This window comes from Amphibalanus amphitrite, unplaced genomic scaffold, assembly GCF_019059575.1.
Source record: "Amphibalanus amphitrite isolate SeventyFive unplaced genomic scaffold, NRLGWU_Aamphi_draft 000030F_arrow, whole genome shotgun sequence".
NCBI lineage: Eukaryota > Metazoa > Arthropoda > Thecostraca > Balanomorpha > Balanidae > Amphibalanus > Amphibalanus amphitrite.
The window spans coordinates 941742-1083729 of NW_024881526.1; the positions used below are offsets into that span (position 1 = coordinate 941742).

At 51.1% G+C, this 141988-nt stretch overlaps 9 protein-coding genes and 2 long non-coding RNA genes across 13 annotated transcripts; 7 read left to right on the plus strand and 4 right to left on the minus strand.

Annotated features, from left to right (window-relative positions):
• Positions 1–8045: 8045 nt before the first annotated feature.
• LOC122366834 lies at positions 8046–10963 on the plus strand. Its single transcript, XR_006253957.1, has 3 exons — positions 8046–8207; positions 9192–9265; positions 10210–10963. It is a non-coding gene; the product is annotated as an uncharacterized LOC122366834 (long non-coding RNA).
• On the minus strand, positions 9605–10859 carry LOC122366825. Its single transcript, XM_043339435.1, has 2 exons — positions 10746–10859; positions 9605–10703 (listed from the first exon to the last, which is right to left on the minus strand). The coding sequence occupies exons 1-2, from the start codon at positions 10753–10755 to the stop codon at positions 10027–10029; spliced, it is 687 nt and encodes a 228-aa protein (XP_043195370.1). The 5' UTR covers positions 10756–10859; the 3' UTR covers positions 9605–10026.
• A 462-nt stretch (positions 10964–11425) lies between the features above and the next one.
• On the minus strand, positions 11426–16511 carry LOC122366828. The gene is made up of 4 exons (XR_006253955.1): positions 16039–16511; positions 13668–13831; positions 13244–13321; positions 11426–12517 (listed from the first exon to the last, which is right to left on the minus strand). It is a non-coding gene; the product is annotated as an uncharacterized LOC122366828 (long non-coding RNA).
• Positions 16512–24769: 8258 nt separating this feature from the next.
• LOC122366840 (deformed epidermal autoregulatory factor 1 homolog) lies at positions 24770–56306 on the minus strand. 2 transcript variants are annotated; one of them, XM_043339457.1, is made up of 10 exons: positions 56296–56306; positions 55595–56121; positions 55082–55183; positions 37990–38135; positions 28903–29002; positions 28404–28497; positions 27911–28017; positions 27481–27581; positions 27057–27129; positions 24770–26282 (listed from the first exon to the last, which is right to left on the minus strand). In XM_043339457.1, exons 2-10 carry the CDS (start codon positions 55997–55999, stop codon positions 26034–26036), a joined length of 1377 nt encoding a protein of 458 aa, XP_043195392.1. In that variant the 5' UTR covers positions 56000–56121; positions 56296–56306; the 3' UTR covers positions 24770–26033. The 2 variants fall into 2 exon arrangements, with proteins under 2 accessions (XP_043195392.1, XP_043195403.1); XM_043339468.1 differs by having other exon boundaries at positions 55595–56302.
• A 959-nt stretch (positions 56307–57265) lies between these two features.
• Positions 57266–94284, minus strand: LOC122367042 (protein disabled-like). The gene is made up of 9 exons (XM_043339816.1): positions 94113–94284; positions 89759–89871; positions 70577–70797; positions 64469–64612; positions 63430–63555; positions 62516–62680; positions 61838–62206; positions 58926–61548; positions 57266–57843 (listed from the first exon to the last, which is right to left on the minus strand). The coding sequence occupies exons 2-8, from the start codon at positions 89859–89861 to the stop codon at positions 58930–58932; spliced, it is 3747 nt and encodes a 1248-aa protein (XP_043195751.1). The 5' UTR covers positions 89862–89871; positions 94113–94284; the 3' UTR covers positions 57266–57843; positions 58926–58929.
• A 333-nt stretch (positions 94285–94617) lies between these two features.
• On the plus strand, positions 94618–100028 carry LOC122366848. Of its 2 annotated transcripts, none has more exons than XM_043339478.1 (2): positions 94618–94659; positions 97305–100027. In XM_043339478.1, the coding sequence occupies exon 2, from the start codon at positions 97542–97544 to the stop codon at positions 99090–99092; it is 1551 nt and encodes a 516-aa protein (XP_043195413.1). In that variant the 5' UTR covers positions 94618–94659; positions 97305–97541; the 3' UTR covers positions 99093–100027. The 2 variants fall into 2 exon arrangements, with proteins under 2 accessions (XP_043195413.1, XP_043195420.1); XM_043339485.1 differs by lacking the exon at positions 94618–94659 and adding an exon at positions 94683–94711 and having other exon boundaries at positions 97470–100028.
• A 7060-nt stretch (positions 100029–107088) lies between these two features.
• On the plus strand, positions 107089–108605 carry LOC122366861 (testis-specific serine/threonine-protein kinase 3-like). Its single transcript, XM_043339498.1, has one exon. It carries the CDS (start codon positions 107276–107278, stop codon positions 108371–108373), a length of 1098 nt encoding a protein of 365 aa, XP_043195433.1. The 5' UTR covers positions 107089–107275; the 3' UTR covers positions 108374–108605.
• A 17468-nt stretch (positions 108606–126073) lies between these two features.
• LOC122367047 (stress response protein nst1-like) lies at positions 126074–127960 on the plus strand. The gene is made up of 2 exons (XM_043339829.1): positions 126074–126716; positions 127038–127960. The coding sequence occupies exons 1-2, from the start codon at positions 126074–126076 to the stop codon at positions 127958–127960; spliced, it is 1566 nt and encodes a 521-aa protein (XP_043195764.1).
• Positions 127961–128379: 419 nt separating this feature from the next.
• LOC122367057 lies at positions 128380–132836 on the plus strand. Its single transcript, XM_043339840.1, has 2 exons — positions 128380–128614; positions 130039–132836. Exons 1-2 carry the CDS (start codon positions 128380–128382, stop codon positions 132834–132836), a joined length of 3033 nt encoding a protein of 1010 aa, XP_043195775.1.
• Positions 132837–134623: 1787 nt separating this feature from the next.
• LOC122367066 (stress response protein nst1-like) lies at positions 134624–136510 on the plus strand. Its single transcript, XM_043339850.1, has 2 exons — positions 134624–135266; positions 135588–136510. Exons 1-2 carry the CDS (start codon positions 134624–134626, stop codon positions 136508–136510), a joined length of 1566 nt encoding a protein of 521 aa, XP_043195785.1.
• Positions 136511–136929: 419 nt separating this feature from the next.
• LOC122367075 lies at positions 136930–141386 on the plus strand. Its single transcript, XM_043339861.1, has 2 exons — positions 136930–137164; positions 138589–141386. Exons 1-2 carry the CDS (start codon positions 136930–136932, stop codon positions 141384–141386), a joined length of 3033 nt encoding a protein of 1010 aa, XP_043195796.1.
• The last annotated feature ends 602 nt before the right edge of the window (positions 141387–141988 follow it).

Genomic DNA, 141988 nt, shown 5'->3' on the forward strand with positions numbered 1-141988 from the left:
CTGCCGCCTGACTCACAGGGCCCGACCGAGCCGGGCTGACGTCACCAGCCGCCGAGAGCGGGGAATAGACTGGTGACGTCACGGCCCCCGTCCCGAAGGATCAGCCGCGCCCGCCGTGATGCCCCGGGCAGGTGTGAATTCAGCGAGCCCAGACCCCAGGGAGACTCTGTTGCCGGGGGTAGCTCGACCAGATAGCTGCGGATTCAGAGGAAAAGAGCCTTGCAGTGGCTGCTCAGACACGGGAGGCTATCTCGGGCCACATTTGGCGTGACCTCAGACAGGAAAACTGCAGGCGGGATAAATCAACACGTGTAAACATTTCAAACTGACAAGGACGGTGAGGCTGGATAAAAACGCTGAGACAAATAAAGAATAGCCTTGTCTAAGGACTGAAAGGACCTCGCGGCTGTGTCTCTTTCACCTGTTTTTGGCTGGCTTTGTTTTAGAGCTGTTTGACCGTGACGCTCTCACACAGCTAGCTGATAGGGGAAAGTGGGGTAAGACGGGCACCTTAACTTTGGAGCCATTTTTCGGCCGGTTAGAAACATCATAGAAACGGGAAACTGGGTGAAAACCTTTTTCAGACATTTTACTTTCATTTGCCAGAAGATGAGACTTAGACCTGATTCAACAAATAAACTGCAGCTATTTTTGCAAAACCTTGCAAAAACCCGTCTTACCCCACCCCATGGGGTAAGACGGTCACATGGGTAGGGCAAGACGGCCAGCTTCTTTCACCGATCAGCGCAGCTCGCAACAAATGCCCGAGATTAGCCGCATTTATACAGTCGCTCGTTGGTCTCAAGTGCTTCGGAAATGGCAGTATACGAGATTCGTGCAGAAGGCGTATGCTCCTATATAGGCCCTAGTTCAGAAGCCATGTAGAACCGTTTTTCACATTCATTATTCGAGAATAAACTGTGCCGAAGGAATATTGCTAACATGTCTGTGAGTATCGGAATCGAACATATTCTTATTAGAAATGCTTCTTTTTTCCTACAGCAACAAAAATATTTTCACCATTACAGACCCATTGGGTTCATAGTTGCCCGTCTTACCCCAAACTCAATGTCAGAAGTTCAGCACGATTTTTCGCTGTGGACAATTTGATGCAGACAAAGCAAATCCGCCGTAAATGAACACTGTTGGCATATGAGTGTACCACAAGTGATTGCGAGTTTTTAACTCTATAGTGCTGTACACAAAAGCTTGCACAATACATTATGGATGTTTTCAATGAAATGAGTGTTTTAAAGAAATCAAAATAAAAGATTATCGACTGAACACAAATTCACCAGACTTGAATGGTGGTGTGTAGTGGGAAAGGCAATTCTGGTCCTAACTTTTCTTGCTCGTAGCGCTATTGGTTTGGTCTGCAGAAGGGGTGCCCGTCTTACCTACCCTGACCGTCTTACCCCACTTTCCCCTAAAGATGGCACAGAAGAACGGAGATGGCGAACACAATAAGCCGGCACAAAACATCAATATTCTTCAGCTTCTTTTCTTACTGCTACGCTAAACATCCTTCAATATTCTTCAGGTTCTTTTCTTACTTCTATATCTCTCATGTATGTATGTACACCTTGTCCAGTTATGTTAATTAACCCGCGCCCTGCTGGGGGTCCTGGATTTCCACGCCCTGCTGGGGGGGGGGTTTGAACACCCCCCCCCCCTTCTAACTCGGCTCCTGGGCCACGTAGCGATACGCGGAAGGCGGCGTTCGAAAGAGCGTCAAAAATAATGACGAAATCACTTCGGTCAATTTTTTGGTCAGGTCAAAGGTCAGGTCACCAGAGGTCATTGAAGGCAAAATTTCGCCGATTTCCAGGTCGAATGTCGAAAATTTCCAAGAAGCCAACGCATAACTCGGGAACCAATAGAGCTACAGCGCCGCGGAAAAGTGCATTCGATAGCCCTATTAACGCCCTTTCTGAATAATTCCCTCAGATTTGACCTAACGTCAACGGTTTTGCCTGCAGGGGGCAAAAACTGCAAAAATAGCCGATTTTTTCGGAAACAGTTTTTCTGCAATTACTTTTGACCCAAGCCTTGTACGAGCTTACTTTCACCGGCATCGTGTTCCTCTCGTCAAGACGCATCGAATGAACTATAACTTGACCTTGAAAAGTCAACTTGAAAATTTGACCTCAGGTCAAGGTCATGACCTGACCGGAAAGGGTCATGTTGCATATCAGTCGATCCGTATCGTCGAGCTGAACACATATAAGGCATTTTCATCGCTCTAGCATGCCTCTATCAAAAGTTATTTGCGAAAAACTGTTAGATACCATTCGTGACCTAAGATATCCACGGGGCATAAACAAGGGTCACGGACACCATTTTCATGTTCAGTGTGTCTAAACCACTTGTAATTCGGTGTTTGGGAGTGTTTATAATGTCTTTCGTCCAAAAGAGACGCATTTCATTTTTCTCCCATTGACTTATAATGGGGAGGTCGCAAAATTGACCTGACCTTAGGTCATCGATATCAAAATTCTGAGATATACATTTTGTACATGCTATTGCTCTTAGCAATCGCTGAAAGTTTCAAAGCGATCGGTCACTCGGTAGAGCTATGACAGACATTGAAGCTTTTTATGAGGTGAGGTCACTTCAAGTGACCTTGAATGACCTTGGTCTGAAATTTTCACAACATGTGTAGAATTGATGTATGATAAGGTGTACCAAAAACGGCGGCGCTCCGCGCCGCCGTTTTTGAGATATTCGCGAAAAACCACAAGGGGGGGGTGTTCAAACACCCCCCCCCCCTCCAGCAGTGCGCGGGTTAATTTGTATATCCAACTATTTAATGTTAAACGTTCTAACCGTCTACCCCATACAATAGGGCCGTTGATAACCCACACGCTGTAGCTTTTTACGCATAACATTTTTGGCATCCTCATCTACATCAATATCTAGCACCTTTATCAGCGGACCCGCCGCCCTACCATGCTCACTACGGGGCCACATGAATTACCAAGAGGCCAGCTCACTACAACTCCTCACCATCACTCCAGCATGCTCCGGAGTGCAGTGACCGGTCGGGTGTGGGCGGACCAGGGCGGCCGGAGCCTGCCGCTGATCACCCGCGGCATACCCGACTCCTTCATGGACGCCGGCGGTGACTGATACTGCGCAGGCGGCGGCGTGCCAGCAGCGCCGCTGATATCCGCTGACGGCAGCGTCAGGTTCTTGCTCGGCGGTGTGTAGATGTAGTGGTCGACCGGGGTGGGGAGGGCGGAGGGCGCCACGCCGCGGGCGCGGGAGCGGGCGTGCTTCAGACGGCCGTGCAGCCAGGAGCGTATCGCACGCAGCATCATCTCCATCAACTGGGCGATGCTGATGACGGAGACGCCGAGCAGCAGGCTCATGTTGCCGCCCACGTCCGAGATGAGGCCGCTGAGGCCGTAGGTCTTTTCCTCGGTGGAGAGTTCCTGCTGATACGGCCACACCGCCATCAGCTTGGCAATGCCCGAGCGAGCCATGCCAGCGGCGTTCATTGTGGTTGTCACCTGAGGGAGGACGGTCGGGGCGGGTGGAGGTCGAATATTAATCAGGGATGAATCAGTAACTTTGCACTATGATTTAGGTAGAGCTCAGAAATAGAAGTAGCCACAAACATTGCCGCAGTACAAAGACAAAGAGCTTTATTATTTACAAGAGAAAAACACAATTTTAATGAATAATGTTTGTCTATTCCAAACAACTTGCGGTTCCGGTTGCAGAGAGCTAGACGAAGCTGTTTGCTGAGCATTTCTGACTTAAATGCAACAGTATGAGACCTGGGAGCCAAATGTGGCACCGACTGGTGTTTTGACTCCGGCTCACCTGTACGGAGTACCGCTCGTGACTGCAGGACGGCGGGCAGTGCGGACAGGAGACCGAGCCGCGGGGGATAGCCGGAGGACTCTGCATCTCGTAAAACTGTTTGCTCGTGTTGCAGAGCGGCAGAGGATGGGCCAGGCCGACCATCCACGGGGCGCGGCAGCCGATCAGTTGGGACTCGTGAGCCCACATGCACTTCTCGTAGCATTTGTCCTGTGTATACCTGAAACCGGGAATGGTGCTCGGTGAGGTATGGTTTTGGCGGTGTCGCAATGATAAGCGAGTTGTCGCGATTAGGTGCTAATACGCGATTGGGACGATCCTAATCGCCTTGCTCTGCAGTTTGTTTCAAATTGGTATTTTATCTTCTTGCTAAGACAACATGAACAAATGTTACGTATTGGATGTCATGATATGTTCCCGCTTCCTAGTTCCTACATACACACGGTCTTATCGTATTAATCTTTTTACCATGGGCATTTGACATAGCGGTAACTCTCCCGGCACAAAATACCCCACTCACCCTTTGCTCGTATCGCAGTAGCGCCTTGTGAGCGACTTGAAGACGGCCACCTTTCCGGTAACCTCTGCGGTGGTGATGTCTCCGGCCTGCACCTTCACCTTGGGGTGGTTGGGCGTGTTGAAATAGCGAGCCTGCACGATCGGGGGCTCGCTGCCGTGGAAGTACACGTCTACAAAGTACTTGTCCTTTTTGTTGAAGTAATCTCTGGTGTAGAGATAAAAGGTGATGTCTAGCTTTTCCTCGTTCTTCATCACCAACGTCTGGTTGGCCACGAAGGTGTAGCACATGCCGTTTCTGGCCATCAGCGGCGTCCATCTACCGGCGGGCGCCTCGCCGCTGGCGTCTCCGGAGCAGGCGCCGCGGTTACAGCTCGCGATCAGCTCCTGACGCTGCGTGCCGGCCTCTCGCCAGAAGGTCTCCACACTGGCGTTGGACGGAAACTTCTTCCAGTCGACATCGGTTCCGCGCCGGTTGAGCAGACCGAGTTCTTCCACCCTCCGGCGGCTGAACTCTCGCGATGAGCACACGGTGAAGGCGGGGAACATGACGTCCTGCTGGATGGTGACGGTCATCGCGGCCGGCTCGCTCCAGTAGAGCTTGAGCTGGTTGACGCACTGCACTACGCAGACAATGGCACACACGGTCAGCATGCAGGCGTAGAACACGGTGCGTAGGGCGCTGCTAGAGTCTTCCATGGTGCGGTACTCGGGTGGACGGAGCGGAGAAACCGGCTCAGAAACGGTATGCTAATGCTGTTTCATTTCGGTTTGGTGTGATTTCAACGATTAAATTATTAAGTGCACGAATAACTTATCCAAAGCTGTTGCTGCCAACGGTAGCGAACGAAGACAGTTGAACCCGAAACAGAAGACCGTAAGGCTGATAGCTGACTGGCTGGTTGTCTCTGATTGATATCTTCCGGCGAGGTGCTTGACGGAGTTTTTGGCGTCGTTTCGCCTCCGTCGTGTCCGTTACCTATCGCCCGACCGACGGCCGTCAGCACCGGCGCTCAGTGTCTCTCCAAATAGCGGCGGCTGCCAGCGGTCGCCTGCCGTCGGCGACTGCAGCTGTCGACGCCGTGCGACAGGCTGTCGGTCCGGCTCCAGGGTGACAGCTGGGTCGGCGCCGGTCACGGCCCCACTGAGCGGCGCGGCCTTTGGCTCAGCGAGAGGTGCCCGGGGCCGTGGGAGGCCACACGTGCCGAGGAGTGCGTGCGGCGAGTCGAGACGACAGTGTATTGTCCGAGCGCTGAATGGGAGGTGGCCTCCGCGAGTACACTCAGTTGGACTAATTGGTGGGTGGCACGGCCTGCGTGAGCGAACGGCGCGTACTCAGGCACTCGTTGGCCGCCGCTGCACTCGGCCAGTGACATGTGATGACCGCTATTGTGGCACCGCGGACCACGTGCAGTAATTGTCCATTCATTTGTCACAGATGGCCCGTTTCACACAGGCCTAGTGTTGTGCTCTTTTGCATACGATAAAGAACTCTCAAAGGCTGAATGAAGTGTGTTGGTGGCAACGTCAGGCGTACACTTCGTGACAACAGCGCCCACGGGAAACATGTCTCACGGCTGACTAGCGTGTCTTCAATAACAATATTTGATTATTTTTTTTCGAATTGGAGTTGACCGTCATGCATGTGCTACAGTAATTGAGTTAGCTTCCGGGTTGTATTGCCGTATAAATATACCAGGGACATGTCAAGTTCAGCAAATTGCTAATCAGGTGCTTTAGTACCCATACTAATCAACAGATGCCGCTAGAGGCAACGCCTGGAACATGCTGTGCCGCTGAGCTCGGTGATTTCCGTTCCAGTCCCTAGATGGCTCTGCAGTCGGACGCCTGAAACATGCTGTACCGCAACGCTCCGTTACTTCGACCGCTAGATGTCGCCTCCAGCGTGGGCCATCTCCGTGGGCAGATGTTGGACAGATGCAAGGCTATAGAACTCCAGGTAAGGACACCAGCCGTTTGACCTTGAACGCCGCCGGCCGGCCAATGACGTCATTGGAGGCAAGCTGGCTCGGCGGACACGTCGGTCGAATGCATAACGGAAGGGCGTTGGAACGGTACGGGAGCCGGGGAGATATTTTAATGTGGTTGCATACCACCATTGTTATGCTGATTGATCTACAGACTGCATTCTTATAAACCTCGATGCATCCTAGGCCTGGATGGTGCGTACATTCGTAGAACGATCACCCCGTCCAACGTCCGTACGGTCGAAGCTGTCTATGTATCTAAAGACACTAAGACGAGTGCAATAACGGCGACCCGATCCCGTCTTTGGCGAGTCTAGAGGGGTCGTAAGGACCCAGGCCGAATCTGATCTCTATTTTTAGGGAAACGGGGTGGGTGAATTGACAGCCGATGGTTTAAGAGATGATGGGATTCCGTCGTCGATTGTTGTTTGACAACAACACATGTTGTACTGGGCGTATAAACATCAGAGGTAATGCCTGGACGTAGGGAAGCATAATTGGTCTGCCATATTGTCTGCCAGGAATATAAAATCGTAATGGAGATCAAGAGGATATGATCTCTACATTACGGGAATTCACTAATTACTACGGCCCATAGGGGCGGGCACCGCCGGAGCTGTTGTTTTACCATCGGTCCCAGGCAACTCCACGGAGCTGCAGTACCCGGCGGCCAAAGCGGCCACCTCGTCGACTCGCAGGTCCTGTGGGGTTCCGTGATGCTTCAGTGCTTCACCCACAGAAGCACGGGTATAGCAGTAGGATGTGGGGTCAGGCGTCTGTCCGCCTCTTCATTGAAGGTAGGTACAACGTATACAGCGCCTGGTCCCGCCGAAGCTCGGTATCGACTGTGACTTTGTCACAACATGGCGGATCCATGAAGCGGTCTTGGACACAGCGGGGGGTAACCCCAAAAAGGTTTCTCCGAAATAATTTTAAAAACTCTGATTTCGATTCCTTGCGCACTGCTGTGCAGTGTGATTAACCAACATTTCCTCAGAAAAGTTGAGAAGTTTTCTTTTATTCTCGAAAAGCGATTTCGGGCGCTGCAGCGGTTGTGGGGGAAGACATTGGCCCCAAATGCCTTCCCCTGGATCCGCCAGTGGGCTGCCCCACCCCGAGCTTTACTAAACGTGTTAACGTCTTCAAACCCCACCAGAAACCGATGGTAAGGCAAATTCAAATCCACTAACTCATCTCTGTCTGCCCGCCTAAATATACTACACATGGTACGGCACCCGGCCCTGTCGGAACTCTGAGCCGATCGTGACATTTTTTTCGGCTTTCCCCATCCCAAGCTCGATTAGACACGTTCTCCCTCCCCACCCGATTGCTGATGTCAATTCAAATTCAATACCTCATCTATGTCTTCCCGCCCATAACCCATTCATTGTACACCGTTCAGCGCCCGGCCCCGCCAGAAGTATCCTAGCGCGCTGAGCAGTTGCCTCCAGCCGCGTCATCGCGAGGCCCCGCGCGGCTCATAACTGAATACATTGCGCGAATAGCCGTGTCGCCCCCCTGGACAGATGTAGGTATGTACGTACTTACGCCGATGCCGATGTAGCGAACTTTAAAGGAAAAGGGCCACCTTCTTGAAATATGAAGATATCGTTGGTTTTTATTTTGACATTATTATTTTCCATTTTCTTTTCAAAACCGGTGCCAGAAAAGCATAATTCGCTAAAAAGTATTTCCAACTATTTAACATATTGGTACTATGTTTATACTCTCTACCGCAGCTACTGTATGATGTCATAGCAATGACGTCACACTCAAGCCAATCAGCCTTGAGGAGGATAGACTCGTCGGACTGTAGCGGTTGTAAACAACTTGTCGCCCCGTGTGTCTGCCCGTGGCGCTAGTTATCTGTCGAAGGTAAGGGTGAAAGATGGATATAATGGCCATGGAACGCTATTTTAGGATTATTGGTGAATAGCAAGAATATAGTTTTGGTGGTTTGAAATTGTTTGTCCTCCGTGATTGGCTTGATTCTCATTTTGCGGCATAAGCGGCTGTTTGGTTACATTGCATTTTTTATGATTGTGTAATTATTATGATGATGATGTTCCTCCAAAGTAGGCATCACATATCAATCTCAAAGGCAGATCATCTTCTTTTCATGCCTATAATTTTCTTCAAGAATATTAATAAAAAATATTCCATTTACCCCTGCCTATCATATATCCCATGGAGCTGCCGGTGGAAGTAGGCATGCAATGTGACCTAGCATTGGCGATGTGGTTAATTAGCTTTAAAGTACTATGGAATGCTAAAGGTCATCATTTAGAATGGTTTTCAAAACATTCCACTAGGAAATATTCATTGAAACCTGAAAATTACTTACAAAATGTAAATGTATAGCCACGTCTCAAGAGCATTCAGCCGTCTTCTCAGTAAATATATAATGAAACATAATCTTACCTGACCTAGCCTTACCTACAACCTACAACGTACGGCATTGGTAAAGCTGGCATCACTGTCAGCGTATATTAGTTTGGTAGGTTGTGGGTAGGTAGGTTGCAGATCAGTAGGTAAGGTTAGGTTAGGTTAGATTGTTTTTAAGATTCCTTTTATCTACACATTTACCGGTTAGCGCTGACGGTGACACCAGCTTTACCGATACCCAACCTACCACCTACAACCTACAACCTAAAACCTACATTCAATGGTGGCGGGTGGTGATAATTGTTATACCTATATGATAATACTGGAGATAAATACCATACAGATTAGCTGGTATCCATGACACACTTTCTTAAGAAGAAGGTCTTCTATTAAATCATGTCTATTTTATAGGAATGAAATGATTTTTGTTGTAGTCACATTCCTTCTCTGACCATCATGTCTGATTATTTCCAGTTACCACTGACAATGCCCAAAACAAGAACAACAAAGGCCCAAAGGTGGCTGTTTGGTAGTGCGCAAAGCTGCTGGTAAGTGGCATCAAAGGATAGGATGTTGTTGTTGTTATGGGTTAGGGCGCGTAGCAACTTGGCTCTTGCGTCCAACATCAAAGGATAGGATGTGCTTTGTTATTTCCAGGCACGTAGCCAGGATTTTGCTCAGGGGGGGGGGGGGGGGGGTCACAGGTTGTGGCCTAGTGTTGTACCCCCTCCAAAAAAGGAAAATTTCTCTGATTAGGCCCACTATTTTGGGGGTGTGTCACAGCTGATTTTTATTTTAAAAAAAAATCGCCATCACCGAGGGGGGAAGGGGCACGAGGGCATGGCTCCCGTGCCCCTCCCCCCTCCTTGGTTACGTCCCTGGTTATTTCTGAGAGTTTGGATATCACAAAGCTTTAGATATAAATTAGAATGTAATAAGAAGCTTTCAGCATTGCACCTTTCCAGACACTGATAATTCATTTGCCTTTATTGTTTCAAAAGTCAATTTTCAACACAAAAAAAGTTGAAATTATTAACTCAAATAATTGCAAATATATACTTTGGTAATTTGCCTTTCGCATCACTATCAACAAAATAATCAAGGGTGACTAAATATGAAATGTTCCTGCATGATCTTCATCGTGAACAATTGTCAAGGTATGATGTTTGCGTGTTGAAATGTTATAAAGAACTTATGTCATAAAAACACAACTTGTAAAATTGTGTCTCCATATTATTCTGCAAGTAAGCCTTGGAAGGAAGAGACACTATTCCGTCCTACAGAAGCCATTTAGAAATGTGTGACATGTTCAGCACTTTGAGTCAGTCGGTGCCCGGACCTCAGTCGGCTGTATGACCGTCTCCTCGTCCTCTTTTGTCGGCTCCGCCCCGTGCTGTTCTATAAGGGTGTCTGACCCGCTGCCGCTATCCCCACTGTGAGGTCTGACCCGCCGCGCGCTGTCACCACTGTCGGCCCTCTGTGTGCGCGGCAGGTGGTGGTGGACGTCTCTGCCCTGACGCGCGGCGTGCGTCTGCTCAGTGTGGAGGTGCCGCTGACAGCGGTGCCGGCCGGACCGGCTGCCTCTCCGGCGGCCGACATTGAGCGCGGCACGTGTCCGCCGCCGTTCGGGCCGCTGCAGCTGCTGCAGTCGGCGGCGCAGCTGTCCGTCTCCGTGTCGCTGGCCGTGCCGCTGGACCTGCTGCCGCGGCCGGCGCCGGCGCGCTGCGCCTACGGCCGCCTGCTGGCCGTCGTCTCGCAGCGCGGCCTGCAGCGCAGCGGCGTGCTGCAGCTCATCCAGCAGCTCAACGAGCCGCCCAGCCCGGCGGCGGCCGAGGGCGCCGCGCCGCGCCGGCCCGGCGACGTCAGCACACCTGGCATCAGCGGCTTCTGCCTGGCCGACCGTCAGCTGCACCTGCTGTTCGCCGAGGGGCGCGCCGACGCCGAGCTGGAACAGACGGCGGCCGCGCCGCGCGCTCTGCCGCGCCGCGACGCTCGACTCTGCCACCACTCGGGCCTACTGTTACGCCGTCCGCGCCATCAGAGAGTGCTTCCGCACGCAGTGGCTGTCGGAAAATGAACCTGCTTCCCAACGAGGCCGGCCTGCAACAACTGCTGGCCGGCTGTTGGCCGAAAAAAAACGCCTTCAACCGGATGTCAGTTGTCAAATCAACGCGTATTAATGCATTCACTAGGATGGGCTTACGTAAAGCTGTAGAATTGCAAATATATAATGGCACTGTTTTTGATCCGTTCGGTATGCAATGGTATCATATGATCTCTCATTCACAGACGATCAGCTGCGAAGACCCAGATCCGTAGTAGAGGGCTCATCGAGTCCGGGTCCAGCTCCCCGTACTTCCTCCACTTTGGAAACACCGCAGCGCAGATCACAGTTATACATAATATTTAGTTTTCATTCACTTCATAACCGAAGGTTGTTTGATAGGTGATATGCTGCTTGAGTTGCACCCCGGTATATCAATACGAAGCTTCCGTCCCTGCCACATACCAGTGAAGGAGGCGGCGGCGGCGGCGGCCGGGGCCGGGCTGCCCTGCCCACCGACACAGTCTGTGAAATGCCCCAACAACCTTTAAAATTCAACAGGCTTCATAAATGTTTTTTGCACCATATTTTCTCGCGTATATGAAAGCTCTAAAATGTACAATATTCCTTTCAGCCACAAGCGATATAAAAGCTCTACAAAACGTCATGTCTCTGTGTGCAAGAAAGACACATATATTGTGTATAATCGAGCGTACATGATCTGCAGCGCTGCGGAGGGCTGCTCGGTTGCCGCTTTTTACCAGTCGGCTCTAGGTCGGACATATGGGTAAACAAAATGGAATAGTAATATTAAACAATGCTACCTGCTGATGCTACTGGGCCTCTCATTGGTGAAGAACTGGCAGCCAGCCAGCGTGTTTTTGTGAGAACTGTTTTAACAGCAGCAACCGAACGGCTCTCGGGCCAGCGACCAGTGAGCGTAGACAGCACAGCGCTCCGTTAGGCATCGGCGGGCAAGCACGCATTAGCTGTGGACGGACCGGCCGCCCGAACATATTTGTCGGTATCGAAAGTATCGTGAACCAAATGACTGCTAGCGAAAAAAGGACTGCCTCTCGTATCCATGAAAACATGTGTTCTACAAAAGTACATAATTGCTTAGTTGTCGCCAATCACTCATTGCACCATGGCGTCAGTGTGGGGCCGCGCCCCGAATCATCTCAATCGCCAGGCAAAGCATCTCAATCGACAGGCACATGGTAGTCCAGCTACGAATCCGAGCCGCGGCATCCCGTCTATGTATCTACATTACACCACAATCGAACACTGTCGGGCCACCCGAGACAGCAGTCTCCAATGTAACATCAAAACCCGCCACTCGTCTAATATCAGAAAAATGAGCATTGAGTACCTACCGAATATCGACTACAGAAGATTACAATGGGGTGCAGATCTAGCAAGAGTGTCGCGGTTCGTCTCGGCACGGCTTACAGGCCGCCGAGCCCGCGCAGGTGACCGCCAGCTCCACCTGTTCCACCTCCGGCGCGGAAGCTCGATCACAAGACTGACCTCAGTCGGCGCTCTGTGCTCGGCACAGGGCGACCAGGTCAGGAGCGGGCCGCTGCCGCCAGGGCCGCGGCCACCAGCCACGCGGCAGCGCCCGCGCACCGGCCGCCACCACCCGCTCAGCCCAGATGCGCGCCACGGCGTCATTGGGGCTTCCCTGAGCAGGATCGAACCAGAGCTGCATGCACGGCTCCGTATCCGCCGTGAACTTCCACGAGTGATCCCACACCTGAAAAAGGCGCACGGTTTGCGTCACAGCTCGGCTCACTTTCACAGTCCACGCACCGGCAGCAATTAAGGGCTACTTAGATAGTGTGCTAATAGAGCGCAATCACTTAGCTTAATCCATATAGTCAACCATGAATTGTTAATTACGAGCGAGTGAGCGAAGCGAAGTCTTTTCAATATCACGGAAAAAGCTCAGTATGAGCGGCCCGACCCGGCCCGGCCTGTAACGCTTTTGAGAGGCTTATATCTCAGCAACCGCTGGACCGATTGGCCTGCGGTCTTTTTTTTTTGTTGGCTAGCCCTATTCCCTCTACCCCGTAATTGACTACTCTTGATACATTACAGGGACCGTCGTGGCACGTGCCACGTGAAAAGTCAAGGGTGTTATTTGTCAAAAGTTGCAAAAGAAGTGATTTTGAGAGGCTCATCTCAGCAGCCGCTTGGGCGGTCTTGCGGTAAATTTTGTAGGGTAGCTGCACCCCTTCAACCAAAGGTCGGATGCTCTTGATCTATGTGAGTGACCCCCACTGCACGTGCAAAATGCAAAAAGAAGAGGTGCCGAATTTGTTCCCATTTCAATAACTCTGTAATTACTGGGGCGATTTAGCTGAAACTTGGCATACAGGTAGGCAGTAGGCACCCACCAGGCAATGCATTCCCATATGTTGCGGTTAGGGTGCTACTGCTTAGTGTATTATGTGTAAAATAAAGGACGCTTGAATCTTACCTGAGTGATGTCCATTTCTTGATCACTTTCATCTGTGGGTGACCGAGCAGCGACAGCAACCCAAGGCGTATACGGAATCTGTAAAAAAATCAGCACACCGTTACCACATGTTTTAATAAAACTTACCTATAGGGAGGTAGCATAAAATACAGATCAAAACAATAACATACAAACATACAGATATTCGGTTAGGTTGAAATGGCTAAAAAATATAAAAAATAAGGGCAAGGTACTAGGGCTGTAAAGCTGTAAGGGCTCGGTACTAGTAATAATTTTTGGCTAAAAATATCACAAATAAAGACTCTGCACTAAAGCTGTAATGTCTGGTACTAGGAATAACTTTAGAGTGAAGTGTTACAAAAACAATATTCAAAGTCTTTTGATAACTTTGCAGGCATTTTCATCACTTTAAAAAATAACTTACATTCTGATCCGGCACAGCACTGTTCTTTAGACGCAAACGTTTTTGACTGTGCTTATCATGGTGCGCACTTCTTGTTAAGTTTAAGTGGTCATGTGGTCTTGGCTCATTGGTCATGCCACACACCCTCATCCACTTTTCTCTGTACTTCTTTTTTTAGCGGGAACCTAAAAGTAAAAAAGGGTCAACACATGCTTAGTCCATGCAACACATACTCTGTGTATTAAGCTGAATAGCTCCACTGAGCCCAGTTTCACCAAGTGCGGTAAACTTAATTTTGGGGTAGTTTTTGTAGTTAAGTAGTGGGGTAGTTTGGTAGTTTACCCCAAATTGAGTTTACCGCACTTGGTGAAACTGGGCTCTGGTGAGTTTCCTTTTCTTGTCAGCACATAAGTGAAAGAAAACTGTGTAGACAAGAGATGAACCAAACCCCCATGGAAAGGTAGGTGTTACCACAACCAGGAAATGGGATTTGAAGGGCTGGATAAATGTGTCTGAGTTCTGCCTTTCAGCCAGACTGGAAAACATCCATACACTACGCCGGATACCCGTGAGCCCCTCATGCGCCAAAATTTGAAGCAAGCAATTTTGAGCTGAAATTCCAGTGCATGATTTCCACTGAAAGTTGGGTGCCTGTTTGCACCAAAATTAAGCCACTTTTACATAAAGCACATGTGCATATCTACCGACCAAGGCTATATCAACCAGACAGATCGTTCCGGGGCCTCGGAGTCAGACGCTCTTCCCTTTCTGAGCGTCTGAATTACCGTAAAATGGGGTGTTAAGGGACAGTGGGGTGTTAAGGGACAGTTGCATGGGAAAAACTTTGAGTCATATTAACTTCCTAATTTGAGAAGGTTCAATAAAAACTTCAGTGTGGTAGTTGACACTGTTTTGCTCTTGACCATAGGAGAAAATGGTATGGTTTTTCATGCAAGTGATTTGGTTCAAAAATGGATTTGAAAATCATGCTACATTTTCACAAAATTGAAACATCTCCAAAACTCTGTGTGTACCACATAAACTAGTGGGTGTACAGGGAAAATGAATGCATAGGTGTATTGTCACATGTATTGCACATGTTTCCTGAAAAACTTGTGCAAATCCACCCATTCATTCATCATCCTCTTCCTCTTTTCCGGATACATGCATATTTTGAGGTGGATGTGGGGTGCTAAGGAACAGGGAATAAAAAATAAAAAATAATATCTTAATTTAATTTAATTAAGTAGGCATGGAAAACACCAAATGCCACATAAAATGCTGGCAAGTTCATGCCTTTATCTCTAACACATCTTAAGTTATGTAACAAAACATCTCAACACTCTCTTTTACAATGATGGGTCAATGGAGACTGATGTAAGTAAATGTGATGTCATCATAAAAAGGCTAAAACCAAGAGGGCAACATAATCACAAGTGACAAGCTTCAACATGGGTTTTTATTGATGACAGAAGATTACTTTTTGGTTCTGTTTACCTTATAATTAGCACATTTTCCACAAGCGTAATCTGCATTACACGTAATTGGCTAAAAAGGTCATTAGTGGTGAATGAACCTGACTTGTTTTGTGACAGAATATGCAAAACATTTCAATAAATAAATTGTGTGCCCTTCCACACCCCAATTGTGGGCATTTGATGACCATTTCTTGGAATAATATAGGTGTCCCTTAACACCCCACATTGGGGTGCCAAGGGACAGTGATGAAAAATAGCAAAAAATAATATGCAGGTATAAATCTTAAAAACTTTAATGTCGCAGGCATGTAAAGCACCAAATTCCACATAAAATGCTGACAATTTGATGCTTCTATCTCCAACCCTTCTTGCGTTATATAACAAAACACCTCAAAACTGTCCCTTAACACCCCGTTTTACGGTAGTTAATGTTCCCATGAAAACCCAATACCACAATTTGTGTGGCACACTGTAGAATCTTAAGGTGAAACAAGGCCCAGGCCGGAAGTTCCGACTCTCTTCAGACCTGCCAGCGCCCGCAGGGCAAGTCTGCTGCTAGATTGACCACAGCGTGTCAAAAAATTCGGTGACAGCCATTTGCATAAACATTATGCGCCATGCGGTCACCCTGCGCCTAAAAATTCAGCTGCCACCATGCGCTGAATTTGACGCATGCAAAATTATGCTGGATGTGCGATGAAATTTTCGGGGCAACGCCGCAATCACGCCACTTCGCATGACATATTCGGCATAACTTGCGTATTTTTATCCAGTCTGGCATTTCAGTTGTGAAAGCCTGAACAGTTCAAAAGGGTTTGCTAATCCAGGGGAGAGTTCTGTGAAAACAAAAGTAATAGAAGAGCCATTGCAATAAATAAGAATTTAGGTACCTACCTAGGTACCTAGGTACTTACTTGTGCACAGTCACACGCATATCAGTCCCGACCCGACGTAGGTCGTTTGCTCCGCGGATCACGCACTTCTTCATCGTTATTATAGGTATTTGTTCGAACAAAAATGCCCTGATTTCGGATCAGAGCCACGGTATAAAATATGGTATACTGCCTTGCGTAAGATAAAAATGCATTTTAGCAATTGGCTACCAAACGAGATGTCATCTGTTCAGGGCATAGCATAGGTTTACTTTCATAGACCTCATGAAAGTAGCTCATGAAACTCATCACCAATCAGCGCGACGGATTTCAAGATTCGATTGCGGATGTTCATCCGCCGGCCGATTGCCAGAACAGACAACGAAAAATAACGCAACTGCTCGTGGTCTGCTCGCTAGTACAGGGATCCGTGCCTGATCAGTACTGCTGCAAGCTGATTGGTTAAAAACCAAAGCCTCGCCGCGGGTGGCTGTATTGTCGGATAAGAACGCATTCCTGGGATAAGAACGCATTCCTGGCATATTTTCTTTTAAAATTGCCGATAACTACGAATGGAGGCCGAAATCGGCCGTAAGGAGGTAAACAGAGAGGTTTTCGGACGGGCTTTGGTAACAACTGGATTTCCATTACGTCATGGGTGATGATGTCACACCACGGGTGACGTTTCACTGCTGCTGCTGCTGTCCACGGAAGGCAGCGTTTGTGAGTGGAAAACAGTAGCAACATTGTAAATGAAGGCAGTATTGGCGCTTATGCTACACATGAAATTTATAACAGCATATTTACGTCTGGACAACGAGTTGCGTTGGAGAGGCCGGAAATAGTGGCGATTTCAGGACCGCAATAATGGACCGTCATTGGAATGATTCTTTTTTAAAACATGCGTTGTTTTTAGCCGAAATTTAGTTCTTACCATAAAATATTTTGTAATTAGAGTTTGGCCGAGAATGAATACCATCAGAGCTAAGTTTTTACTTTCATTGTATTTTGTCCAGAAGCATTAGTGCTGTTTTGTTGCAGTTTTTGCGCGTTTGTTACAAAATATGAAGCAAACCTGCAAAAAAGTTCCAAGGTGAAGATGATGCATATCACAATCATATTGACCTCAAGTTCATCCGTTCCTTCCATGATTGACTAGACAGATTTACACATTTCAATTTTATCTTGGATCAAAGGTGTTCGTGTGATCAGTGCCAACTGCCAGAGTTTAACTTGAAGTCCATGTCCCTCCGCTAAGAAGAAGAAGTTATTAAATATTTTGCTTTGTGTATTCCAAGAGGAGAGAGAAGTGGGAGCTATTTTCTTTGTGCCTTCATGTCGAATTGAAGATGGATCATTAAATTTTCAAGGCGTTGATCAACCAAGCATTTAGTCTTTCTCGTACATAAGCAGTGGCTAAGAAGAAAAAGTTAATCATCATACCTGAAGTTAAGTCATCTTACTTCAACTCAAACTTTGCAGCAAGATCCCCAAGGACAGAGGATATATTGTATACCTATCCTGTAAATCAAAGCATTTTTGTGCTTGCAAAGGCTTAAGTTATTTGTTGTGTGCTCGGAGTGAGGCTATGGGCGTTTTGTTGTATGTTTATGCGGAGATTGAATATAACTGTGACCCTGTGATTGTTTGTATATTTACTACAGTCAAACAGCATATTCAAATAACATACTCACCTAGCTCATAGCTGTACTCCCGCAGGATTTGTACTTGTTGATGTCTCAAGCATGAACAAAGCACTAAACTAGCTTAGTTATCATTTCCCACATTTTTCTGAGCATCTAACATGGCATACAGCAGTGCAGAGCAGCTTCAGAGAAGAAACACTTAAAGGAAATAGTTCACTTTTTAACATGGGTTTTGAACTGGAATAGCAGTTCCGTAGCCTGGGCTGAGACGAGCATAAATCAGGAGCTTTTACAGCCCAACGATCACCCTAGGCAAAGATATTCTATTTCTCGTCCCGAAAAAGGTGTCTTGCGTTGAGGATGTGTGCCTTGCATATATTCGCATCCAGTATGAAAAGAGCATGGGTACCGAAAATTCTTCAGAAACTAGAGAAATTATCTACGAGAACTCTAGAGAAATTCTCGTACTGATAAATAAGGACATTCAGCAGCAGCAGATCGCCCAAATGCCGGTGGCCGCGATCATTTCTCTAGTTTCTGAAGAATTTTCGGGACCCATGCTCTTTTCATACTGGATCGCCTGTGCCTTACAGAAACTGAAAAGTTCTTCTTATTATCAAAATATAGAAAATAATCTTTTGTTATAAATAGGTTTTATTTTCTTTGCTGATCATTTTGAACATAAAAAATCATAAATCCATTGCAAAAAAAATAATTTCGTGAAAGTGAACTATTTCCTTTAAAATGCACAGACTCACAACACAACAGCCACCCGGGTGGCTGTTTCCCTGGATGTGGTTTGGCAAGGTGAGCGAACTGTTATCAAGTTGAAGGTTAGCAGGTAAGATCGAGTTAGGGTGAGTACCTAGTACCTATAACTGGGTGCTAATGCTATGCAGGTCTTGGGTAAGTTGCAAATAAGTGTGATGATTGAGGTTAGGTCAGGTTAGTCAGGTATGAATTGATCAGGTCACATTTTTATGAACACTTGGCAAATTAAAAAAAAAACTAACATGACCTAATATTAGCTAGCCCAACTAAACCTACATAACTACTGAACTATAGGTACTGAGCACCTACCTACTTGTGCCTACATCTCATACCAAGTCAAAATAAAGAAGTTCCTTTCTGGAAGATTACCCTGGCAGTACTTTTTATCCCAGCCCTGTCAAGAAAACTAATACTTCTCAAGTTCTGAGTCCCTTCTGGCCATCCACAGAAAGAAATGCTGACAGCTTTGCTTTTGTATATTAGACCAATAATCACCATCACGGAACACATGATATGATCACATCGTTGCATGGATTGTCACATTGACAAATGACAATTTTACTGAAATCCTTTTTCAAGAAATGCAAAGTAATGATGAACATCAAATTAAACATTATAAAGCTGATTTAGTGATCCAAGCTTTCTCTTCCAGTAGCAACAGAATGATCGCATGTTTCATTTGCCAGACACTGAGTAATGCACATTACCATCTGCATAGCAAAGTAAAGCTGCCCAGGTTTGTTCATTCTAGATTTTTCACTTGGCAGCTAGCACTCATTGATCTTGCTGCTGTAGCCTGTAAGTAATATTTCAATATTCATACCAATACATCAATACGCGTTCACCAGCCAACATTTTCTGGCTTGATACTGCGCGTGTTCTTCAGTATTGATCTCCTGCAATATTATAGCTTGTTTTCGGCCAATAAGCTCTTTTAATTTTACTTTTTCTTGCTGATAGGTGAGCCAGATCAACTTGTGTTTATCAACCAACATTTCCTAACTTCAACCTGATATTACTCAGGACTCACAACTCTTAGCCTCCTGTATACATCAACTTGGGATTGTTTTCAGTCAACATGCTTCTTTAATATGATATAATTAAGTCACAAGAGATTCAAAACTTACAACAAAACGACATACAAGAGTTCGAAAACCATCAGATAAAAAAAAGGCCTTGGAACGGAGAAGAACTGAGCGAATTGGTGTGCTCCATTTGTTTGTTTACAATAATTGTAGTGCTGATGTATTGTTTTAGGACTCTAGCGGTTGGCTCATAAAAACTGAAACATTTTCACAAAATCTGTAAGGCAATTAATATTTCTCTGAAAGAACTTAAATATTCAAAAGCCAAACACCATGAAATACAGGAATCAGAACGAAAAAGTAACCCGAAAATCCAGCCTAATAACCGGCTCCTAAAACTGCGGCAAAATCAGCACTTTTCCCCGCAACTCGTTGTCCAGACGTAAATATGCTTTATAACAACATATTGATATTAGTGAATGTTTATTTTTGTTACTTTTCATAAACCCTCCATTTCAGGGTCTGCATGCAAAATTTCTGTTATTTTAGAGTCAAGCTATTGTACTAAGGGATTTATTTTAGCAATTTAGTCATTTGTTAGGTTATAAGGCTGCAGAAACTTTTAGTTGAGGTTGGTATCCACTATCCAGTTGCAGCTATAATTGTGTCATATTTTGTATCATTTTCTGAACATGTAAACACCTACCTATATGAATCCAAATATTGTGATTGTAGAAAAGCAGTTACCCTCACATTGCAGCGGGGATTAGAACAATTAACCACATTTGTTATACAAAAAGCCTGTTTGCCATCAATTTTGGGATTCCAAATTGGGTATCTCTCATCTCATCTCATACTGTATTAAGGACATCCGCAATATACTTGCGGCTATTACTGCCTTTCGTCACGTGATAAAACAAATGAACGTCAATCGGCAATGGGAGAGTAGGCACAAAATGACAACGATCAAACATACAACTGTCACACGCACGCACACACATACACACAAAAGCAGGTATTGGTAAGGTAGATGTAGCACAAGCTGCCCGATGCACGAGAATGGGTCTTTCTAACCAAACCTTACCTAACCTGACCTACAACCTACAGCCTTAAACCTAAAATTTACAACCCACGACCTAGTCCTACGGTATGGCATATCACAATTCACAACACAACAGCTTGTGCTATGTCTGCTACCATGACCCAACTTTGTGCCAATTCATACCAACTTGGGATGACAGTCACTGCAGATGTGTGCTGACCATGCAGGTCTTTGTTACAATTGCAATTCTATTGTGTTACAGGTTCGGCATTTTACAGCTGCAACCCGCCATGGCTGGGCCACCACGGCGGCATCACCTTCAGGGTGGACCTGCCCGTGGCCACCCGCCGGTCGGACCCGCCTGCAGTCCGCAGGGAAGCTGCCCTGCGAGCCACTGCAGAGCTCCCGCACCCGGACGTCACTATCTGGTCGGACGGCTCGGCTCGCGGCGGACGGAACAGGGCGGCGCAGGCGCTGATCCAGTTCCACCACCTCAACAGAGAAGAGACCGTGCGCGCTCCTGCAGGGGCGGTCTGCTCCAGCCTAAGAGCAGAACTGACCGCCATGCGCGAGGCGTTCGCGGCTGTGGCCGGCCTGGAGGACGGGGAGTTGGCATCGACCAAGTCGGTCCGCCTCCTCACCGACTCAAGGCCTGGGCTCCAACTACTCGGCCGCGGCCCAGCTAACCAGACCATGGCCCTGGCCGCCGAGGTGTGGAGGCTGCTGAGTGCTGAGCACCCTCGCCGAGAACGGCACCGAGACGGTGCTCCAGTGGGTGCCAGGCCATGCCGGGCTGGACGGCAACGAAACCGCCGACCGCCTGGCTGGCGAGGCCACGGCGGGCGACCAAGACAGCGCACCGATCGACCTTTCGAGTGCGCGGGCCGCCGTCACGCGCCATGTCCGGGAGCTGTCGCGACAGAGGGCAACCGCTGCCCACCCGCACCCGGACCCCACGCCTGGCCACGACTCCCTGGCGCGCTGGGGTCGGTGACGCTGTCCCAGCTGAGGACCGGCACATCACCGCTGACCCGTGACACGCTCCACAAGATTGGCCCGGAAGCCGACGACGAATGCCCCGCGTGCGGGGAGCCCGACAGCGCGGCGCACCTACTGACCGATTGTCCGGCCTATGAGGCGGCCCGCCGCCGCCGATGGGGTGTCGACCCTCGCCTGGTCGACGTCCCCGGCGGCCCGGCGACGAAGGTCGTCACCTTCATCGAGGATGTTGGGCGGACCGAGCCGCCGCTCGACCCGCCTGCGCCGCCGCCCCCCCCTGAGCGGGTTGGCGGTGGGATGCAGAAGAAGAAGAAGAAGCAACTGCCAGCGCGCCACGGCGGCGAAGCCAAGTTCCGCCGCTGGACCGCCCGCGCAATGGCCAGCACAGAGAAGAGACAACCGAATCACAACACCTACAATTACGTTATTGTTATGGTATTGACATTGTTACAATTAACCCTGCTCTTTCGAGCGTGGATGCACGCTGAAATTGTCGCATAATTCCATGCAGCTTCCACCCTTCTGCAATACAAAGTTTGAATACAAAGTAGTCTTGCAATAGGTTTAGAACTTATGTGCAGATTGTCGATGCTGGTTGACTTGATGATTGGAATTGTGTTTATCTGTTTCATCTGTTTTGACTTAAATATATGGCCATGGACTATGGCCTACTTTGGGAAGTGTCTGATTTCAACAAAACATTTTTCATCAGGATACGCTGCAGGGTACATAGTACATACGTAGTGAAAATTTTGAGCATGTATGGGTGCGCATGTGGAGATGTAGACTGCGATTGAGACGGACTACGACGGTTTTTGAACCAATTAAATCTGATTGACAACATAATGTAGGACTAAAAACTGACTGTCAGAAGAATATTCACAGAATATTCACTTCACCCGGTACAACGAAAAGGGAAAGTCAGGGAATAGAGGCAGGGGCAGGGTACATCTCGAAGATCAATCAAATTGCAGGTGCCGATTGGTTATGGATCATCGCAGCTCAAGGTACTGCCTTGTGCTGCTTTATTGTTAACTGAAATTGCTTCCACCTTGTATCGAAAGAAGTCATTATGGAAGATTTTGAAAAGGTTCTTGAAAAATTTAAATGCTTTGAATTTATATTTCTGCAGAATTATACACCCGTATCATTCTTTACATGTCAATATTTGTATATTATCTAGCATATAAGAAAATAGTGGCCTCAAGTTTCTAGAAAATATCTGATTTTGCTCTCTGGGCCACTGCAGATCCCTAAAAAGTTAGGAGCCGTCTTCATTATTTAATGTATAAAACCAAATAAATTATCACTGCTCAAAAGTGGAAGAAATGACAAATGAAAAAAAAGTTTTCTTACAGCGTTGCAATCCAGATTTCATGATAGTGATGGGCGCACTAGAAAGCAAGTAAAAGTACTCCACAAGGTAAAAGTAAGAAACAAGAATATCCTTATACTGTTTCAGAATTCGGTAACAAACATTTTTTATGTGTTTTAAATACCCGAACAAATCGATTCCAAAATCAGTCTTGATGATATTATATGGTTTTTGTATGGTGTTGGTGGTACTTGAATGACCAAAGTCAGTACATGTCCATCACCTTTCGATATTTCCGTGGTGCTCGCTCCCATTTCATAGCTGCTCACGGTGTTTTCTGCTGACGTCATATGGTGCTGCTCCACTAGCGCCACCATACGGCGTCAGCTGGCGAATTATCCAGTTAATACCAGAGCCCTTTTCGGACACGGGCTACAAGATGGCTATCTCAGTTTCAATCCCCATGTTAAAGGTGGCCCTTTTCCTTTAAATGTGTGCCGCCTATGCTCATGCGCAAACTTTTATATCGTTTGACTGTTGACTGCTGAGTTGATCAATGATAAATCAAGCGACGTACGCCTTCGTGTCAATGTGTGAATGCTCATGGCTATGGCGTGTAATGTCTTGTTAAAGGGACCCTCCCACCTTCAAAAAAGTTAATGAATTGGCATGGAAGTGATGTCGCTCGGTTTAGAAAGAGCAAAAACGAATATCTACCAAATTTCATCGAAAAATATTCACCGGTTTTCAAGATATTAGACTTTTACTTTTGTTTACTTTTTGGGATCTCCGCTGTTCCTATAGCGACTTTATTTGAAAGTGCGGCATTTGTTGCGCGCAAAGCAGCATATACCACCGCGTGCTACAAAACGTTTTAGTCAAACATTTAAAAATCGTTAGATATCTGCGATGACGTCACACATTCAGAGGGGTATTCCTATGCATTAGCCCCTCTGAATCAAAATGCTGCAATTTTGAAATTCAATATTTCCGATTTAAGGCATTTCTCGATGTTGTGAGTGCCGAAACCGGTAATTGTGAGCCAGGGACCCCATTTTGGCTATCTCAACTCAAATCTAATGTTAAGGTGGGAGGGTCCCTTTAAGGCCTGGCTACACTATGCGTTTTCTTCGTGCGTTTTTTGCGTGTTTGCGTGTTTTGCGTGATATCGTTCTAGAAAAAAAGAACGATATTACGTTTTTGTGATGTTTTTCACCTTAAATTCTAGTTAGATAAGAGTTATATTAGCTTTTGTATATAACCAAAGTAAAAATCATATTGTTTATAACTTTTTTCCTAGTACGATATTACGCAAAACACGCAAACCTGCAAAAACGCACGCAGAAAACGCATAGTGTAGCCAGGCCTTTACAAGTTACAAGGTAGTGATAAACAGGAATGTTTTCAAAGTGGTCGCCATGGCAGAAAACTTCATAACATAATTGCCTCATAGCCCTTGCAGAAAATCCGAACTTTGATTGCGGCTTTGAACAGCGACGTGAAGGGGGGGGGGATGTGTTTTGATGCTCCTGTACGTTTTTTTTTCTCAATAGAAACAATGCAATAAGGCGCACTGTTAAACCGTGGCTCGGGCTCTGCACATCTTGTCAGCCTGGAAAACCTTACCATCACAACAGCTTATCGCAATAACAACAAGCCCATGAAGCTCATGATGGTGGGCCGCAGCTATGTGCTGTAGTTGTTGTAACTTGTAGCTAAGCCAGGCGGAGTAAAACGACCTGAGCCAGCAGTATTTCTACCGAAATGCCCAGGTTTAAACAGGCAGTCCCATGAAGGTGTGGTTATTTTGCAACTAAGGCGGATGTAATTGTACAACTCGGGACTCTCTTTTCTTATGAACGGAGGTCTCATCACGATGTCAACATGACATTGTGAGCTAAGGGTTCAGTGACACACTCATACCAGTACCTAGCCTCTGGCAGAGACTGCCTTTGACCAAGCAGCACGTCACAGCTTGTAACACTTACTTTATTATATACAAATATATTAAGCGATACCATAGTTGCGGATGTCCCAAGCTCCACTTGGTACACCTTGCAACACGATACCACAAAAAAGCAATGTGCAACACGAAAACACGAAGTCAAAGATGCAGGTGACACAGTGCCACAGGCAAATCAGTTGGGAAAACTACGAGGCGAAGATCCAAAAATTGATCGGTCAATAAATAGACTTATGATGACCATATATGGGCATAAATGCAGCCCTCGCTTCTACGGGTGATAAACGGTATAACGTGCCGGTACTTGCGGTATCGCGCCCACTTATCGCAGAGAAAAGGCTTCCATTTTCCACTAGGAATTGACGCGATTCGATTAAATTCGACGAATTCACTCAAAAATGGCGATAGGAAAACGGCTTTTCTGCAGGATCCCGGCGTCACAATCAGCTTGCCATTCCATAAATAGATCGGTATTTTGAAAGAAAATGGTTAAGATTTAATTTCATTACAATAAAAAATATATTTAATTTTAAAATAATGATTTGACCACGATTGAAAAAAAAAACATACAAAATAATAAAAACCTGACATTTTAAAACCACGGTGCTGATTACAATTTTTGGCGCGTCTGTTTCAATCTGCCATATTTGCCAATCACTGTTTGACCTTGTATTGTAACTCTGCAATTTAGAGCCGCAAGTGCATCGTGCACCGAGTGAGTGTAGGCCTTGTGTGGTTAAAAACACATTTTATGCCTTATTTTTTCATTTGAATGCTAGGATGCATGGAAAAGATGAAGATTTCTGATTTTATGACCATATATGGTCATCGCCCCCGCCACTCCAGCCGTTGATTGGCTGACCAAATTTTAGTTCGGCGCCTCGTAGTTTCCCCAACTGAAATGTGTTCAGCGTGATGCAATGATAAAGTGAGTTCAGTTTTGACAGCATTGTCTGCAGCAGGGACCCCGTCCACCAAGCACACTGTAGCTTCAGAAGGACACCTTACTCACTCCTCAATTAGCTCTCATTGAGCGCTCACTAGGTCCACGCCAGTCAGTCTCCATCCAATCCTCACCGAGCCCTCACTTGGCTGACCATTGAGTCCAAGAGTCCTCCAAGAGTCCTCACAGAGTCCACTGACCCCTCACTGAGTCCAGGAGTCCTCATGCATTCTCCGACTCCTCACCGAGTCCTCACAGACTTCACTGAGTTCACATGGAGTCCAGGAGTCCTCATCCATTATCCGACTCCTCACCGAGTCCTCACCTCAAGCACTACGTCTGAGACACGGTGACGACGTGCTCAGTGCCGTTAGCCACTATGTACATGACTGTGGGCGGTGCTGCGGTGCTCTCCTCTGCCGTGGCGGGGGCGGGGGCGGTGGCGGGGGCGGGGGCGGGTTCAGCCGGGCGGCAGCCGCCCCTGTGGCTCTCCCAGTCCTTCTGGCAGCAGAACGTGGAACAGTAGGTGGCGCTGTGGCACGCGCCACACTCCAGCTCCGGCGGACGGTTACAGTTGGAGCACTGTGGAAGGACAGAGCGGACGGTCAGAGGGACAATCAAGGGGGCGCACAGTTCAACACCAGCGCTTATCATCGGAACACTGCGGATAGGTGGAAAGGGGACTGTCGAGGGTTCGGAACTGCCGAGCAGGGAGAAGGACTGGTAGAGCCATGGAAGAATAACAGCCACTTAGAAGGGACAAAAGGCACAGACAGACGAGCCTTGACACAAGAGGCAGTCAAACGACGCAAATGTTGCGTGACAGGAGCAAAAAAAAACTTTAAATGGGAAAAATACAAAAGCATTTAATGATCAAACTCCAGTTGAAATAAATTTGCAATAAAGAGGCGACCAAAGAACAAATAAAAGCAAAGGCTGGGATGCCACCTCCCCCCCCCCCCCCTGGGCATAACCGAGCCCTTCGGCAGGGGTAATAATGGCATCTGGGAAAACCTCCACCTTCGGCGGACACTTGAGCTTCGCAATCCCGTTCTCTTCTTACTGCTCGCCTCTACGGAGATATTTAAAATGCAGAAATAGTTACAGTCACCGAAATATGTGTAATCCCATCGACTTTAGTTGTATCGGCAATGGGGTCTGGGTAGTTAGGGATAATGACCCTGTTGGCACCCAAAGAGGGGGGGGCACCACCCTGCCGATCACTGAATTACCTACAGCAATGACACACGGTGATGAACCACCCCAAATACGCCATTAGGAGCTCCCTATTCCTAAACTCCAGCAGGTGTGCCTTAGTATCGCGATAAACTGATACCACGGCACTCGTGTTCTCACCATGGTGTGTTCGTTGGCCGGCTGGACGCAGCAGGGTGTGGGAGCTGAGCTCCTCTCCTCTGCCCCGGCCCCACTGCGAGACACACATAGACCCGGTCAGACACACAGAGAGATACGACAATGACAGAACAAATAGCGAACCACGTTCGGTAACAGAGAAACCACAGCACAGCGAGCCGCTGCTGCCCTGATAACTGATATGGTGATAATATACCTTGTCCCAAAAGTTGGCATATATAGTCTGTATTTATAATATGTATTTGTAATCATCTATGTAATAGTGAAAATTATTAAAATGTCAGAGTAGCCTAGAGCGAGCAGACGACGACTAACAGGCCACAGTGGATCGCGGCACGACATGTCAGTCCGCCACCGTTTCTCTCCCACAACCCGCGGGCCGACTGCCGGACCTTCTCTGTCGTACCTTCCGTTAGCGTTGGAGGTAGCGGTGGACGCCTGCCGCTCGCGACAGGTCCTGATAATCTGCTTCAGAGTGAGAGCCTGGCGCAGCACCGACCAGGACATCTGTCGACGCAGGGTGAGTGTATGTAAGGAGCCTGCGACACACTTGGTCAACACAGTACGGAGATACGATCAGCAGAATAGCATAAGTGGTAATCATAAGTCGTGAAGAAATAATAAATGGCAAAAGTCGTGGGCGTGTATGTACCGTGTGTATGTATGTACCTAACTCTTCCGCCCAGTCCCACATGCGGTCAGGGGGCAGGGCGCTGATCTAAGTACCGTGTACCCTGTACTCCTGTACCGTGTACCCACCTCCTCCAATCTGTCCCACATGCGGTCAGGGGGCAGGGCGCTGCGGCTGATCTGAGTTATGAGTACCGTGTGCCTACCTCTTCCAGTCTCTCCCACATGCGGTCAGGAGGCAGGGCGCTGATCTCTTCCGCTAGCTCCGTCTCATCAGGGCCCGAGTCAGGCAGGTCCAGTCCACCAGCGGCGTCTGCGACGGACACACGTCGGCAAAAGAAAATTGTTAATACAGTGGGAGGTAAACGTCAAACACCGACTGCAGTGACATAACTTGTGACGAGAGTAAACCGGATAAATTGAGTGAGCTTAGGATGACAAGCAGAAAGAGAGGTCAAACACGGTAAAATTCAATTCAGCCGTCCAAACACGCACGGAGGCAGGAAATTTTGCAAATCGAGAGTCAAACACAAATAAACATGCCTGATCAGCTCTCCCTTCTTTCCCAAGTTTAAGTCAGGACAAGAGAAAGAGTCTACCTAACATCAATATTCAAAATATTTATAGCTTTTTTATAACTTTGCTAAAATATCATCAAAGCATAGGACCAGCGGGATGGCAGATGTTCTGACGACTCACCAGAGGTCGGCTCAGCTGGGGGCGGCGACGAGGAGCCGAGTGCCGCGCGGAACTTTCTCTTCCGATACGGGGTGAACAGTCGCACCGGCGCCGACTGGGGAACAGAGCAGACGCGCTCAGATCTCCGGGAGCATTTATTGACCTCCGGGTATCTAAAGCTCTCTGGGGCATTTAAAGAGACACGGCTTCAACTAGACCTGGAGATAAGAGTTATGTGACAAGACTTACATTTGTACATACAAGACGCTATTTTGCACCATTTGTTTACTACGCAGTACGCATGATGAAAATTAGCCCTTGGGCATTCATCTAAAAACGATTAAAAATATGTCGACGAGCATGAACTACGAAGAGCTGGTATAAATGAAAGTAATCACATTTTTTTGCATGAGTTTTGTTTTCATTTGACAATTTAGTCATTATCTAGCATAAGTTTACCGATCAGTTTGCAAACAACTTGTAGTACAGCGCTATGACCGGAGACGTATTTAGTATTTACCACGGCCGGGTCGTCGGAACAGATGGCACACGCGCAGCTGGCGGCGTGTGGCAGCAGCAGACCGGCGTCAATCACGGACTGCAGGCTCCTTCCTTCGAACCTGTCGGAAAACAGAGCAGAGCGCCTGAGATAACTGAGTCGCAGAGGGCCTTAGGACGATGACGGGATGCGAGGTACCGTAAACCGGGGTGAGTTGATATGGATTTTGAGGTTTTTCTAGATTTCTTTAAAAGCCTCATTCATTTACGGAATTCTTTTTGTGCCAGTTTCATGGCACATGCCTTGGGGAGGCAATCATAAAAAATGAAGAAAAAATGTATATATTAAGCCCCTTTTTTAAAACGCCAAAGTTCATATCAACTCACCCCCTGGGGGGTGGTGAGTTGATATGGTTTTAGATTTTTCAAAATTTCTCGGCTAAAGAAGCTCAGAGGTGAGTTGATAAAATGTCAGTGTTTAAAAAAAGGATGAGAGAACACATCCTGAAAGAAACCATCAGAAAAATGGTAGTAGTTTGGCAGCAGACCTCACATTCATGAAAACGCAAGCATGTCCAACACAGCGCTATCAAAATGGCTTGATTTTAGCAGCATCATTTTTTCGCTTTATGATACTTAGTTTTACTTAGAACATTCTGAACTTGGCTAGTCACGTGTCCTCAAGGCAACGGTATCAAAACTGGCAATATATTTTGGAATTACAAGTGTATTTTCTTGTAATTAAAACACATTGTCAGTTGCGGGTCAAGGTTGATATGCCTCTGACAGAGATAATGGATTGAAATGAAAGAATGCATATACTTCTGAGCTTTTGTTGACTGGTAGTCAACAAAATATTAATGAAGTGAAGTGAAGCGAATCTAATTCGGACTGTATTCTATAAGGTGAAATAAGCGACATAAAACAGAATTCGGCATCAAAAGCCAAAATTAACCCTCGCACTTATAGGCGGGCGAACGGACCACCTCGGCTTTTCGCACATAACTCGCGCAAAAAGCGGCCGATCACGACGAAACTTTCAGTACCTCTCGAGTTTATCAATTTTACACATGTTCTATAGATTTCATGACCCTGACTCAAATGGTTTTTGACTTGTGACCTGATTCTCGAGACCATGCTTGGCCGGAATCGCGATTTGACGTAGTCGGCTCACATTATCCGCGCATTTCCAGTCTTTTTGTGATTGTAACGTCCAAACATGTAAATGATGTTGGTCCCACGCAGTATTGTGGGTGTCAACTGGTCAGGTCATTGACCTTTGGTGACCTCGGTTCACTTTTTGGAGTTTTACATGTTTCTAGGGTAGTTTTTTTCGGGCCGATTTCGAATTTAACATGCATTTGATCATTTATGAAGTAGTTTTAGTGCTTTCGTAACATGTTACGACACCGTCAGTGGTAGTTGACACTTGACACTCCCTATGGATAGCCGGCAGGACACCTACTGGTTGACCTGACCTGACCTGACCTGGCCTAAATGTACGAAAACATCTGTGATCAAAACTAACATGACATTCGTGATCAGCAACAGCCAAGAAATAATAAACTCGCTTTACGAACTTCAAATAACCCCCTATTTTCCCGACTTCTGGGTAATTGACCTGGCCTGGAAGGTTAACCAATGACCTAGGACATTAAAGTTGGTTGTCATCGGCTTCCTCGCGTCTCGGGCAACACGCTCATTTTTTTCCGCGAAGCTCTAGCTCCACCAGGGGCCAAACGACGATGGGATTCCAACGAACCCCCCCTCCCCGCCCCTATACGTTAAACGCTGGCAAAACACGAATACGGGCGAGGGCTAAAACACCAGTCAATTTTTTATATTGTTTGTTCCATTTCATTTTGTCACTCATTCTCGGTTGGCAACTGCCAAGCAGGAAAACTAATCAGTTTCACGAGATCAGAATTCCCGCGCTGTTAGCCATACAGAAACGACAGTTCTGTCATTTTCGAAACTACGAATAATTGTAACAGTTTTTTTAATCTGTATGTATATAGGTGTTCTACAGTGTTCCTTTGTAGCTTGTAGGGAGCCATCTTGAGACTTGACAAGGAGTTTTGCTGTGCCTTTTGCATGTTAGGTATGTCCACAGAAAAAAAAACTTTGGGGTCTCGGACCTACGTCCCCGTCTTGAGTTGAGAAGTTAGTTTCACAACGTTTCGGCCAGTCACTCTCCGGCCGTCGTCACTCGTCAGGTGTTCTTTGACCCTCAGGAGGACCTGGATGTTGGTGGCGTTGCGCCGTACGCGTCAAACAGTTCGAAAGCTCCTGTATGTCAGCGGGAATCGAACTCGGGTTTCTCCGGTGATGGTCCACGGTTCTAACAACTCCACTATCGAGGCAGATTTGACCATGGCAGGAGAAGTTACTGGCTGAAACGTTGTGAAACTAACATCTCAACTCAAGACGGGGACGAAAGTCCGACAACTAACATCAGAGATACTAACAGGCCTCGTCTCAAGCATTCAGAAAAAAACTAAAGCTTTTGGGGGTTGATGGAATGATGTGGGGAAAGAAAAGGAGAAGGGTTGGTCTAATTGACTTTGTCTTACCTGCAGACCCATAATTCATGCTAATTTGCATGCATACCAGCCTGGTATCAGCTTTTATCATGCATATCAACTCACCACTTAATGGCATATCAACTCACCACCTGTCACTTTTCTTAAAATTATAAAAAAGCGTTGTTATAGGTGAAACCCAAAACTATCTGGGATCAACAGTAAATTGATGGTAGTTTCTTTCCCAGTGCATGTTGTTCCATGAATATCCACCGTCTTTGCTGTAGGGTGGGGACTTTTCCTTAGTTTCAAAATCAGAAGAAAAAAAAGGACTTTGAAAAAAGTAATGTGTTAAGAAAGCACTGCACCACATGCATGCCTTTCTCAGCTATATGCATCACTTATTGGTTGCTTCACTTCACAGAAAAATAAAACTGAAAATTGGTTTACAAATGGATGAGCAGCACACATTTTAACATTTTTCGAGCAATCTATATCAACTCACCACCCCATATCAACTCACCCCGGTTTACGGTATTACTCACGGATACAATACGGCTCACGGTCAAAATGACAAAACTATCTGATAGTAATGCCTGGATCGCGAGAATTTAGCATTGCGAGGCTTATTAGCCATGAATTGACCACTGACTAGTGGCGTTTGTACAGCGGCTAATGCATGATCAGGGGGGGGGGGGGGCGATTGGGCAACAAGAAGCTGGAACCTTGCGGCACTATTATAATAACAACATGCATGCCATTTCATTTCAAGATCATTTCAGTTCAACACATTTGATGATTACACGGCATAATCATGATTATAGTCTGTTTTTCGTATCTTCTACCTTCACTCAAAGATGTTTTGTTCCTCCAGCACGTTTTTAGGGTATAGTTTTCAAATCTTAGCCGCATGGCCCACCACTCATTGCAGGAGTTTGTTGCTCGTGTTGGAGTTCGACTTCGCTGCGCAGTTCAAATCGGAAAAGAAACCTTTAAGCTAGAGTATCGCTTGTATTATCGTTACCACGGTTTATTGGTACTGACTACCGACCTATACACAAGGACGTTTTGCTGAGAACATTTAAAGAACATTTTAAAGCTAGCACTTCCTTGTCATTGGGTAAAAGAAACTAAATGTGTTACCTATATTTTTTCAAGTGCTTAATTTATGTTTTGCTTTATTTACGTTGCGATAACTTTTACACCGACGAATAACAAAATTATCTTAGTCCACGCCCGCTTGGGGGGTCCCCAGGCAGATTTGCTTCATCTTATTATTTTCCTATCTGCCTCACGCGATCATCCCGAAAAATAAGAAAGGTGCGAAGACACGGGCAAGAATCGATAGCTCTCAACAATTACTTTCAGCAGTATACGTATATAGTAGGTATATACCGCATTTTGCTGAGGTCAATAGTGAAGGCCGCTGAAGGTCATTAATTTAAAAAACTCCCGAGCTCAACATGTTTGGACAAATCTGACCAAACCTTGTCAACCGATTGAACTACAGCGCCGTCGAAACATCTTTAGTTCTAGCAGCTATTACGTATTGTCGAAAGTTGCTGGTGATCTTGTATCATCTGACATGACCTTTTGAGTGACCGCTGGCAATCACCAACGCCTTAGGGCTTATATTATGATACACAAATGCAGGTAATAACAACAATAACACCCACGTATGCATTTTTCGTATTATATTGCGCTGAAAGCATGACGGAGTTGAGCTGTGCCACCACCGACAGTGTTTCTCCGCGCCTTCAACACTTTTCTTTCTGGTATCCAAGGAAGTAAGTTCTTTGTTCTGGCGATATTCGTTGGTTGTGCTCCTTCTTCACCGCCTTATTTCAGTCACCTAACCCACATTTCTTTTGCTTTGAAACGTTGAAAGAAAACGTTACGATCATTTTGTCTTGTCTGAGACCAAGGCCATTGCCCTTCTGTTGTTTGAAAACATAATGAAATTAGAAAGGGATAATTTTGCCAAAATTAAAATATGATGTCACGTTTTTATGCAAATGCATTTCACTTGACAAAGAACATCGCATTTTGATTAAAGGAAGGGTGCCACCTTCCGAAATTTTTGTTCTATGAATCTATTTTACTTATTTGAATTTTTAGACGTGGTTAGCGCGTCCACAATATACAAAAAACCGAAACATTGCATTTAATACATTGGCCAAAAAAAAAAAGATCGTTGTTTATATCACCACTACAACTCAAGGTCGTTTGATGTGGCAGCTAGGACGGCTGGCATATCCTGTTGTCATGGCAACATATCATTCTGCCATTTGCATTGATGGCGCAACTGAGACAAAAAGATGAACAAATAAAAAGGAAGAAGATAACATGAATTGAACTAAGTTGTAGGTAACCAAGTAGGTAACTGTTGGCCATATTTGCCAACAGTTAAAGAACATCAAATAAGTCGAGTAAAGGTTTTTCCTTTACAATGCTTAAGAGATCTATGGAACCCTTCACCCTTCATGCAACTTACTAGAAAAACTTCCCAATTAAAATTTTAAAACTTAAGTGTAGGTATACCATAAAGAAAAAATATACCCTTTCAAAATGATAAAACATGCTTCAAAAGTATAACTTTTATACATACCTTTGCTGATTTCATGTTTTATAAAATACCCTTAACACGACGAGGAAATAGTGCTGAAGATTTTTGCCTGCCCGAATGCTGGCAGCAAAACTCGCAAATGATAACTTCACGTGCGGATTCAATGCTGACCGTCTCGAGCATAGGTAAGTGAAGCCGGTTTTTAGGTTCATGTGAGGCTAATCTTGTAAAAACTGCGTTGTGTCCAAAAGGTGGCACCCTTCCTTTAACGGGATAGGCCAAGGGCAGACGTCCGATCTTGCGTTCGAGATGTTCGAGATAACAATTGACTTTGCACCGGTGTTGATTTAATTACATATATGTTCGCTGGAGCACGTGATTAGAGAGTTTACCGTCTTTGAGTGAAGGTAGAAGATACGAAAAACAGACTTATACACGGCATTACAATATTTCGGCATCATTTTTAACTTGGTGATTAAAGACCATAAAGTTGCTTTGCAATGCTGGCCCTGAATGTTTTTTTCCTCCAAAAACTGTGATCCAAATTTCATCTTCCAAACACTAAACTGGGTACACCTCTAGGAAACACTTCACCCTATTGAATATACGCAATTCTGATAGACCCTTGGCCTACCGTGCACGCGCTGGATAACTTGTTTTCTGACCAAGACAAAACGAGTAGTATTTCCTTTCTTTCCTTTTCCCGCTTTTCCCTTCACGACTTCCGTGCATGTGCATAAGTGTCTTTCCCACAGTCCAAGCTCGTTGGCGCTTATCTCCCACCCTACTGCACCTTAACCCACGCTAAATACTTCATAAATTTATCATTACGTAATCTTAAAAAAATACGTTGTCACTTACTAAGTTCATTACGTCACTGTCCTAGGGTTAAGTTGTCTGGCCATCGAAGTGCAAACACGACTTTGCATTAAAATGCAGGGCATGTGTAAGCGAATTAATGTTTGTAGGTATGATTATCTTTGCATTACTATCTTCGCCCTGGTGAACATTGGTCACTCTGCGGAGGATCCAAACATCACAGTTTCAACAAATGGATCATCACTTCTACAAACCACTGAAGAGCCTGAACATTCGCACTCACTTCTCGAAGAAGAAATGCATGCTTTGAAATGTGCCCAAAGTTCTCTCGTTGGTCCAGACTACAATAAAATATTCCAGCCACTGCCAACTGATAGTATAGAGGCTACTTCGCCTGACAAGCACGCAGAGCCTATCATTATTCGGATAATCGTGGACATACTTCGGGTCATGGATGTCAACGAACATGAAGAAGTCATCGTGCTATTACTGACACTGAAGCAGTTTTGGACAGACACCAGACTAAAACCCCCGCCCGAGTTCACTGACGATTGCCCCAACTTGAACAAGCTAAGCAACGGTCCAGTGCGCTATCTACCAGAAGAGGCTACCAAGGCAATCTGGTTTCCTGACGTATATTTGAATCGAGTAGAAGAACTGCACATTTCAAAGGTACTGGTAAACTCTGACGCTCTTCGCATCGATCAGTTCGGTAACGTCAGCTACACGATGTTCGGGAAATTCAAGCTATCTTGCGAGATGAACTTCAGAAACTTCCCATTGGACGTTCAATATTGTCCCATGTATGTGGAGAGTTGGCGTATCCGAACCACCGAACAGGACCTAATATGGGATCCAGACAACCCAATCGGCCTGCTGAGTGATTACAAAATCGACCAGTTTTCACTGCACGTCGTCGTCCTTAAGATCAACAAGGTCAAGTATGACACAGGATCCTTCGCCCGCATCGGCTTCATGCTGGTATTCAGCCGCAAGCTGCCGTTCTACCTGCTGCAGATCTACTTCCCCACGGTGCTGTTCGTCATCATCTCGTGGCTGACGTTTTTCATCCCTCCCCCGTATGCCCAGGGTCGTATCATCCTTACCATCACCACGCTGCTGGCACTCACCGCGCTCAACTCCATCATCAGCAAACACTCGCCGTCCGCCTCGTACCTGCGCGGCATCGACGTCTGGATGCAGGGCTGCTTCCTGTTTGTGTTTGTGGCCATTGTCGACTGCCTGGTGGACATCCGGCTGCTGTTTGTCGTCTCACAATCGTACAAACAGGAGAACCCCAGCTTCCTGTTGCCCGTGTCGGTGGCGCTCGTCGAGAACAGAGAGGTGTTCGACGACCTGTTCGGCGCCGAGGGAGACACCGACGCCGACGACGGGCCCGACGCCACGCCCTCCGTCTACTGCGACGCGCCCGAGCCGGGCCCGTCGATGGCCGATATACCGGTGCACGGTGACCTGGTCAGCAAGCGCGTGTCGTTCGCCGAGCCGTCGGCTCCGGCCACGCGCGCCCTGGTGAGCCCGCAGCAGCTGCCGGCCGCCGAGTCGGGCCCGCTGCAGGTGCTGCCCGCGCCCGGCGGCGACGTCTCCGAGAGACTCGAGCAACGAGCCATCAAGTTTGAGAAGGTCTCCATCGTCGTGTACCCCATCATGTTCGTGTTGTTCAATATGTGCTACTGGAGCTACTATCTGAACGCGTCAAAGCCGCCGACCGGCGTGACCCACGAGATTACGGGCGGGTTCATACCGGAGCCAAAGGTGATGCACGACTTCAGCTCGACATGACTGGTGATATGAGACACTCGGGTCTGAGCAGCAAGCCGCCGCGCCGTGCTAACGCAACACACTGTACCAAATGCGGCTCAATTTACCAGCTACTAACGGCCTTTCAGGCGGTAAGGTATACAGAATGGACAATGGACATCCTTCCCTTAGGAATGTTTTATCCCTACGTTGATTAGTCTTCCCTGATTGTGTTTGAACCCATCATTGTCGTGGTATGTAAGACGTTCGTCACCATGTTCCGCCCTGTTTGTATTTATGAAATATATTTCACTCGAAAGCCTTCCATCACCTGTGCCTCGATGGAAGACAATCATTAAATGGCACCAACTTCCCGCATTCAACAAAGCACCCACCTGTGACCCCAACTTATATCACGAAGGTTATGCTAGGTCATGATTGAAGTGCCACCAATAGATTTCTGACAACTTTTGATACACGTCGTATCGACGGTTTCGCCCTCTGAAAGCCAAACCGTATATGTCAAATGCAACATTTCATTCACGAAAGACCTAAAAAGAGCTATCGATGGTTATCCACAGTGTTCAACTCTATAAGCTCACACTCTATGAACGCAGCGTAAAATGCAAAAACAACGTACCTCCCCCCTCGATTTGTTACGATCGGGCCGATCGGGCCATTATCCTGACGCGGGTTCAGCTGAGAAAACATCGAGCTAAATCAGCTCTCCGTCTAAGCTCTTCCAGCAGCCTGATATTTCCAAGATCTTGCTGCTCTATCCAGTTAACTATTGACTATACAGTTGACTATTGTAGTACCTTCTCACAATATTAAACCCTAAAGAGTACTTTAAGTCCGAAACAGACTCTTTCCTCAGTCAGGAAATCGCATGCGAGATCCTAATCAAATGCATGGAAGCACGCTCGCATCAATCGCACGCACCTCCCGTATGCGATTGATGCAGGCAGAATTAAAATGTATTTGAATAGGCTTTCGCATACGATTTCTTAAATGCGGGGAAGAGTCTGTTTCAGCCTTTGAATGTTCGGTCGAACTAGTCATTGGGGTACCCAAAAGTAGCGACCAATGAGCCCCATCGTACCTTCCGCTGCCACGAGTCCACCCCGGAGCAAATTTAGCAACTATCCATCTGTGCTGGTGATTGTTTTCACTCAGACTCTACCTCAGCATGGTCTGCCCAGCCCAGGTATAGTCGACTACAGAATGATGTTCCACTCAGAAGCTATCAGTTGGCCGGAGCGCTAAGTTGTGCCGTTTATCACGCAATTAAGCGTGTCGATTGTGAGCATTGGGACAAAGCTATAATTTGTGAACTCAGCCCGTGTGACGCAGCACAGCCTACCACTCCAGGCAAATAATTGCTTGTGAAAAGTGGAACATCATTCTGTAGTCGACTATACACGAATATCCACCCCGAACGCACCGTATGCTGCGCCGCCAGTCCTTGCTCTGCGCCCGCCCGCTGAGCGCCTCGAACTCGGTGGGGGTAAGCCACTCGCCATGACGCTGAATGCAGCGTCCGCGGCCCCCCGAGCCGAGCCGGGACTTGTGCAGCTGACCGGTCACAGTCTGAACGGAGGACAGAGGTTACACATAGCTATTAGCTAAACAACACAGGTAGAGAACAGTCGAGCACGGAGGTCAGGACACACAACTTGTCAGTGAGTTTCTATAAAAAAAGATCTTTTAAAATGTGAAATACAGCTCAGTTTAATACAGTGGAAGGGAATGGTTGAATTGGACAATGACAATGAAACTTTTGAGGGATGCCTAGCAATCAACATTTAGAAAGCAGTACATAATATAATCATCACCTTGCTCATGAAAACCAAAACATTGCTGCATTGGACATGACCTTCACTATGACCTGACCTTACACTTGACACAAAGAAAGGGAAATAGTACCAGTATAACGCCTTTTGGGGCGACTAACGGAGCGAGCGAGAGGGTGGGCCTTGCACGTGCGAAATTGCGAGAGGGTATCTCCAACTGACTTGTGCACGGCACCCTACTAACCGGTCTCTAGCGATGTGCCAAATTTGAGCACAATCGGCCCAGCCGTTCTCGAGATCTGGAAGCGGCACACTGCACGTGCGCACGTGCAAAATGGGTCCCAACTAACTTGTGCACGGCACCCTACTAACTGCTCCGTAACCGTGTACCAAATTTGAGCGCAATCGGTCCAGCCGTTCTCGAGATATGGAAACAACCCCTGCACGTGCGCACGTGCAGCAGCACCCCAACTCTGGCACATGTGTATGCATTGCCTAGTGGGTGCCTAGTGCCTACCTACATGCCAACTTTCAGCGCAATCGGCCCAGTAGTTACCGAGATATTGCAACTATTACAAAAGTGACACATCTTCGTTTTGCACGTGGCACGTGCATAAGGGGTCACCCACATGCATCGGGAATCGTCCAATACTTGGTAAAAGGAATGAAGCTACCCTACAAAAATTACCGCATGTAAATCGGTCAAGTGGTTGCTGAGATATAAGCGTCGCAGAGTCGTGACCACGGCCGGCCGGCCGCTCTAAGACTCCGCTCGCTTCGCTCGCTCCGTAATAATCACATGGTTTTCTAACTTTTCTTTTAGGGCTACCATTTCAACACAAAACAGGTCAGTCACAAATAAGCCATTTGAGGTCATGTTAAGACTTTGTTTGTTTGTTTGTTTGTTTGTTTGTTTGTTTCTTTGTTTGTTTGTTTGTTTGTTTGTTTGTTTGTTTGTTGGGTTAGGGGCGCGCCGACTTTTAGAAAGCTCTTAGGAAGCAGACTGTCAATCATGAGATATGTTCAAGCATATGTTCAAGCAACAGCTACCAAAAACTCTAAGGTTTTGAAGTGAATAACCACCATCCAGTGCTGAACTTTTGATTGGAAAGTCAGAATAAAGTACAAATTCATATTAATAATTTTTTTACAATTCTGAATGGAGAAATTCATATTGATAATTTTTCACAATTCTGAATGGAGAAGTCTTCTCGATAAACTTGCCCATTTCTTCCAGGGGCTCCGCCGCGTGGGATTGGGGGGGGGGGGGGGAGGGTCCCACCCAAAACCTCACTGGAGGATCCAGGGTGGCATTCAGGCCGAGTCCAACCCCCCCCCCCGCAGCGCCCGAAATAGATAAAAAGTTGTGCCATTTTTTTCTAGAGTGCAAAGAAACAACATTTTTTTTTTTGGTAGAAGCTTGCTTTAAACCGTAAAACCAAAGTTCAACTTGCATAAGGAATCAAAAACCGAGAAGCGGAGCCCATTGACACCGGCATGGCGGCCTCTCAAGTCAACGTTCTTGAGGAATTGAGGCTGCCGCTGCGCGCTCCAAGGGCGGTGTTGGCCATCAGATAACGCATTGGGCTCCCAGTGACTGGCATAGGCTTGGGAATTCAGGTACAGGGACCCGCAGTTGCTACTGTACACATATATTACCAATTTAGAATTGCGCTATCATTTGCTAAGTGCTGGCCATTGGAGAAAGGAAATGTAGCGCAAAGTATGGAGGAATAACACATGTTTGCTCCTAGCACGTATGTTTTGTATAATTCCTCTTACCGCAACAGATATTCTTCCAAAACTACAATCGTGCTATTTTTCCGCGCCGGTTGCCTCCCCAGAGCCCGTCCTTGGTATCGCCTATAGCTTCCGTTCCCGCTACGTGAATGAAAGTCACGTGACTACTACAGGTTTGCGCTCAGTACTAACACACCTAGCCCAAGGGCCGGTCCGTAGCGGGGAGGGGTAGAACGCCTGAGCTCCAGCGCAGTGGAGGTGGTGGTGGCCCGTATCATAAAGAGGCAACCGTAAGCAGAACTACAATTGCCGCAGTATAAGATTATGATCAAGTTTTCTTTAACCCATATATGCATGAATTAATTTTTTGTCGAGTATTTGTATGAAACTTTCTAGCCTTGTTAAACAACATGTTACTAAGCTGCTGACATCAACTGTTTTGTTTTTACATTTAGTGCTTGCCTGATATGCTCGTTCAAAGTGACGTACAAAAATGTACGTCTATGCCAGGTGTCAACAAGACAATTGTGACGTCTGCCGCCGCCGTCCTAAAATAATACATCCGATACCCCTAATACAATGCTAACGTCTTTCGTACTTCAGAAGCGATGTATGAGGGATGGGTTAGGGTGGGGATGGGGTTATGGAGGGGGTAGGGTGACGTCATGTCATCGTTAACCTGGGCGAGGGGAATAACTTGTGTTGTATGGTCAAATATGATGTATGATATGTTGTGTTGCATTAGACACCCTTGGAAATGGTAATCACAATTCATACGTTGAATTAGGAAATAGGTAGATGTAGATCATGTATGATGAAAATAAGGAAAGGAAATTTGCAAAACACAATTCAATTATGTCAACTTTTACCGTCTATTGAAAACTTGTCTTATGTACATAATAGTCAACATAGTAGATCTATAAAAAGAGCACGTTGTCAATGGTGATCAGGAGGTGTTCTGCTGCTGGCCACCGACGCGGTGACCCTGTGCTCCCCTGTGGCAGTCACAGTCCGGCGCCCGGCGCGCTCCATGCTGACTACCTGACTGCAGAGCTTCTTGAGGAGACAGAAGATGTAGCCGTTCCGCTGGGGGCCTTCGCCCAGGACGTCTGCCTCGTCCACGCAGCTGACGCGTCGGTCGTCGTAATGGCACCACCTGTCCCGTCCCACACTGTACACGTCAGACACTGTCCCGAGCGCGTGGCCCCGCTGTAATGACTAAAGACGGCCATCAGCCGGACGTAAAGTCGCCGGCATGGTCAACGGAGCAGAGCGACTGGTCGCCCTCGACTTACAACTCGGAGAGGTGCGTCTGTCCAGGGGCGTCGGCCGGCTCTTCCTTCCCCAGTGACGGCATGATGGCCTCTTGGAACTCGTGATCCTCGACCACGTCCATCCAGCGGATAACAGCCGCACTGCACTGCAGCCGTTGTTGGCAGTCGTAAATGCTTCGATGGTCTGATTGGACTTCTTCTTGAAGGCGTTGATGTCGGTGAACTTGTTCGCCTTCAGAAGGCGATTCCCTCACATGGTACCCGTGCCATGGAACTGGCGCTTCTGGATCTCTGCTGCAAAACCGATCATCAGGGTCAAGCTTGGTGCTGCTTTGGAAGTGACATACATCCATAATCATCCCGAACCGGTTGAACCGGTGGGTGCGACCAGTTACGGGCTCAGTTACGTCTTTACGGCTCAGCTACGTCAGTTACGGCTCAGACCAGTTACGTCAGGCGGGCTGGGTCAGCATTCTCTTCGTCGCTAGAGTCTTCGTTTGTGTCGACGCGAACTTCCGGCGGCTCTAGGACGACGACCGTGACATCGGCGACTCGACTTCGCTCCTCGATGCCATCCAGAACAGGGCTGCGGAGTCGGAGTCGGAGTCGAAGTCGGTCCGAGTCGACAATTCTGACCGGAGTCGGAGTCGGAGTCGATTTTGGAAACCGGAGCCGGAGTCGGAGTCAGAATCACCGACAAACCCATCGACTCCGCTGACCTGGCAGGGCTGCTAAGTCGGGAGTCGGAGTTGGAGTCGGTCGGAGTCGATAGTTCTACCCGGAGTCGGAGTCGGAGTCGGAGTCGGAGTCACTGAAAATCCATCGACTCCCGCAGCCCTGATCCAGAACATCGTTGAGGCTCACATTTGCCATCAAACCAAAGCATAAACGTGTTTGATGTTTGGGAAACAAAATGTAACGGATATGCATAGACGTACATTATTGTACGTGCGTTTTTGTGAAACATACTATTTTTGGATTCGCTTGGTAAGCAAAATTAGCATTATAATGACACCACTCATGAAGTTAGTGTCATGCTTGAGCAGATTGCTGGCAACGAAAGCTAATCCGGGAAAAGCACTTAACTATAATTAAGAACACTTGGCTCACCCTGGGTCGAGCGTCTGAACGGGTGAAAATCTTCCCGTTGCGGCATCAACAAACCGAATGTCTCAAACTCAACACTGAATGCATTGGAACCGTGTTTTTTGGTATTCACCTGACGGCTAACAATGTAAATGATTTAGAACGACCGCGTTTGATGGCTCATTAGCTCTATTTCTATAAAGATGGCACACATTGGTCAACTCAAATTGACGTACATTTATGTACGTCTATGCATATATGGGTTAAATGTATTGATTGACAAGAAAGTGCAATGTTTATCCGATATAATAAAACGGTGTGCAAGGCCTTGGAAGAACTATAAAACATATTCAGCAACGTATAAATTTCTGATACAGGCCATGACCTTTCACCTTGCCTCCGGGGAGGACCGCTCAGGAAGCCACATACCGAACGAATCGAGGCCTCGCAGCGCGGCGGCAGAGGAGGTGGATAAACCATCGCCAGATCTTTCGATTACTTATGTTTCCAGAAGAAGGAGGGGGGGTGGAGGGGGGGCTATTTTCAACCCACTCACCAATCCTTTCCTTATTAACTTATAGCTTACCGAAAAATGAAACACAATGGTGGCCGTCACGAGATGTAGCGAAGAGTGCCTCAGCCACACCGGTTTTGAGTAAACTTTAAGCATTCGAATTCAGGCCAGTGATCCTGAAGCATTATTTTATTTTTGTCGTGCATAAGCTGGGATGACGTGGTCCAAGTTAATTGCGAAGAAACGGTTTTAGTTTCAGAACGTTTATGAGGCTAGTCGCGCCAAATAGTATACGTTTGTTGTAAAATGTCAAATAGCATGTTGACGTGCTATCCAGATGATGGAATTTATTTGACACAAGAAGTCAAAAAGTGGCATCGTTAGTCATCCTGCATACCTATAAATCGATTCGTCACCTTGGTTCGAGCTCAATAGTTCTTTTCGCGGATGATCGGTTTCGTTTTCTTTTATTTGGGGGGGGGGGGGGCAGTTTATGAGCCAGTAACCACCCTCCCCAGCCCCCCCAAACAACCATTGTTGACAAATACTGTGATGGCCTAAAAAATGCCCTCAATTGTGTAACGTAGGGAAGAATGAGGTAAGTTGAGCCGCTTTTGTTTTTCGTAAGCTACAGGCTAACTTACTGATCATTTTTCTGCGTTTACGAGTTGGACGGACAGAGTGGTCATTGCGCATGTAATGGTGGCCGGAAATGTTTCATACCGCTTATTTTTGTACTGAAAGGCTACGTCAAAAATCATCTTGCACGTTGCTCATCTTACCCCATGGGCGGGGTAAGTTGAGACACGTCGTGGGGAAAGTTGAGCATGGAAGGAAAAAGCGAACCTCTTCTTTTCCCGGGCGCGGCGAAGAGTGGGCTCTTTTATTTACTCCATGACATACATACTTATGGCAAAGTTTTTTTCCTCCATCAAAAAGTGATTGTTTTAAGCCTTCCAATAACTCGTCAAGTTTTCTATCACGAAAGAAATCATTTTATCCTTCAGATAATCTGCAAATCACTTACAACTTGTGTAATCAACAAAGAAAAACAATTTCCTACCATTTTTATTCAGCAGATACAAGCGCAGCTCAGTTTGGTTTTCGACAGCGGAGACAACAATGGCTTATCCGGCTCATCTTCCCCCAGGTGAAAATGGCTCATCTTGCCCCACCCGTGGCCATTTTCGATTAATGACACCCGCTAAGGAAAATAACCATGCACCGCAGATAACAACCATCTCATTTTAAAGGCAAAACATGTCTTAGTTATCAGGGGCGATACCACATGTTACCGGGTGCTGAGCGTGAGAACGTTGCCGTCTCACGTGAAATACTACAGCATCGTAAGCGAACGGCACATGGAAGCTCAAGTCAATCAGCGCCATAGGAGCTGAGAAACATGGGGTGGCTAAACTTGCCCCTTGGCTCATCTATAAATCACTCTCCCCTATTTGGGGCTCGCAACCTTGATTCGTTAGAGTTATTTGTCCTATGAGAAAAAACACTTTTAAATGGCCTCCTTACAATGAAATACCGAAAGATGAAATAATGAAATAATTATTGATGATTTCGACCACAGGTCATTATCAAAATAAGCCAGACAGAACTTTTGTCAAACTCAACTTTTGTCGACAAAAGTTCTGTCTGGCTTATTTTGATAATGACCTGTGGTCGAAATCATCAATAATCATTTCATTATTTCATCGTTCGGTATTTCATTGTAAGGAGGCCATTTAAAAGTGTTTTTTTCTCATAGAACTTATACCTATGCCTTACATACAGCAAGTGCTTCAACAAGAGTTATTTGTCTGTTCATTATAAAAGCTGTCAAATTTGCCGTATCATTAAACTTTTATTGAGTTTGTATTTCACACTTATCTAAAATGAACAATTTTGTCACTGGCTTCTTTTATGAATGGAATTGGATGGTCGCATGTATGAACGAATGAATAGCTCCATTTGAGCATCAGCTGAAATCAATCCTAAAATTTAATCTACCAGTCTGCAACAAAAAGGTTTAAAAACCAGTGCAAGTTAGGTGCAGTTTCTAATCTATGCCGTTTTTTTATTAAGTGTCTCATAGTTCAATTAATCTTGAGCCGCTTCTCTCACGATTCATTTTATGTGTTGCTTACATTGTTCAAGAAGTTATATTATTCGAGCTTGTTGGTCTTAAAAACTGCTATCGAAGTAAATTAAAGTGTTTCGGGCTTCGGCACTTAAAAAGCAATCGATATTTAACCCTCACCTATTTAGGCATTTCTTTTCAGCGTCTTACATGTAGCGGAGGGGCGTAGAAACCCTCAGCCATTCGGCCCTTGATAAAAAGAGCCAGAGCTTCGCTAAAAAATAAAAAAGAGCGTGCTGCTCGTGACGAGAGAAATCCGATGATTTGAGGGTTCTGGTCATCGCTGACGAGAAAAAGCCAATTATTTTTATGTCCTGGTCAATGCTGAGATCCTAGGTCACTGGTTGACCTCCCAGATCAGGTTAATAACCCAAAAGCACGGAAAATTGGGTCCTGTTAGAATTTCTACAAGTGAAGTTTGCTGGGACTTGGCTTGCTTCTGACTGCGAATTTGCACTTGCTTTGATCAAAGATGATGTATCAAAGCATTTGGGGTAGGACGGGTCACGCCAGATCACCCATTAGGCGTTCTGCCGGCTATATAGATTATAGAATGTTAACCAGCACTTACAGCCTGGCAACATATTGCATAGGCACTATAACTGATACTTAAGTATGCCTAGTTTTCAAATGCTAAAATGGGTGCTAAATTTCAAACCAACACTTCCTAAAAACCACAGTAAAAAGGTGTAAATTTAAGGAAGTTAACCGAGATCATTTCAAGTAAATGACCTTAACCTGAGTTTCACGTGACCTTGGCACCCACAACAATTAATGAGACAAACATTTAGATAGTATATTTCACATGTTGTCACGTTGCTAATCACGAAACGACTATGGAAACACACAGAAGATGTGCGCTGACTTTCAATTGCTATTCTGGCCTGACATGATCTTGAGAAAAATAATCACAGGTTAAAGGTAATTTGGTTCAGGGATTTAAAATTATCAGACAAGATGCATAAATGATAAGGGCTATTTAATTTTCCGGGAAGTTGTAAAATTGATTAACTCCAGGGCACCAAAGAATCGTCGCAATCTTTCGCTTTGCCGCGATTTATTGGTGTAAAACAGCGGGCGCGGTCTACTTACCTCTACTTATATGTGTGGTGAGGGCTAATATTCATGTTATCTGTGTTGATGAATGTGCAACAATTTCTATATGAACTGAGACCAGTCCATATGAGTATGTTTTTCTCACGGACAATGGCAATATAAAAAACAATGCGAATAAAACCAAACGTCTCGGACAACAACGTGCCTTCGTCAGTGGAGAAAAATAAGTGTATAGGTTTAACATCGATGAGAACTAAATGCGGCACCGTCTCGGTCTGGCCAGCCGGGTTGCCGATAAAATACACAAATGTTTATAAGCTTCCATGATGTGCTTAAAAAACTGCTGAAAATATCTACTATTATAAATCTTAAAAAGTCCGCCGCCGCCCACGCCGCCGCCGTCGGGGTTACTCCCAAAAAGGCTTATTACGGCGCCGTCGATTGACGCAGGAGGATGAAATTTTCACAACTCGTGGGTCACGTAATAAAACAGGTTGTATTAAATCTTGGGCACGATGCGGCCGGAGGTGCGCCCGTGGCGCGTGCTCATGTGCGCCATAGGGTTAGCATTAGAATCGGCAAAAACAGGCTATTGCTCGGAAACGGTAAGTGCTACGGGGGTGAAATTTTCGCTGTAAGTCGGTCGCGTGCACTCATTTGTCGTATTAAATTCTTGAGGGGGTGGGTTCAGCGGTGTGCACGTGATGGGGCCGCGACCGGCGCCGAGCAGAGGGCACGTGCTTTAGGCTCAGTTCTTCGCTTAGAAAACTGAGTGAAAAGCATCAGAGCCAACGAAGGCCGACACAAGGCACCGCTCGCCAAGGAGATTCGCCAGTAAATACAAATTAATTTGATTTTGCAATATCTCAGCCGTTTCTGGGCCGATTTAGCTGAAACTTGGACTGTCGGTGGCAGTGTAGGGTAGGGTAGGGTAGGGTAGGGTAGGGGTAGGGGTAGGGTAGGGTAGGGTAGGGTAGGGTAGGGTAGGGGTAGGGCAGGGTAGGGTAGGGTAGGGTAGGGTAGGGTAGGGTAGTGTAGGGTAGGGTAGGGTACGGTAGGGTAGGGGTAGGGGTAGAGTAGGGTAGGATAGGGTAGGGTAGGGTAGGGTAGGGTAAGGTTAGGGTAGGGTAGGGTAGGGTAGTGTAAGGGTAGGGTAGGGTAGGGTAGGGTAGGGTGGGGTAGTGTAGGGGTAGGGTAGGGTAGGGTCGTGTAAGGGTAGGGTAGGGTAGGGTAGTGTAGGGGTAGGGTAGGGTAGGGTAGGGTAGGGTAGGGTAGGGGTAGGGTAGGGTAGGTAGGGTAGTGTAGGGTAGGGTAGGGTAGGGTAGTGTAGGGTAGGGTAGGGTAGGGTAGGGTAGGGTAGGGTAGGGTAGGGTAGGGTAGGGTAGGGTAGGGTAGAGTTAGGTAGGGTAGTAGGGTAGGTTAGGGTAGTAGGGTAGGTTAGGATAGTAGGGTAGCGTAGGGTAGTAGGGTAGGGTAGGGTAGGGTAGTAGGGTAGGGTAGGGTAGGGTAGGGTAGTAGGGTAGGGTAGAGTAGGGGTAGGGTAGGGGTAGGGTTGAGTTCAAAAAGGGCCCAACATACAAAACACTTGAACACCCCGCAACTATCACCATCCCTTACAGTTTTAAAAACAGCTACCCAAATCTACCCAAACAATATATAGCTAAAAATACAAGTCAATCACCCAAAACTAATGCACCCGTAACATAACATAAATCAAAACATACAGTTATCGCGTAAACCTGTACCTCTAGTCTATATTATAAATCCTAAAAAGTCCGCCGTCGGGGTTACGCCCAAAAACGCTTATAGCGGCGCCGTCGATTGACGCAGGGGGGTGAAATTTTCACGGCTCGTGGGTCACGTCATTCAACAGGTCGTATTAAATTTTGGGCACGATGCGGCCAGGGGTGCGCCCGTGGCGCGTGCTCACGTGGTGTGCCATAGGGTTAACACTAGAATCGGCAACAGACTATTGCTCGGGAACGGTCAGGGCTACGGGGGTGAAATTTTCGCTGCAAGTCGGACGCGTGCACTCATTTGTCGTATTAAATTTTCGAGGGGATGGGTTCAGCGGTGTGCACGTGGTGGGGCCGCGACCGGCGCCGAGCAGAAGGCACGTGCTTTAGGTTCAGTTGTTCGCTTGCAAAACTGAGCGAAATCAGAGCCGGGAGATCGTTGACCTTTGGCAATGAATACCGACGCCGGGCACCGCTCACCAAGAGGATTCACCAGTAAATACAATTAATTTGTTTTTGCAATATCTCGGCCGTTTCTGGGCCGATTTAGCTGAAACTTGGACTGTCGGTGGCAGTGTAGTGTAGGGTTGGGTAGGGTAGGGTAGGGTAGGGTAGTGTAAGGGTAGGGTAGGGTAGGGTAGGGTAGGGTAGGGTAGGGTAAGGTAGGGTAGGGTAGGGTAGGGTAGGGTAGGGTAGGGTAAGGTAGGGTAGGGTATGGTAGGGTTGGGTAGGGTAGGGTAGGGTATGGTAGGGTAGTAGGGTAGGGTAGAGTAGGGTAGGGAAGTAGGGTAGGGTAGGGTAGGGTAGGGTAGGGTAGAGTAGGGTAGGGTAGGGTATGGTATGGTAGGGTATGGTAGGGTAGGGTAGTAGGGTAGGGTAGAGTAGGGTAGGGAAGTAGGGTAGGGTAGAGTAGGGTAGGGAAGTAGGGTAGGGTAGGGTAGGGTAGGGTAGAGTAGGGTAGGGTAGTAGGGTAGGGTAGGGTATGGTAGGGTAGGGTAGGGTAGGGTAGTAGGGTAGGGTAGGGTAGGGTAGGGTAGGGTAGGGGGTATGGTAGGATAGGGTAGGGTAGGGTAGGGTAGGGGGTATGGTAGGATAGGGTAGGGTAGGGGGTATGGTAGGATAGGGTAGGGTAGGGGTAGGGTTGAGTTCAAAAAGGGCCCAACATACAAAACACTTGAACACCCCGCAATTATCACCATCCCTTACAGTTCAATTAAAAACAGCTACCCAAATCTACCCAAATAATACAGCTAAAATACAAGTCAATCACCCAAACTAATGCACCCGTAACATAACATAAATCAAAACATACAGTTATCGCGTAAACCTGTACCTCTAGTATCTTTAAAAAATAAAGATAACTACTTCATCGATGTTATCGAAAGAAAACATGTATGCCTAATTTCTCATTTCTTGCCACTGACGGAGGCACTTTTTTGTGCGAAACGTCTGGTTTTATTCGTATTGTTATATTGTTATTGTATTGTCATTCCCTGTGAGAAAAAAAGGATAACTCTTCAGTTAGTAACCATAACAGCGAAACGGCTTATTGTAACACAATTCACTGTGTATACGAAACCTATAAGTCCCTAAAATAATTATATATACAACTTTTAAAAAGATACAGCTTATACAGCTTGGGCATACAATTTTTTCTGCATTAAGATAATATTAATTTATCTCCACAGAATATGGTGAATTAGTGCTGCTGAAGTTCGCTTTCGAAGCGTCTCCTCCAGGCATTCCACAGCTCTCGTGCCATTTTGGATCACGGAACATGGCTGGGCGCAGGACACGTCAGGTAGTCTGCGAGCTTGGACGGAACACGTGACCACCTCCTCCACTCCCCCTCACTCCCGTCCCCTTCCCCAGCAGGGCGTCCGATCTAACCGCGCCCCAGGCAGTCGGCTCGGTCCGACCCTCCCCATGGTCGAGCCACGGCCCGGTGCCGCCTGAGTTTGTGCCGGGTGCAAAACTGGAGCAGTAACTAGCGCCGGAACTAGTAGTCAGCACGACCATCGTCAGATGGCAGGAGTAAATGGAATAAGCGGTTCCAGGTTTCAGAAGGAATGGGGCAGGAAAAAGCGCTGAAAACAGTGTTTTGCTGATATAGCCATAAAAAGTTCACTGAATTAGGAGAGCAGCACATCAGTTTAAAGCCCTTCAGATGGTGGTTTTAATAAGCACACAATCATTTCCCAATTCGCCTCCAACGGTGTCACAGGCCAAGAATACGCTGAAATACTAGTGTGTACAGAAGCAACTGCGGGTCCCTGTACCTACGTAGGCCCTCATATATCTATGTAGACTCTAGATAGCGCACTCTAGAAAGCGCAGGACTTTAGCAGTTGTTGGAGGGATTTGAAGAAGCCCTGTCCTCATATAGCACTCTGCACTAGGCAGTGGGTCCTTAGAGACTAGAGACAAAGGTCAGGTCATGAAGATCCTGTTGGGGTTGTAACTTGTGGATGTTCACTCCTACCTCTATGAACCTGCATTCAAAGCCCTATGCGGATTATTGCAGATTACTTCAGGATGTTGTGAACTGTGAGGCTGCTTAGGCTAGTATGAGGCGCTGAAAGACCGACTTGGACCCCTCCCCCCCCCCCCTGAGACTCTAGGATGACCTCACATGGAAAGAGGATTCTAATATCGACTTGAAGCTCTCTTAAGGTAGGTACCTAGTGTCTGTGTTCTGCAAGCTGACCCCCCCCCCCATCCCCCACAACACTAAAGCCAAATTCTAGCATACCTAGCTAATCCTAACGATCTTAAACGCATTCCTAGTAGTGACAACAATGGTGGCATGGGCGTCACCACCACCACTAGGGACACTAGGGACATTGTCCCTAGAAGTTTTGAAATAATCGAAAACTACTAGGGACTGTCCCTACTCCTAGAAGTATTTGGAGCTCCCTTTACTGGGGAGACGCAAAGAACCCGGGACACGATAATGGCGCAACTTGCTCAGCTCTTTCCAGGGATGCGGAGCCGGAGCCGGAGTCGGAGCCGGAGCCGCCGGAGCCGGCATATTTTGCCCGGAGCCGGAGCCGGAGCCGGAGCCGTGAAACAATATAGACCGGAGCCGGAGCCGGAGCCGGAGCCGCCAAAAAAGGGGGCGACTCCGGCTCCTTTTTATTTTTTGAAGAGGAAAAAAATAATTGACCTAGTTCGGTTTGACAGTACAAGGCAGTGAAACATATGGTATGTTCTTACGTCATGGGCCATCAAGTGAATGAAAAAAGCCGAATATCCCCAGTATCCCACAGTACGCAATCAACTTCCTGTCTGCTCCTCCCCCCCCCCCCCCACCCACGTCTACTGCATCCCCAGAACATGAGGACCGGTCATCAGGTGACGGCCATTGTTTTCAAGCCAGTGCAGTGGACTGCGACTCCCAGCACCGTCTCTGCCGAGACGGGTGTCAGCTTACGATGGTTCAGTGAACTCCGATTCGCGGCGACTGCGTTTCCAATGCCATCGCTTCCTAGTCCTTGTTCTGCCAGTTCTCTCCGAGGTGCGTTTACGCGGGGACGCGGTCATGAGCCGGTCATGGCAAAGAGTAACGCGTATAACCAATCCAATTTTTCTTCCACCCGTATTTAATTGATTGCATAGGGGATGTACTGAGTCGGAGCCGGAGCCGCCGGAGCCGGAGCCGCCGGAGCCGGACCATTTTACTCGGAGCCGGAGCCGGAGTCGGAGCCGCCATAACATTTCACCCGGAGCCGGAGCCGGAGCCGGAGCCGATTTTTTTCTCCGGAGCCGGAGCCGGAGCCGGAGCCGTCTGAAATTTCCACGGCTCCGCATCCAGTTTGAACACATGTGTTTTGCCTTGCGTACAGTCGCGACAACATCGCCACGGTAAATAAAAAGGCCCCCGAGCGGTGTGCCTCCCTACGGATGTGACGGTACCCTCCAGGCACGTGTGTGTGGTCGCCGTAAAGCTGGATACGGCAGGCCGGCACTCATCCGAGAAATTGGTCAAGGAGGCCGGCACTCATCCGAGAAATTGGTCGAGTTTGTCTCCCAGTCACCCGAGGAGACACCCGAGCCGATTCTGCAGGTGCCCAGCATGATTGCTGAAACGAACTCGACTGGCTACATCCAGGCATCTTCAAACCTTCAAAGCTGAAGACGAAAAGATATAGCTAGAAAGGCAAAACCTACGCTTAAAACCCGCGAGAGAGACCACTGTACGTGTCAACCACCTCTGACAGCTTCGTTACATGTTACGAAGACACCAAAACTACTTCGTAAATGTTCAAATGGCTGCTAAATTCGAATTCAGCTCCAAAAACTAGCCTAAAAACATGTAAAACTCGAAAAAGTGAACCGAGGTCACCAAAGGTCAATGACCTGACCCGACCTTCAGGTGACCTTGACATCCACCCTAATGCATGGGAGCAACAGCAAATCACATGTTTGAGCGTTTGAAACTACGAAAAGCTTGCAAACGCGCGGCTAATGCGAGTCGACACTAAGCCGAATCGCGATTCCGGCCAAACATGGTCTCGGAAAGTAGGTCACAGGTCAAAGGTCATTCGGGTCAGGGTCATGAAATTTTCAGGGTAGGTGTAAAATTGATCAATGCGAGGGTACTGGAAGTTTCGTCGCTATCGGCCGCTTTTTACGCGAGTTATTCGCGAAAAACCTTGGGGGGGGGGCGTTGCGTCACCCCCCCCCCTGTGCCGGCGAGGGTTAATGTATTATGAAAGTACCAAGGTGTCACATGCATAGGCAGACGGACGTGAGCACGCATTTCATAATCTGAAGATATGCCTACAACCGCGTAACTTCTTCGTTTTTTTTCTTCAAATAAATATTAATTATTCTCCCTCGGTTTTAAATTAAAGTGGCCGAAATCCAACGAGGAACGCAGATTTGAGTGTAGGTGGGTATTGGCGACCAGACTCAGGCAAATGCTTGTGTCGTTGCCCTGGAAAAAATGTCCTTAGAGCTTAAAAGTTCTGAAACCGTGGTGACGCCGCTGAATGGTGGAAACACTCCCATGTAGACCGGGGAGAGTACTTCGTGTGTCACGACATTATAAGGGGGCGTTCCACAACAAATCGACAAGTGCCCTGCACCCTCATATTTTATTTTTTGCTTAAAATTGGTCTAATGGGTTGTGATGGGCGGGGAAGCCAGCTGTGGCAAGGATTTTTCTTCGAACAACGGTTTCCGAGATATAGCCTCGGGCAATTCCTGGAGGTCGCGCTGCAGCCCTATGTTTGGCGGCCTATAACTCAAAAACTATTGGTTTTCTACGATAAAAACTTTTTTTTGGTTTAACTCACAATCAACCAACAAACATTTTGGCTATCTCGGATTTTCAATTTTTGAAAATTTTGATCACGTGACCTTTTGACCTATTTTTCGAAGAGTGACCTTGATATTTTCCCCACTGAAAGTTGCAATTTTGTCTGATGACGATTAAAGCCTTATCAATTGTCATTCATATGCGAAAATAAAAAAAGTGGATATCACCCTGCGTTGACCTCAGGTCAGGTCATTTTTATGACCTGTCCATTATTACGAGCGGGAGCGACAGCGAGATCTCGAGAATAAAGCAGGATAGCGACAAGCGGTGAACGGTGCAGGGTACAAACGGATAAGGTCTATAATTTTTACTGAGGTCATTTTCAGGTCAGGTCAAAGATGACGTCACAGGAGCAAAAAGGAAGTCAAAATTGCGGCACTACATATATATGAAGTGTTTCTCGAATAACTTTCAAGGTATCCCAGCTAGGAACAAACTAATAGCACCATCGTGATCCTCTCGTCGATCCGCATCGAAACATATGTATGTTGACCTCGAAAGGTCGAAAGGTCAAAAGTTGACCTTAGGTCACGTGACGAGCGGGAGCGACAGCGAGATCTCGAGAATAAAGCAAGATAGCGACAAGCGGTAAACGGTGCAGGGTACACACGGATAAGGTCTATAATTTTTACTGAGGTCATTTTCAGGTCAGGTCAAAGATGACGTCACAGGAGCAAGAAGGAAGTCAAAATTGCGGCACTACATATATGAAGTTTTTCTCGAATAACTTTCAAGGTATCCCAGCTAGGAACAAACTAATCGCACCATCGTGATCCTCTCGTCGATCCGCATCGAAACCTATGTATGTTGACCTCGAAAGGTCGAAAGGTCAACATACATATGTTTCGATGCGGATCGACGAGAGGATCACGATGGTGATATTAGTTTGTTCCTAGCTGGGATACCTTGAAAGTTATTCGAGAAAAACTTCATATATATGTAGTGCCGCAATTTTGACTTCCTTTTTGCTCCTGTGACGTCATCTCTGACCTGACCTGAAAATGACCTCAGTAAAAATTATAGACCTTATCCGTGTGTACCCTGCACCGTTTACCGCTTGTCGCTATCTTGCTTTATTCTCGAGATTTCGCTGTCGCTCCCGCTCGTAATAATGGACAGGTCATAAAAATGACCTGGCCTGAGGTCAACGCAGGGCGATATCCACTTTTTTATTTTCGCATATGAATGACAATTGATAAGGCTTTAATCGTCATCAGACAAAATTGCAACTTTCAGTGGGGAAAATATCAAGGTCACTCTTCGAAAAATAGGTCAAAAGGCCACGTGATCAAAATTTTCAAAAATTGAAAATCCGAGATAGCCAAAATGTTTGCTGGTTGATTGTGAGTTGAACCATATTAAGTTTTTATCGTAGAAAACCAATAGTTTTTTAGTTATAGGCCGCCAAACATAGGGCTGCAGCGCAACCTCCGGGAATTGCCCGAGGCTATATCTCGGAAACCGTTGTTCGAAGAAAAAAATCCTTGCCACAGCTGGCTTCCCCGCCCATCACAACCCCTTACACCAGTTTTCAACGAAAAATAAAATATGAGGGTGCAATTTTATTTTTTTATTTGTCGATTTGTCGTGGAACGCCCCTAAGGGTTCCCTACATTTCTAGATATTCGATTCCTTAGCTATACGACTATCAACACATTCAAAATGCATGCTGTGAATGATTTAGACATTTTATCATGAAAACAAGCTTATAGGTATCTGGAATATTATGGGTACCGTACTCCCCCCCAAGATTACTTAACCTCCCCCCAGTAAATTATTGGGGGGGGGGGTCAGAGTCGGACCCCCGTGACCCCCCCCCCCCCGTGGCATAGCCCCTGATTTCTTCCATAACTTTTGCTTGGATACACCCAAGATACACCTACCTTGCAGCAAACATCCAGAACATCAGCTTCTGCAGCATTCATCCAGCTCTGCCACTCAGACTGCCAGACAGCATCATTGCCAGTGTTTGCAGACAAATCACACTGAAAAGGCCACAAATAGAGTTTCTTAACATGCACAAGAAGTTGAAAATGAAACTTTGGTCTGTAGAAATGTAAATTCACTCTACTCAAACAACTTAGCATGCAACATCTGTGTATAAGCAGGTGCATGAAGGAAAGCAGCCTCTCAATTTGAAAATCACATTCAAAGGCAATGGTTATATAAAGGAAAACCGAATACATGAATGAATAAATCAGTTGGGTATATGTCATCAGTTGTTTTAAGCAATTTGATATCCCTAAACCTGCTCGCTGTCATAAGGCATAACAGCAGAGCAATGCAAATAGTATACAATTTTAGATACATGAAATACCTCGAGAAATGCTTTTTCATGGCATTTGGCATTGCCAGGTCAGCCTGGCAGTCACCAGTCTGCAGAAGTTGGCAGTTACCTGCTGCCTGGACTTGGAGTGACGGATGCGGTCAGAGGTTCTCGGCAAGACAGATTCAGCTTGGGTGGCATCAGACTTAGACTGAGACAGCTGCTGCTGAGTGGTCACCATGATCTTGTTCACAGACTCCTCTTTTATCTCTGCCATTTGTTTCATGACTGTTCTGGTCGTCCCATTCTCCATATAACGCACATCAGCCTCATGGTTGTGTTCTCGAGTGACCTCAAACTCATTCACATAAATTGCGCCCCGTACTTTACCCCGGCCATGACACTTCCTTGTAGAATGTGATGCCAGCGAGCACTTGTAGTAGGTTGAGTCACAGCTCTCCTTGTAGTAATCACGCACATACAAGTATCCAGCATGATGTACCCTCAGCTGGCGGGTTCCTGTCACAAAAGCCATGAGCCCACTCTGACTCTGCGCCGCTGCACCGATTCAAGGACAAATTTATCTTTTACTGTTTCGAGCCAGGAATCGAGCAATAAGAAAACAAAGATAACCTAGGCCAAGAATCTTGAACTAGGCTAACATTTGACATTAAACATCGCTTCATAAGACATATGCCCCGCGTTCGATGTCTTTCGGACGGCAAAGATTCTACGTCGTCCGGCCAATCACGTTCAAGGTCAGCGGGGGCTGGGCTGCGGTTATGGAACATGATTGGCCGAATGACGTAGAATCTTCGTCGCTCGGGAGACATCGAACGCGGGGATGGATTGATTGATTGCCGATTGCGGCGCTTTCGTCGCCCCCACCAAGGTTACAAAAAATACCACACATTGCGCTAAGAGCGAAATTTTTTAAATACATGCAGAAAAAGCAAACAAAGTTTTACTGTCACGTCTAAATCACAGTCAAGTGGACGAACCCGTGCTCCGAGACCGAGTCAACAGAACAACTTTCAATAATTCTTAGTAGTAGGTATTTGACAGATAAATAAAAGGCGCTGCTTGCAATTCTTAGCAACTGGTCTTACTTGGGCCCGAAATAAGGTACATACTACATTCTTACCAAAGTACCTAAGTTGTAACGTCTAAAGGAGAGCAATAAATTGAGCATGACGTTCAAGCCTTCATAGTAGAGTATATAGAAAACTATAGGTACCCTTGCATTATATTGATACATACATATAAAACTCAGAGTACCTACCTACTTTCAGACAGAAAGGAGCCATGCAAAGGGAGGGAGGGCGTTAATCGTTATTACATCTTTATGTTCGCCGAAGACCGTGCGACGAAATTCTGTATACGAGCATACCTTTAGGTAGCGATAGTGCGCCAAAAGGAGATGCGTGCTCTGGACTCTGCACGAAGGGTGAGTTGTGGCGGTGTGTGCCGTGTGGACCATGTTTGATATGAAACCGATGAACACCCCCATGCGACCTTTCCATGTCTGCGTACGTTACGCAAATATGGACCTCCACACTGACGAATTTCCCTTCTTACTCACCATCAAAGTTGCATATTGCACAAGAGTTAAAGTACCTGCCTAGGTACGTACGTTCAGTCGTTCAGTCACGAAGACAATATTTCAGCTCATTTTATACCACTAATATCTATGATATCTCAGGTCAGCGTATAGGTGCATACATGAACCCCTGCTTTAAAATATAAATGTGAATCGCGCACTCATCAGTCCATCATAGAAATTATGGACAAACAATCTCTCACATGACCGCTGTTATATTGGCTGAAGCATTCAAAGAAGGCAAATCGTGGACACTTGAACAAACGCCAAGCGCACAAGTCCCCAACACAAAATACACTGGATTGCTTAGTATTTAGTCAGACAGCATAAACGATACGAGCAGGCGCCGCGTCCACACAGTGGCTACCAAGCGGTGATGACGTCACCGCACGAGCGCGAACGCACACTCACACACAATATGATGACGTCACAGTGTCACGGGTGCGCAGGACACTAGCACAGCACCACTGTCCACTCGGAGCACCGGCGTCCAATCACCGGCCGCCGCCGGCGTGACGTCACCGGCGAGCCGCCAATCACCGCCGCCGCACGCGTGACGTCATAGGGCCGACGTCCAATCGCGCGCCGCCCGAGCGACGCTATCACAATGAACAGATCTGCAGTTGCAAGAGCAGCTATGAGAAAATGACTTGTCAGTTTGTACGAAGAGGTACACGCGAGTATGAGTTTCTGAGATCGGTGACGGCAGGCTGCGACCCTCCGTTGTCCACAGACGACCGAGCGGGGCAGGCCGCGGCGGATGGCAGACCAGAGTCCGGCTGAAACGCGACCACAAACAGCTACAGATTAACAGGACAGACAGGCATACAGAGTACAGATACAGGCAGTGGACCAGACAAACTGATGATGCATCATTCAGGCTTGCCGACATCAACACACGAATGTCCTAAGCGCGACATAATAGGCAACAGAACAGGACCCCCACATTTAAGGCTGAAACAGACTCCGCAGTCAGGAAACTATATGTGAGAGCCTATTCAAATACATGAAATCTGCTCGCATCAATCGCACGCGAAAGGTGCGATTGCGACCACTGATGCGAGCGTGATATAATGTATTTGAAAAGGCTCTCGCGTGTGATTTCCTTACTGCGGAAGGAGTCTGTTTCAGCTTTTATAGACAGCAGAACGTTTACTGCCTCCCACACGACCCTATCGGCCAATGCCAACATACGGGCGTCATGAGTGCATCCTGCCGCGTTGCAAAGGGGGAGACAGCATTTACTGAGAGTCAGACGCGGCGTTACTAGCGGTATTACTCGGGGCAGTGCAAGATCATCGAGTAACTGACCGCCTGTGATCCACAATCAGGGTACATTTGCAACTCAACTTATTTTGTCTCGTCGAACAGCTCGATTTGGCGAAAGAATCGCAATTTTCATGAACATATATATTTCTGATATTGCGGCAGAGTTACCAGTAAAGTAAAAGGCAACAACACAATATGTCATGCATGCACTTGTCATGTAAATGTAAACACTGATTGATGAACAATGTAACTGAACACTTAAAATTGATTCAAAGTGTACTCATTGACCACAAAAAATGTGAAAATCCCCGAGACAATCCGATTGTGATTGTGACCCACTCGCGATAAATATTTGCAATATCGTGCCATATTACAGCAGTGTTGTGACAGCAAAACCATGACTCGTCAATACACCACAGCATCACTTTTACTGACACAATGACACCTTACCGGCTACCGCAGACTTCCATTGCTCTGCCAGCCGAAAAGCGGCGTCGCAACCCACGCACACCTGAGCTCCTCCCTCCTTCCTCCCTGATTGACCTTCCCATGGACCCAATTCCACCCCTCCCCTCCTCACCCCCGCCCGTACCTGACTACTGCTGGTGCGCGTGTGTGGCGTTGAACTCGGACGCCCAGCTGCGCTCGAACGGATCTTGCTTGAACGGGTCGCTCTGAATGCCCTCCGGCGACTGGAAAAACTCGTCGTCGGCGAACGGATCGACGGCGGGCGCCGGGAAGGGCGCGGCCGCCGGCGCCGGCACCTCAGACGTCGTCGCCCACGGGTCGGTCGAGGTGAACGGATCGTCGACGACAGCCGGCGAGCGGCGTCGCTCTTCGAACGACACCTCGTCGGCCAGACTGCCGCGCTCCTCGGTCGCCGTCACAAAGTCGTTGTCGAACTGGCTGTGCTGAGTGTGGAGCGGCGCCGACCGGCGGACCGCCGGCGGGGGCTCGAACCGGTCGCCGTCGCCGCTCAGCCGGCCCCAGGCGGCCGCGTTGAACACGCCGGGGTCCGGGTCGGGCCGCGCTGGCTGCTCCCAGCTGGTCTCTGAGCCCGGTCCGGACTGGACCGACTGGGTCGACTGGACGGACTCGGCGCGCGGCCGTGGCCAGCCCGCAGAGGAGCCCACCGAGCGACCGCTGCCGCCACCGGGCCGCGGCCGCTCCCAGGCCGAGGCCGGAGCCGGCGCCTCCTCCTGAGGCCACTCGGCGCTAGAGCTGCTCGCCGCCGTCGCGCCGAATTCACAGTCAAACCGCGCGAAATCGGCAGCGGCCGGCTCACCCGACGCGCCAAAATCGTCGTCAAAGGTGTGTTTGTGACTGCTGAGCGCGGGAGACGGTCCGGCGCTCCACGGGTCCGCGCCGAGCGTGTCCGGCTCTGCCTCACTATCGTCCGAGGCGGGCGCGCTGCCGGCACTGGCCAGGTGCCTCTCACCAGTCAGTTCTGCCTCCAGCTCTCGGAACACAGCGTACTTGTCCTCTGGCTCGGGCGGTGGCGCGGCCGGCGGTGCCGGTGCCGGCGCAGGGGAGGTATGTCCCACGCCAGCCGACGGTTCGGGAAACTCACAGTGGAAGTCATCCGGCGAGTTGGGGGTATCCACCGGACTTCGCGGGAACTTGGCGTCGAACCGCGCGAACACGTCCTCATCAACCGTCTCGAGCAGCGGCGGCACCGGAGACGGCGTGGCTGCGGGAGACACGGCAGAGAGCGCATCCACCGGCCGCAGCGGCGCCGCCGGCGAGCGGACGGCCGCGCCGCGCTCCAGGTCCCGCCGGTGCAGCTGCGGGCTCTTGTAGATGGACACCTCCGGGCTGGAGATGGGAGAGAGCGACTTGAACTCCTCGCTGGGTGACTCCTCCTGCGACTCTTCCTCCGCCGGGGGAGGCGGTGGGGGTTCGGCGGGTGGCGCTGCCGACTCCAGGGTAGGCGCGGTGCCCGTGGCAGCCATGTGCGCCGCCAGTTCCATCACAGACATCTGGCCCAGCCGCTTCACGGAGATGTGCAGCTTGGCTGCCAGATCCACCAGACTCGTGCTCTGCAGCTGCTGCGGCAGGGTGTCGGCGGCGGCCGGCGGCTCGTCGGCGGCCGGGCCGGGAGCCGGCGCGGGCGCCCCCGACCTGCCGCGGTCCTTGGTGTGGCGATTGACGGGCGGTGGAGCCGGGTGCGGCGCCTCGCCAGTCTCGCCGACCAGCGGCGGCAAGGAGCTGAACCCGAGGCTGGCCGTCTCGCGTGCTGCCTTCCTGTGCACGGCGGCGCCGCCCAGACTGCTGGCGCGCGTCAGGTCCGGGTGTTCCCGGGACACGCGGGGGCGGCGCGCCGGCACCGGCAGCGGCGGCGACCCGGCCGCGCCCGCGTCCTGGGCCACCGGTGGCGGTACCGAGCCGGGCGGCGCCACGTCCCAGCGAGCCTCTGTGTGCGGCGGCCGCGGCGGCGGCTTCATCACCACATGCTGCGGCGCCTTCTTGGGCGGCAGCGGCGGCGGCTGGACGAGTGCCGGCCGCGGCGGCGGCTCGGGCGCCGGCTCGGCCGGCTCCGGTTCCGAGAGGGTCGTGTCCGATCCGTTGCTGGTCTGTTTGAGGTATCCGCGGCGCAGCAGCGCCGGGCTGCTGCTGCCGCTGCGGCTGGCCGCCGTGCGCGGCCGGCCCGGCGGCGGCGGCAGCGGCACCGGCGGCGGCGAGAACGCCGGCGGACTGTCGGCACGCACCGGCTCCGGCTCGCCGCCGGCCGCCGCCGCCGCCTCCGTCCGCAGAGAGTCAAAGTCAAACACCGAGAAATCCGTGCTGAAAGTCACTGCCGACGCGGCCGGCGGCTGCGCGGCCGCTGCCGCCACTGGCGCCGCCGCTATCGCACTCGAATGATCACCACTTTCCGCGAAGCTCGACTCGAATCCCTGGCTATTGCCGTTCACTGCCGTGGCAAAGTCATCACCGAACGAGTTCTCGGCTTTCCGGCGCTCCTCGCTCTCGTACAGCTCCATCAGAGTCTGTTTGTCGAGTGGCCGGCGGCCCTGCGGCCCGGGCGCCGGCGCAGGCGGCACTGGGGCCACCTCTCCTGCCAGGCCGTCCAGGCGCGGCTTGGGCTTCTTCAGGTCGGAGAAGAAGTCCTTTTTGTCGACATACGGCTTGGCCTTGCCGGAGCCGAGGGGGTCGAGGTCGGTGAACAGGTCGAACGGATCGACGGCCGGAGTGGGGTCCGGCTCCGTGTGACCGACCTGTGGGGAGGGCAGCACGGGGTCAGGCCAAGTCTTATTCACTTCACCAAACACAACCAACAAAATTACCATCACAAGATAAAAAAAAACTGAGTGAGATAATTAATTGTCACGACTAGTTATGAGGATTGAGGATGTCACATGCAAAATCACGATAGCATGGAACATGGGCCGCATGATGAATTCTGAGAAAATAGCAGCGACACTACCCATGCAACAGCTCGTAATCCGCTCTCTACTTCATTCCCAGCCCACTCCCAGCGCCCTGTATCCTCCCCCCTCTACTGACCGGTGCGTGCGCCGGGGTGCCGGTGGCGCTGGGCACGCTCGGCGGTGGCTGCGGCGTGCCGGCGCCGCGGCCAGACCCTGACGAGCTGTGGCGGCTCTTGGCCAGCGCCGGAGGCGGCGCGATGGCCACGGGCACTCCGCCCGAGCCGCTGCCACCCGAGCTGGTGGTTCGGCCGCGCCGGGACAGCAGCGGGGACGGTACGAATGAGTCTCCGAACGGGTCGGCAGCTGCCGCTGCTGCTGCTGCGGCTCGCACCGGTGCCGGAGAGCCGCGGGCGACCGCCGCCGGAGCGGGGTGGGCGGCGGCGGCGGGGGCGGGGGAGGGGGCGTGGGCGGCGGCGGGTTCCATCGGTGGCGACATGCGGTCCATCTGCCGACACAGCGGGATGTCAGTAAGACGGGGTGGGGCAGAGACATGGGATAGGATATTGGCGTAGCTTAATGAAGACTTAGTGTAGCTACGCTTTACTTAGAACAGCTGCGTATTAGTTGCGCCATACTAAGCCAAGCTATATACTGTAAACAAGTACAGCGTGACGTGATATCTTGACAGGCCAGAGCGCCCTTGTCTTGATTAAGCGACATTGTGGGAGCGCTACAATACCGTTGCTATCAAAACAGCCAATCCATGCAAACCACATCCACCCCCTCCCCTCACTCCCTGCTCGACGTTCCGTACCTGGCTAATGCCCTGCTCGATGTTCTCGATCTCCATCTGCAGGTCGAGTAGGTCCACACTGTGGCCCGAGTGTACCGACAGTCCAGAGACCGAGTCAGAGAGCGCCGACTTGCCCAGTGCCCACGTCGGGCCCGTCACGTGGCTGGTCGACTTGCCCGTGGAACTCTGTAACGAAGCGCGGACGCGAGAGGTCACTGGAGAGCGAGGAATCCAACGCTCGGGTATACTAACGCTAACGTTGTAACGCTAACGCTGCAACGCACACGCTAACGCAGTAACGCATACGCTAACGCAGTAACGACGCTAACTGGTATCTAACGGTGGATTAGAGACACCATCGGGAGATACTGGAGGCACTACGACCGATAGCGGTTCCGGCCGCGAACTGCCGGGCCGTAAACCGGCCGCGCCCACCCCTCGGCCGGGCGGCAGGTACCGCCGCGTCGTGCGCCGCGGCTCGGCCCGCCCGGAAGTGGAATGACTCAGCGCACATACGCCTCTGAGTCAGGCAAACGATCGCCGAGCCGCCGTCGACGGAAAGTTTCGACCGGGGGTTAGTCACGACCGGCACACCTGGGTCCTTAGGGCACGCCGAGAGCCGGCGCGGAGAGTCCCAAGGTGTCAGATTAAATACAACGCGTGACATACACCCGTTACTCGCGACCGGAAGATTGTAAGAGACACACCTCCGGAAAGACAGAACACACGGGGGAGGCAGAATCCGCCGGCGGCCAGACCTCACTCAGGCAGTAATAAAACAGCGGGAGGCACGTAATCGGGACAGTTTCCATACCGGCAACTCAGGCTCTCAGCCCCTCCTTCACGTCAGATAACCATGGTCCTCCGCCTCAGCCCTACCCCACACCATTCCAACAGCGCTGATCCTCACTTTCAAAAACAGCCCTGGCTCTTACCCGCGCTGAGGAGGTGGCGCCCGACTTTCGCTGCTGGTCCTCAGCTATTCGCTGCTTCTTCTTTTCCATCTCCTGCTTCTTCAGCTCGAACACGACTTGGAAGAGGTCGCGCATTGCCATGACAACCTGGGAACGGTGGTAGGATGTCAGTGGAACCGAGTGGGTTTGAGCGATACCCTGGCGTGAGACAGGCGATAAATCTGACGCGGAACGAGACGGCTTCCCTGATAAATGTCCAGGAGAGGGCCCAGGAAACCGGAATCGCAGTGACGGTAGAACAATTCCAATTCCAGGCCAGAAGTAATGAGAGACATATCATGGTTTAAGTGATGTGATAACATACATTTACTGGGTTGGAACGTAGTGTACCGAATGAGTAGGCAGCGCCTGATAACGCGCCGCACACTACTAGTTATATCTGGAGTGATCTCGACTGACACGTGCCGTCGCTGTGACCTCTAGTACCGGTACACTTTGTCAGGTACTTGAGAGGCCTCCTGTGCCGCCCCCCCCCCCCCCCCCCATCTACCGGAAGCCACTATCAGCAGTAAGAGCGGCGGCTCGGTGGCAGCCGGCGGACACTCCCAATACCACCCGATAGCTCCCTGTCCGGCCGTCGAGCCGGCTACTATCGCACCTATAAACCACACTGAACCGACCAACAAACGAGCAAAAAAACGCCGCCCTATCTGCGTTTACAGCTGTGTACGGACCACCCGAGTCAGCGCTCACTCGAGCGGGCCGAGACGGGCAGACGGACTGTCTGTGCTGTACAGACCGGGCTCAGAGACAAACAGATGGACTGTCTCTCGCGCAATCGCGCCGTGCAGGCACTTTGAAGCAATTCACATAACAAATCACATCAACCCAACACAGGTTCGAGCACTGCAATGCCATTGACGGTTGATATAAACACATCACGTATTTTATCACACCCAAACCCCTCAGCTGTAGCCGTTTCTGAGCTATCAGTTCCCGTGTCCTGCTTCATACCCGCAGCACAGGGCCGGTCTAGCCTCAGTCAGCATCCCACACCCACCTGTCCCGCGTCCTTCTCCGTTTTGACGCCGAAGAACTGGTGTCCCGTGTCCGGCGAGCCGAACACGTAGCCGAACGCCCGCTTGTCTGTCATGTCCTGGGCGATGAACGAGATCTTGTGCACCGGGTGGTGGTACAGGCAGTCCTGAGGGAAACAAAAACATCCGTCATGATCAACGATTGTACGCAAAGGTCAGTATGAGTCACGAAACGCCAAGTTCCCAAAATCATTTATCAGCGCCGCAAACGCCGACGGTCATAGAGTATTGATTTACATTTCGATGGTGTTGTGTATCGTGCAATGCAAACACATATTCATATATTTGCGACACATGGCGCCCAATTAGTTGCCCCACAAACACCGCCTGCAGGGTTCACCAAGGGTAGGACGGTGTATCGTTTCCCTTATTTGTTGCCGTCGGCCAGCCGCCCCGGTCACTACCCTTTCCGGCCAGAGGCGCGTCTGTGTTCCAGACACCCTGTCACGTCTGCCGCTGGCCTGGTGCGGTGACCAGACCGTCTCTAATGAGGCCGGCAATCAGCGCCGACCAGACGGGCTGGCCAGAAGGGCTGAACAGACGGTAGGGACGGACGGCACGCGCCAGACCGGTCAGCCACCGCCGACAGTGGCACACCGACTCCAGGGGGAGCCGGCAGAGACGGCACGGGGCCGATGCAACTGGATGGGAACATTGATCGTAAAGGCATGCTGCTTCTGGTGAGAACCAGTTGCTTTGGAGGGCCTTACCTAATTCGCCTTGTCAGCTATGCGATTAGTAAACAAGCAATGTCTAGTAAGCTCGCTGAAATACATCAAACTAGCGTATAAGATAAGCCAGAGTGTCATACCGTTTTATTTGCATGCTTTCCCAAAGAAAACATATCTTCCCTTGTGTAAAGCCGATTAGCGCGCTTAGTATTCCGATAAAAATTAATGACGTTAAGGCGATAGCAAGTTCAAAGTTTTGATGTCCGCAGTGAACGAGAGAGAACATTTTTACACGCTTAGGGCCACATTGGGAAGTCAGACGGAAGATTCGGCGATGCCTTGTAATGGGAAAACCCGCCCAAGCGTTGAATACGCCTCAAGGAAAGTTGGCAGTGCAATTCCCCCGAGTTATGGGCGCTGAAGTTTGCAGATGATGTGAAATTCAATGGGGGCTGCGCTGCGGTGGCCGGCGGGGGCAGACGGTCGCAGAACTGGCGCTCGGCAGACCCGGTGAGGCGAGGAGAGGAGAGGGTCGGGGGTCACTGGTTGGTCAAAAGAGCGGGCGAGATGAGGGTAGGGCGACTGGAGGACATTGGCTGGTCGCTATGCTGACCCGTCAGATGCGCAACTCGGGAGAGGCGGAGCGGGGACGCCCCGAGTTGTGAGAAGAGTTGTTTTCGGTACTGCAGCGCATTGAGTAGTTCCCGCCCGTGTCACTCACAGGCATTCAGCAGCGACAACCATACAGCAGCGGACGGATAGCATTACCGACAGCCGGCGGGAGTCAACAGGCAGCGCCACAGCAGTGGGGAAGCACCAGCGTCCAACCGGTGGCAGCGCGGCGCCCCAGTCCCGGGGAGGCCCGGTGGCAGCGGTCCGCCGGATCAGGCAGATACCGTAACACACCAATCCCCAAGGCACGCCAGTTTCCTGGCTATTCAATCTCGTACGCGCTTATATAACCTGATGACGGCAAAATCTAATCAGTGTAGATACAGCAGCTGAGTGGAATATCACAGGTGAGTGCCAGTCCGTCAAATTAGTCAGTTCATCTGGAAAATGCGATTATTTTCCCTCCCTGGCTATGATTACGGAGCGAGCGAAGCGAGCGGAGTCTTACGTAGAATAACGGAAATTTCTGAGTATGAGCGGCCGGCCGGCCGGCCGGCCGTGGTCACGCTTTTGCGAGGCTTATATCTCAGCAACCACTTGACCGATTTATATGCAGTAATTTTTGTGGGGTAGCTTTATTCCTTCTACCAAGTATTGGACTATTCCCGATGCATGTGGGTGACCCCTTATGCACGTGCCACGTGCAAAACGAAGAGGTGTCACTTTTGTAATTGTTGCAATATCTCGGTAACTACTTGGCCGATTGCGCTGAAAGTTGGCATGTAGGTAGGCACCCACTAGGCACTACATATCCATGTGCCAGAGTTGGGGTGCTGCTGCACGTGCGCACGTGCAGGGGTCGTTTCCAGATCTCGAGAACGGCTGGACCGATGGCGCTCAAATTTGGTACATGGTTAGGGATCGGTTAGTAGGGTGCCGTGCAAAAGTCAGTTGGGACCCATTTTGCACGTGCGCACGTGCAGGGTGCCGCTTCCAGATCACGAGAACGGCTGGGCCGATTGTGCTCAAATTTGGCACATCGCTAGAGACCGGTTAGTAGGGTGCCGTGCACAAGTCAGCTGGAGGTACCCCCTCGAAATTTCGCACGTGCAAGGCTCACCCTCTCGCTCGCTCCGTTAGTCGCCCCAAAAGGCGTTATACTGGTACGTAGAATAACGGAAATTTCTGAGTATGAGCGGCCGGCCGGCCGTGGTCACGCTTTTGCGAGGCTTATATCTCAGCAACCACTTGACCGATTTACATGCGGTAATTTTTGTGGGGTAGCTTCATTCCTTCTACCAAGTATTGGACTATTCCCGATGCATGTGGGTGACCCCTTATGCACGTGCCACGTGCAAAACGAAGAGGTGTCACTTTTGTAATTGTTGCAATATCTCGGTAACTACTTGGCCGATTGCGCTGAAAGTTGGCATGTAGGTAGGCACCCACTAGGCACTGCATATCCATGTGCCAGAGTTGGGGTGCTGCTGCACGTGCGCACGTGCAGGGGTCGTTTCCAGATCTCGAGAACGGCTGGACCGATGGCGCTCAAATTTGGTACATGGTTAGGGACCGGTTAGTAGAGTGCCGTGCAAAAGTCAGTTGGGACCCATTTTGCACGTGCGCACGTGCAGGGTGCCGCTTCCAGATCTCGAGAACGGCTGGGCCGATTGTGCTCAAATTTGGCACATCGCTAGAGACCGGTTAGTAGGGTGCCGTGCACAAGTCAGCTGGAGGTACCCCCTCGAAATTTCGCACGTGCAAGGCTCACCCGCTCGCTCGCTCCGTTAGTCGCCCCAAAAGGCGCTATACTGGTAATTATTACGGAGCGAGCGAAGCGAGCGTAGTCTTTCCTTAGATTAACTAACGGAAATTTCTGAGTATGAGCGGCCGGCCGGCCGGCCGGCCGTGGTCACGCTTTTGCGAGGCTTATATCTCAGCAACCACTTGACCGATTTACACGCGGTAATTTTTGTAGGGTAGCTTCATTCCTTCTACCAAGTATTGGACTATTCCCGATGCATGTAGGTGACCCCTTATGCACGTGCCACGTGCAAAACGAAGAGGTGTCACTTTTGTAATTGTTGCAATATCTCGGTAACTACTTGGCCGATTGCGCTGAAAGTTGGCATGTAGGTAGGCACCCACTAGGCAATGCATATCCATGTGCCAGAGTTGGGGTGCTGCTGCACGTGCGCACGTGCAGGGGTCGATTCCAGATCTCGAGAACGGCTGGACCGATTGCGCTCAAATTTGGTACACGGTTACGGAGCAGTAAGTAGGGTGCCATGCACAAGTCAGTTGGGACCCATTTTGCACGTGCGCACGTGCAGGGTGCCGCTTCCAGATCTCGAGAACGGCTGGGCCGATTGTGCTCAAATTCGGCACATCGCTAGAGACCGGTTAGTAGGGTGCCGTGCACAAGTCAGTTGGAGGTACCCCCTCGCAATTTCGCACGTGCAAGGCCCACCCTCTCGCTCGCTCCGTTAGTCGCCCCATAAGGCGTTTTACTGGTCTTATTAAATCCGGCTATTTCCCAGGAGAGTGCGTTGATCTTTGCAAACGTATAACATAGCAGCGCAGAGAGCGGCCTTTGATGTAGAGGTCGTCAGGGAAAGGTCACGACTTTTTCGTCAGACTGCTGCCGGAGCTCGGCCAGCACAAAACGCTCTGGAAATAACTAATGGAAACCAGCTGAAAACCAGCTGACGCCGGCCATTTCTGGGCTGCGCCGCGCCGCAATCTGCTCCCCTCCCCACCGAGCTGTCAGAGCTGAAGTGTGTCTGAGTAGCGCGGCGTCGGCTAGGAGCTCATGAGGTCTATCTTCGTCGCGCAGCCGGCCATATAGCTATAGACCTACGCTGCGCATGGCCCTGTTTACTATCTTAGTGGCCCACGGAGTAGCCACTACGATCATCATTCAGCCGAGAGTTTGCCCCTATCCTCTCACTACACTGATGGTGGAACATGTATTATCATTTTAAGCGCCATAAATCCTACGAAGCTCCCTGAGGACCTAATCATAGTAGCACTCCTGTCGTAGAAATGTCAAGAGGATAACATTTTACATAAACCGGAACTTTGACCGCATTTATCAACATGAACCTAGCCTGATGACCGTTCTTACCACAAGACATGTCCAAACCTTCGTCAATCACTTCGATTGTCTAATCTATCAACCCCGACACCCAAACCACAACACACGACCCACTCGCTCAGTCTGTCACCACTCATCTCTGCAGTCATTGTGAGGTGACCAAATCACGCTCAGTCCTCGGACACTTGGGTGCCCTATACGCTACCCTCGGTCATTCGTTACGTTCTCGAGCCAACAACGGTTTCGTATCCCGGATCTTAAATCATGTAAACCACCAACTCCGTACCTTCGGGGACATGCGTATTCCCGTTCTGCCAGTTACGAACCGACTCTTTCGTTACGTACCCCTTATCGTCTGTTACGTACGTCGAATCGCTCATCCCCCAGTAGGAGCCCTGTTACGCACCCCGGATCGCTCGTCCCTCAGCCCGCAAGTTACGTACCCCGGACCACTCGTCCCTCAGTAGGAGCCCTATTACGTACCCCGGATCGCTCGTCCCTCAGCCCGAAGTTACGTACCCAGGATCGCTCGTCCCTCAGTCGCAGGCCGTATGTTACGTCCTCCGGATCGTTCGTTACGTACCCCGGATCGCTCGTCCCTCAGTAGGAGCCCTGTTACGTACCCCGGATCGCTCGTCCCTCAGTAGGAGCCCTATTACGTACCCCGGATCGCTCGACCCTCAGTGGGAGTATTGTTACGTACCCCGGATCGCTCGTCCGTCGGTGGGAGTATTGTTACGTACCCCGAATCGCTCATCCCTCAGTAGGAGCCCTGTTACGTACCCCGGATCGCTCGTCCCTCAGTAGGAGCCCTGCTACGTACCCCGGATCGCTCGTCCCTCAGCCGGCCAGTTACGCACCCCGGATCGCTCGTCCCTCAGCCCGCCAGTTACGTACCCCGGACCGCTCGTCCCTCAGTAGGAGCCCTATTACGTACCCCGGATCGCTCGTCCCTCAGCCCGAAGTTACGTACCCAGGATCGCTCGTCCCTCAGTCGCAGGCCGTATGTTACGTCCTCCGGATCGTTCGTTACGTACCCCGGATCGCTCGTCCCTCAGTAGGAGCCCTGTTACGTACCCCGGATCGCTCGTCCCTCAGTAGGAGCCCTATTACGTACCCCGGATCGCTCGACCCTCAGTGGGAGTATTGTTACGTACCCCGGATCGCTCGTCCGTCGGTGGGAGTATTGTTACGTACCCCGAATCGCTCATCCCTCAGTAGGAGCCCTGTTACGTACCCCGGATCGCTCGTCCCTCAGTAGGAGCCCTGCTACGTACCCCGGATCGCTCGTCCCTCAGCCGGCCAGTTACGCACCCCGGATCGCTCGTCCCTCAGCCCGCCAGTTACGTACCCCGGACCGCTCGTCCCTCAGTAGGAGCCCTATTACGTACCCCGGATCGCTCGTCCCTCAGCCCGAAGTTACGTACCCAGGATCGCTCGTCCCTCAGTCGCAGGCCGTATGTTACGTCCTCCGGATCGTTCGTTACGTACCCCGGATCGCTCGTCCCTCAGTAGGAGCCCTGTTACGTACCCCGGATCGCTCGTCCCTCAGTAGGAGCCCTATTACGTACCCCGGATCGCTCGACCCTCAGTGGGAGTATTGTTACGTACCCCGGATCGCTCGTCCGTCGGTGGGAGTATTGTTACGTACCCCGGATCGCTCATCCCTCAGTAGGAGCCCTGTTACGTACCCCGGATCGCTCGTCCCTCAGCCGGAGGCCGTCGATGCTGACGCTGATGACGATCCTCTGCTTGTGTTCGCCGGCCGCGCGGATGGCCATCTTCAGTTCGGCCAGCGCGTCCTGACACATGCGGTCGCCGCGCGCCTCACCCACGGCCAGCACACCGATCAGCTTGCCCTTGAAGGTGACGCCCTGGCCCTGGAAACGGCGCGGGTCGTACCGCTCCCGGTCTGAAACAGAAAGAAGGCACGGTCAGAACGGGCCACGTAGAGTCAGACTGAGATACGTGGTCAAATACAGTCAGTGAGGGCCATGGGGGGGGGGGGGGGGGCAGAGAGCCATCGATGATTATAAGAGGCTACAAAGGACCAGACAGGGTCACATAGTCCACATTTTGTGACATGTAAGTTATACCATGTAATGGAATACTGAGGGTCAAAGGGTACGGTTGGATAGGATTGCAGATATACGAGTATCCAGAGGATTAGACAGATTGAAGTGTACCAGGGTTCAATCCAGAACAAGTCACAGAGCGAGAGGGTTAGAATAGGTGAATGACAGATTGTAAGCAGATCCTACCAGAAAGGTGGTCGGTAGTGGTACGATGGACGAAACCCAAACGAAAATGAATTAGTGCAGCACCAGCAAATGATGCCATGGCAATCCGGCTCAGCTCACTGGTCCCAGTGTCACGCGGATGGCACCTGATCTTCCCGTCGCTCACAGGTGGCGCAGTGACCTTTGGCCGTCACCCATATGGTTTTCCGTTTCAGACAGGATACACGCTTTCCTGAGAGCGTTGTTTGTGCGCCATATGAGCGACCCCGCTTCTGTGAAGTCGATTCAAACCCGACCAGTAAGGTCACAAAGAGCGCGGACACCGCCGGGCGCCGACGTCGGCGGTCGAACCGGTCGAACGGATTCGGTCGAACCGGTCGAACGGATTCGGTCGAACCGACTTGTCACGGTTACGGCGAACCGACCGTCGGGCGGTGTTTGGCCAAACAGGCGGCTCGCCATCCTCGGGCTCTCGGCAGCGCCGCTTCGGGGAAGCACAGCGCGCCCCGCCCACACGCTGTTTGTATAACGAGGGTCGAGCGGCGTCGGACGTCACTGCCGGCGCCGGCTGTCGGCTGCAGCGATCGCTGAGGGGTGACCGATGACGCCCCTCTGTTAGCTTGACAGGGCGGTGTTGAAAAGGCGGCACGTCCAGTCCGGATCGTCTCCGTCCGATGGACGAGTGCCGGTGACAGAGCTGACGAGATTAACAGAAGGATGGTCAGATTGGCCGACACTCGTCACGGACGGACCGAGTATAAAGGAACGTAGAAGGCGGACGGACGGCAGACGGACGGACGGAACCAAACCACTGGGACAAATATACCGCTCTGACAAAGCCTCTCAGTCGAACACATCGCACGTGATCGCGTGGCTGCTGACCGCAGACGGTACATCAGCCTGGCCGGAGCAGCTCCGGCCGCGGAAAACCGCCGCAGCATACCAAACCGGGTGCTCTACCCTTCAATCACGAAACCGGCGCAATCACTTCCAGCAGACAGACTAACCGCACAGGCTTATTTTGCGGCTCAGAGAACGGCGGCGTAGTTGCTAATGCAGTTACATTTATTGCAGATAGTATGCTATAAAATACTGGTTGGCGCTATAATCCACCTCACGGGACGAGCAGCTATAATCCAACGAACCGACTCTCCCCAAATCCACCGTCGGGAAAGTGCGTGGATAAAGATGACACCTGTCAGCGCGGCGCCCACCTACCGGTCATCTGTTGCGGTGGTGGTTCCTCGTCATCCATGGTAACACCATAAACACTACACCACAGCAGCACCACACCACCTCCAGCACCGCGACACCATGCCACACTGGCGCCGGCGGCGGCCCTCCCACCTATATGTATCGTCCCCCTATGCAGATGGTGGGGGCGCGGGTGGATCCGGGCCGCCTCCGGGAGCGAGCACGGCTCCCGGTGCCGGAGACGACTGCGCCGCCCGGATCCACCCACCCCCGCCGCCGCCCGGACCGGCAGGGCGACCTTGCAGGCGGCATGTCGGCCGCCGTAGGCTCGGGGAGGCCCCGGCGCCGTCCGCCGGGCGCGCCGGAACCCGGCCCCTCGCCGGCGCGCCCGGCACGTGATGCATTATGGATCAGCGCCCGGTGCCAGTCCGGGCCGTCCGGGAGCGAGTCTGTCGCCGGGAGGTCGTGATCAACTCGGCCCAGTGACGAGCCGACGCCGCCGGCCGCAGATCCGTCACCAACCGGCTGCGTCTCGTGCGACCGCCGCAGAGAAAACATCCGGCGCCGCGCGGCAGATGGGTGACAGCGGTGGCGAGTGACGCCTCCCCCAGGGCGGCCGTGCTGCCAGAGCCAACAGCCCTGACAGATCGCGGGAGTCGTGCCTCCTCGGGCTGGGTAGGAGGGGAGCGTGGGGGTGGGGGTGGACAGCGCGCGGGATGGGATCCGGAGAGCGATACGCGAGAGATCAATACAGCACAGATCGGCGCGGAGTCTCAGGTGGCAGACGCAGCCCACACCATTACTCCGAGCTGAAAGCTCCAGATGATGAAGAGTGGATAGATAGTATGGATCCAATCACCCGGCAAATAACACCGGGAAGGTGTGGGTGGCACGCAGCTCCGCTATTTCCAATGAATATTGCTTCTACAAATCGATACATCCATCGTATGCATTCGCATTTCGCATATCTCCATTGACCAGAATGGCTAACAAGGGTATTTTCTTAGCCTCTACTTCTAGCCACAGCCTCTACTTCTAACTTGGTGAGGCCACGATTTCAGACTGTGGATATTCTGGTCGCGGTTAAAAATCTCAATCACCGTCGTCTCCAAAACCGTCCGTCGCGGTGATTTGGTAGCCTGGTGACCCGGCCGGCGTCCCAGGGGTCCTCTCCACCCGTCTGGCCGGGGCAGACGGTCCCATTGAGACCCTTTATCACCGGGAGGACGGCGTGGACAGAATCGCGGCACGGCATAGCCGGGAGGCAGCTGTGGGCTGCGGTAGCTCACAGGGGCGAGCAGGGCTGCGGAGTCGGAGTCGGAGTCGGAGTCGGTCGGAGTCGACAGTTGTGACCGGAGTCGGAGTCGGAGTCGGAGTCGATTTTAGAAACCCGAGCCGGAGTCGGAGTCGGAGTCACCGAAAATCTGTCGACTCCGCAGCCCTGCTAGGTCTGCGGAGTTGGAGTCGGGAGTTGGAGTCGGTCGGAGTCGACAATTCTGCCCGGAGTCGGAGTCGGAGTCGGAGCTGGTTTTTGAAAGCCGGAGTCGGAGTCGGAGTCGGAGTCGCCGAAAATCCATCGACTCCGCAGCCCTGGGGGCGAGTCACGGCCACGTCACAGCCCACAGGCCAAAAATGCTGAGACTGAGGTTATACACATTGCTAATGAACATTGACCACATGGTGCCCATGGACCAGCAGGTGCCAGCTGTGTCACAGACACCACTGGGACACTTCAGTGTCACTTCTAGGTGTCACCAGTGTCCGAAGGGTGTCGATCGTGTCGGGGGTGTCAGCTCGTGTCAAAGGTGTCGGCCCATGTCACGGGTGTCACTCATCTGGAGGGTGTCTCCAGTGACTTCAGCCTGTCAGCCTGCAGCCCGCACCCATCAGACGGGTGCCGTCCAGCATTGGTCTGACGGTCCATTACTTAGTGAGACGGCGGCCCGCCCTGTCTGGCCGCCCGCTCGGACAGACGCTGGGATCCAGAGCCGCGCGCGTCCTGCGAGCCTCCGCCGCCCAGTCAGCAACACCTACATACTGAACAGAGCAGGGTTCCAGGCGCCGGCCAGTGCATTATTACGGCTGGGAGGTAACGATATTGCATTCCGGTCGTCGAGCAACATGAGAGGAGATCAAAAGCTGTTAGTTACGCTGGATGGCTGCCTGTATAACGATAAGCGTGGGCGTTGGGCGGAGACGAAATTAATTGTAATAATACCTTTATTTGTTTATAATCAATGTATTTAAAAACGATACACATTTTTTGTTATTTCCTTGCATGACAGGGAAGTTCAATAGTACTTTCCATGGAGTACTGGCAATCGACTGGCATGCAGTGCGACATTCGCCACGGTTTATCGCCTGTTCTCATAACCGGAGGCCGGCCCACAACGAGCTGAATGAGCCTCAGTGGAAGCGTCACCACCGGTCCCAGCGGACATGAGCGTTCAGTGGCGCCCATCCGCTCGTCCATGTTCTAACACACCGGCCCCAGTGCGACGAGCATGAGCGTTCAGCCAGGCGATGCAGTGTGAACAGTGTTCATCCGCTCAGTCCTGGGCCACCGGGGCTCAGTCGGCGGACATGGGGCGAGTGTTCACTGTTCAGCCGGACGGTGTGAGCGTTGTTAGTCCGCTCACCCCTGTCCTGCCCCCACCGGGGCCGGTTAACTACTGCCTGGCACCGTTGCGCAGTTTATTGTGACGCAGTGCCGCGTACGATACCGTGATACCGCACTGACCGGCCGACCGACCGGCCGGCGGCAGGCCGCACCTGCCGCTCGCCTTACCGTGGCCCGAGCTCCAACCTGCTCACGCAAGCCCGCAAACATCCACAGCCCCGCAGTGGCTCCACTCGCTCCGTTCTCCAGTAAACCACCTCCGTGGCGAGTCAGCCATTCAGCGGTCACTGCGGCTCCGTGGTCACGTAATACCCACCGGGAATACGGCCCAGAATAGAAACACGTTCCGCCGCTGACCGTTCATCCTGAGCCTATAGTCTCCGGCTTACCGGATGCTCAACGCCGTGCTGGAATGGCGAGCAGGAAAAACCGTTTGAGGAAGTAGTTTGAAGCTATAATCATGTGGTTTTCAGATAAAGCTATGCCGAAGTTTGCGCTTCCTAGTTCCTTCATGCACCATGACCCTCTAGTCACGTGGCCTAACATACGTCATGCGTGACCCCCAACTCACGTGACTCAACAAACATCCTGACCTCTCCAGTCACGTGACCCAAGTCCCAACATCTATGATCACCGGATCACGTGACCCAACATCTACCGCGGTCTTCCTGTCACGTGATCCCACCCAACAGCCACCGTGACCTCTCCAATCACGTGACCCAACACATGACATTCCAGTCACGTGACCCGACACCCACCATGACCTCTCATGTCACGTGACCAGCACCGACCCCGCCTCAGCCACCACGTGGTGGGCCGTGCCGCGGACCCCATCGGACCGCCAGCCGCTGGATCAATCACGACGACCCATCCATTTTGCAGAGGGGTTCCCGGAGGGCCAGCCCGGGGCAGGAAGGGGAGGGATGGGCCCATTGCACGGCAACAGCTGCCGAGAGACGGCCGGCAGCACTGCTGGACCGCGGGACCAGTGACGGTCTGCTGTGGGTCTGATGGTCTGATGGTCCGGAGGTCCGGTGGTGGTCTGGTCCAGAGACGGCACGGTATTGATCTAACAGCGATAGACGGCGGTCCTCATTGTTCCCTCAAAGGCCCGAGGCTCGCAGGTTGCGGATACGAATATGATCAGTGATCACTTGTTTACCAGTGTTGGCGTCTGACCGCGCCCCGGGTTAAAACCGTCACGTCCTGTATCAGCCAGAGGTGTCAAAGGCCAACCGGTAATCACCGGTGCTCGTGTGACGCGTACGGCGTATGACGTCACTTCCGGCCGCCGCCCGGGTCGACGTGACTCTCCAGTCCCAGCAAACTTCAGTCGTCAGTCGCCAGTCAAAGAGCTGTCAGCGTCGGCCGGTCCGCAGCCGAGCTCCGTCAGCTCCGACTGAAAACTACCCAGCTGTCTGCGCGACGCCTAATATTAGCAGACGCCGGTGCCAAATAGACTTCTTGCATCAGCCGCAAGGACGGCGAGGCGGCGCGGAGGCGGCGGCTGCGCCGCAAACATGTTTGCGCTGCCGCCACCGAAATGCGCGCGCAAACGTGCGTCCGCCGGAGGGGCGTGTTTTTGCCGTTTGTCCTCCTCTCGACGTGAGTCAATAGGCGGCGCCGCGCCGGCTGATACGCGAAGATAGTGGAGGACGGCCGCCGCACGATCAAGGACCTCGGGTCTTACATCGGCAGTCGAGACATACACAATCGGTCGACCTAGCATGTCCGATCAGAGGACTTGGACACTCCTATACACACATACAGTCAGTCGATCGCCTCCCCCCTCCCCCTCCATTTGAGTGGTTTGTTTGCCGGGAGGGGAGGAGTAGCTGAGAGCCGCAGTCAACCAGGAGAGCTTGGGCCACTACCGACCGGCCGGCTGACTAAGCAGCGAGAGCGACCAGGGTCAGAGGCTCTCTACGACCAGCCAGCGTTCACTCCGCCGTGCTACTCATCTCCGCCGGAAAGTGGACAGGCCGACAGACGGACCACGGACCGTGGCGCTGGCCCGTCCCTACCGGAAACACTCTAACACAGCCATCCGGTGGCCAGGGTGTGGGCCAGGCCTGGGTCTGCCCGCCAGTATGGGTCTTCCCACCCGATTGGGTTGGACAGCCTATCTGGGTCTGCCAGGTCAGCCCATTTGAGTCTTTCAACTCGTCTACGTCTATTCTGATGTTCCTGATGTTCGTGGTAGAGTTTCTGATGAATGTGAGCGCTCATCTCTCCGTCGGGAGTGGTCGGTCGGCCTGTGCCGATGAGGGTGAACTGACCCTGACACCTGACTTTGCTGTGGTAACCGGCGGTCGGCCGAGCCACCGACATTTAAAGGTATTATCAGGGTTTTTTCCGAAATTTCGGAGTTACTCAGTGAAACGTGTAGAAGAAGGTGGCTGAGGCCCCAATCCGAAGTCATTCGTCTCAAAATTGCCTAATTTCCAAATGGTGGGCCTCCAAAGTTGATCCGTCTGCCAGCCAGTACCTGGAGGAGGCAGTACCAAGTACTCGGATACATTTCCCTATAAGTCCATAGGCTTAACACTAGCTAGAGACTTCTAGAGATATTTTTTATGCCAGATAAGGCCGTCGCATACCAGATAAGGCCGCAACGGCCGTTCAACGTTACGTGGGGAAATGGGAGAAATCTAAAGACTTTTTTTCTCTGACGTCTCCAGTCCAATATCTCTAGCGCAACTGGCAAGCGTTGTTAGCATTGGCTCGTGTCGTCGTAAATAAGATTTGTTTGACGGATATTCCGTAAGTTGAGTGTGTTGTTGTAATTTCTGAGGCTGTATGAGTTGGACGGAATGGCGCCATCCCGCCATGTGCGAAATCTGTGCGAAACAAAGCTGTTCCTATTCATATTTGAATGTTCAAAACTTGTGGGCTTTGTAGTGTAGCCAGTGCGTGTAGCTTCTAGATATCCTGTGGGTTATCAAAATAATTAAAAAATTATGTTGTGTGCTTTCAAACTAAGCTCATCCCGAGTGTAATTCAAGCATGTCTTAGTTCAAGCAATTAAACTTGAAAGTGATATAGCTCCAGCAATGAAGAAGCTTGGATGGAACGTTGAACCAAAGTTACCTATCATTTGTAATGTTAATGCTAAGTGCTGAACATTACCAATAATTTGAGACATCCGTTGTAAGATGTATGACGCAGATCAACTTTGATCAAGTGAAGAAAATAGATTTCAGATGAAATAATGTCAATGTTCAAGGCTGAGCGACTGGCAGATTTCGGAGTGAGCACGAGTGGCCTTGAGACATTCTGTTTCTGTAGGTACTCAAAATAAATAAATTATCATGTTGTGTGCTTTGAGGTTAAGTGTTATTGGTGGTGCTTCATGGTTGTGCTTTGTTGTTGGTGTATGGGCATATTTTGAGCACATTGCAGCATGATATTGGTGGTGTGTAAAGCAACTGATCTCCGCAGACTTTGCACTTACTTGCAAAGCCTGCGGACTGACTTTGCAGACTGGCTGACAATGAGCAATGCATTGCTGACTGATATCATTTATTCTGTGTTTGTAGCACAAAGTACAGAAGTGGCACATACATTGTTACTTTGAAAACCTGATGTGAATTTGATGTGGAAAATTGGTGGCTGACGTTGAGTCCTTACGTATTGTGAGTAGTGTACAGCTGGTGCATTGAGCACAGACTTGAGACCAGTGACGTTTGTATCAGTAGACTGTGTTTGAGTCTACTTGCAAAAAAAAAACAAGTGTGTCGCCTGCTATACTACTACCCTTATATGACCTTGGTTTGAGTGTGGTGACCGAGTAAGCTGGTGTGTATAGCCATGCAATAAGTGTTTTGAAATATATTTTTGGGACAGTATTGAAATGGTGTGTTTTGGCCATCTGGCATGGATGATGGAAAGCCACTAACTCAACTTCAGGAACGCTTCTTCATTATGCTCATCTAAGGCACAATCATCTATTTTCTCTTCGCAAGGATTGATTACTAATTCACTGTCAATTATACCTGGTCCAGAAGGTTTCGCTGGGCCACACGGTTCATACAGATTCATCCACACTCCACAGTGCTCAGCAGTGCATGTTTTCAGATTTTAACAGACTGTAATTGTTTCTGTATGTACATATGCATCATGCAAGGGTACAACAGATGCGGTATTTGGTAAGCAGTTGGCAGCAAGGTGGTGTTTGTACTTATTGGCAGAACCAGTTGAGCAGGACTAAAACTATCCTAGTTTCTCTCCAATTTACTCAGATCCGTCTCAACACATTGAACATATTGAAAGCGTCCATCCATGAAGATGTCTGCATGTATACTCATTTCCGAGAAGGCACGCTCGTCGCTCATCCATTGCCGAGCAGGCACGTGCGTGCCCATCACCGGCGCGCATTAGCGCGCGTCCATGGCTGGGGCGCACGCGCGCGGCCATGGCCGGCATGCACGCGCGCGCGCCCATCGTCGGCACGCAAGCGCGCGCGCGTCCATAGCCGGCGCGCGCGCGTCCATAGCCGGCGCGCGCGCGTCCATAGCCGGCGCGCGCGCCGCGTCCTTACCCGGCGAGAACGCCGCGTCCGTACCCGGCGCGCACCCGTGCGCGTCCACAGCCGGCACTGACAGACCCTGACCGACGGGCGTGCTGCCGTCGGCGGTCCTGACAGATGGGCGGCGGGCCCGGCTCCCGCAGCTCCGGCAGCGGGCGGCAGCCATGGTCGGCATACACGCGCGCGCGCGCCCATCGTCGGTACGCAAGCGCGCGCGCGCGCCCATCGTCGGCACGCAAGCGCGCGCGCGTCCATAGCCGGCGCGCACCCGTACCTGGCGCGCACCCGCGCGCGTCCGTACCCGGCCCGCACCCGCGCGCGTCCACTGCCGGCACTGACAGACCCTGACAGACGGGCGTGCTGCCGTCGGCGGTCCTGACAGATGGGCGGCGGGCCCGACTCCCGCAGCTCCGGCAGCGGGCGGCAGCTCCGGTGACTGTTCCGGCAGCTCCGGCAGCGAGCGGCGTCTCCGGCAGCGCTCAGCAGCGGCGCCAAGCAGCAGCAGCGGCTGAGCCAACAGGCGGCCGCGGAGTCACGCCCCCCCGGCCCCCCATTGCACATTGTTCGTCCATGGAGATGTCTGCAAGCACGACCATTGTTGAGAAGGCACGTGCATCCATGGCTGAGCACTGAGCAGGCACGTGCGACCCCTTTGCACATTGTTCATCCATACATATCAATATAATTTACCTTATTGATTAGTGTGAGTCTTGCAAAATCTTAAACTCAGAAATACCACAAGGCAGGCTGCCTGGGTGAGTTGCTGATATGAACATAATGAACATTATACATTAGTGCAGTACCTATAAGTATCCATGCTGTGTGAAGGACTTGGCCCTCACGTTCATTCGTTTGGTGATTGCACATGGTGGCATTCATACCAATTGTTCTCCCTAACCCTTCTTACAACTTCGACTAGCAAGTAGAAGCTGGCAAAATGCAAGGAGCTTACAAAGCATGCTTATATGTAGATAACTGAGGATGATTCTCTCAATTGAAGCATGATCCACACTCAGCAGCTTCTTCTGTTCTGTTCCACAAACTAAAACTGAAATGACTCAATTTTCCTCAAAATATATTCATTTATCACTCATAAACAACAAAAATATACATTAAGTAGGTACCAGGGCAATAAAAAACATACAAGTTACATATTTTTTCATGTACAGTCCTTTCACAGCAACAATATGTAGAAACGCGCCAAGACGTTCACGGAGAGCCCACCCATAACAAACTATAGTTGAAGCCGGGGCTCTGCTGCAGCAGCAGGGGTGACGTACAGGGCACAGAGGTCATGTCATATCATGTTGTACAACCTGTTGTTCGAAAAAACAGATCAACATTGATTTTGAAAAACTGTACCGCCTTCTTCAGTCACTAAGGTAAGCTTTCTCGCAAGACGTTACATTAGATTCACCACTCTTGACAAAATAATCAGATTGAAACTTAGCTCTTGTGCCTGATGCACTTACATTTCAATTTATTGAAATAAAACACTCAAATTTACCCTTGAAAATTGTTGACATTTAAATGACATTAACATCAAGATTTTGATGATCAGCAAACAAGCTATTCAAATCACACCCATATAATAACTTTGGCTATGTTGATAACTCTTGCTGTCTTATTGAAAAGCAAATCTTCAATTTGTTCATATCCAAATCCAATGCCAAGCACTGAAATCTTGTTGCAAGGCCCTAAAAACAACAGACAAAAACAAAACAGTCTTGTGGAAATCGCCAGTGCGGTGCGGCGGCCTTGGCGAAATTTCCCAAGGCTGCTCTTTGTTTACATTTTAGCGATGGGCCAACTTGGCCGCCCAAGTACTTGTTTTGCGTGAGTAAGTACAATTTTGTCAATTTTGAAACGGCTATATCTCGCAAATTTTGGTACCGATTTACATTTTATGCATATCTTTAGAATCGGCAGAGTCTGGGGAGTTCATTGATTGGAAATTTATGCCGATTCCTTTCAATTTTTAAACCCTGATAATCCCTTTAACAACACAGGTGACCGGGTCGGAAATAGGCCGCCACCTGACCTCAGCTCAGCGGGCCAGGCGCGCAGCGGCGCCACGCTACACAGCTGCGGAGCTGCAGCGCTCCGCGGCACCGCGGGAGCGAGAAGGTGTGTTGGAGGGTAGGGTAAGGTCGAGGAGAGAGGCGGGGCCAGTGGACTGAGAGGCGGAGAGAGGCGGGGTGCAATGAGACGAGAGGCGGGATGTGAATGTGAGGGGAGACACGGAGCAGAGTGCGGGGAGGATCAGGTGGATTAGACAGGTGGGCGGGGCGCAGTGGACCGATAAGTAAAAGACGGAGGCGCTCAGTGGGAGGATTGTAACAGATCGCAGGAGAAGTGTTAGCCACCGGTGCGACTGTCAAGGTATCGTATAGACTGTAGGCTTGTAGGATCCGCGGAACTCCCTATCAGAGATCAGTGGTCGACCAGACGGCCTGTTACCGTGCCGACCGGCCTATGACGGCACTGCTGACTCCAGAGTGCCGCCACTAGCGTCACAGCGTCCCAGGCAGGCTGCATAAGACCCGGCATTATGCATGCAATATACGTCAGACCTGCATGAAGCATGAACTCCCGAACCCAGCAGGCCACCTGGATACTAATCGATACGAAGAAATAGCAGCGGTTGGTATTGTCATCTCAGGAATAGTCAGCACAGATTGAGATAGAGGTACCTGATACTTATTGTCAAGTCATGAAAACATGTGGGCGTCGGAACAAAATAGTTCGTTGAAGACGTCCATCATATGCACGTCTTAAAATTGCTAACGCAACAGCCAGTATTCTGGCTCTAAATTGCTCTAGCGAGCAGGAATCATGGTAATATTTCGCCGCATGTCATGCCACCCTAATAGGATCATCATTCTAGGTCTCCGCAAACATCAAACTGATCTAATTAGTTACAATCACGAGAAACATTTACAGAAGCCGAATAAATTCCCTTCAACAGGTCTTACTGTTTCATTATTAATATCTGACCAGACAAAAAGCACAGGTAAATCGCAAAACAATAAAAAACACAATAAGACACAACCATTAATTGATCATGATGGCAAAAAAAAGTGAATCCAAGCGACCGCTCTCGCCACGCCTAATGTAAATTTCGTTCAGAGCCGCCGGCCGCGATTCCAGGCAATGGCGTGCCTGCAATCAATGACGTCAGTCGCTAGTTCACACAGCGTCAGTGTCCGGTTTCCGCGACTCCGGTTCCAGGACTAGTGGCTGTCAGTCACGGGCGGGTCGCTGCCAGTCAACTGTCCCAGTCGGTGATCAGCGCAACGCAATGCAGTCTCAGTCCAACCCCATGGCCCTCAGTCAGCTGCGTGGTCCAGTTCCAGTTACATACAGTCACGGCAAGACATGGGCGCAGACCAATCCCACTCCGGCTGCTGTCAGTAATGCATAGTCACGGGCGCAGCGTAGCCCAGTCCCTACCACTCAGTCACGTAGTCCAATCCCAATCCAGTCCCTGCCACTCAGAGCGGTGCATTCCAGTCCCTCGGCGGCGCAATCCAGTCCCTAGGCGGCGCAGTTCAGTTCCAGTCCCTAAACGGCACAGTCCAGTCCAGTCCCTGTCACTCAGTTCAGCCCATTGCCGCCGCTACACGCCCACGGTACACCCGTCACAACCAACCCCTCGGCTACACACCCACGGTAAACCCGTCAGACCCAACCCCGTGCCGGTCGATGGGTGCCGCGAAACTGCCCGTCTTCCACCACCACCCTCCTTACATAACGTCAGCAGAGCGCAGTTTACGTTGGAGAATGGTGTGACGTGATGGTGACGGACACCAGACACCCGTCCGTACGGGAGACGCTGGCAGTACAGCGGTAATGAGAGCGACCAACTTCCGGGAGCTCAACACGACGGGTGTGCAAAAACAGGCTCCTGACAGGAGAGGAAATATGGCATAAGACCGGAAATATCCAATAAATATCAGTCAATATCTCAACAGTCATCGTTTACGACCGGCCGGAAGTGACCTAATGTGATCTGTAATCCGATCAGTAGCGACTGACGGTGGACTCCAGACCAGTGTCCGCTGAAACAGACCAGGACACATTTCATCAGGCGGTACCAGCTCATGCAGCGTGCCTGCCAGCGGCGTCAAACGGCAGCCGACAGCTGACTGACGCCATGACGTCGGACCGCTGACGCCATGACGTCCGACCGGTGACGCCATGACGTCCGACCGCTGACGCCATGACGTCCGACCGGTGACGCCATGACGTCCGACCGCTGACGCCATGACGTCCGACCGCTGACGCCATGACACGGGGCAGGCCCGCCCCGCCCCTCACCCGGTGCCGCGCCCGGCGGCCTATGCGCGGCGCTGTACTCACAGAGCGGCCGTCGGAGGGTGTGCCGGCTACCCAGAGACTCGTAGCCGGCCGCCTCGAACATCTCGCCGGCGCCGGCCACCACTGAGACACCGGCCGCCGCCGCCGCCGGCGCGCCACTGCCCGCCGCCGACGCGCCAATCGATGGGGCCATTGATCGCGCGTGCCGGCCGGCCGCCGGCACCGACTCCCATCGACCGCCCCCGCGCGGCGCCGGCGGGGGAGCCGCGCGGCCCGCGAGCGCCGCACTGGGTCAGCGAGCGCCGGGCAGCGGCGCGCCCGTCTGCGTGCGGCACAGACAGGGTTCACACGGCCCTAGCGGCCGGCAACGCGCCTCCCGCGCGTGCAGACAAGGAGAGGTAGCTGACCTCGCAGCTCGTGAGGCTTCCCAGTTCCCATACCCGAGCTGACCCGAAACTTGGGTACCTATCAGAGCTCAGACACAGGGCTTCGACGTTTTTGATGCCAAGACCAAGCTGACACTCGGTTACGATTCATTTGACTTATTAAATGAGATCTTTCGCTTTGAGAAGATCTACGACCGACTCGGGTACCACGGAACAAGGCAGGGCGCTGATGGCGCGGAGCCATCGAATCAACAGAGACCAGCACGCATGGACGGGTACAGAGACGGACCGCCAACTCTGACAACCCAGTCCGGCGGAGATCACAGGGAGCGCCGGACGAGCGCTGATAAAGACCGATCTGCCCCTGACGATGGCAACCACGGCGACCGCATCAAACGGCGGAAACCAGAGTCGTCAGCGGCCAGACGAGCTCAATCGGTCCGAAGGCTGCCGGACGCGGCTCGGTTGGCACGGGAAACCGGCGGGCCGCCGCAGGAAACGACAGGAGGCGGGCCACAGGCCACAGACGGGACCACCCACCGGCAGGACGGGCCGGCGGGACCATCACCGAGCGTCGAAGTCATCACCATGCCGGCACGACCATCAATGGCTGGTGAGACAATCATGGACCGACAGGACCATCACTGGCAGCGGGATCACCATTCACCATCATCGCCGACTGACTTGATCCAGCGACGTTGACCTCTGGTCTGACAGCCATCCGTGCCGATCCACCGACCCCAGCCAGCTCATTCTGTGCCCTCCCGGCCTCTGCCGAGTCAGCGCATCCGTGGCGTCAGTGCGATGTCTCCGCTCGACTGATCAGTGATCTGGCACTGCGCCCCGCTGCCACAGGGCGTATCCGAGCCGATCACGCAATCTGCCGGCGCGGTTCGCTCACCGGGATGACAGGGCTCAGTGCGGCGGTGGGTGCTCTCGACACCAACGCCGGTGTATTATCCCTCGCTCTCACGGAGACGGATACAGGAAGCACACAGCGCCTCCCACACACAGGAAGTGAGGCTGAATTTCCCGCCGCGCACCGATATTTGGGAGGGATTCGCAGCCGCCCCGCCGCCCAATCTTGCAGTGGGATCGGCGGCGCGCGGCGTCAGGAAACCCGAGCGTTCTTCCAGCCTCTGGTGTTGCGGTGGCGGTGGGCGGAGTTCGGTTTGGTGCCACAGGGAACAATACCTAGTTGGGCTCGGCTTCAGGTCACGTTTCCGAAACCGTCTGGTTTCCGAGCTCAACGCTGAAAGCTCAGTGTGCAGATCTGAGCACTGTTATCGGAACGATTTACAAGTCACGAGTCGCAGCTGCATTCTGCAGTGCCCGCTGGAAAACTGGCATCAGCTGGTCTGAGCGGCACTGCATACCAAAAAGACCTTCAACCTCTTTCAAAGCCAAATCGTCGCTAAATTGTAGAGCACTGCACAGTACGGGGGACAGTTACGGCCAACAAAGTGAGCAAAATTTACTACTTGATGAATATCATATCATGCTGAGCGAAAGCCGAACGGTAGTTCCCCAGAAGTGACCCACGTGCATACCACTTCCCCATGGTCTGTTTGGTCCAGCCGCGGCCAGCCTGTCCGGGTCGATGCGGCGGGTCTGTGACCCTGATGACCACCGCATATGGCCCGCCGGTCGCGCCCTGACCGGTCCCGGCGCCCGCCCCCCAGCCGGCAGGTATCCAGCGGCCAGAGACGCATCCGGCTGATGGGCGCCGATCGAATACCGGAGGCGGTAGGCCGCCCAACACTACCGGGTGCGCCGCCAGCCGGGTCCTCCTGCCCGGGCAGCCCCGGCAGAGGGGGAGGGGGCGCGGGACGACACACCGATCACGGATGCCCGGCTCCGGCACAGATCAGCCGGCTATCTGCCGCCCGGCCGCCCGGCAGCAGCAGCAGACGGGCCGGGCGGCTATCAAGGTCAGACGTCCGACCCGCCGCCGCCGCCGTCCGTCCGCTCGGCTGTCGGACCGATTCAGTCCACTTAGCTCGGATAGACGCCTCGAGCGGCCGGACGGGTCGGCTGGTGTCACCAGACGGCTCTCCGGCCGTGTCAGCAGTGTCACTGGTGTCACCAGATGGCTCTCCGGCCGTGTCAGTTGGTGTCAACAGGCGGCTCTCCGGCCGTGTCAGTTGGTGTCACCAGGCGGCTCTCCGGCCGGGTCAGTTGGTGTCACCAGACGGCTCTCAGGCCGTGTCAGTTGGTCCCAGCAGGCGGCTCTCCGGCGTTGGTGCCAGCAGGCGGCTCTCCGGCCGTGTCAGTTGGTGCCACCAGGCGGCCCTTAGGCCGTGTCAGTCGATGTTACCAGGCGGCTCTCCGGCCGGGTCGGCTGGTGTCACCAGGCGGCTCTCCGGCCGTGTCAGCCGTTGTCACTGGTGTCATCAGGCGGGTCTCTGCGGCACCGGCAGAGGCGCCGCCCCACCCGACTGACCTCTGCGGTCCCGCTCACTGCCGCCGAGCGCTGTCTACACTCTACAGGGAGGCTATTGCCACACAGAGGATAGCCTCTTACACACCGATGTAGTATCCGTAAATGACCATGGCAAAACTAAACAGAGAGGCTACTATAAAGCAAACTATCTATTTGAGTCTTCGCACAGATAACAGTAGCACTACTGTTATCTGTGGTCTTCGTGTTGACTGCAACTGGGATATTGCTAGCTGGAGCTTTATTGCAAATGCATCCGTCTCGTGCCCGAACTCCAAACTTTTGCCCTGGTATTGTTGAAACGATAGCATCTCTCACCACCACCTACCATCATTCATCTCGGTATCATGTCTGTCAGCAGTTTCCCGAACACGGGCTGCCCCTCCATCTATCGTTTCCGTCCTGTGTGCTATCCTACCCGCGCAGTCCTCGACTCGGCATCGATATCAGCTGAGCATGTGATCAGCTGGTTCCAGCAGCGGAGCGGGCACGCGACCTCCTCCCCCTGTCTGAGCCCCCTGTCTGGGCTGACCGCAGTCGTCCCGTCGATAACGACGAAGCCCTGTGACGCCGCGCGAGGTCATCGACAGCGACGCGACGACCGGTCGATTCTCTCCGGCTGGTCAGGGGAGCGGTCCCGCCCGGCTTGGCCTCAGGCGACCCATCGAGGCTGTGCTGAGTATGAGAGGGTGGAGCAGAGTAATGGGACGGTGCCGAACTGACGGCACGCCCCGCCCCGCCAGGTCCAATATCATGAGTCAGTCGACCCATCACAGCTCAAAAAGCTTATCCGCTAATTCGCAACCCAGGAGACCGTCGAGAGGTCACATCCCACGAGGCCATAATCTCTGATTCTCCACATGGCACATAGAGGTCGGCTAAAAGGCCGGGACCTGGGGGACTCCTGAGGGTCAAATTGATCTGTGACCGCACCCAACCCCGCCGGTCCGTCGCTCCGACAGCCGCCCGTCGGTCACCCAGCCCAGTAACCGAGTCGTCAGCGGGCCGATGACGTCACCGGCCGGCCGGCTGGGAGGGTTCCAGGGTCCGGCGCAGGACGCCGCTAAGGTCAAGGGTCACGGGACGCGCCGGTCAGAGCCACCGAGCCAGAGTTCAGGACACGGCTGAACCGCTTGGATGATGCATTTGGAACGTGATGGTCCGTTTTCATAGAGTTCGTACAGAGAATGGATATCAATCGGGCATAGCATCTGTTCGCTGGTAGGTAGAAGGGAATTATGTCATGATATAAGTGACTACGTAACGAGCGTCAGTTTCAAACTTTCAGAAACAGATGTTCGCTGTTTTTCAGCATTAACCATGCTCAATGACCAGTATACGAACTGAATCATACAAATGTGAAATGTGTTTGCACATCAGATGAGGGCTCGGCTCGCTCCTATGACGAAGACGAGATGATGACGAGATGCTCCCAAGACACATAGTACTAAACACATGCGACACATTTTCTTAGCATGATTTTCAACCAAAACTGAGGAACTCGCGGAAATAGGCTAGGCTGAACAATGAACATATGTCATTATGAAGATTATCGCCTGACAAGGATGTTTGCATGGGCGAACAAATTTGATAATTATCACTGGCATTTCGGCCTACATCTCTATTCTCTAATCCATGTGGAGCACTAAGCCCACTGACTACTGAGTCATCCCTGGTTGGATAAAATGAAACTGCTCTGCACATCACGCTAACCATCTGTAAATTAGCGCGCAGCGCCCATCAAGGCTGCCTTCTCAGAACAGCACAGAGACAAAATGTCGCCACCAATCAGCATATCTAGGAACGGCGCAAGTGGGATAACACAGGGACACCCTGCATTGCTGGACAAGGGGGGTTGGGGGGGGGGGGGCTAGTCATCACTCTACAGAGGGGGCGTCATCACGTCACCGCAGCCCTGATCGGCGGCCGGCTAGTACTCTTGCCCGCGCTCACATACGTGCACGTTACCCCGGCAACGGGCTATTGACCAATGAGAAGCGAGAAAAGTGTTACGTCACTGCGATTTTTCATATACCTGTGCCCCCCGGACGTGACGTAGTGTGCTCGCGCGCGTGCAGGGTCTCTGCGATCGAAAAAGAGCGCTAGCAGCGCGCCACTCGACGCCGCAATTGTCAAAACCGGCGTGTTAGTATGCTTTATTATGAATGATGCGTGTAAAAGTGAGTTTTTATGTTGTTTATTTGGAGGAAATGGTTGGAATAAATTGAGTTATTTTTATTTCTGTTGGTTGGAGTTTTTATTCCAAAGATTTCGGTCTATACCATTGATATTTACTGAAAATACCTTCGCTTGAATAAATTGCAGATATTTGGCAACTGAAGTGTTAGGTAAGCCTAAATGATTTGTAAAAAGGTAAGAGACACCCTGATTATCATTTGAGAAACGAAAATATATGAATTTTCCTTATAAGAGTCGCTCAATATGCTACTCCGCGGTTTATGCCCCGAGGGTGTCGGAGGGTTCCCGTTAGTTTGTCGTTGGCGCTCCGCTCGCGCGCGAGCCGACGTCACCGCCTGTGACGTCGGCTCGCGAAATACGTCATACCCTGCACACGAAATAGCCGGCTGCCGAACAGCGCTCGCGTCATCGTCACTGTTTGCCGTCAAACCACGTGACTCACGGCCGACCGACAATGGCGGCGTTCAACTGACTGCCGGCATGACACTGGCACCAGCCGCCTGTTACGGTTGGGAATCGAGAGTGACTGGCGGGCGGCATAGCAGCCACACGGGAACAGACAGGGGAGGCATGAAATAGGCATGGAATAGGTGTGGTGTAGGATTGACATATGGACGGGTGTGGTTTAACCGTTGCACAGCGCGGAAACGTCACGGTACTGGAAAGTACGGCTGATGGCATTTAGCGCTGCAGGTGGGTTCAAACTGTGGACGGTGGACCCACCACCCATCCACCATATTAGACGATCAGCGACCAATTCGTGTTCGTTAGCAGGTCTTTACATCGAACCTAGATTATAGTGTGTTTCATAACCTCCCACCATGTTTCTCACATTCGCAGGCCCCAGCCCGCCGGGAGAAGAAGCAGTGTGGCATCTCCTGCTACTAAGCCGATACGGCCCAAGCCCCAACCTCACCGAGGCGGAGGGTTTGCATTGACTTCTTACCTTGAGCCGGCGGCGGCTTGTGCGCGGCGTCCTTTCGCCCCAGGGTGCGTCCCAGGGTGCCGACGCGCCACGAGCGGCTGTCCGACGAGCCCGACCGGTTCATTGCGGTCCCCCTGCCAGACGGAGGAGGGAAACACAGTCAGAAGCGGCACACCAGAGGACGGTAAGGTAGCAGTGCGACACCAGTTGACACACATGAATACCACATGGGGTGTGGAGCAGGTATAGGGATGGGTTTGTGAAGTTCATACCAAATATCCTGACAGGAGACCGCAAAAGCAGTAAAGGAGAATTATAGATCCAATGTCAACGATACCTGTCCGGATTTGTGACAGGTAAGACTTATATAACCGATGATAGCGACACACGGGTAAACATGATAATAGAAGGTTGAATGGCAGGGAAAAAGTTTCGCATTTGACGCTGTAAGCTAACGACGGAAGCGGATGGATATACCGTTGTCGGTTCACACAGGCGCAGTACCGCTGACACAGGGGTGGGGGCGTTTTAATTCACCGTGACCTGTCAGAGCTGTAAGCCTAACTCGATCCGGCTGCCAGCATAACTGACACCAGTGTTAATGCGTCACGACTGTCCATAATGTGCCCTGCTGGGCGCCGGTGGGCGCTGCATAATGGCAGTGGTACAGCTAGCAGACCAGCTGGTCAGTCACGACACCTCGCCGGGCTACACAGGACGGACGGCCGCGGGCCGGTCGTGACTTGACCTAGGCTCAGGCGCTGATCTGCCATCGCTCGATCTGCATTTTCAGCCGCACCGCTGGACTGTTGCTATAACTGACCACTGACCAGCGATGCCGACAGTCTAACACAGTCAGGCTTGGGTATGACCGCCGGCTCACTAACCCCACACCGGTGTCGGTTTTCCTCCTGGCCGGCTCACAGCGGGAGATTATGGCGTGTGTTTTTAGCCGCCAGGAAGGCGGAAACGGACGTCCGGGGCCGGCGCCACAGCGGGGCAGCTCGGCGGGAGCCGATTGGGGCAGCACACGGCAGCTGCTGCCACTGACAGCTGGGCCGACAGGGGCAGCTACAACTGTTGCAGCTGGGCTGGCAGGGGCAGCACGCCACTAACGATGGAACTAAGACAGCTGGGCGGCACGCAGCCACTACAATGCTGCCACTGTGACAGCTGGGCCGACAGGGGCAGCGCGCGGCCACCGCTGGAACTCTGACAGCTGGGCCAGTCATGGCAGCGCGCTGCCACCGCTGAAACTGTCACAGCTGTTACTGTGACAGCGGCTCACTGTTATGATGTTTGCTAACAAAGGGGAGAGCCAAGCAAAAACTCATCATTTCTTGGTGGACTTAGAGCGGACACGTATGCCAATTGTAAAGAATGACGCTTCATTCAAACGTGCACACGTTGTTAGCTGCAGTCGTGCCCTTCATTATACCTACTGCAATACTGCATACGAAAGGAAACAAAGTACCTTGCATCGATACAAGATGTCACTCACATAGAAGGAAGGCGTTTGAGCCAGAAAAAGCAATGACCAGCAAAACATATCAAATCCAAAGTCCATAGCCCAACTATCATATCCAAAGTCCATAGCCCAGTCATTTTAAGTTGTCATTTGTGATTTAGAGATGCGGCTGGAAAACAGTACCTCCTCGCCAAACGAGAGAATAAAGCGCCAGCCGCCAATTGTGTCATTATATGAAGAAAAAATCATACCCTTGAAAAACCACCCGTCTGGCGCAGTGAACTAGACAAAAATGATCCGATCCTGGCTCCTGCTCAGCTTCTTCGGTGAGCATTCGATACCGATGGGTGTAACGCGTTAACTTCAATAGCCTCAGTTACGGATACATATATGAGAGCTCGTTTTCCGTCGGCACACACCCTCCGTGTGGTTCTACACAGGCTCACCGCGCCGCGCCTCACTCACCCGGCACTGGCCTCTGCCGACTCCGCCTGCGACTGGGTCCGCTGGCGGCCGGCGGCACCCGCGCTGGGCGCCATCGCACCACTACTGCCGCGCTGCGCCGCGCCCGACGGCCGCCGAGCCGCCGAGCCACCGGCCAGTGCACACCGCCGCGTGCACTCCGCGTGAGACGCTGAATCACGCGCGCGTTACGTCACGGCCGGCCACCGCTTCCGCGAGCCCGGCGACGGAGACCGGGCCGGGCCAGGCCGGAGCGGCGGCTGCCGGGCGGAGACGCGCCGGCCCCGCCCCCCGGCGTCTCCAGCCGGACACTCCCGGCGAGCCGCGCCCGCCGGCCCGCGGCAGAGAGCGTCCGAGCAGCGCGGAGAGAATGGCCTCCCGGTGGCAGACAGGAGCGCGTCCCCACCGCTCCCGGTAGATGTCAAGCCCAGTCTGTCACCTCGCGCTCAGACCATAAACAAACGGCAGCGGCGGCACGGCGGGGAGACCGCGGAGCGCCGCCCGACGCAGGGTCGGGACCCAGACGCTGCCTTCCCGTCTCAGAGCAGTGGCGTGGCTGCTGGCTGGTCAACAGATCGACAGAGAATCGCTTCCACATCGCCTGTCCCCTCTGTATCCTGTAACGATTTCAGTAGAAGAACACGCAGCTTGACAGCCACTGTCCTGGCTGCAGATAGCTATTTACAAAGCCGTTAGTAATGAAAGTAAGAAACTGGTTGCTACAACTAAGGAGGCCGGGTATCAGAATGAAAACTTTCAATTGTTGAAAAACTACAGCCTTCTTTCTAAAATGGTGGCAAGAAGCTTCCATTAGAGTATCTACACCATTTTGCGACCTTGTGCAGGTCAAACCTAAAAGTGCCATAAATACCAGTACCGTAAGGTGGGGCTATTTGAGACAGTGGGGCTATTTGAGACAGTATTTAAAATTGCTATAAAACAAAAAACAATTAAAATTTATGCTTAATTTTTTGCTCAGGCGATTTCCTGCTCGATTCCACACCTCCCTGAGCAACAATATCGCATAAAAATCAAACGATCTTCATTTTATAGCGATTTTAAATACTGTCTCAAATAGCCCCACTGTCTCAAATAGCCCCACTTTACGGTACCAAGTTTTGTGACTATCACCAGATCAGAATTCAGACACTGGTGTAGCACCATGTAGCACACTGGTGTCACTGGAGTCAGTTTAATCTGGTGCAGAAGCAGAGGACCTGCATTACCACAAGGTGTAAAATACATCAGATATTTATTTGTTTAACCAATCACCCTAGCTGATCTATGGCCTTAGGAAAGACAAATATTTTTTGATGATTTAGAGCAGTTTACTTTGTGATAACATATAGACAGTCACTTCAGTAACTAATCAGAAGGCTGGCATAGTTGAACCAAAGTAAAAGCTAAGGACAAAATATAAATGGTGTGGGTATGGTAATATTCATTACAAATGTACAGGCTAAATGTTTGTTAAAAATGGAATAAGAGAAGCACCAACTAACTAACTAAAAAAGCACAATACATAGCATTCAAAGTTTTCAAGCCATGTATGTCATAGGCAACTCTTATAAGCATAACTTACACTAGGCAAACATCTTATGAGCAAAAAATATGCTATGGCAGATGCCTGAAAACATTACCAGCTACCACTTAAGCTTTGCAACAATACACATAAAACTCTTTTGTTAATTCAGAGATAAAAAAGATTAAAAATCAAAAAAATTGTTATTTATGACTTAAGAGGTACTCCTTTAAAGGAATTTCAGATTTGTTGTTTCATGCTTTCAAAGTACTTTGGCTGTTTCCTTCCTGCGTAAGAGCTGCCTTAAAACAGTGAAAGTTTACCAGATCCTCACCAGAGTTTGGACAATACAAAATACAATACAATAAGATAGGGTGTGGGTGTGGCAGCTGCACCAAAAAAGAGCACTCCAAGAAGGACAAGCTTAATATCTAGCATATATAGTGTAGTCCATTCAAAATCTCACGTGATCAACATCACCAATGCATTAAATTTAATAAATGACTTGGAATGTTTCTTGGCACCAAAAGTAGATACCTATGATATAAAACTTCAAGTGTTATTTCCAATTCCCATCATTAGCCTATTATACTGCACTGCCTAAAAACAAACACAAAACAAAAATGAGCAATTTTAAGATCATGAAACACTGCAGGGCAGCTAAAACACAATTTGCCTGAACTACCCATACATTATTGACATCACAAAGCAAAATCGAGAGCCGGAATGGCGTACAATCAAATAAAAGCAGGACATGCTGACATGTAAAAACATTGACAACAGCAAACATCAAAAAGACTGAAATAAAATACGTAAGAATTAACCATAGTTTTCATATCAAATTCTCTAGTGAAAATGATAAATGAATAGCATGCTACCTATAGCATCAAAACGAGGGCATTAAAACAGGGTGAAAGACGTACCAGTTATATACTTAGGGTGACCATGCACGCTGAAACAGACCAGTAAACACCCTGCAGGAATCCCTAAGCCTTAGGACAAGGTCTATCAGGTTTTCCAATTTCCGTTCTTGATATTTCCGAACCACTGGGCGCTGGCACTCCACCCAAGGCCACTCCACCATTCATTCACCACAAGCGTTGAGGCATTTTCGGTCCATTGAAAGTTTTCTCGAAGGTTGTCAGTTTGTCGCCATTAGATCGCTGGCATAAAAAGAGTTTTGATGATGCTAAATTTATTATTTCCATGATTTTTATTATTATTTTTTCTGCTTGTATTATTGTTGTATTTTGTAAAATACTTAAAAATACATATGAAGTGTAATTTTAAACCTGACAATAAATTAAAACAAAATTTAACTATTAAAGCATCAATTATTGAGAAATGAAAATGCCAAAAGGGGATTGTAGTCAAATGGCGCAGGTCATACATTTAAGGCGCAAATCAATAACGCGCATTTTTATTTTTATTTGTATTTCGATTGATTTCGATGAAATTTGATATTATTTTGTATTGTTCATGCTAAATTTGGAATTATTTGCTTCATCGCACCTCTTTTCATGTGAAGATGATTTATCCATTTTCTTTTGTCCTATACCAATACTGTGCCTTCGTTGGGGTATCAATTACCTTACTTATACTTATACTTATACTTATAAAATGCGGAATTTAGGAAGGCCTTTTGGCCTCTTGGATCCGGACGTGACGAGCTTTGTGTCAGTGTGTCACTGCATCAGTCGTTGGAATGTATGGTGTACTTGGCGTGAGCCCAGTGTTCGTCAAGCCTGGCCTTGAAGCTATTGACTGAGGGCGCATCGACGACAGCGGATGGCAGAGAGTTCCAGTCGTTCAGGACTCGTATGCTGAAGGCGTTCCGCCGCACTCTGGAGACAGCCCTTGGCTTGGACAGCTTCCACTCATGCCCTCGAGTTCTGGTCGTCGTCGCCGCAGTGAAGAACTGAGATGGGTCAACATCCACTCCCCGTCGAAGCACCTGGTAAACCGAGATCATGTCGCCTCGTCGGCGCCGATAGTAGAGCGATGGCAAATTCAGGCTCCGGAGTCTCTCCTTGTATGGCAGGTGGCGGATGCTGGCAACCAGTCTCGTGGCCCGTCGCTGTACCCGTTCAATGCGTTTCTGGTCTTCTCGGTTGAAGGGTCCCCAGACCGCGTTGGCGTATTCGAGATGGGGGCGAACCATGGTCCGGAAGAGTGTTGGAAGCGTAGTCTCATCAATTACTCCGAAAGATCGACGAATGACTGTCAGAATGTGTGACGCTTTGGCCACGACTGCGGCAGCCTGTTCCCGGAACTTGAGCTGGTGGTCTATCTTGACCCCCAGGTCCTTTTCCACCAACGTCTGCTCTAACATAGTGTCTCCCATACGGTACAGGTGATTGGCGTTTCGAGGACCTAGGTGAAGAGACTTGCACTTCGACTGATTAAAAGGAAGTTGCCATTTCTCAGACCATCCGAGCAGGGCATCGAGGTCTCGTTGCAAAGCCTCCGACTCTGAAGCCTGGCCGACACTTCTGTACAGCTTCGTGTCGTCTGCGAATAACTTTAGCCCTGACGAGACACAAGCGGGCAGGTCATTGACAAAGACCAGGAACAGCAACGGGCCCAGGACCGTTCCCTGTGGTACGCCACTGGTGACAGGAACCCAGTCTGACTTTGCCCCATTTATCGACACACGCTGCTGTCGGTCAGTCAAGAAGGCCCTTATCCATTCGAGCAGCCGACCCCTAATGCCGCAGGATTGGAGCTTCAATAACAGGCGCTGGTGAGGCACAGAATTAAACGCCTTACTAAAGTCCAGGTAAAGGGCATCCACAGGGTCACCTTCCTCCAGTGCACGGGTCCAGTCTTCGACAGTTTCGAGAAGCTGAGTGGAGCACGACCTCTTCTGTCTGAAGCCATGTTGCAGGTTGCTCAGCTGTTCCGTCTCGATCAAGTAGGACATCATCTGGTCACGGACCAATGACTCGAGGACCTTGCATGGGACGGCTGTCAGCGTCACTGGTCGGTAGTTTGCAGGGCTGTCCTTCACTCCCTTCTTGAAGATAGGGATGATTTCATCGTTGCGCCAGTCACTTGGTAAGGAGGAGTTGTCCAGAGAAGAACGAAAGAGACGCGCCCATGGCTCTGCCATAACCAAGGCCGTTTCCCGAAGGATGCGCGGGTGGAGTCCGTCTGGTCCCGGTGAGCTGTCTATCTTGAGTTTCAGCAACTTCTCCCTGACCGCGCCAGTGCTGATGTCAATGTTGTCCAGCGGGGGGCCAGGGTAAACAGGTGGTGGTGCTGGCAGGACGGGGTCCTCGACCGTAAATTACCTATTGCAATTCAATTAGGTAAATTGCAATTTTGAATTAGGTAGAAGACGTCAGACACTGAACAGTTAGAATAAAAAATACAATTTTTCAGGGTATATGTATTTAATACCCTGCAATTTTCAAACCTTGTGCTATTTCCTGAGCAGCACATTTTTAACACTTCTAAAACTTGTTTTCTGCATACCCATCTGCTAAAATGCTTATGTATCATTCGGAAAACAATGCTGTGGGTTTTGTTTTAGTTTATATTCAACTGTGTCTGCAGCAGCACACTTGTCAAAGAGCCGCCATGGTCCATAGATGGTCTAGGAACCGTCCATCCCACTTATTCAAATAAGTAAACCATTAAAGTCTATCAATGAAATAAAATAAAAATAAGCTTCAGTTGACAGTTAAGCAGTTCTTGTGTTAAACGAGCAGGAAAACATGCATAAAATACCTCACACAAATGTTATTTTCAATGTTGCATCACAACTGGCGAAGGATTTATACCTATTAAGGGATAGGTTCTTACCTTCCTACCAGATTGGATGGATGGCCAATGCTGTTGACTTTTTGACTCATTAGTTTTACTTTGCATGTTTCTATGACTGTTCACGTCACAGGGTCCCCTCAAATCTAGTTCAAACATACAGGGAGGCCAATGGGGGGGAGGGGGGTTGCAGTGCAAGATGTGTTGCTTACCTTCCCCCCCCCCCCCCACACACACACTTATGACTAGGTGAAAAGATATGGTGGGGAGGTCTGAGAGTGACTTAGTGCAATGTGCAGTCAATGCCATATGGAATATAAATTAAAAATAATGTATGTCCAATCCAACAGCTCAAAAAACTACAGTAGGTAATTAGTATGTCAAGTTAAGACCAGCATTGTGAACATTCATCATGGAGAAGTAAAATATTGTAATCCATTAAACAGCCTACACTGAACCTACAAGAATAGTGTGAGCGGGGACTGCCAGTGACGCTAGGAAGTGTGGCGGCGCAGGCGGGAATTCGGACAGTGGAGACGGACAAATACGGACGGTGAAGACGGCAGTACAGCCCGTGGAGGCGAGAAATGGAGACCGGACAGCTGCAGGAGGAGTTTATCCAGATGAAAGCAGAGATGGCACGACTGAAGGAGGAACTGACACATCGCAATAAAGAGGACAAAGAGGACATTGCCCGTCTGAATGGGGAACTGACCACACTGAAGGGAGACAACGCCACACTGCGTCAGGAGGTGGTCCATCTACGTGAGGAGGTGGTCCGCCTGCGGCAGGCTGTCCTCGAAGAGCGCACCACTCACCAAACTGTTGTGGAGGAGCTTCTACTGGAGGTCGGCCGACGAGCGGCGCCATCCGACCGTTCGCAGAGTGACGGCGAGGAGGTGGATTCACTGAAGGCCGACACTCGTGACAAGTGTGACGTCATCAGTAGTTGTGACGTCATAACCCCAACCGCAGAGGAGGCGGGGCCGGCGGGCGGTGACGTGCGAGAGGCTGCAGCGCGATGGGCTCCTGCCATTTATCTCTTGGACCACGAGTTGCTGAAGATGGTGCTGAGCAACATGGACTGCAGGGAGATGTTCCGCGCCAGGCGGGTCTGCCGTCGGTGGCGGTCCGCCGTCGACGATATCGTTAGCGACTGTCGACGAGAGGTAACCGATCAGCAAACCCGCGGTGGAGAGGTCCCTGCGCCGGCCACGAGCCTAGAGCTCGTCTTGAAGGTGCAGGACCAGCCGAAGATGACCGAACTGCAGGCGCCGACCGCTGCGACGGACACCGACCTCCGACTGGTCGCGGCCACCTGCCACGGTCTGGAGAAGGCCAACCTGCGCGACTTCAAGCTGCGTGTCTCTGCCTTGCGCCGGCTGGCGCGTTTCAACGCCACCTGTCTGCGTGAGCTGACACTGCCGGCCGGCGTCAGCGACTGGCAGCTGGAGGCGCTGCTGGAGCCACTGAAGGCTCTGGAGCGGCTCGATGTGAGCCCACCCGTGGACAGCTCCGGGAAGTGGCTGCGACTGCTGCCCAAGTCGCTGGGGAGGCTGGACATCACTGGATCAGGAATGACTGAATCACCATTGTATCACGCCCGATGGCCGACGTCTGGACTAGATGTGGCAATCCAGAAAGGCACGGACGTACTCCTGGGCCAGGTGGCTGCTCTGGTGACCCGCACAGTCACAGGGCTGTTCATAAGTGAGTCACCATCCGTGACACCGGAAGCGGCGGGACGCCTCCTGACTGCCCTCACCAGCTTGAAAGACGTCACTATACGCGGACCTGGCGTCATTTGCGACACTGTGCTAACCGCCCTCCACGTCTGCTCCCTGCTGCATACTCTGGAGCTTCAAGACAAACGGTCTCCCACGGACATCCCTGCCCTGACCCAGTCGGAGGTGGCAGCGGTCAGCAGGATGGCAGTGACCTGCAGGAAACTGTATACTCTGTTCATTGGATCCTCAACTGAAAACTGCCAGGCCGTCCTGACCGCCCTGCACGAGGCAGACCTGGGATGTGACGCTGGCCAGATCCGTACCATCAATCTCTATATCCCCAAGTCTGTATCAGACAAGCTTACTGAGCGTCCCAACAGCAGCAAAATATGCTTGCGTTACTTCACGTAGACGACTAGCTTCCCGGTGCCTCGTCCGCTCCGGTGCCGGCGGCAGTGTCGGCAACTCGACAACAGATGGCAGCACCGTGTCCCGTCGACAGCGCTGTACGGGGCACAATACACATCAAGACCTTCATATCCAGAAGCGTTTCAAAAGTGTTTACCATCGGCGAGCATCCCAGATCCATGGGTACCTTACCGCCGCGTCAGACTGATTTTTGTTTGAGTTGGCTTGTAATTCGGTTTGGGCACGGGTCGCTACTTGCTACTTGCTACCTTCGTTGACACTGCTTTGATAGACAGTAGGTATGTTCGTCCAAACGTCTGTAAACCGTTGTCACCGTTCTGGAGGTACCGCCGTGGTGACGTCACGTGTGTTGTGACGTGACGTCACACTGGCTCACACCGCTGTGCTGTAGTGGTGCAGTTTCAGTTTATACCTGTTTATACCTATATACGCCTATATACCGTGGTTTATACCAGAGAGTGGTTGGAGCTAGCTGTGAGGGTGGCCGGTCCAGGGCCGGTCCAGGCTATTCGGACCTCGCCCGTCACTGTGTCGGACCATCGGTGTTTCGGTCGGCTGTGGTTCGTTTGGACCAGATTTGTCCGGTTGTGGTTCGTTTAGACCAGATATGTCTGCCTGTGGTTCGTTTGGACCAGATTTGGTCGGTTCGGTGTCGTTCATGGGATAGCACGGGCTGATGGCGATTGAAGTACACAGTGGTTCAGACGCTCAATACACAAATGTTACTGGGAAAAAAAGAATAGTGTGAGCTCTTTTCTTTTATTTTTGTCTTGAGTGCCGAGGGGTAGGCATCATAGTGTGGGTCCGGGTGTCACGTGTGACTGATGAGCTTGTCGTGATAGTATAGTCATCTCGAACCTTTGTCAGTGGTCACAGGCCAGACCGGTGTCCGATTTACCACTGGCGATTTTATGCGTTTTTTTTTTAGCATGCTTCAGGTGGATAGAACGAACGCACCACGTCTTTCTGGGTCTAGTATGTCCCTCTCACAGCTCACACGAGTTACGAGTTTATCAACTGAGGCCAGTTTTACCAACAGAAAAATAGCCACCTACCGTATTTTTTTTTATTTTTTTGTCTTAAGACAGCTCCACATACGGAGCGTAAACGCGATGGGCGCGTAAGCGGAGAAGGCTTTACCGTTTACGCTCCGTATGTGAAGCTGTCTTTAGACAAAACATTACGGTTGGCGGCTATTTTTCTGTTGGTAAAACTGGCCTCTGGTCTAATATCGACATAGGTTTACGGGACCTCTCGACACTCGGACATTCGCCACCGATCCATGAAGTAGACCTCTATTCCACCCACAGCCAAAGCTGCACGATGACTCGACGTGACACCGGTATCAGATGACCAGTGACATGTCACCGACCGTCCCTCGCTCCCTCCAGCCGGCATGCACACAGCAGCAATCACACTCGTTACTCACGTTTATGGCATATGACCGTCCGCGGGGCATCAGTCTGGGACTGGGTGCATTCGCCGAGAGGCACGCTGCCGCTCTGGTAGGTGCGTAGTCTTCTCAAATACCTATCTCTTGTCAGTTATCCACTTAGGCGCGGGAGGCGGGGGGGGGGGGGGGCAGTGGGGGCAGCTTGCCCCTCCCCCCCAACTCTGGGGCCGTGGGGGCGGTGCCCCCACAGCTTTGAGACGGAATACCACACTTTTTTTTGCAAATGTTTTCTTTTTTGTTGAAAAAGCCGAGGGGTGAAAAATAAGTGGCCTAAAACCGGTGAGAAAACTAGATTTGGGGTACCCTAGGTTAATCTCTATTATGGTGTGCCCCCCCCCCCCCCAGTCGGAAAGTAGTTCCCGCGCCCCTGGTTATCCAGATAGTTGTTTTCGACGGTAGTTTGGAACCGAATAGTAGAAAGTAATGCACACCGGAACTGCATGCTCCTGCATGCTTATCACTGCATGCTTATCACTGCATGCTGCATTGCTTTCAGGCATGACAGGCCTTGAAGCATATCCAGCATTGCAAAAGCAATTGAAGTTCACACGAAGCCTGGCGTGCTTAAATTCTGCTCTCATTCCTGGATCCTAAAAATCCAAGGTAAAAAGCGTTATGGGATTAATACTTTATCTACAATTTTCTTTTTCCCACGGCTGAGACCTATGTAGTATGTAGGTGCCTATAGCATGGATTTAGACTCGGTCTCTGTTTCCAATGTTCTAGCATAATTCACAATTTACTTGTGATATGATTCTGTTTTATGTTAAGAGCCTTTACACAAGTGCTTAGCTAACCCTCTCAGTATTGAGTACCCACGCTCCCTCATGACAACGGGCAGTGGAAGCAGGACGACCAAGAGCTTGGAACGATTGAAGCGTCACCTATAGACGACTATGCAACCACTAGTATTGATGTTTTGCCAGTAGGTGACGCCCTGGTTCAGGGTGTTAGCATACCTATCGATAAAAGCAATCAATCCCTAAACAAGTAATGCGTTTGCTAAATGTTGCAATTTTATTTTGCTGTCGCATGCATTGTGCTGTTTTAATTAGTACCCAATAACTCTAAGGAAAGAAACATAATTTAACTGAGATCTACTGCTACGGACGACGCACCTAGCATTATAGATAGTATACGATGATTCGTTTTTTTATGGTTTTTGAATAACAGGATGACACTTCGCCAAGCCAATTACCGACTGATGAGCCGCAGTGGCTGAGCCCATCGTTAAACAGACCAAACAGCATTTCGAGTGATCGCCTCAGATGAGTATGCTCAATCAGCTCAGATAGCTTCCTGACAACAGATGTTTTAAAAACATCTGCTAAGAAGTGTCGGTAAATAACCATGCTAACGCCCCTCCCCTTTCAGTGTGTGACGATACCTGGGTGTTCATTTGGTCAACAATTACCCGGTGGACCGGGTGGCGACCAGTCTGCGGTCACCTCACCAAAGAAGTGCCGGCGCATGCCCTCCCGCTGCACTGTCCGCTGTGAAGGGTGGCTGCTTAAAGACTTCTAACGCAAACGGCAAAACGCCACTCTGAGTTCAGACTTGGAAAACAAGAGTGAATGTAAGTCGCGAGAGCTGAGTGATAGCGGACGTTTCGCCGGGACGAGTTAGTGGTTTGTAATCTTCTATCAATTCATCAATTTGTTTCTGTGACATGTACAGTGATAAAGCCATACACGAGCACCGTCGTGATCTCATACAGTCCAACTTGCCATTCTCTGTCGGAGTGTTGCCTCCAGTTGATCAGTACCATCTCGCCGACAGGTGCAGCAGTGCAGGAGTGAATGCGGTGCCGGTGGGACCTCCGTCCCACACAGCGGCGATGGGATCTCCATCGAAGATCGGCGGTGGGACCGGTGGGATCTCCGTCCATCCGCCAGTCACCTGAGATGTCGCCCATCGGAATGTCGAGGACGTCTAGACTCTTCAGAAGCCTCGTATCTGGCGGAATAAGGTTAGTTGTGTTAGTCTGAACTCTGAGCGACCCTACGTTAATATGCGAGAAAGTAACATGCAAGCAATGTGACCAAATGTAAGATCGGCAGGCAGTGTTTTTTTTTTTTTTTTACACGGATGCTGAAGCAGCTTTAGTCGCTGAATGAGTTAAGATGTACTCTGCTGTTATTTCAGATGCACCTTTAAGCTGGACGTATCGCTGGTGGTGCAGCGTATCATACACCTAGTCCCACCGCCGGACCATGGAACCTGGTGAGTTGGTTGGTACCGCACCTTCACTGAACTGTGAGTTGGTTGGTGTACCGCACCTTCACTGAACTGTGAGTTGGTTGGTGCACCGCACATTCACTGAACGAGTTGGTTGGTGCACCGGGCCTTCACTGAACCTGGTGAGGTGGTTGGTGCTCCGCCCCATCACTGAACCTGGTGAGTTGGTTGGTGCACCGCACCTTCACTGAACCCGGTGAGGTGGTGGACTGAAGGCTAAAGCGGCGTTGGGTGTATCCACCTGGCATTGTTATCGAATATTGTCATCCTGTCCGAAAGTGTTTGTTATAGTTATGGATATCATAGCGAAATTTAGTTTATTTACCATTTTCTTTCATAAGAGAACACGGCTGACGGCATCCTGAAAAATCGGGCTGAGCTGAAATGTATGCCGTCGATTGCATGTACTAGCAGTTCGTCCTTTTGCCGCCAGGTGTAATTGCTGGCTCGGAACTGACTCCAGATCCAGCCTGTCGCCTCGCGCCGGAATGCTCCTAGCAAGTGGGTTATATGGCGCTGGCCATGACCTTTCTATCTGTCCTTTCTCATCTGTCCTTTCCATCTTCAGAACCAACCCTTCTTCATCTTTGATCGCACTTCCCTTAGTATTCCGGACTGACGGTTACCCGGCCACCAGACAACCGGACAGGACAATTCCAGAAGAGACCGGTCCTTCCGCGTAACTGAATTACGGCTGGGTGCTTGGTGGCCTGCCATACGACATTTCCGTCCCAATGGCAGGGCTCAGCCACTGCGGCACACCAGTCGGTGGTCAACTCAGCGCAGTGTTTTATCTCTACCCTCTCCTTTCATAGCCTTGAAATGGTTTAAATGTATCAACATTCAACACAGACTTATCCAACCAAACAACGAAGGCCTTGTGCTGGTTAAGTCAAATGCCTGTATTATGAGTTGAGTTGTAGATTTCACTGACACACACAAGATGTTACGTCTCCTAGAGGAGTTATTAACATTACCAAGCATTATCGTGTGGAAGGGGGGATGGGGCGGATTTCGCCCACCCCTCCTGTTTTTCACCAATAACTCGCGCCGCAAACATAATATTAATGTGAAATTTTGGCTACCCGTCCAGAATTGAATTGCGGATCTTCTCGTGTAAGAAATAAGAAAATCGGTTCACAACTTTTCTAGTAATAGCGGTGTAAAGTCAAACATCCTGCCGCCGCGGCGGCGCGCCGCCGCGGCGGCCGGCGCTAGCCGTTACGCGCCGCCTGAATTGTAGACTGTGCTGGGGCGGGACGGCTCCGTCTTTACATCGCGCTCCTTACCGCTGATTATATTAGATTCGCGTCAAATTCGGTGAGAAGACTGAGAAATGTACAGGCAATCATATGGTCAAAGAATTTTGAAAATCTGCCGGTAACAATTTGAGTTATGAGTGTGTAAACACAAAATTGTGATTTCCGCGTTTCCCGCGTCGGCCGATCCCGCTTCAGCCGGCGACATCTTACCCTTAGCAGGCTTCTAACTGCCATATTTATTGTTGGATTATCTAGAAATTCACCATACATACTCACAAATGTTTGTTCTTTCGTATAGTGAAAGAAAAAAGAAAATCGGCCGGTAACTTTTTGAGTTATCGGCGTGTAAACGCAAAAAAGTCGCTAATATGGCAGATTTGACCACATTTGACCTCATTTGACCTTGAAGATATTGACCTAGGGTCATGAAATTCACACACAACAGAGTTCCCCATAGCCCCCACCTACCCTCCAAATTTCGTCTTTCTAGCTCCAGTGGGAGCTGAGATCTTAGGGGGGGCGACATCCGCCCCCCCCCCCTTCCACTGGGTGTAGTACTCGCAACCCTTCCACTGCGCCTGTTAAGGGGGGGGGGGTAAACGGGGTTCCGCGGGGTTGTGCGACGGTCCGGTCTGTCCGAAAATAGCCCAGCCGAGGCAACAAAGGGCTCTTGCAGACCCAAAACCGGCATCTGAGGGGCCAGGTGTGCCTCTGCATGGGCAGGGCCGTGGGGTCGGGGTCGGAGTCGGTCGGAGTGGACAGCTCTGACCGGAGTCGGACTCGGTTTGGGGAGCCCGGGTCGAAGTCGAGTCGAAGACACTGAAAAATCCATCACAGAAACTGTGCATGCAAGAATATGGACTTTTAGGGTGAACCAATTGCCTGGATCATTTTCAACTTCTTCTGGATGACCTCCCCTGCTAAAGCTGACGTAACGGGTAATGGGTAAAACATTGATTTTACCAAAGTCGTCCGCTCTAAAAAATACATTATTTTTCATATCATAGCTAGATGAAAAAAGCGTTGCCACCACTGCACCCCTCGCGCCATTACGCGTCGAACGACATATTAAACGTGTGAGTAATGCCTGTAGAAAGGCATGATTTAACACGACATTCGATTTTGCCCCACCCCCAACCGAAAATATCTGGCGACGCCTATGTTCCCAAGCATGATGTGAGCAGGAAGAGATGATGTTGAGGACAAGTAGTTAAGGAAATCGCACATAGACCTTTAGAAAGTATAAGTGATTATACTTTATCTTCTCTTTCTCTCGCACATAAGAGATTATGTGCGAACACTATCCGATGACCATTGTTCATTGCCCCATGTCGTTGGTTTCAGATCGGTCCGGTTTGGCGACGAAAATGGGTGTTCCGGTTTTAATGTCGGGATGTGGAATATGTATTGTGGCGTGTGAAAGGTGAATGGATTTGGCATCGGATTGTATTTTATTTCTTGCACATTGTTCCCCGATGTATCCGAGGCTGCTTTCCCATGTTCAACCATTCAATATCCTCAGGCATTTGTAATTACATAATAAAACATATATTAATTTATAATACGGACAGTTGTCCAAGTTTCACATCTGCGTCGAACGAAACTATTGTAACTATTGATTTCACATGCACAACTCTAGGCGAAAGACCGTGTTCTAAATGTGGAGAAACAAAACATGCATTTGTGAAACAAGTTCATGTACGCAACTTTGAAAGTTTGAACATAGCCATGTATGAAACTTTAGCTTGTCAGTTGTCCGTACTTACCATTATTTCCAGGAAACAGAACAGATGCGATTAAAGCATCTCATCAGTGAGATGCATTGATTTTTGTTTGTTTTGTTTTGTTGGGTTAGGCCCTTTCGGTCGACAAGACCATTGCAGAGCCGGAAGGATGATAGGAATTAGGGGGAGACATTGGTCTGGGCAGGCATCCTAGTGAGTCGCCGGGGCTGAGCCCGTCCGAAGACAGGCCACCCAGCCCCAAGGCACTCACTGCACCCGGCTACGGGGTGCGCTCCCTCGGGAGCAGCGGTGCCGCTCCAAGGGAGCAGCCCGCATGAGATAAAGTTGCCTGTCCAGCCCGGAAGGGGGTGGCGGTGTGGAGGAGAAGGATCCTCAGGCTTCTATCCTGAGGATAGAAGCACGGATAGGTCGAGATGCATTGAGCTCAGGTGCAGCATATACTAACCAATCGCTCGCTCCCTGTTTTGCGCATATGCCGCCCCTGAGTTTCATTTTTCTGAGTGCCTGCTTGTCGCCTAAGCGGCTTTATGTGGGATGACCGATGCTGTGCCGCCGCCCGGCAGAGGGGACAGAAGGTCTCGGGGGCGCTGCGGGTGTCGGTTTTTATAGCGGCCCCGCTGACGGATCCGCTGTTCCGGTCCAATTAGCGGCTCCCGCCCGCTGCCGGCTCCATTGTGCCGCCCTGACCGATGGTTCCTGCTGGGAAGGACGCACCTGTGCACGCTAAATGGTCCGATGAATATTGCAGCGCGCCTCTGCGCTATCTGCTGGAGTGTGACGAGAGCGGCCCATTGTCGGCAGCGGGGCCGGGCCCGGCGCCAGGCCTCGACCGGGTGCGAGTGAATGCCCTGGAAACTGCGGAGTAAATGGCTAGGTGCAGGTCTTAAGGTACGGTTTTATCGCTCGAAACGCATGTTTGATCGTGTATTTTTTGTGATAGAGCTGCAGAGCAGCTGTGGTGCTCTGGAGAGGGAAGCGGGTATGCAAATATCGTATGTATGTTTTACTACTGATGGGCTATACCTATGACTGTAACATAAGAACTAAAGAAATTAAATTAAAAAATTACCTCCGCCCCACAGGATGAGCTGGTAGTTGGTACATATGCTTAAGTGGAAAATATACCTATCAAGGAGCATCAGAACCTCACATCCATTATTCAACCTATGATAGGACCTTTTAAGCCAATATCTAGTTTTAGTGCCTTGGTCGATATGGTGTTCATCAAGGGAGGAATCAAAAGAAATTCAGAACGTGCGTGAATGGCATGAAACGAAACGGCTCTAATGAAACGCATTTTTCGCATTTCGATAATTTCACCGGATTCCTGGGCTTTTCTTATGTCGTATATTAAATTCACCGTAAATTATCAACTTTATTTATTGTGCTAGCGCAAAAGATTATTAAGCAAATTAAGTTTTGTTCAACAGCATGGCCTGACTGAATTGCTTCACGTTTCGGTCAGCCATGGCATCTGACGTCGCATCGTTGGAGCCGTCCGCTGACGATGATGTCAAGAAAAACGCTGACGAACAAATTGACAAAGCAAAGGATGAGACGGTGCCTGAACAAACTGAGGCAACAACCGCCGATGATGCGGCCAAAAATGCTGCACAATCGGAAGCAGAAGAAAAGAAGGTTAGCGTTATGGAGGCACATGGGTATCTGCTCGGCACTATCCTTGGCACAGGCTCCTATGCTACCGTTAAAATGGCCTTCTCCTCGCGGCATAAATGTAAAGTTGCTGTGAAAATTGTTTCCAAGAAAAAGTCGCCCACAAGCTATGTGCACAAGTTTTTGCCAAGAGAAATTGATGCCGTACGCATACTGAGGCATCCCAACATCATATGCTTCCTTCAATCAATCGAGACCACCAACCGAGTGTATCTTATCATGGAAGTGGCCGATGGAGGTGACGTTTTGAAGGCGATACGGGATTCCAAACACATCGAGGAGCCGGACGCTGGCAGGTGGTTTGGTCAGGTTCTAGGCGCCGTCGATTACTGCCACAAACGAGGGGTCGTTCACAGAGATCTGAAGTGTGAAAATCTCCTTCTTGACCGTGCCAAGAACATCAAAATCACCGACTTCGGGTTCGCTCGTGTGTTCGATCCCAAGGAGGCGATGGAGCCGAGTAGCACGTTCTGCGGCAGCTACCCGTACGCCCCGCCGGAGATTCTGCGCGGCATCGCCTACCACCCGCCGTCGGCCGACGTCTGGAGCATGGGCGTCATCCTCTTCACCATGGTGTTCGGCCGGCTGCCGTTCGACGACCACAACCACCGCACGCTCATCAAGCAGGTGATGGCCGGCCCCGTGTTCCCGGCGCGGCACGCCTACCAGCTCAAGGCGTCCACCGAACTCCGAGACCTGCTGGTCAAAATTCTGAAGCCGATGCCAGCGCGACCCGGTCTGGACAGCATCAGGCAGGATACTTGGTTCGCCAAACACTGCGCCGGCTCGGTGGTGGTGAAGCAGAGCAAGGACGGCACATCACTGATGGAGGTGCTCAAAGAGGACGAGAGTCCCGCGGTCGAGTCGGAAGACGCCTTCTCCGAGTTCTGATCAAAGTCAGTGTGATGTAAAGTCGCCACTAAGTTTGGTCTATCGGATTTGTGTTGGATGTGGAATTATGAAGACTTATAAGTTATAAGAAACCTTACATAAGTTGTGAGGTGCCAGTGTCTTCTGTTGATGACGTTATTATGGGTTCACGTTAAAAACTTCTTCCCATGTCTACCACAAGAAACTTATAAGCTCCATACATAGGAAATATATTCATAACAAGTTGCATCAACTGTGTGCATTTTGATGTACCGTAAAGTGGGGCTATTTGAGACAGTAAGGTAATGGTACAGTAAAATCGCTGTAAAATGAAAACCGTTTGATGTTTTTTCGTCATTTTTGCTTAAGCTGATGTGGAATTGAACAATGAATGCTCTGAATAACCTTTTTGAAAATTTCGAAAAGTTCTGAAAGAAATTTGCAATAAAATACGAAATACAGAAAAACGCACAATTTAAGTTGCTCGAAAAGGACCCCTACCTGCAGCTTAAAAAAGTTGAAGTTTTAACAGCTTCGCCACTGTATCTATCGCTACTACCTTTTTGCTTATAGGTTAAGCACATTTTTCATGAAAATATTATATATTGTTAACGGTACTGCCGATTGCGTAACCCATTGTCTCAGAATCCCGATAATGCCCACCTGGTCAAACCTCAACGGATATGCCAAATAGCTGATGATAACGGTGAGGCGATGCACCCGAGAAGACTTACCGCCATCTACCTGAAGTGCATCGAACGTTCGACATAAGCAACACCGGTGAATCGGTCGTGGTCATAAACGTGCAGTGGGTTCATGGTAGGTACTTTTAGCAGCAAGCAATATTTACATGTTCGTAGTGTAACATAATAACCCTTTAGCTGGTGACCAAACTAGTTATTCTGATGAATATGTGCTTAAAATGTGCTTCATCAGTCACTGACTCATTCGGCAATCAACATATGTCTACCTTGGTTGACCAAAAAACACCATCGAATGTTACTTAACACATGAACGTACTGTTAGGTGAGCCTATCCAAGTACTTGATGTGGTAGGGTAACCGGCCAATTGATACGGCATGCAGCGATCGAGGAAAATCGGCATAAAATCAAAACCGTTTAACATTTTTCTGTTATTTCTTCGCATGGAGATGTACAATGGAACAAACAATCATGCAGACCATTCACTCAAATGTTTTGGGAAACCTTTTGCCTTGTTTGATTCATTACAGTGTGCTTCATAAGGTAGCGAGACTGTCTCAAATAGCCCCACCGACTTTCGGTATATCTGTTTTCACGTCACCGGGGCTATATACAAAAACTTACTTTCAAAATTTTACTGTCGATGACTTTAAAATAGTCCTTGATGATCATCCTGTCAGTTTGAAAGCTATGGGTCACATCATATTATGATAGCCTTAGCATATAGTGATGCAATTTTATACCCTACCGAAATGAAGTGTCCTACGAAAAAGGAAAAGATTGAATATAAAGGTCATATAACAGTCTTTGAAAAACAATTTTTGCCAAAATGATCAAAATTCAATTTCCAAATGCATGGCGTTTAAAAAATTATCTCTAGCGTGACCGATTTTCTTTAATTTCCTTGCAACTAAAACTGTCTCAAATAGCCCCACCCTATGGGGCTATTTGAGACAGGCTTTAACATGAAAAATAACCTCAGTCATTATTATTAGCAGAACCAAAATACGCCTATATGAAAGAGCTCACAGAGAACTACATTTTTGCAATTTACATGCTATAAGAAATATGAGCCGTCTTAAAGGGAGAGGCCAAAAACTGTAAAATCCGTTTCAAATAGCCCCACTTTACGGTACATTTTTTGTTAACCCGCGCCCCACTGGGGTCTGCGTATAACACGCCCTACTGGGGGGGGGGGCTATTCATAGCCCCCCCCCTCCTAACTCCGAAACTACTGGGCCGATCGTCAAAATTCAAACGGCGTCTGATAGCCCTGGAAAAACTGTCGAGCGAAACCTAATTTTATTGACCTCGAGGTCACTGATGACGTCACAGGTCAGGTCAAAGTAAAAATTATTAGCATTTTGGCTTCTTCACGTTTTGGGCTCTGGCCGCCGTCTTACAAGTCAGATCAGGCTCATTTTTGGTTCACACACTCGTGAACAGATGCTCTAGATACTCTGAGGGTACCAAACTTGTACTTTGATTTTCAGGTCAAGGTCAGGTCATCACAGGTCACGAAAATATTATATCATCCGTCGGTCACGTGACACATGTTTTATGGTCTATTTAGGCCAAACATGTCGAATTTGATGTCGTCTGTGTCATGCGAGGTCATTTTGAGTCAAATTTAGCTTAGGTCAGGTCACTTTCAGGTCAAAAAAGGTCAAATTTTGAAGTTAAAATGTTTCAACAAAAAAGGTGTCTATTCGATGCAGTTTGAGCTCAGGAACACGATGGTGCTAATTATATTGGCGTACGATGTCAAATTCGTGCTGAAAAATTGATTTGAAAAATTAATAATTGTTAATTTTTTGCAATAATGCGTATAACTTGGCCATTTTTGAAGATATTTAGCTAAAACTTGCTAGAGGTAGTCATAATAATGCGTTCTATCACATATATTCCGGTTTTTTCGAAAAGTCAAAAACTTTTTGAAAAAAATGTAAAAATATAAATTTTGAATTTTATTATTTAAAATTTTCGAAATTTTCAAAATTTCGAAAATCCGAGATAGCAGTTTGATAGCGCAGTCTATTTTGAGTCCTCTCATGCAAAGAAATTGGATCTAGCTTAAAAACTGAGCTCTTGGGAGCGATTGCCGTGGTTCAATGTTTTGCGTCGAAATCGGCCGAACATGACGTCACTCTGACGTCATTTCCGGCCGACCTATGGTAGGTACGAAGTTCAAATTTTGACACAAGGTGTCAAATTGATGCAGCCGAAGGTACTGAAAGTTTGGTGTCGATACGTCAAGCGGTTTGGAAGTTATTGCAGAAAAACGGGAGGGGGGCTATAAATAGCCCCCCAGTGGGGCGCGGGTTAACTATTGAGTAACGAACCAAGAAACATGATAACGAATGCAAAAAAGCTCATAGCACCCTCCACAATTAAAGGGCATGTCTGTGATACAATGCCATGGCATTCATGATTCAATGAAAGCCGACGTCAGGCGGTCAATAACCACATGGAGGCCTGCGGACATCTGGCGCAGACCGGTCCCGATAGGGTGCCGCTGCCCCCACCCCTCTGAGCACCAAACAGGAGCATTTTTCAGCCGCCACTGACACGGCCTGCATTGTGCCGCTCTGCTCTGGCGCCGGCCGCTGCCTTTTTGCGCGCGCGCCGGTGACGGCAGGCTTTGTGACGTTCATTCGTCAGCGGCACAAAACCAGGCTGGTGGACTCCCCCAGTCGGCTGGCGAGAGGCGGGGAATAGATCTCTGGACTGTGACGCGCCACGCACCCTCCCGATCACGACACAGCACTGGCGCACCGCGGGCTCGTGCAGCCGGGGGATCTGCCGGCGCGAGTTATGCCAATGTGTGTCTTGACGGATTGATAATTGCGTCCCTTGCCGGAATGCTTTTTTAAGTTTGGTTCAACTCAAAACTTAAGATTTTTCCAACTTCGCCGATGATATCCTGGGTTAGGTCGTCAGAAAGATGCTATTGAAAAATGAACAAATTTTAATGACATTGTTTGCTGACCAGTATCGCATGTATGTACTCGTATTCAGCGTTTCAGTTATGATTTTCTTATATCATTGAGAAGACCAGAGACAGGCACTACGCACTCGCTGCATATCTTTTATCCTTAGAATTTCTGTCGCCAAATCGCAACATTTTTCTCTCGATGTGGAACGCACTTTTGTGTCTGCGCATTACTGGTGCGAACAAAAACGCATTCAGTCTCACGCGTGCTCGTCATTTATGCATCCTACGTGCAGCATATGGTCTCGGCGGCGCGGCCGGTGCTGCCGGCACGGTGTTCTCTGCACTCGGGGGCGCTCCATCACGCGGGAACAAAGTCGGCCCGCTCGGCGCTGAGAGCCGTGCCGCTCCCGCCTCCGCTACGGCGATTATTCGCGGCGCGAATGTATTAATGCGCCGAATTGGAGGTGTCAGTGGCGCTGAGCAATGACGTCCGATCGGTCACCGGCGGCGACGGCGGCGCGTCGCGATCGGCGCGCCGCAGACGGAGTGACGCATTGTTCCGGTGCCGCTCCACGAGCGACGCATCCCGGCCCGGCGCCGTCCCGTGGGAACCGGGTCGGAAAAGGTGCCGCCCGGCGCCCTGGCACAGCCTGTCACCCCCTGTCACCCCCCGCTACAGACTATCGGGGACTTATTCTCATGGATGCATTAGCGGGCCCCGGAACCTCGGAAAAGTGTGGTTCGATACAGCATGACTCCCTGCCTCCAGTATGACTCCTTTTCAGCAGTAGCGGCGGAACACTTTCAATTAAGGGGGGCACTACCGACTTTTGGTCCCATTCTTTCCATGCAACACCCATAGGGCTAATGTTCAAATGCCAAAATCAAAGGGGGGCACGGTGCCCCGGTGCCCTCCCCGTTCCGCCGCCTATGCTTTTCAGGCCATACCGATGAGACGCGAAAGAAGAAATGCGCTTCGAAGAGGAAACTGGTCAAATTATTTTGCCTTTGCCCAGAATCTTCAGCCGGACCCTCCTCCGTTACGATATTTCTTTCAGAGCTAGGTAATATTCCTCTCGGACCATTTCACCTTATTAGCTATCAACCAGTAGTTCTCTGATGAAGCATGGCCGTGGATCAGCCTCAGACAATTTCGTCCGAAATGAACAACAGACGCTGAGTGCGCACAAAAGACGCCGAGGGGACCTGCCGAGTCCCCTCGGCCCTCAGCACAAGCTGCTGAGACCAATATTGGGATCGATCACATGCCTCACTATCCAGAGAACAACAGAGAAGACAAGGAAAGCACTTCAGAGATGAATATTGTCGAAATCCTGCAGTCACCTGCAGTTGGCCATGGCCTACCCCGTACCCGTCTCCCTCTCGTCTCGTCTCTCGTCTTCCTTTCGTCTCTCGCCCGCCCGCTCCGCAACGTCTGCCACCCTGACGTCTCCAGCTCCTTCCTTCTGGGTGTAGTTCGGCGCCCGAGTGACCGTCCACTATTGATTACAATCGTCCGGCCTAGGGGTAGGGAGCGAGGCGAGCAGCGGGCGCGACGATTAATAGGCGGCCAGATAAGGTATTGATAGTGGCCCTGTGCCGAGTGTCGAGGGGTGGCCGGAGGAGCCCCCCCCCCCCCTCCCAACAGCGACGATTGCCTCTCCAGTTCGATAGCCGCGGGGAGACGACACGTGCTTCAGATTTCCAGAGGCGGCGCGAACAAAGCGGTCGGCGCGAGACGACGGGAGTCTGATAGGAAACGGACGGCACCGGAATGAAGGCCGGGAAATGGGCTGCTGCTGCCGAGAGGCAGGGACGTCAGGTCGGGCCGGCAGCAGCGGCGGGTGCACCGGCAAACGAAATAACGACGAGACTTTGCGCTTCCCTTATTGGAACATGTAAGCTATCCCATTTCCATGAGCACCTTTTATGCGAATCGTCACTTACTGCACATGGTGACACGAGTTTTCTTTACTTTTTCGTTACAAGCTGAATTCAATTATGATTTTTGAACGACATTTAAGTGATTACATCATTGTGCAATGGGCAGTCCTATTTTTTAAGTTTTTCTTTCGTGAAGTTGAAATCAAGATTTTTACAGTTAAACAGCTACCTACATAATATCTTTATTTGGAAGGATCTACCGTGCCATTTAACAATTTCAATGTCATCCACCAATGCCTTTGCCTAATGTCATGCCTTACTATATCCTTCGATTGAAGCCGTTTATCAAATCTGGCTATTTTCTTGTTCTCATCGACCGAAAAGATAAAAAACAGTGCATACCTATCTAACCCTAAAGGCCTACAATCAAGACTGGATAGGGGATACGGTGGTAAAATTATTATAGGTAGAATCCTTTCAGCTCCTTGAAAGTTGAGATGTTCATCTTTTCACCTCAAAATCAATAAGGACGCAGCTATAAGCACTTACTACTTAGCCCTGGCGTAATTATGGCAAGCCTTTCGCCGTTCACATGCGAGCGTCCCGAAATGTTGATCGTTCTCCGATATCTACGTAATTGAATGCAGATAAATGACATCTCCCTCAGCTGGCTGTCTTGCGGCACAGTGTGACTGCAGGCGCTTTTCACTAGTGACATCTACTGACTGGAATCGAAGCTCTATGCCATGTGCACTTCTCTCACCGGAGAATCTTTATCTTCTACGCGTGGGGTATCTGAGTTGGCTGTGCACATTTTATAGCGTTCTCCTCATGTCTCTCAACGGACACTTATGTTTTTATTTAGTAACCGTGCCAATGTATCTACCTTCTGCATCGTGTGAGCCTCGCTCGGGATGCTGCAGGCGTTGCTCTCCCCATGGCTACCTACTTCCCGTGAATTGTGGTCAATAAGCTGGCGCTTGGGCTGGTACCTGGAAATCAGGTTTGAGTAGGTCAAAAGTTCCTAGTTCTATTTAATCGAAATTGTTTATAACTGTCTTCATATTAGGGAGATAACAACTGAGTCGATGTATTTTTTTATGCCAAACACGTTTTATGATCAGTGAGAATCTGTGAGAGGTGATTAACTCGCAACTGATTACAACAAACACGCTTCCAAGTATTACGGCCTTGTTCCTCAAAGTGAACATTTGCTAAGTTTGCTAGCATCAGGCCTCGTCCCCTTGTTCCCAGCGATGTTAAAATTTCATCTAGGGTGAGGTTCGACGTTCTTAAAACAATGCGAAGTCAAGCTCATGCCTACATGCTGTGAACGAAGCAGCAGCCATGCATGTGGGCGGCTCGCCGGCTCCATGACCGCTGCACGGCGTGCCGATTACGGTCTGGGAACCCCGACAAGATGGTGACAGCGGCACCGTCACCGGCGCTCCGTCTGCTGCTGCCACCTACAGGCGCCCGCCCGAACTACCGAGCGGCCGCTCCGCAGCAGAAATCCGATTACTCGAGTAAAAAGTGTCTGACAATCATAGCAGGGATTTAGCGTGCATTAGCGAGTAATCCCGCTGAGCTGCTCTGGCCGGGCCGGGCCAGAGTGGATTCACGGCAGATCGCCGGCCGGTGCGGGGGGGGGGGGCGGACCGGGGGCAGGAGGGCCACGGCGAGTGCCGCCGGCGCAATAGGTGCTCCCAGAGTCGTCTGAACGGGGCCGGCGTTATTTGCAGCTAATCCGGTGCCCAGAGAGCGAAATGACGCCGTATTGAGCCGCGAAATACGACCGTTTGTGGCGAATGGCCAGGGTGTCGGCGCCGTGCCAGCTACGTGATAGGACTGTCGGACATCCCCTCCACAGGGGAGAGTGCCCACAGTAAACCGACCAATATACCACTGAGAAGTGAGACCCAATAAAGCATACGAGAAGAAAAGGACGATTTTCCAATGTTAATTTAGTTATTCAATTATAATTCACGGCACAAGTGGTCCTAATTCTGCTTTTGCGACGACATTGAAATAAAATCCATTTGAATGGAAAGCTGGATGTTAAAACATGTTTACTATTGTTTCCCGGGATACCCCGTTGCCGTGTTTTGCACCGATGGATGCTGCAGAGGGTCTTTACCTCAACTGCCGGGTGATCGACTCTCCCGTACGGCCCTAGTTATAGGCTGCGCGCCTCGCTCCCGGCCAATGATAAAGCGGCTCGTGAAATAAATGCACAATGATGCTGGGTTTTATGACCATGCAATCTTTCAGGATGACATGCATATAAACGGGTTCGTATTAATTTTGCTGGGATGATTCACGCCACTGCTGTGCTATTATGCTTTGAATGAAGCCAGTTAAAATAAAATACTTATTTATCAAGTTTTTCATAATGTGACCCTGTGTCGTGTCTTAGGATGTGCTAATAAAGCATCTGCTGAGCATTATAGAACTATAAACTATTGCAACGTTCCATTTCCTGGCCCTCTGCCAGACACCAGCAAGATGCAATAGCCAATAGGCTAACTAAGACAGGACGGACAGCGACTCAAAGTGAAACGCTGAAGACAATTGCATTATGGAAACAGGAAACATGAAACACGTTAAGTTACACGCATTATTTTAGTATTTTCTTCGCTCTGCCCTCGATCTACCTTACAGAACTTCATAGAATGCCAAAACAGGTTGTGAAGGCCCAAAAGAGCACCTCTCAAATATGATACCGACGGTGCATAAAGTTTTGTTTTTGCTTGCACTTTATGCTTACCTTTTGGTTCAAATGTACCTACCGGACTGCCATTCATAACTGCATTGTTCTTCCATCTGCCAGTGACACAAGAGTGACATCCAACGGCCTCTCTTGAGGCTTCTGTCAACTCATGTTTATTTGGACGTTTGAGCATGGGCTCAGTGGTCTGAACCGTCACGCAGGCCCGGACTGACCGGAAGCACAGCACACGTCTTTACAATGGTCCCATCAATCAGCTCGCATTGAAATGTGATAATTGCAGCACACTGCAGAGACACGCAGCCAACTTATGATTATTAAACGTCCAATAACTCGGGCTTGGGCCACGCATGTGTGCCCACCCGTAGCTTCTTATGCCGTTTATAAGTATTTGGACATAGTGCCAGGGCGGTTCCCTAATAAAATGCGCGGTATCATTCTATATTGCAAAAATGAGTTAATGTGGGATCTTGAAAAAAAATGATTAACAAGCTGTCCAAGCGTATTAATGAACACAGGTAGGTATATTTAACTCAGCGAGGAAGCTTGCATGAACAAAATTTTCACATTGCTATCGCCAGGCGTTTCAATGCCTGCCGATCAATTGTTTTACCTACCCCACAAGCAAGTAAAAAACTTAATTTGAATCAAACCGATGGGGCAAAGGTATCTTTGTGGATTTATAGTCTTAGATAATTATTGGCAATGATGATAATGAAGTAAATGATAATATATGGTGATGGAATAGGAATGATGTTGCTGCTGCTACTCATGATGAATATTCAAGAAGGCAATACAAGCATACTGAGCCCTCATTCCATACGAGGCATCATCTCTTTTCGCGCCTGGTCCCTGGCCTGGCTTATGAAGATAATGATGATGAAAGTAGAGAACTAATAAACCCATATTTGCTGGGGATTGTGCGGATCCGTGTCATTAATCTTGCGCCTGTTTTTCATTCTACTTTTTAAGTTGTCTAACTTTTTCCGAGAAGCTCCCTTTGTTGGCACATTCTGTTTCAACAACTGCCAACTCAGAAAGGCGAATTGCGGTTGTAATGGCTTAATGATGTTCTTCAAAATATACAATGGAAATCACCCTTCAATAAGTGAATGATAAATGAAAAATAATACCGCAAAATACGTACGCAAAATTAGAGGGATGTTGCGCGATGACGACTATTTGGAAAATTTGCTGTCTGCCCGAAGTGGTCCAGAACCGTTATACGGGCTCCATGGCCTGTCTCATTTGGTATGCTGGCTTATTTTGTCGTAACCCGTCACCATTACGCATACAAGAGGACTAGATTGCGGCATTAAACTCTCCACCAAGTGTCATGTGTTGTGCACGGCTCACAAATTTTGCCGAGATGCGACGCCATTAAAAATTAAGAAGACGTTAAAACTACCAAACAAAGCTCGCGTTCGCCCGTGCCGCTCGGCGCAGTTTAATGATGGCAATAAAGCAGCACAAAGGAGACAACTTTGAGCCGATGACGTCACTTTACTTGTATGCTAAAACAAGGGTAGTAAACGATGCCAGCGTGGTTGGGGTACGCCTCTGCAGTCTCCAGCTGCCGGCATCGGTGTCAGAGGACGGAGTACGGTTCGGGAGGAGGGGAGGGCAGTGCGGTAGTTTCTTGGTCTGCCGGTCACAATACCTGTCCTGTACCTATCAGGGGACTGTCCTGCTCAACGGGGCATTCAGGAGACTGCCGGCTGCACGCTGCTTAAAACGAAAACAGCTACAATTCAGCTGAAAACTGGAATATTCTGCACTCATTTGCGTCTCTCGGATAGTCACTAATCACTTATGATAAAAGCAAATAACTTATATGTGGGTGCATTTATAGATCGATATAGGAACAACTTTATCTAGCTGCTGCACTGGCCTGACCGGATTGTGACACTGGCTGACGTTGATGTAGCAAACATGTAAAGAAAATACTACGAAAATAACGCACGAAAACGGCACAGCTTTGTGACGCGCTGCCTTTCGCAGACAGCAGTGCAGGGTAGCTTAGAAGGCATGTAGGAGTGTTGTGTTTCTTTTGTAAGCTGAATACACCTATTGAATCGTCACATGCATGTGTGGTCTCCACGCCTGCTCTTTCAACAGTTTCCGCCCAGAGTTTTCCGATTATCATTTACCGGATCTCGGAAGCATGGTGTTCCACGGCTAGTTAACTGGTATACCCCTGTCCTAGCATTCCGGCGAGGGAACGCCACACTGCCAGTGACGTCACACGATGCTGTGACGTCACTTAGCACACAGGTAGGCCGTTTCGGCCCGAAGGTAATAGACCGTCGTCGATTAGAGCCGTTAGCAAGGTGCCGTTGGTTTGTCGGCTCACGCGGTCATGGCGGAGGACCGGACCATTTCCGCAGGGGTCCAATGGTTCCCGTCTGAGGCGACTGACTCATTGGTAGCCCCCCCCCCTACCTCAGCGGGCCCCCACCGCCCACTTGCCCACCGAGCCGAGCTGAGTAATGCCCATTGATCAGACCACCGCTGACAGTATCTCCGAAAATCATAGCTGTCTCATGTTATCATACATACAATGTATATTAATGCTTATAATGGTTCAGCATGATCGTTCCAGATCTAAAGATCTGATTTCATTGCTAAAACATGCTTCCTTCACGTAATCGCGCGTCATAACAGTTGAGGATTGATCAGCGCTTGTTGTTTATCACCATTATCATAGACCGTATCTAGTCAGATCTTGTTTTGAAAGCTCACCACAGTCTACCTGATTTTCCTTTTGAGGATACATGTACGAAACACGGAGTGACTTTCCAGTTTTCAGCCATCAACAGTGCATCTCTGGGCCCTGGCGCTCGAACTTCAGCGCCACCATATCGGTCATCGAGCGTATTTCTCGGGTTCGTGGGTGGCCCAAGATCGGAACAAGATACCGGGACCCAACGTCGGTTCCACTGGTGTAAATGCAACATAATTTAGCGCGGAAGATCAGCGACCCTACTTACAATCGCAAATGTCTCAGCCAGTCCCAGGCAATGCATGCGTTCGAGCTGCTTCTTCCCAGTTTCCAAACCCGCACTGGGGTAGACGACCGCAAAACAGCGAATTGTGAACAAGAGATGAAAGGTGTGTGGACTCATATACCCTTCCTAACGTAAAAACAGTGTTTCTGACCTGTTTTGCATTTGTGCAACATATACATGTATGTAATTGAACAGTTGGCACACATCGTCAGCATGCCATCCCAGTCCCCCTGTCCTCTCTTGCACGTTCTGCAATACGGCTGCCGGCTGACGGCAGGGAGGATTGGGTCACACAACAACGCCCACTCGACTGCACCAGCCCGACATTCACCGTCACAGCGGGGACTGCTGCACGGCGATGTCCTGTCTGGGTGCAGACAACCGACCGTAGACAGTCGTACAAATCAGCTGGTGGTCAGACATGAGCAGGCCAGCGGACACGACGAATGATGCCGCGTCCCAGACGGCTTGTAAAGGCGCAGCTCCCTCGTAACCCGCTGCGAGCGACCATCGAGCTGACAGTCGAGTGGCGGGCGGGGCTGTTCGGATGGCCGGAGCGGTCTGAGAGGCTGACAGGGAGCGGGTCTTCGTGACAGCGGCTGTGTCACTCCACTGAGCACTGGCAGCTCTGAATACCGACAGTGAGCGCTGTGCAGCGGTCACGGACTAGATGGGAGCACCATCCCGCGGAGCATGCGCCCGGGCTGCAGGCGACCAGTCACCCTCGGACGGGGCCGGCCAGTGCACAGCGTGCCCGAGTCACTATGACACAGCCCTGGTCTTTTCACAACAGCTGACGAAACACAGTGAAAAGCCCGCACCAGGTCGAGGACATTGATAAATCTGAATCTGTGTAGGTAATAGGCCACTGACATTCAAGGCTCTAATGGCAGCTTCAGACTCAAACTAGAAGCTTTTCTAGACACACAGTGACGCGTGCTAGTTCATGCGCCGTTGACACTCGCATCAATCTATCATGTGACTCTTCTATCATCATGTGTGACACTCCTATCACCTTTATGACGCTCCAACCACCCAAGGTGAGGTGATCACCTTGGGCGACTCTCCCATCACCCCGAGGTGGCGCAGTCATCTCCCAGCGACCACCCCGGCTCGCCGGCTGTATAATCACCCATTCCGCTAACGAGCCGGCCCTCCGACAGGTCGACCAGTCAGCACACCATACTCGCCCCAGTCTGACCCCCGGCCGCTCCGTCAGTGTTAACACGGCGCTGGACGTCACTCAGGCTCCTCATACATACCCATGGCGGTCTCGGCGCGGCGCCCGGTGCGTTAGCGGCCCTCCGGAGGTGGCGGTCTGCTAATTAGTCAGCGGCCGTCACCCCTTACCGGCGATCAGCTCGGACCTCCAGCATTGACAGGTGGTAATAAGGAGACGGGCGGCCGGTGAGGGGTAATGGCCGGGTGTGCGGCACCCCGCCGGCACCCCGGGTGCGTGCGGTCGACCCTCCTCGGGGAAGGACGGAGCGCCACGCACCTCCGCTGATCACGCTGAGACGCCAGAGGCATCGGGGAAACATTCCTATGCGTCCGTAGCTCGGCGCAGACAGTGGAGAACCGAAGGAACGCCGTGCGATGGGAGATTTTTGCAGGGACCTTTGCAGTTTTCACAAATTGGGAGGGGACGTTTTACGGCGTCTCTCAGCTAACGATACAACCGACCACCCAGGCTCCAACGCCCGTCTGATCACTGGCAGAAAACGGTCTTTAACAGAAAACTGTCTTTCCGGAGTCGTATAGCCTTGGTCTTTCCCTTATCGTGTCCTGTCCTGAGAGGGAACTTTTATTTTTATGACGACTATGGCATTGAAAATTGAGAACCAGAATAGATAAACGGAAACCGTCTAACCTCAATAGTTATGAATTTGATGTTGCGACAGTTTCCGTTTTCTAGGTCGGTGGATGTTTGCCTAAATGAGTTGAAACCAATGTTGTCTAGAGAGTGATGGACACATCCGATCTCACCGAATTGGCTTGCGGTCACAGTTTTATATCCCCGTCCCGGGAGCTACCTGAGGGGGCTGACCGGACGGGCTGTCTGACCACGACTTGGATCGGACGGGGCTCCCACAGACACACGGCTTCTGTGGCTGTCTGCGGTGCACATCACATCCTGTCTGTACCGCGAGGAGGACCGCCTGGGGCGGCTGGGGCGCTCCACCAGCCGAGGGGCACTCGTCCATCAACGGCGCGGCTACCGCACGGCGCCCGCAAAAGGCGTGACCACTGCGAAGAATCAGCAAACGGGCAACTGGTCGAATACTGACAGACAAGACGCGGGATACAGCGTGAAAAATGCACCAACGACTGGACTGCCCGTCTGCCATTGAGTATGGAGGTCGAACTGTGAGTGATGTGGCTGGAAGGGTTGGTGGGTAAGATTGGGAAATTTATGAGGAGACTGTGATCAGGGCCGGAAGAAGAGGGTTTGATTGTTTGAAGCACCACTGTCTTGACAGGCGGAGGTTGTAACAAAATTGGCGTCTCCCAGCCCCAGAATACTGGTGGTTTATATGGGTGGCTGTAGATAAGTGGAGTCCTTCCCGGCCTAATGTGACGTGAAATGGTGATTACTGGGGAAAGTCGAGGTGGAGTCGGTTTTACCAGGACGTATGGGGCATTGTGTGGACTGGTGAGGCACCAAATGTGGGTACCCAGAATGACACCTTGTAAGGATGTCTTGGCAAACACGACAAAAAAGACCTTCCTTTTATGGAAGTGTCTAAAGGCGGACATTTGGGCCATTCTGGTCGCCAAACGATATATCGGTGCTAGTAGACAAAAAAAAAACTAGTGGTGTTTTTAACACTGAGATCGCGATTCATTTTATACGCGGAATGGCCGTCCCAGTTTCTTCCCAGAAAAACTGCCTTGTCCTGATTCCAACGACCTCTTAATCACGGCAGCGCTCTCAATTGCACTGTTCTCCCACATAAAAAATAACTCATCCCCATATATCGTAACTGATTGAGCCCATAACGAAGTCAAGTGGGCGCCGCGGCACCGACAAGGTCGCGCCGCCGCCGCGGCCAAACCGCTGGACGACGCCCGCCGCCGCCGACATCCTGCTGCGGCCGCCGCCGCCGCGCCCGCCTCGCCATCAGCGCGGCACATTTACATTTTATGCGGCTCCGATAGCGCGGTGGTTCCCAGCCGGCGATCGACGTTCCCACTGCGCGGCCGGGCGGGGCGCTGCAAGGCGACCGGCCCGGCCCGCGGGTCAGCAGGTCACGGGCCGCGACCCGCAGTCAGCGCGGCCGCGGCGGCCCGGCCCGAGCTCTAGCCCACTCGGCTTCGCTTTACCCAAACTCGAACCATCCGGCGCGGCGTTAGAGGGGTGCAGCTGGCAGTTGCAGCTGAGGAATGCATGAGTTTCGGTGCATTTTGGCGGCCCGAAATTCAGAACGATGTTTGAAACTGTTTGAAACGATGTTTGCTAGACTATTGTTTTCAATGGTCTAGCAAGCTGAATGTTATTTTACCTATTAAATGCCAAAACCGCTCACAGTTTTCGATCCAAAACAGGATGACTGATCCATAAATGGTGGTCTGTAGAATGGAAGAGCATGCAATTAGGTTATGACTTATGAACGTCCTTCTTTTTCCTTAATTTGACTTCGCAAGGTATCGGCTGCTCAATTTGTAGGTTTTTGTCCTTCATTCAGTACATACGCACTGTTAATATTTTTTATTTATTATGACGTATTGTGAATGTAACGACTACTTATATCGAAGAAATCAGCACTTCAAGTTCACATTAGCCGTTTCGATAGGGCGTCAGCACTCGCACAAGCACAGCACATCAATGTGTTTGTCAAACACCGTCATCATTAACCCATTCATTTGTCTCAAGCCAAGGGACCACCTCTGTCGACGGCTCATTACCATTCCTCAAGCAATGGGGTACCGTCCTGAATGGCATCGTAATTAATTAACGGCCCTTGTGCGAAATTGCTTACGGTGCATTTGGAAGCAGGGCGAGGGTCGTTTCTCACAGTTGCCGCGTTTCTGCGTGAGCAGATGAGTGCAGAGTTGTGGATAAGATAAGTACTACTAAATACGACCGAGAGAAAAAATTAAGGGTCCCCAGAAAAAGACCGTGAATGTAGTCTGCCGAGAGAGGAAGGCCACATCACTGGCCGAAGGAGGGCTGGGGACATTGCGACTGGGTGCAGCCAGCCAAAGGATTACGGATAGGTATGTTCAGAGGACTCTGGGCATAGGAGGAGGAACGCTAAAATGCATTATGGCCACTACTTTAATACAACTCAGTGGTCTAAAGCACCAGACAAACAGGGCTGGCGGCCAAATCTGGGACGACAGAGCTCGCTAAAGGGGGCGGGAGCGACTTATGCAGATTGTGCGCGAAAGCAGAGGAGCTAACGACGTTTTCCGAGCAATAAAGTGCTAGGGACAATGTCCCAGCATTATTTCTTGGGAAACAAACAGAGTGGTCACCGGAGATGTGACAACTTTACCGCGCCTATGAAAGGCATTTCCTCTTGGCAGAGTCGCTATTTCTGTCGTTTCAAATAGTGGGTGAGAATTTGTGGAGGGAGAAAATGTCGAAATACACTTCCACTTCAATGTTTATCAGCTCTAGTTCTGTCATACAGACGTTTAGAGCCATTTGTGCTTAGTGCACTTCTCATTATCAGACCAGCTTTCATTGTACATTTTCCCAACAGTTTTTTTTCCGACAGCTTTTTATCATGAATATGCGTTTGCATGTCATTAGGAGTCGTACAGCACGTCTCATGTAGACAATTTTCGTATTCCTTAATTAAGCCACAAGGACCGCAGTGGAAAAACTCATTAATGATGCATGCACAATTCTGGAGAAGTGCCATATATGTTGCTTTTGCTAGATCTTGGTGTGCACTAGAGCATCATTACTCTATCTAAGCCAGTAATCAGAGATAATTTCTCGCCTCGAATGATAGGTACTTGAATCCAACGCAATTGCTGGAAACTTGAAGTTACCGAGATGGAAAGTTTGCCAGTAACAGTTATGAATGGCACAGTACGTCGCGAAATGGTGACAAATGTGAAAACTACGCGCCCTGAATGTTTGTGTTATGCGCCAAACAGGCTGCGTAGGGCTTTACGAAGCTCAACATAAAATGGCGGAACACATTTTATGGGTCTTTTCGTCATATAGCACATAAACACATATACAACTTGGGAGACGGGCAACAGGAGGATATTTACATATATAAAAATCAAAATGTCCGTATGTATGTATGTATGTATGTAACGCGTCAGTCACGCTTGGCGGGTTATTGCTCCGGAACGGTGCGGGCTACGGGGGTGAAATTTTGGACATAAGTCAGACGCGTGCATCTGTTTGTCGTATTAAATTTTGGTGGGGGTGGGTTGGGTGGTTTGCACGTGGCGGGTGCATCTTTGCCGCATTTTGGGCCGCGGCCGGCTTCGAGCAGACGGCACGTGCCTTAGGCTCAGATTGTTCGCTGCGAAAATGAGGGAAAACAGAGCCGGCAGGTCACTGACCTTTGGCAATGAATACCGGAACAGAGCACCGCCGGCCAAGAGGAGACGCCAAATTTATTCTGGCCATAACTCGGCCGCTACTGGGCCGATTTTATTGAAACTTGATTTATTACGCTGCACGTAATGTTGTCCCTCTTTACGCTGCGCGTAATGCTGTCCCTCTAGTTACATATATAAAAATCAAAATGTCCGTATGTATGTATGTATGTATGTAACGCGTCAGTCACGCTTGGCGGGCTATTACTCCGGAACGGTGCGGGCTACGGGGGTGAAATTTTGGACTTAAGTCGGACGCGTGCATCTGTTTGTCGTATTAAATTTTGGTGGGGGTGGGTTCGGTGGTTTGCACGTGGCGGGCGTATCTTTGCAGGATTTTGGGCCGCGGCCGGCTTCGAGCAGACGGCACGCGCCCTAGGCTCAGTTTCTTCGCTGCGAAAAGTGACATTTCTTTCTGCAATAAATAACTTTCATTTAAAAAACAGGTAGATCGGATCTTTTGAGATAAGCCCAAATTACAAATCTGACGCATCTATGACATTTCTCTACACTCACGTGATAATTGTATTATCTTTTGTGTTTCGCAATGTTTGCACCCAACCAAATATATTAGAAATTTAAAAGTATTTTGAATGTCATTTCAAGCATCATTCGGGTGATGTCATGTGATAAAATACATAGAAGTGCTCAAAACAAGTCACGTGTGCTACCAGATTCTGTGCTCAGACAGCATCGTGTCCGTTGGGCGTCAAATTAAATAAAACGAACAAATTAAAAAAGATGGTAACGCGGCAAATATGAATGTAAACAATGTTGGCGTATCTCAGTCGATTCAGCGGATTCGACCAGGATATTTATCGTGCACAAGTGTTTTGTTTTCAAGCGTGTTAAGTGATTTGCATTTTTTCGTACATGTATCCCATTAAGTAAATGTCATGCGTCGGGCGGTGTCCGCTAACGCAGCGGCCCAGCGCCGCCGTCGAGCCCGTTTGACCGAGGCGCAGCGGCAGGCTGAGGCCGAACGGAACGCGGCCCAGCAGCGAGCCCGCCGGCAGAGGGAGGCTGTACGGGAGGCCGAGGCCGCTCGCCAGCGGGAGCGCGCGGACGGCGATCGGGAGCGACAGCTGAACGCCGAAAGACAGCGCGCGTTCCGAGCCGCACAGGAGGAGGGAGCTAGGCAGGCCGAGCTGGAGGCGAACGCGGCGCGCCTCCGCCAGCGGCGGGAGGAACAGGAGGAGGCGGAGAGGCAGGCCGAGCGCGAGGCGAACGCGGCGCGCCTCCGTCAGCGGCGAGAGGAACAGGAGGAGGCGGAGAGGCAGGCCGAGCGTGAGGCCAACGCGGCGCGCCTCCGCCAGCAGCGGGAGGAACAGGAGGAGGCGGAGAGGCAGGCCGAGCGCGAGGCGAACGCGGCGCGCCTCCGCCAGCGGCGAGAGGAGCAGGAGGAGGCGGAGAGGCAGGCCGAGCTGGAGGCGAACGCGGCGCGCCTCCGCCAGCGGCGAGAGGAGCAGGAGGAGGCGGAGAGGCAGGCCGAGCTTGCCGAGGGTGCCCGGCGCCACCAGCAGCAGCGCGCTGTCGCCCGTGCGAGGCCAGCCTCGCTTGCGGCCCGCCGACCAGCGGCCGTTTTGTCCGGCGAGCAGGTGGTGGAGGCCGATAATGTCGGTGCGACGGTGAAAGTGTGTGCGTCGTGCGGAGCCCTGCGGTGGGCGGGTGAGCGCGCCACGTTCTGCTGTGCAGGCGGCAAGGTCCACCTTGACCCGCTCCCGGCCCCGCCGCCAGTCTTACGCCGCCTTTGGACTGATGACACCTTAGAGGCGCGCACCTTCCGGCAGTACGTCCGGCACCTCAACTCAGCGCTGGCCCTATCGTCTTTGTCCGTGCGTGAGGTGCCGCCGCCTGCAGGCACCGGCGGGTACGCACCGTGTGTGGTGGTGCAGGGGCGGCTGTACCACCGCATTGGACCGCTGGAAGCCCCTGGAGACCGGCCACCCTCCTTCGCCCAGATATACATAAGCGACCCGCTGGCCGAAGATCCGGAGGCTGAGGCGGCCATTCGACTCGGTCATGTGCGCCTGCCGGCAGCGACCTCTGCCGCCGTGCAGCACCGGCTGCTGGACCTGCTGGGACAGCTTCAGGCCATGCTGCGCCAAGTCAACCCCTGGGTGCAGGATTTCATCATGGCTGCCGAGGTCCTGGCACGGGAGGTGGAACACCGGCAGCTGATCATCAGCGTTGCAGCCCGACCCGCTGGCCAGCACGCGCGCCGCTACAACGCCCCCGAGGGACTGCGTGAGGTGGCTGTCCTCATGGGAGAGGAGCCCGGACAGCACGACCTGGTACTGCGCCGCCGAGCTGATGGCGGGACCGGCGTGCTGCAGACCATCGATGAGAGCCACCGAGCGTGTGACCCACTCCATTTCGTCCTCCTGTTTCCACTGGGGACTACAGGGTGGCACCCGGCGATTGCTCAGGCGCCGCAGCCCGGCAGGGAGCGGCAGCGAATGGTGACAACACTCCAGTTTTACGCATACCGGCTCCAGATCAGGCCCCACCAGGACGACAGCCTCCACCGCGCCGGTCGCCTGTTTCAAGAGTTTGTCTGTATGGCCTACGCCAAGGTCGAGGCCATCCGGCTGAAGTACATCTCCACCCACCAGCGCGAGATCCGGGCGGACCTCTACCAGAGCGTCCGTGACGCCGTGGCGGCTGACGCGGAGCTCGGCCAGCAGGAGCAGCCCGAGGAGGGACGTGAGCAGGCTGGTGTACCGGTCGTCGGGAGACGAGTCGTTCTGCCGGCTACTTTCATCGTGGACCCCGCCATATGAGGCAACGGTGAGCTACGCAAACAAACACCAATCTTAAATTACTAACCACTATTTTGTATTCGCTGAAGTCTTATTTGCACTATTACCACTCATATTAAATTTGCTTGAATGCATCATAATGCACTCAAGTCAGCATAGCAACGTTAAAAAACGAACAAACACCTGTACTCACATTTAACGAATAAGTTAGTATTCGCCAATTCATTTTTGTTTGGACTATAATCTGCCTACAGGTGCCAGGTGGTCATATTTTTGGTTCTACGACAAATGTCACTTTCAAACAACCGTCAACTTTTAGCTTTGTGTTTCGACTATTTTCTGCCCATAGTCATGCTTTTGGTTCTACGGTAAATGTTACCTTCAAACAACCATCTAATATTATCTACATTTTTTCTCAACTTTGCAGTTACATGGACGCCATGGCCATCGTGAGGGCCAAGGGGAAGCCGACCCTCTTCATTACCATCACGTGTAATCCGAAGTGGCCCGAGATCGCAAACGCCCTGTTGCCCGGACAGAAGCCCGAGGATCGACCCGACTTGGTGGCGCGAGTGTTCCACCTCAAGCTCCGCCGCATCATCGGGGACCTGACCAAGCAGGCCGTCTTCGGCAAGCCGAGCGCCTTCATGTGGGTCATCGAGTTTCAGAAGCGCGGTAAGTCACAACATGGCTTTGACAGAAATACCTGTACAGACATGAGCTCAGTCGCGGGGGGACGTGACACGCACCCCAGCAATATGCACATTTATTCCGATTTAAAGCTCACGCCTTAACGGCCAAATAAATACAATCGAAGAAGTCAACGTGAAAAAGATTTCGTCGTGTAAAGTTCATAATGCTTCGCGTTGTTTTACCTTTTGACGGCGAATATAAATTCACTTATTGTTAGACTATCCCGCAATACACGGCTGCATGGCGGGTTCCCTATAGCTTCTGTCGTATTAACGCAAATCATCTGCGACAACCAGTCGAGCTATTCCGGCCAGTACAGGAGCTGGCGTTTCCATATAATTCACTTATTGTTAGACTGTCCCGCAAGACACGGCTGCATGGCGGGTTGCCTAGCTTCTGTCGTATTAACGCAAATCATCTGCGACAATCGGTTCAGCTATACCAGTCAGAAATGCTTCGTGTCGCTTCAGCTTCCAAGGGCGAATATAAATTCATTTATTGTTAGACTATCCCGCAATACACGGCTGCATGGCGGGTTCCCTAGCTTCTGTCGTATTAACGCAAATCATCTGCGACAACCAGTCGAGCTATTCCGGCCAGTACAGGCGCTGGCGTTTCCATATAATTCACTTATTGTCAGACTGTCCCGCAAGACACGGCTGCATGGCGGGTTGCCTAGCTTCTGTCGTATTAACGCAAATCATCTGCGACAATCGGTTGAGCTATACCAGTCAGAAATGCTTCGCGTCGCTTTAGCTTCTGAGGGCGAATATAAATTCACTTATTGTTAGACTATCCCGCAATACACGACTGCATGGCGGGTTGCCTAGCTTCTGTCGTATTAACGCAAATCATCTGCGACAACCAGTCGAGCTATTCCGGCCAGTACAGGCGCTGGCGTTTCCATAAAATTCACTTATTGTTAGACTGTCCCGCAAGACACGGTTGCATGGCGGGTTGCCTATAGCTTCTGTCGTATTAACGCAAATCATCTGCGACAATCGGTTGAGCTATACCAGTCAGAAATGCTTCGTGTCGCTTCAGCTTCCGAGGGCGAAAATAAATTCATTTATTGTTACACTATCCCGCAATACACGGCTGCATGGCGGGTTGCCTAGCTTCCGTCGTATAAACGCAAATCATCTGAGACAACCAGTCGAGCTATTCCGGCCAGTACAGGCGCTGGCGTTTCCATATAATTCACTTAAATCTGAGGGCACCCATTTTGTAATATAAAGTCCGTGGCAGTGTATTAAAAACGACAAAAAACCGCTGCGTGTCGGTTTGCATACCATCTACCATACTAACGTCCCGAAGCTAAGCATCTTTAAATATCAGTCAAGCGATTCCAGGTCACACTAGAACGCATCAAAATTGTGAGTCTGACATTTTCTTTTTGTTTGCAGGCCTGCCTCACTGTCATCTCCTGCTCATCCTGCAGCCGGAGGACCGGCCTCGGACCGGCGCCGATGCGGACACGATCGTCTCGGCGGAGCTACCGGACCCCACCGAATCGCCGCAGTCGGCCCGTCTGCAGCAGATTGTCCTCACCAGCATGGTTCACAACGAGTGCGGCGCTGCTCGGCCGACCGCGACCTGCATGAAAGACGGTCAGTGCTCCAAACGGTTCCCGAAACCGCTCTCCCACGAGACCATCTGGCAGGAGGACCGAACGTACCCCCAGTACCGGAGGCGCGGACCCGAGGACGGCGGCCAGCAGGCGGAGCACAATGGGAGGCTGGTGACGAACCAGTGGGTCGTGCCCTACAATCCGCTCCTCAGCCTTCGCTACGAGTGTCACATCAACGTGGAGGTGTGCTCCTCTGTGGACGGAGTTAAGTACATTTTTATGTACATTTACAAGGGCTCCGACCGGCAGATGGTCCGCGCAGATCAGCTGATCGAGGCCGGTCAGGACGAGGTGGCAGCCTTCCGAGACCTCCGCTCCATTGGTGCGAGCGAAGCATGCTGGCGGCTGTTCAGCTTCGAGATGAGCGACCGGTCACCAGCGGTGCTGGCGCTACAAGTTCATCTCGAAGACCATCAGCTGATCTTCTTCCAGCCTGGGGAGGAGCGGCAGGCAGTGGCTGGGGAGCCGCGCCACACGCAGCTGACTGCCTGGATGACCTACAACCGGGCGTCGGCCGGCGAGGACCCCGAGTGCCTCCGGGTGCTCTACCCGGATTTCCCCCAGAAGTACCGCTGGGACGCCGGCCAGAAGCGGTGGCACCGGCGCCGCAACATGCAGGCGGCGCCCACCATCGGCCGGGTGGTGAGTCTCACACCCAGGCACGGGGATGTATTCTACCTCCGGGTATTGCTGCATCACGTCCCCGGCGCCACGACATTCGCCGATCTGCGCACGGTGGACGGCCAGGTGTGCGACACACACCAAGAGGCGTGTCGGCGGCGTGGCCTGCTCCAGGACGACCAGGAGTGGGCGGAGACGCTGGCTGAGGCCGTCCGCACCCAGCGCCCCGGCCAGCTCAGGCAGCTGTTTGTGGTGGTGCTGCTATTTTGCGCGCCGGCCGATCCCGCAACCCTCCTCCACCGGTTTCAGGCAGCAATGGGAGAAGACATCGCCCGCCGCCACCCAGAGCTGCCGCCGGAGACGGTGACGGGACTGGTGCTACTGCGCATCAGCGACTCCCTCCAGCGGGCCGGCAAGACGCTGGAGGACTTCGGCCTGCCGCCCGTGCCAGCTGAACACCAAGCAGCGGCCGCCGCCTTGGAGGGAGCCGAGGAGCTGCGGCGCCTGCCTCCCATTATACGGGAGGAGGTCGACTTCGACCGTGCCGACCTTCAGCACACCGTCGACCAGCGGCTGCCAGGCCTACTGCCGGATCAGCGCCAGGCGGTGGACACGGTGCTGGCCGCGGTTGACGGCCAGGAGCCGCTCGCCCTATTCTTGGACGCACCAGGTGGCACTGGCAAAACATTTACCTTTAATCTGCTCATCTCTGCGGTGCGAGCCAAGGGCCTGGTGGCACTTGCCGTGGCGTTCAGCGGTATCGCCGCTACACTGCTGGACGGCGGGAGGACTTTTCACAGCCGTTTTAAAGCTCCTCTGCGACCGGACGACACCGTCATCTTCAACATCTCCGCCCAGAGCGAGCTCGCCCAGCTGATCCGGTTAGCGCGCCTCATCGTGATGGATGAGGCTCCGATGGCGCACCGGCATCACATCGAGGGCCTCGACCGGACGCTGCGCGACCTGACGGGGTCCGATCAGCTGTTCGGCGGCAAGGTGGCGGTGCTGGGCGGCGACTTCCGGCAGGTTCTGCCTGTCGTCCGGCACGCCAACCAGGCAGGCATCGTGGACGCCAGTCTCCGTCGCTCGCCGCTGTGGCGCCACTTCAGAGTACACCGGCTGCGGGAAAACATGCGCGCCAGGCTGGCGCAGGAGGAGAACCAACAGGCCGAGCTGGAGGAGTTCTCCACCTGGCTGCTGCAGCTCGGCAACGGCGAGCTTCCCACAGACGCCGAGGGACGGGTCACCCTGCCGCCGGCGCTGGTGCTGGAAGCCGAATTGCCGGCCGTCATCGACTGGACCTTCGGCAACCTGACCGACGCCGATAGCATGGCGTCCCGCGCCGTGCTGGCGCCCACTAACAGCACCGTCGACTCGGTGAACAGTTATGTCACCGACATCTTCCCGGGCCAGGCCGTGGAGTGCCTCAGCGCAGACGCCACCGTCGGGGAGGAGCAGGAGCCGGTACCCCAGGAGTACCTCAACGGGCTGTGTGTGCCAGGCCTCCCGCCTCATCACCTGCTTTTGAAGCCCGGCATGCCAGTCATCCTGCTCCGAAACATCGACCCGGCCAGGGGACTGTGTAACGGCACCCGGCTCCTGGTGGTGGCCGTCCACGGCGGCCGGCTCCTGGAGGCGACCGTGGCCTGCGGCAGCGCGGCCGGCCGCCAGGTTCTCATCCCCCGCCTGACGCTGCAGCCGCCGGACGACGCCTTCCCGTTCGAGTGGCGGCGGCGCCAGTTCCCGGTGCGGCCCGCCTTTGCGCTCACAATCAACAAAGCGCAAGGTCAGACGCTCCGGCGGGTGGCCGTCCTTCTGCGAGAGCCCGTGTTCGGCCACGGACAGCTCTATGTTGCCGCGTCCAGGGTCGGCCGCTGGCGGGACCTGCGCTTCGTCCTGCCGCCGGGCAGCGGTGGACGGACCGCCAACGTCGTCTACCGGGACGTGCTGTGAGCCGGCAGGACACCGCCCAGTTTCTCTACCCGCAGGCATCGGTTACGCTTTGAACCACCTGCGGGGTCTCTTTTCTGTTAAAAAGAGATCCATCTGCAATTCATTGTGGCCGCCTCCTCGTGGCGATTGTGGGTAACGCTAAGAGCCACACAAAGCACAGGTGAGATTTGATTTACGAAATGTTATACGCCATTACCCAATTTTCACTATTGTACCTAATTACTTCAGTCCAGCTGGATTTGCTAATTGCGATTCACTCACAACTTAGTACCTGTGCCTGAAACGTGACTATGCCTGAAACGTTATTATAAACATAACCTATATGTAGTAAATTATTTGAACTACATATCCAAGTAGCTTATCAGTCTGAATTGGTTAGGTCAATGACCCATTTATTTGAATTGTATCCATTTGGACCGCATCATTCATCTTTTCGCGTACATCAAGGCTTCTAGAAGTCACTATTACACAAAACCATTACTACTCGAACTGGCCAATTATGCGCAAGCCATATCCTCGCGACGCGAAGCAAGCGGCTTGCCGCTTGTCACATATATAAAAATCAAAATGTCTGTACGTATGTATGTATGTATGTATGTAACGCGTCAGTCACGCTTGGCGGGCTATTGCTCGGGAACGGTGCGGGCTACGGAGGTGAAATTTTCGCGCCGAGTCGGACGCGTGCTTCTGTTTGTTGTATCAAATTTTGGTGGGGGTGCGCTCGCCGGTTTGCACGTGGCGGGCGCATCTTTGCGGGATTTGGGGCCGCGGCCGTCGCCGATCAGAGAGCACGCGCATTAGCCTCAGTTTCTTCGCTGCAAAACTGAGCGAAATCAGAGCCGGAAGGTCACTGACCTTTGGCAATGAATACCGGAACAGAGCACCGCCGGCCAGGAGGAGACGCCAAATTTATTCTGGCCATAACTCGGCCGCTACTGGGCCGATTTTAATCAAAATTGATTCATTACGCTGCGCGTAATGCTGTCCCTCTTTACGCTGCGCGTAATGCTGTCCCTCTAGTTACATATATAAAAATCAAAATGTCCGTATGTATGTATGTATGTATGTAACGCGTCAGTCACGCTTGGCGGGCTATTACTCCGGAACGGTGCGGGCTACGGGGGTGAAATTTTGGACTTAAGTCGGACGCGTGCATCTGTTTGTCGTATTAAATTTTGGTGGGGGTGGGTTCGGTGGTTTGCACGTGGCGGGCGTATCTTTGCAGGATTTTGGGCCGCGGCCGGCTTCGAGCAGACGGCACGCGCCCTAGGCTCAGTTTCTTCGCTGCGAAAAGTGACATTTCTTTCTGCAATAAATAACTTTCATTTAAAAAACAGGTAGATCGGATCTTTTGAGATAAGCCCAAATTACAAATCTGACGCATCTATGACATTTCTCTACACTCACGTGATAATTGTATTATCTTTTGTGTTTCGCAATGTTTGCACCCAACCAAATATATTAGAAATTTAAAAGTATTTTGAATGTCATTTCAAGCATCATTCGGGTGATGTCATGTGATAAAATACATAGAAGTGCTCAAAACAAGTCACGTGTGCTACCAGATTCTGTGCTCAGACAGCATCGTGTCCGTTGGGCGTCAAATTAAATAAAACGAACAAATTAAAAAAGATGGTAACGCGGCAAATATGAATGTAAACAATGTTGGCGTATCTCAGTCGATTCAGCGGATTCGACCAGGATATTTATCGTGCACAAGTGTTTTGTTTTCAAGCGTGTTAAGTGATTTGCATTTTTTCGTACATGTATCCCATTAAGTAAATGTCATGCGTCGGGCGGTGTCCGCTAACGCAGCGGCCCAGCGCCGCCGTCGAGCCCGTTTGACCGAGGCGCAGCGGCAGGCTGAGGCCGAACGGAACGCGGCCCAGCAGCGAGCCCGCCGGCAGAGGGAGGCTGTACGGGAGGCCGAGGCCGCTCGCCAGCGGGAGCGCGCGGACGGCGATCGGGAGCGACAGCTGAACGCCGAAAGACAGCGCGCGTTCCGAGCCGCACAGGAGGAGGGAGCTAGGCAGGCCGAGCTGGAGGCGAACGCGGCGCGCCTCCGCCAGCGGCGGGAGGAACAGGAGGAGGCGGAGAGGCAGGCCGAGCGCGAGGCGAACGCGGCGCGCCTCCGTCAGCGGCGAGAGGAACAGGAGGAGGCGGAGAGGCAGGCCGAGCGTGAGGCCAACGCGGCGCGCCTCCGCCAGCAGCGGGAGGAACAGGAGGAGGCGGAGAGGCAGGCCGAGCGCGAGGCGAACGCGGCGCGCCTCCGCCAGCGGCGAGAGGAGCAGGAGGAGGCGGAGAGGCAGGCCGAGCTGGAGGCGAACGCGGCGCGCCTCCGCCAGCGGCGAGAGGAGCAGGAGGAGGCGGAGAGGCAGGCCGAGCTTGCCGAGGGTGCCCGGCGCCACCAGCAGCAGCGCGCTGTCGCCCGTGCGAGGCCAGCCTCGCTTGCGGCCCGCCGACCAGCGGCCGTTTTGTCCGGCGAGCAGGTGGTGGAGGCCGATAATGTCGGTGCGACGGTGAAAGTGTGTGCGTCGTGCGGAGCCCTGCGGTGGGCGGGTGAGCGCGCCACGTTCTGCTGTGCAGGCGGCAAGGTCCACCTTGACCCGCTCCCGGCCCCGCCGCCAGTCTTACGCCGCCTTTGGACTGATGACACCTTAGAGGCGCGCACCTTCCGGCAGTACGTCCGGCACCTCAACTCAGCGCTGGCCCTATCGTCTTTGTCCGTGCGTGAGGTGCCGCCGCCTGCAGGCACCGGCGGGTACGCACCGTGTGTGGTGGTGCAGGGGCGGCTGTACCACCGCATTGGACCGCTGGAAGCCCCTGGAGACCGGCCACCCTCCTTCGCCCAGATATACATAAGCGACCCGCTGGCCGAAGATCCGGAGGCTGAGGCGGCCATTCGACTCGGTCATGTGCGCCTGCCGGCAGCGACCTCTGCCGCCGTGCAGCACCGGCTGCTGGACCTGCTGGGACAGCTTCAGGCCATGCTGCGCCAAGTCAACCCCTGGGTGCAGGATTTCATCATGGCTGCCGAGGTCCTGGCACGGGAGGTGGAACACCGGCAGCTGATCATCAGCGTTGCAGCCCGACCCGCTGGCCAGCACGCGCGCCGCTACAACGCCCCCGAGGGACTGCGTGAGGTGGCTGTCCTCATGGGAGAGGAGCCCGGACAGCACGACCTGGTACTGCGCCGCCGAGCTGATGGCGGGACCGGCGTGCTGCAGACCATCGATGAGAGCCACCGAGCGTGTGACCCACTCCATTTCGTCCTCCTGTTTCCACTGGGGACTACAGGGTGGCACCCGGCGATTGCTCAGGCGCCGCAGCCCGGCAGGGAGCGGCAGCGAATGGTGACAACACTCCAGTTTTACGCATACCGGCTCCAGATCAGGCCCCACCAGGACGACAGCCTCCACCGCGCCGGTCGCCTGTTTCAAGAGTTTGTCTGTATGGCCTACGCCAAGGTCGAGGCCATCCGGCTGAAGTACATCTCCACCCACCAGCGCGAGATCCGGGCGGACCTCTACCAGAGCGTCCGTGACGCCGTGGCGGCTGACGCGGAGCTCGGCCAGCAGGAGCAGCCCGAGGAGGGACGTGAGCAGGCTGGTGTACCGGTCGTCGGGAGACGAGTCGTTCTGCCGGCTACTTTCATCGTGGACCCCGCCATATGAGGCAACGGTGAGCTACGCAAACAAACACCAATCTTAAATTACTAACCACTATTTTGTATTCGCTGAAGTCTTATTTGCACTATTACCACTCATATTAAATTTGCTTGAATGCATCATAATGCACTCAAGTCAGCATAGCAACGTTAAAAAACGAACAAACACCTGTACTCACATTTAACGAATAAGTTAGTATTCGCCAATTCATTTTTGTTTGGACTATAATCTGCCTACAGGTGCCAGGTGGTCATATTTTTGGTTCTACGACAAATGTCACTTTCAAACAACCGTCAACTTTTAGCTTTGTGTTTCGACTATTTTCTGCCCATAGTCATGCTTTTGGTTCTACGGTAAATGTTACCTTCAAACAACCATCTAATATTATCTACATTTTTTCTCAACTTTGCAGTTACATGGACGCCATGGCCATCGTGAGGGCCAAGGGGAAGCCGACCCTCTTCATTACCATCACGTGTAATCCGAAGTGGCCCGAGATCGCAAACGCCCTGTTGCCCGGACAGAAGCCCGAGGATCGACCCGACTTGGTGGCGCGAGTGTTCCACCTCAAGCTCCGCCGCATCATCGGGGACCTGACCAAGCAGGCCGTCTTCGGCAAGCCGAGCGCCTTCATGTGGGTCATCGAGTTTCAGAAGCGCGGTAAGTCACAACATGGCTTTGACAGAAATACCTGTACAGACATGAGCTCAGTCGCGGGGGGACGTGACACGCACCCCAGCAATATGCACATTTATTCCGATTTAAAGCTCACGCCTTAACGGCCAAATAAATACAATCGAAGAAGTCAACGTGAAAAAGATTTCGTCGTGTAAAGTTCATAATGCTTCGCGTTGTTTTACCTTTTGACGGCGAATATAAATTCACTTATTGTTAGACTATCCCGCAATACACGGCTGCATGGCGGGTTCCCTATAGCTTCTGTCGTATTAACGCAAATCATCTGCGACAACCAGTCGAGCTATTCCGGCCAGTACAGGAGCTGGCGTTTCCATATAATTCACTTATTGTTAGACTGTCCCGCAAGACACGGCTGCATGGCGGGTTGCCTAGCTTCTGTCGTATTAACGCAAATCATCTGCGACAATCGGTTCAGCTATACCAGTCAGAAATGCTTCGTGTCGCTTCAGCTTCCAAGGGCGAATATAAATTCATTTATTGTTAGACTATCCCGCAATACACGGCTGCATGGCGGGTTCCCTAGCTTCTGTCGTATTAACGCAAATCATCTGCGACAACCAGTCGAGCTATTCCGGCCAGTACAGGCGCTGGCGTTTCCATATAATTCACTTATTGTCAGACTGTCCCGCAAGACACGGCTGCATGGCGGGTTGCCTAGCTTCTGTCGTATTAACGCAAATCATCTGCGACAATCGGTTGAGCTATACCAGTCAGAAATGCTTCGCGTCGCTTTAGCTTCTGAGGGCGAATATAAATTCACTTATTGTTAGACTATCCCGCAATACACGACTGCATGGCGGGTTGCCTAGCTTCTGTCGTATTAACGCAAATCATCTGCGACAACCAGTCGAGCTATTCCGGCCAGTACAGGCGCTGGCGTTTCCATAAAATTCACTTATTGTTAGACTGTCCCGCAAGACACGGTTGCATGGCGGGTTGCCTATAGCTTCTGTCGTATTAACGCAAATCATCTGCGACAATCGGTTGAGCTATACCAGTCAGAAATGCTTCGTGTCGCTTCAGCTTCCGAGGGCGAAAATAAATTCATTTATTGTTACACTATCCCGCAATACACGGCTGCATGGCGGGTTGCCTAGCTTCCGTCGTATAAACGCAAATCATCTGAGACAACCAGTCGAGCTATTCCGGCCAGTACAGGCGCTGGCGTTTCCATATAATTCACTTAAATCTGAGGGCACCCATTTTGTAATATAAAGTCCGTGGCAGTGTATTAAAAACGACAAAAAACCGCTGCGTGTCGGTTTGCATACCATCTACCATACTAACGTCCCGAAGCTAAGCATCTTTAAATATCAGTCAAGCGATTCCAGGTCACACTAGAACGCATCAAAATTGTGAGTCTGACATTTTCTTTTTGTTTGCAGGCCTGCCTCACTGTCATCTCCTGCTCATCCTGCAGCCGGAGGACCGGCCTCGGACCGGCGCCGATGCGGACACGATCGTCTCGGCGGAGCTACCGGACCCCACCGAATCGCCGCAGTCGGCCCGTCTGCAGCAGATTGTCCTCACCAGCATGGTTCACAACGAGTGCGGCGCTGCTCGGCCGACCGCGACCTGCATGAAAGACGGTCAGTGCTCCAAACGGTTCCCGAAACCGCTCTCCCACGAGACCATCTGGCAGGAGGACCGAACGTACCCCCAGTACCGGAGGCGCGGACCCGAGGACGGCGGCCAGCAGGCGGAGCACAATGGGAGGCTGGTGACGAACCAGTGGGTCGTGCCCTACAATCCGCTCCTCAGCCTTCGCTACGAGTGTCACATCAACGTGGAGGTGTGCTCCTCTGTGGACGGAGTTAAGTACATTTTTATGTACATTTACAAGGGCTCCGACCGGCAGATGGTCCGCGCAGATCAGCTGATCGAGGCCGGTCAGGACGAGGTGGCAGCCTTCCGAGACCTCCGCTCCATTGGTGCGAGCGAAGCATGCTGGCGGCTGTTCAGCTTCGAGATGAGCGACCGGTCACCAGCGGTGCTGGCGCTACAAGTTCATCTCGAAGACCATCAGCTGATCTTCTTCCAGCCTGGGGAGGAGCGGCAGGCAGTGGCTGGGGAGCCGCGCCACACGCAGCTGACTGCCTGGATGACCTACAACCGGGCGTCGGCCGGCGAGGACCCCGAGTGCCTCCGGGTGCTCTACCCGGATTTCCCCCAGAAGTACCGCTGGGACGCCGGCCAGAAGCGGTGGCACCGGCGCCGCAACATGCAGGCGGCGCCCACCATCGGCCGGGTGGTGAGTCTCACACCCAGGCACGGGGATGTATTCTACCTCCGGGTATTGCTGCATCACGTCCCCGGCGCCACGACATTCGCCGATCTGCGCACGGTGGACGGCCAGGTGTGCGACACACACCAAGAGGCGTGTCGGCGGCGTGGCCTGCTCCAGGACGACCAGGAGTGGGCGGAGACGCTGGCTGAGGCCGTCCGCACCCAGCGCCCCGGCCAGCTCAGGCAGCTGTTTGTGGTGGTGCTGCTATTTTGCGCGCCGGCCGATCCCGCAACCCTCCTCCACCGGTTTCAGGCAGCAATGGGAGAAGACATCGCCCGCCGCCACCCAGAGCTGCCGCCGGAGACGGTGACGGGACTGGTGCTACTGCGCATCAGCGACTCCCTCCAGCGGGCCGGCAAGACGCTGGAGGACTTCGGCCTGCCGCCCGTGCCAGCTGAACACCAAGCAGCGGCCGCCGCCTTGGAGGGAGCCGAGGAGCTGCGGCGCCTGCCTCCCATTATACGGGAGGAGGTCGACTTCGACCGTGCCGACCTTCAGCACACCGTCGACCAGCGGCTGCCAGGCCTACTGCCGGATCAGCGCCAGGCGGTGGACACGGTGCTGGCCGCGGTTGACGGCCAGGAGCCGCTCGCCCTATTCTTGGACGCACCAGGTGGCACTGGCAAAACATTTACCTTTAATCTGCTCATCTCTGCGGTGCGAGCCAAGGGCCTGGTGGCACTTGCCGTGGCGTTCAGCGGTATCGCCGCTACACTGCTGGACGGCGGGAGGACTTTTCACAGCCGTTTTAAAGCTCCTCTGCGACCGGACGACACCGTCATCTTCAACATCTCCGCCCAGAGCGAGCTCGCCCAGCTGATCCGGTTAGCGCGCCTCATCGTGATGGATGAGGCTCCGATGGCGCACCGGCATCACATCGAGGGCCTCGACCGGACGCTGCGCGACCTGACGGGGTCCGATCAGCTGTTCGGCGGCAAGGTGGCGGTGCTGGGCGGCGACTTCCGGCAGGTTCTGCCTGTCGTCCGGCACGCCAACCAGGCAGGCATCGTGGACGCCAGTCTCCGTCGCTCGCCGCTGTGGCGCCACTTCAGAGTACACCGGCTGCGGGAAAACATGCGCGCCAGGCTGGCGCAGGAGGAGAACCAACAGGCCGAGCTGGAGGAGTTCTCCACCTGGCTGCTGCAGCTCGGCAACGGCGAGCTTCCCACAGACGCCGAGGGACGGGTCACCCTGCCGCCGGCGCTGGTGCTGGAAGCCGAATTGCCGGCCGTCATCGACTGGACCTTCGGCAACCTGACCGACGCCGATAGCATGGCGTCCCGCGCCGTGCTGGCGCCCACTAACAGCACCGTCGACTCGGTGAACAGTTATGTCACCGACATCTTCCCGGGCCAGGCCGTGGAGTGCCTCAGCGCAGACGCCACCGTCGGGGAGGAGCAGGAGCCGGTACCCCAGGAGTACCTCAACGGGCTGTGTGTGCCAGGCCTCCCGCCTCATCACCTGCTTTTGAAGCCCGGCATGCCAGTCATCCTGCTCCGAAACATCGACCCGGCCAGGGGACTGTGTAACGGCACCCGGCTCCTGGTGGTGGCCGTCCACGGCGGCCGGCTCCTGGAGGCGACCGTGGCCTGCGGCAGCGCGGCCGGCCGCCAGGTTCTCATCCCCCGCCTGACGCTGCAGCCGCCGGACGACGCCTTCCCGTTCGAGTGGCGGCGGCGCCAGTTCCCGGTGCGGCCCGCCTTTGCGCTCACAATCAACAAAGCGCAAGGTCAGACGCTCCGGCGGGTGGCCGTCCTTCTGCGAGAGCCCGTGTTCGGCCACGGACAGCTCTATGTTGCCGCGTCCAGGGTCGGCCGCTGGCGGGACCTGCGCTTCGTCCTGCCGCCGGGCAGCGGTGGACGGACCGCCAACGTCGTCTACCGGGACGTGCTGTGAGCCGGCAGGACACCGCCCAGTTTCTCTACCCGCAGGCATCGGTTACGCTTTGAACCACCTGCGGGGTCTCTTTTCTGTTAAAAAGAGATCCATCTGCAATTCATTGTGGCCGCCTCCTCGTGGCGATTGTGGGTAACGCTAAGAGCCACACAAAGCACAGGTGAGATTTGATTTACGAAATGTTATACGCCATTACCCAATTTTCACTATTGTACCTAATTACTTCAGTCCAGCTGGATTTGCTAATTGCGATTCACTCACAACTTAGTACCTGTGCCTGAAACGTGACTATGCCTGAAACGTTATTATAAACATAACCTATATGTAGTAAATTATTTGAACTACATATCCAAGTAGCTTATCAGTCTGAATTGGTTAGGTCAATGACCCATTTATTTGAATTGTATCCATTTGGACCGCATCATTCATCTTTTCGCGTACATCAAGGCTTCTAGAAGTCACTATTACACAAAACCATTACTACTCGAACTGGCCAATTATGCGCAAGCCATATCCTCGCGACGCGAAGCAAGCGGCTTGCCGCTTGTCACATATATAAAAATCAAAATGTCTGTACGTATGTATGTATGTATGTATGTAAC

Excerpts from the sequence above, each read along its gene's own strand:
- LOC122366840 (XM_043339457.1), bottom strand. The coding sequence starts at position 55,999 with ATGGCTTTTGTGACAGGAACCCGCCAGCTGAGGGTACATCATGCTGGA. Across the intron at positions 38,136-55,081 it reads TTCTGGATGTTTGCTGCAAG|ACTGTGACCGGTCAGCTGCA; the intron begins GTAGGTGTATCT and ends TCCTCCGTTCAG. Across the intron at positions 29,003-37,989 it reads GACTGGCGGCGCAGCATACG|GTTCGAAGGAAGGAGCCTGC; the intron begins GTGCGTTCGGGG and ends GTTTTCCGACAG.
- LOC122367042 (XM_043339816.1), bottom strand. The coding sequence starts at position 89,861 with ATGAACCGGTCGGGCTCGTCGGACAGCCGCTCGTGGCGCGTCGGCACC. Across the intron at positions 62,681-63,429 it reads GCGCCACCTCCTCAGCGCGG|AGTTCCACGGGCAAGTCGAC; the intron begins GTAAGAGCCAGG and ends GCTTCGTTACAG. Across the intron at positions 62,207-62,515 it reads TCGAGCAGGGCATTAGCCAG|ATGGACCGCATGTCGCCACC; the intron begins GTACGGAACGTC and ends CTGTGTCGGCAG.
- LOC122366848 (XM_043339478.1), top strand. The coding sequence starts at position 97,542 with ATGGAGACCGGACAGCTGCAGGAGGAGTTTATCCAGATGAAAGCAGAG.
- LOC122366861 (XM_043339498.1), top strand. The coding sequence starts at position 107,276 with ATGGCATCTGACGTCGCATCGTTGGAGCCGTCCGCTGACGATGATGTC.
- LOC122367047 (XM_043339829.1), top strand. The coding sequence starts at position 126,074 with ATGCGTCGGGCGGTGTCCGCTAACGCAGCGGCCCAGCGCCGCCGTCGA. Across the intron at positions 126,717-127,037 it reads GCAGCAGCGCGCTGTCGCCC|GCACCGGCGGGTACGCACCG; the intron begins GTGCGAGGCCAG and ends CGCCGCCTGCAG.
- LOC122367057 (XM_043339840.1), top strand. The coding sequence starts at position 128,380 with ATGGCCATCGTGAGGGCCAAGGGGAAGCCGACCCTCTTCATTACCATC. Across the intron at positions 128,615-130,038 it reads CATCGAGTTTCAGAAGCGCG|GCCTGCCTCACTGTCATCTC; the intron begins GTAAGTCACAAC and ends TTTTGTTTGCAG.
- LOC122367066 (XM_043339850.1), top strand. The coding sequence starts at position 134,624 with ATGCGTCGGGCGGTGTCCGCTAACGCAGCGGCCCAGCGCCGCCGTCGA. Across the intron at positions 135,267-135,587 it reads GCAGCAGCGCGCTGTCGCCC|GCACCGGCGGGTACGCACCG; the intron begins GTGCGAGGCCAG and ends CGCCGCCTGCAG.
- LOC122367075 (XM_043339861.1), top strand. The coding sequence starts at position 136,930 with ATGGCCATCGTGAGGGCCAAGGGGAAGCCGACCCTCTTCATTACCATC. Across the intron at positions 137,165-138,588 it reads CATCGAGTTTCAGAAGCGCG|GCCTGCCTCACTGTCATCTC; the intron begins GTAAGTCACAAC and ends TTTTGTTTGCAG.